The sequence below is a fragment of the Chiroxiphia lanceolata genome, chromosome 10 (assembly GCF_009829145.1).
Source record: "Chiroxiphia lanceolata isolate bChiLan1 chromosome 10, bChiLan1.pri, whole genome shotgun sequence".
Lineage (NCBI taxonomy): Eukaryota > Metazoa > Chordata > Aves > Passeriformes > Pipridae > Chiroxiphia > Chiroxiphia lanceolata.
The window spans coordinates 15,833,126-15,955,002 of NC_045646.1; the positions used below are offsets into that span (position 1 = coordinate 15,833,126).

General features: G+C 36.6%; 1 protein-coding gene across 1 annotated transcript; it reads left to right on the top strand.

The window, feature by feature from the left end:
• The first annotated feature begins 1,895 nt into the window (after positions 1-1,895).
• On the top strand, positions 1,896-121,085 carry DNER (delta/notch like EGF repeat containing). Its single transcript, XM_032697369.1, has 13 exons — positions 1,896-2,171; positions 48,626-48,922; positions 59,558-59,652; positions 62,054-62,220; positions 75,801-75,946; positions 81,881-82,034; positions 85,515-85,628; positions 94,156-94,380; positions 103,973-104,095; positions 107,207-107,320; positions 108,366-108,497; positions 113,718-113,964; positions 119,996-121,085. The coding sequence occupies exons 1-13, from the start codon at positions 1,929-1,931 to the stop codon at positions 120,105-120,107; spliced, it is 2,169 nt and encodes a 722-aa protein (XP_032553260.1). The 5' UTR covers positions 1,896-1,928; the 3' UTR covers positions 120,108-121,085.
• Positions 121,086-121,877: the final 792 nt, after the last annotated feature.

The following is a 121,877-nucleotide window of genomic DNA, read 5'->3' on the forward strand; positions in this document are numbered from 1 at the left end:
CATAATATTTTCTGTTTTAAGGTTAAATATTTCCCTATGAAAATGGCAATTATAATGCAAACATTGCTTACTTATTCTGTAAAATGCTAAGGAAACTGTGATATAGGTACGTACAATCTGACCCAGAGCACTGTGTTATGACCTGTTCTGTTGGCTGTGTTGGTTGACCCAGCTTATTTTTAAAGTTGTTCTTTTCTGCAAACACTCAGAGAATTCATTGTCTGGTCTGGCTGTCAGTCTTGAAACCATCTTTTCCTATACTTACCTAAGATATCTTACTACTAAAAAGCTTCAGCTTCAGGTCAGAATTATCAAAGCCTCTGGGGGTACAAGAACAACTGGAAAGCAGGGTCACTGCATAACCATCTGTTCAGGCCTCCTCTTTGTTATGAAGGTTGCTCAGCTGATCAACACAATCAGCATCAGCCAGAAGAGCTTGAACAGGAAGAAAGATGGGTTGGGTCAGAGAATAGAATGTTTTTTTCAGATTATCTGGTTCTGATGATTTGTTCTGTAAGATGTTTAGAGAACTGGCCAAAGCTTGTTATGAACAACTATCTTTGACACCCTGTGTCTATGGGTGAAGTCTGAGGAGCCGGGAAAGGGACAAACATTGTTATTGAGAAGGAGAACAGAGAGAGTTACAGCCCTGCTGCTTTAACGTCGCAGCAGCCTGGGATATATACAAGTTATTTCAGAGCACTTGAAAGATAACAAGGAGACAAGTAGCAGCCTCTGTGGATTTAGGAAGAACAAATCATGTCAGATGTAAATGGGGTCGGTTCGGAGGCGGTCACTGCAGCGCTCGGGCCGCAGCCGGCGCGGCGGCAGCAGAGGGAGCCGGAGCGGCACCGAACGGGGCTGGGGGGATGGAGGGGCAGCCACAGCTCCCGGGAACGGGGCTGGGGGGGTTGGAGGAGCAGCGGCAGCTGCCGGGAACGGGGCCGGGGGAATGGAGGATGGAGGATGCAGGGACAGAGTATCGTGGCCAGGCTGCTGCAGACCCTGAAGAATATTCAGTTCAATCAGCGTCATCAGTTATTTCTGCTCGTGAGAGCTTCTGGCCCTAGGTGAGGTGTGAAGGTTTACGAAAATTGTAGCCAGCAATCCTCCTGTACCCTGCGATAATGATGACAAATTTACAAATGAATAGAAGCAAATGAAGAGAAGGCTGGAGAATGGGGGGGTATCTTCCTGCTGCCCACTAACTGATTTACGGACCCTGTATCTTAGTTCTAATATGAGTGATTAAAAATGCCCAGAAGACTAGCAAAATATAAATCGATTTTAAAATTTCTCAACTGAGAAACCACACAGCTTCTCTGCAGTATGAGAAATGATAGGATTAATGTTTCCGCTTTTCATCTGCCCCTCCTTTGGTCTCAATAGAACTTTAAAGTAATTCTCAGCGGATTACACTCGTGAAACAGTAAATAAGCAGGAAATGGTGAGTTGTCCTGACGCAGGAGTGTCTTTCCCAGGCTCAGTCTCAGCCAGGGCAGCGCTCGATCCCTCTGGGAGCCTCTGCACCCTCACTCGCACCCGTGACGGGAACGGGCGGTTCATTAACGCGGGCAGCTCATGAGTGCGCTGCTCCCGTTCGAACCCGGCGTGCCGGGGGCGCGGCGCCGGTGCCCGTGCCCATGAGCAGCCGGGGGGCGATGGGTCCGGTGCTCACCCCGGCCCCGTCCCCGCCGGGCCCCGTTGAGGGCGGCCGGCCGAGCGCCCCCTGGCGGCCGCGGGTGGCGCTGCAGGCGGCTCCGCCCCGCCCCGGCCCGGCCCGGCCCCGCCCGCGCGTTTCCCGGGGAACGCGGGCCGGGAGCAGCCGGGCGGCCGCTGCCTCCTGCATCCCTCCTTCCATCCCTCCTTCCTTCCCTCCCGCCGGCGCCCGCAGCGGAGCGGCGCCCGCACCCGCGCGCCCCACCGCCATGCCCCGAGCCGCCCCGCTCGTCCTGCTGCTGCTGCTCACCCTGGCCCAGCGCCGCGCCTGCCTCCCCGCGCCGGCCAGCGCCGCGCCCCCGGGCCGGGACCCCTGCCTGAGCCAGCCCTGCCGCAACAACGGCACCTGCTCGCCGCTGCCGCCGCCGCGCCGCCTACAGCTCATCCTGCCCCAGCCCTCGCCCGGCTACAGCTGCACCTGCCCCCCGGGGGTCACCGGCGACTCCTGCCAGGTAAGGGGCGCGCCCCGGCGCCGCCCACCCGCCGCGCGTCCTTGTGCCCGTCCCTGCCCTTGGGTGTCCCCGCGCTGCGCGGGGACACAGCGAATGTCCCTTCCCGCCTCGCCCCTGCCCCGTCCGCGGGTGGCTCTGCCCGCCCTGCCCCGCTCCGCACCCGCCGTGCCCCTTCCCGTCCGCGTTCGCCGCCCCGCCGGTCCCGGTCCCTGGCGGGCGCTGTCGCGCCCCCCCCGATGCCGCCGCCGGTGCCGTTCCTGGTGGCCCCGGCGCTCCCCGAGTTCCCTGAGGGGCTGCCGGCCCTGCGGGCTGGGAGCCGTGCCGTGGGTTGCGCTCCCGAGCCTGGAGCCGCTCCCCCGGGCATGGCAGGGAGCGGCGGCGTGCGAGGGGCTCGGCCAGGCTAAGAGAGGATGGGGCTGAGCCCAGCCGGTGCCTCCCAGGTTAATGTCAGTACTACAGTCAGTCCTCGCAGTTTATTCAGCACTGACTTACTGTAAGGTGAAAGGGATGGTCCTTGGAAGCGAATGCTGTACTGCATTGAATGCTAATCCTTAAATTGTGTCTCCAGGGGTCATTTTCACAGGCTAGGAATGCTCGCTCCCACGTTTCGGGTGCCTTTTGGATTTATTTTGAATTTTGAGAGGTCGGAATGCTCAGAGTAGGGATAATGGTGTAAAATACACAGAGGCAAAAAGCAGTATCTTTCTAATGCTCTTGGTCATATTGGGATTTAATGTGATAACATAGCTGAATGTAATTATTGTCACGTGAAATTGTGATTTTTTTTTTTTCTCTAGCATTAAAGATGACAATCTTTGTTGTCATGCTCAGAAATTCACAAAAACTTAATCTTCCCTCTCTCCCGATAAGGAAAAGCAGGTGCAGGGACCCAGGTTTGTTTCCTGCATATGTATATGCTGGGTTACTTTCTGTGAGAGCAGCGTACAAAAGCCTGAATGGATTGGCGACCATTGCTTTGTCAGTGCTCTCGCTTGTAAGTGGATCTGACAGAGAAGCAAATGATTTCAAGTAATTTCAGTCTGCTTTTTAGGCTTTATTTTATTGTTCTTGGGTCACGTAGTATCTGAATTATACTGCTGAATAGATGAAAGGGATAATACGTTTACTGAAGACTTAATGTGTAGGTGAGTCTGAAAGTCATTGTAAAGTAGGAGCACAGAGTTCTGTGCTTGCCTTGAAACACCTCAGCTGATTCAATGTAACAATGAAAGTGAAAATATTTACACTAATAAGATTCTGTAAAATCGGAGAGATGAAAGTGGATTAAATAGATTTCTCTTTGGCTAATTTTAGATCTTGTCTTAAGAGTTTACTATGTTTCTATTGCTGCAAAGAGAGAAAGAGAGCGCTGTGTGTTTGCTTCTGCTTGTTGTGAGATCCATGACTGAAAGATTAATGACCCTTTTGAAGACCTAGTAAAATGTAACACTTGTGCCATCACACCTCCTGTGAAGTGTTATGTCTGGGGAACTGAGTTTAATTGTTTTTTCTAATAAAAGAGAGGCAATATGTTCATAGCAGTTATGCTTTTTGTTAACTAATAAGAGGAGTCTTACGGTGTTATACCTTTTGTTTCCTCTTTATAAAATACCAAGTAATGACCCTTGCAAGGAATACCGATAAACAAATGAATACCACTTCAAGCTTTCGAGTCAGCAGCTGAAGTATGGATACCTGGTAGTTATGAAGTTAATATAGTTTTGAAATGTAACTTTAAGTAGGGACCAGGCAGGGTTTTTTAAAGGCATAATATGAACACAATATATATTTTTGAGGTTTTGTTCATTTTGTCAAAATAGGGAATAAATAAATATTATACAAATACTTTATTTCTTGGGTTGCTCTGTCATTCAGATATCTAAGACCTTAACAGATACTTAATGGCTTAAACTCTTACAAAGAAAGGCATAAACAATCATGTTTTCTGATTCAATGACAATAAATAATCATAAGGATTTAAAAGTAACTATAAGGATTTTTTCATGTATTCCTAAGAGTTATGAGAAAACTATTGACTTAATTAGGGGATCACTGGGATATAACTAGACAGAGGTTTTTGTCTTAATACTGAAGTTGTTACTGAATAGTTGGACTTGTAGAGGAGAATGCAAAGAGGGGTGAAAAAAGAACAGAAATTATTATGCTTAAACTCTCAGATAATGGAAAATATGTTTGAGTTTTTGCAATTTGTGATGGAGCTGGATTTATTTGGGAATCCTGCTTCTCTAAAAAGACAAAAATACTTTCATGTTACTTCCTGTATTGAGGGCAAGATTTCAGTAATTCTGTTCAGATGTGTTGAGATGTTAGAATGAAGACAAAATGTTCTGAATGTGCCCATGAGTCAACTGGGCATGGTGAAGCTGATAATGCAGAAGGATTGCTGCGAGACAAACTTGGAGATTGCACATAAATTTTACTCCTGAAGATTCTACCATAACTGGCTTTGATGCATCTCTGTATGCTGGTGCTGGCATGGGAAAAGAATAAAACAGATCACATACGACTGAGATACTTCTAAAAGTCCAGAGCTTTCCTGTCACCAAGTGATGTATTTAACTTAGACAAGCCAAGTCCATGATTTCATCTGAAAACTGCTTTAGTAACTCATTATTTATTTAACAATAGAAATTATAGGTCCTTTTAGTACATCCATGCCATGAATTATGCATGTGTGTATATCTCACATTATTTATGGTTTGAATATACTTTGCTTTGCAAACTTCGGCCGTGTTTTGTTATGGATTTTGGTTTCACATTGGTCTGGTTTACCGCCATTTTTGTTCATGGTTGTGAATTTTTTCCCACTTCCCTTTACCATACTTTCAGTGTCTGTAAAGAAAAAGTAGGATTACTGTGTTGAAGTGTTTTAAACGTTGGTCTGAGCAAAGAAATCACATGTATTCCCAATAAAATTGTACAAAAATTATACTGAATTCAACTGCTTTTCTTCATGAATTTGAAGTTGGCCAATTCTCAGCTTTACACTGAGAGAATTTGATGAAATAAACTGAAATGAACTGAGTAACAGATATTAAAGTTACATTAACTTCATAATCCCTAAATTTTTATCTATATTTTACTTTTAAAAACAATCTTTAACCTTTATTTCTAGTGACTAGTGTAATGACTACTCTGTTATTTCTAATGACATGTATGTAATCCAATAAAACTGTTTTTCTTTATCAGGAAAGTTTTATGTAAAAATTAATCTGTATTTGTGGCTTATGAGATCATTTTAGAGACGTAAGATACAAAGTAACTAATTGGGAAATGAAAAATTTCATGATCGACTTGGTAATTGGCTTAAAATACAGAAACTGAACTCAGCTAATTGCATTGAATTGCATGATGTTTATTTGATCCCATGCTAGTGCTAATTTCATTAAAAGGCTATCACATGAAGAAATATTAAATTATTAATGTATTTTAAAGTACTGTCATAGATGCTTTGTTTTAGTTCCTTTTCTATTTTGGTTTTTTTTCTTTAATTTTAAATTTTGTTCTTCTTACTGTTGGCTGATAATTTCTCCTAATTCTTTTACTTTGCTGCTTTTTAGTATGCTTTCAGTTATTTTGTAGGTACTGTCAGTAGTCAGAACTAGGAAACAAGTAGTGTCCACGCATACTTAACCAGAATTCTGACTTTGCAGCAGTTCTCTTCTCTCCAGTCTGATTAGTGATGACTGGATGTTTCACTTCTGAGCTGGTACCACTGATGCAATAGTGGTTTTGAGTCAGTGTTCAAACAATTCTTTTAGTGGCAAAGAGATCTCTTTGGTTTTGGGGAGAATTTGTTGTGTTGATTCTAATGTCTGTATTTCCACACCTAGAACAAAAAATATTTTTTAGATGTAATTGTGGACAACTTATTTAAAATGGAATTTTAGAAGGGTGTAACCTGAGTTTAAAAAAGTCAGTGAAGGAACTGGTATTACAAAAACCAGACAGTAGGTTGTATATTAAATTTTGTTTTTAGAATTATTTTTATATTTTTAAAATTATTCTTGATTTATCCTCCTGAATTTCTACCTGATTATGTTTTTCTTCATTCTCTCCTTTTTTTTTTTGTACTTTTGAAGGCCAGGTGAATTTATTCTCATGTTTGATTATAGTATTTGAATGTTTATAGACTATACTGTAGTGATTTCAGCTTTTTTGCTCTGTGACCCTTGCTTTTATTTTTTTTATCCTGTGTTGGGTTTGTGTTTCTTTTTCCTTGAATTTATTTCTGTTCTCAGTAGATTTCTGATAATGTGGTCTTTAATGCTGAATGCAGAAATCCAGAGTTAGCAAACAGGTCCATGAAGAAGGATTGTTGTTTCTTGACTCACTGGTCTAATCCTTCAGGGGAAGTGGTACAAATTTCATTGGCCAGGTTATTTCAGGTTGCACTGGACAGTGCTGTGTAAAAGGACATCCTTTAATCTAACTGCTAAATCACCTTCATGTCAGTATCCTGATTAATTCCTCACATGATCCTGTTTTCTATTAAATGCTGACGTTGCTTCTGAATGAATTCTCCTAATGAATTCTCTAGTCTATTTAAAATGCTTTTTTTTTCATTCTGTACTCATTAATGAAGGGTATATACTTAGATTATGTGGCTATTGTGATGCAAGTGTTTTGTGATGCAGCCACTCTTTGCTCTTTCACCTTTAATAACAGCAACATGCACATTTAGCAGATGCCCTGCAGTTTTCTTCTTTAATTTGGATGTAGATGAGCCTCAGTTCTGAGGTACCACGTCATTTCCTGCTGACTAACTCTGCTCACTCGTGCAATGCTTTCACGGTGCAGAATTTAAATATTTGCTCTGATGAATATACTGTGTGTGAGAAGGGGCTGGGGGAGCTCAGTTTGTTTTTCTTGGAGAAGAGGAGGCTAAGGGGGGTCTAAGTGCCACTCTCAGCTACCCCATGGGTGGTCATAGAGAAGATGGAGCAAGACTTTTCTCGGACACACTCAGTGAAAGGATGAGAGGTGACACACATGCTATAGTAGGGGAAGTTCCAGCTAAATCTAAGGAAAAAAATTCCTCACAATTATGGTGGTCAAACACTGAGGTAGACATTTAGAAGAGTTGTAAGACCTCCATCCTTGGAGATTCTTGGTTTGAGTAGCCAAAACTCCTGGTGCCTTGGCCTAGCAATAGCCTTGACCTGAGCAGGGGTTGGACCAGAGGTTATTATTTGGGTACCATGTACACACCAACCCTTTGTATTTTCTTTTCCAATGTCCTGAAATGATCCTGCTAAAATCTGTTCAAAATAGTTATTTTTAAATGCTAGTCAGGTCATTACATAGGGCAAACTATTTGGTCCTGAAGAATTCCATCATATAAATGAAAATGTCAAGTGTTGGTTGTTAATAATTTTTTTGTGATTAAAGGCTGCAAAGAGCTGGATCAGGTGTAAAGTAACTGAATAATAGTGGGAGATATGCTATGCTAAGGTGGTTCAACTTTTCATGTGTCGGATTTTATTGCAGTTTATGTTCTTTGATCTAAGAGAATCCCTTTGCAACAGTATCTGCTTAAAAACCATCATTGTTTTACTTTCCTTTGAAATACCTGACTTGATATTGTAATTCATATATTATGTAGCTCTGGAAATTGTATTTAGTGGAGCAAATTCCCAAAACTCCACACAAGTGGAGTTGTATGACTTGACTCGGTATTACAGGAGGTAGATTTGCTCCCCTTCTTTTGAGGGCTCTCCTAAAATCCTGTACATATTGCCCTTCAGAGAAGGTCTTGTTTTAGATCAATAACTTCAGAAGTGGCATTTGGCAGGATTTTGCATGATCATGGGGTAATGAGTCCAGGAATCTTGAAAGATCATGAGTTAAAATTCCATTTTAAAAGGCAGATATGGGTCTGCTGAAAACAGTGTCCACTTTACCATAAGCACAGGCTGGTGGTTTTTTGGTTTTGGGGTTGTTTTTTTGATGCTCTCATATCTCACTCCGTTCTTGCTAAATATCAAGCCCTTGTGATATTTTGCATCACATTTGTGTTCCAATTAATTTGTTTTCCACACAACATAAATTGTAAGTGCAGTTTTCCAAAAATTTTGTAACAAGGGAAATGCACATCAAGATAAACATTTATCAAGTAATGTTTACTTGATAAGAAAACTACTTAATTTGTTCTATTGGCTGAGTGTAAGCTCTAACAAAGAAGCACTCTGGCATTCAAAAGCTGATTTGAGCGCTGCATATGTAACCTGTTTGAGTTCAGCAGTACATGTCACTGTCCTATATTATTTTTCAAGTTCACCTGAGTTTGTTTTACAGTTATACAAGCTGTAGCAAGTGTAACAATTGTACTGTATTTTTAGTATTATATTCTGCTGTAAACCTGAAAAAATAGTTGTAAATTCTATAGAAGGGTCTGGAAGTGATATATTGTGAGTAGGAATAAGAATATCAGGGTTTGGTGCTTGGAATTCTCACTGTCTTGCTGAGTCACACTGGGCAAAAACTCATCACCTTCTTACTTATGTCTCTTCTCGGTAAATTCAGTTAATCCTGGGTTTTCAAAAGGTTAATTTGTGAATATATATGAAGGCTCTAAGAATGCTGAGTGAGAAGCACTTTATAAGGAAGCATAATATTGAAATACCAGATTCTAAATTACACATCAGTGGCCTATCAGGATATATTTAAATTGTAAAGAAAAAAAGCCTTCTTGTTTAAAAAAAAAAAAAAAATTAACCGTTTGGGCTATTTCTGTCTCTGGCAAATATTCAGGCTAGCAGTTTACAGATTAATTTAGTTTCATAATGTTCTTTCTCACTGGAAGCAGGGCAATAGATCAATGATCAGTATTTCAAAGACTTCTGTAGCAAAGGTGTTTGTGAACAAGGTGCTCTTGAATGAGGTAAGAAGAGGATTCAATTTGACTGTGAAAGTAGGATTGTTATACTGAGATAAGGTCACTGAATGTTAATGATTTTGAGAACTTTGCTGTACCTCATGTATTAGTTACAACAGCAACTGTATTGCCAGCCTGAGAAGACTTTTGGGTAGCTGTAGGAACAATAGATGCAAAAAAAAGTAACAAGATATGATTCCTTTTCTTTACAACAAACTTCTTCTTCAGTCTGGGTTGCCCTTATCTGGTCCTTTGTACCGGATCTAATAAAGCTGAAGCTTGTTGTTGACAAATGTGCAAGAGAAGGAATAGCTTCAGTCAACCATGCATATTCTAAATAAACTCTGATTCTCTGGAAGACCCATATGTTTTAGTGGGGGTATGTGGTATACTCCTCACTGAGCCTGAGTGCTCAACATGCAATTTTAAGATGTGCAGATAATGTCATGAGAGAACAGAAACTGTTGTAGAAGGCTGTTCCCTTCAATGAATGAATACTTGGTCCCCTGAAGTTAAGTTCAGGTAACTTTAGTTCCAAGATAGAGAGGACAGAAATTGATATCACCCAGAGAAAGATTAGCAGATTAGTAGATATGAGAAGATTTGAATAACCTGGGGTGGACTACTTTTTCACTTTAATACAGAGACAAACAAGAAGAGTCTGAAGGTAATCTTGTGACAAAGACAGTGCTTTAAAAAATAAATATGAGTGAGACAGTTAAATTCTGTTGGGCATCGGCTGTTAATTAAATAATGTGGCTAAGGAAAATATATAAACAATTTTTTTGTAATTTTTTCAAACTCAGTAAGTTGATGTGATCTCCTTTTGAGGTATTTGTTAGCTGTGTTTGTCAATAAGAATAGACACTATCACCATGAACTACATGACAACTCTTATGTTTCTTATTCAGCCCTAAAGATTTGTGCTTTAAATTTGCAAATCTCTAAAAATTAATACAAATTTTATTTGTATATTTGTTTTAAAGGTTTATCAGATGTATGGTTTCCTCTGCTGAAGAAACAGGCAAATTGTTAAATACCTTTTATCAAAATCAAACTAATGAATGAATCTCTGTAATGGCAAGCCAAACCAAATTTCTTAGGTTTCATACACACCTAGCAGTCTATTAATAACTTGTGATTGACTATATACTTGTATTTCTGTTGTCATCCAATATGCAGGCAAATTCAGCAGTTTTCAGGCAAACTGAACATATAACAGAAGGAAGAAGGCTATGGAAAAGTTTAATAATTTATGAGCTAAATGCCTTTTGTGTTGAGATTCCTAATTCTGCTGTCTGCTGGCAAGAGGGTTGTTTTCTGGCATTTATTGTCACTACGTAACACCAAGGTTGTGTTCTTGTGTGTAGGGATCTGAGAAACTTTCACATTTGAGAATGTCTTTGAATTTCAGTGAGTTGGGTTACACGAGGTTTACTGACACAGGGAAGGGCTGTGAGATCAGCTACTTGATTAATTCTTTTTAAGGCTCCAGTGTCCTGTGTGCTGATGGCATATGTGACAACCGAAAAAAACGGTGCTGAGTCCCCTGGGAAATTAACATGTTTAATTGAAGGAAGGACAGGTTGACTTAATTTACATAACTGTAATAGACTCTAATGTTAAAATTTGTCTGACTATTTCCTCTTAAAAGTAGTGGAAAGGTACTGGGTGGATGTTTTAGAAGTTCTTGATGATCTTTCTGAGGGTGTGTGGGGACCTGGTTTGTACAGAGCATGCTAAAATGTGGAGCATCTTTGGAAGGCTGCTTATGACTCCACTGTGATACCTCTTAAAGGTGAAGTAAACTCATAGTTATTTCTTTGTCTATAAAAATAATAAATATAAATTTGGAACTAGTTATTTCAGTAATTTGAGCTTTGGTTTCTTGAAATGTAGCCAAGAAAATCTCTAAGGTGAAAGAATGGAGGAGCAAAGTCAGCTGTGCCACTTGCTTCCAAAACACCCTTCTCCCCAATTAAACAGCTTCCCCTGCAACATCCAGTTTTAACTCTTTCTGCAGGTGAGTGGGAAAGGAAGGATTAATAGTTACAGTAATTCTGACTTTTCACAAAGGCCTGCTTAAGAACAGCATGGTAGATTTATCAGTTACAGATTTGCCCTCTGATTATCAAGTCCTGCTAGCAGTAACAAACCAGGGTATTGGCCCCAAACTTCTCTGCATTTGATTTAGGAACATGCAGGATTTTCTGTTAATGTAACATATTAGTGAGTGATAGAACCATATTTTATGTTTATATGAGACAATCAGTTGAGGGGTACTCTGGAAGGACAGCTGTGTAAGCAAACCTTATCCAGTGACACACAGCAAACACAAGGGTAGTGTCTTCGTTGCTTTCTGCATGATGTATATGCTTTTCACTTTGTAATCAGTACTGCAGCATCTTCCAGCTTGGGATTTCTAGTTCTGAGGACATTTTTCTTTCCCGAAATATGCTTGCATCCAGGTTTATTCTGTATTTTCAGGTTTTTTTAAGCTCCTTGCCCACGATGTGAAAGTATACCCCACTTGGAGGTGGGGCCTTTGCTGCAAGCAGCTGTTGAGCTCTGAGAGCTGCTGCCTGGTAGAAGCTCTTCCAAACTTCTTGACAGTAAGAAGGTTGGTTCTGAGCTGAGAGGTCTCGAAAGTTTTGAGTTACCCTGGTGTTCTTACAGCTTTGAAATTCTCTTCTCTGACTTTGAGTGGGACTGCAGCTCAGGGCTTCAAGGTGCAGCGTTCCGTGATCTTGGGGCAGAGCACTAGTGCTGCTGTAGGGAGAGAGCGCTTCCATCAGAAACACACCTGTGATTTGGCCTCCTCTCATCAGAGGTGCCAGTACAAAACTCATTTTAGTCAATGAACTGTCATTTTCTGATAACTCCTGTGTTCAATCGGAGGATTCTACCAGTTGTGGTCTCTAGTGGGAAAAGTTCCTGAGTGTTTAACAATGTATTGATTTAGATGTGAACTTTGCCATTATCTAATCTAATTTTGGAGATAAAACTTTTTGAGTATCAATTGTTGATCTGCATGGTTTATTTTTCTGTCTTTTTAGAATACCACAGGTGAGATTCTCTGTTTTTCAAGGGAATTGTAAATGTCTTTGGTTGATTGCTGATCAGGTTAAGCTGATGAAACTTGTATCCCTCATTTCAGAAGAATTTGCTTTCATTCTAAAGGCAATCATGTCAAACCCAGAGGAAACCAAAGCTAATGTAGGAATGAGCAGAAACTAATTTGGTTGCAGTGACTGAATTGTGGAATGAGTAGAATAAGTCATTTATAGTCCCTTAAACCTCGTGAAGTAAGTGGGATGAAGACGAATATGGAATATCACGTTGTGTTTGCACTTCTTTACTTAAGACATGAAATAAAAGCAGCATCAGGAAAAAAAGGATGGAAGTTAAACTTTAGGGATTGAATGTTAAGTTTGTATAACAGATAAGCTGAAATATTTGCTGTAGATATTCGTAATAGAATGAGGAAATCAGTGTATTCTGGTTTAATCACAGAGCACTTGTGTCTGTGCTGTGGAATTTTATAGTTATAGAAGCTTTCATTTAATGTACAAAATATGCTCTGAACAAGGGAAATGTGCACTGCTGTGTTTGCTGGTTTGGGAAGGAAGAACTGGACTGGAGTCCTGCTCTGACATCCACATCTCCAGCACTGCTGTTCCTGAACCACAAAGCTGCCCTTGCCTTTGACCTTCACAGTGTTTGGAATGACTTTGAGGATATGAGCTAGATTAGTAACTACATACATCAAACGACCATTAGAAGGGAATCTATTTGAAATAATTTCTATGTATATTTTCCTGGTTTTCCTCTACCTTTATCAGAATAACATCTGTTCGATTCCCAGCTCGTTTGATGCTTAGGCATCTGTTCAATGCCTAAGATTTTTTTGCAGTGTAGTTGCAGGAATGTAATTTCTGTAGCTTCTGTTGTTGTCTTTTAACTCTGAGTCACATACATAAAGTTAGCTTTCCAAAACAGTTTTTATATTCTTCTTAGACAAAGAGGATTTAGATGCTGAAAACGTCTGATAGCTTCTTTTCTTGCTTGACTTGCATTTCAATGGCATTGTGGGTTTTTCATTTCAGTACTGACAGTTCTTTGGGTACAAGTGAAAGGAGAGTTGGTTTGAATTTTCTCTGTCTCAGCTAGGTGAATTCACATCATATATCTCAGAGTTTGACTGTTGGCCTTTTCTTCAGCACCTGCCTGTATTTCAGGTCTGAATAAATGCATTAATGATGCTCCATAGTGTTACAGGTGTCTTTAGCCCTCCCACAGGTATGAAAGGATTATGAATTTCTCTCGTCCTATTATATATATATACCCTATTATATGTTATATACCATTGTTCGTGTGGGTAACAGCAACCCAAATTATATTTAGTCAGCTGTATGGATTTCTGAATTTTGCTTCATCTTAGAACAGTATTGCTCTATAATACAGGAGCAGACATGGTTAGACATCTGGCATAGGATTTCACCAGAATAGAAATAATAAGTGGTAATTTTTGGCATCAAGGTATGAATCGGAATGTACAAGAAGCAGATAATTAGGGAAAAATTAGTAATTTTCATTGCTGATGGTTTTTCAAATATAATAATGATATTTATACTCCTTTTCTTTTTTTTCCTGTTGCAAATCTGATTTGCATTTCCATAGTGAGTGCTAAGGAACTAACTAGAGTGATTAAGTTAGTTTTCATTTACTCCTATTAGACAAATTATGGACTTATCATAAGTAAAATATTATTACTCGGCATTAGTAACCTCAGCAGTGACTTAACAGAAATATTTTCTAAATTTTCAGTTCTGAAGAATTTACTAAGGCCTGCAAAACACTTGACAAATTTAGATTTCCCTGCTTTTGACCAACTTCTTAATCCAGTCTTTTACTTATTACTTTTACTTATTACTGTTAAGTAATATTGTTATTTCAGAACGGTATTTAGGTCTTTAATTTTTTAGATCTTATTTGCTCTTTGGCCAATAACTAACGTGGAGGTCACATACCTTTTTGGTGAGGTCATATTGCAGAGTCATCTACATCAGCTTGACAGTGTGAGTGGATTGCATCTCTTCTTATTCCAGATCAAATGAGAGGATTCTTCTAGAAAAGATGTTTCTCTAAAATTCCTTTCTGTGAGATATGTTGGGAGTCAGTCTTTATAATTCTTCACTGCCCATAATTTTTGGGTTTATTGATCAGATTGAGTTTCTGAGGGACTAAGTCCTTCAATGAGTTTTTCTAGTTGTAATTACAGTTTGGTAATTGTTCTACTGTTTCTGTTTTATTCTGGAAAGGTATTTCTAGAGTAAGTAGATGGCTCCTACCAAGGTAGCTGAGAGTTGGGGTTGTACTTGAAAATCCTATGAAGCACAGAGGCATCACTGTGAAAAAATTTGTTTTCAATATTTTACTGTAAAAGTAAAAATGCTTTGTGGAAAATCAGATGACAAAAGAACTCTGACTAGTGTTGCAATTCATCTTATTGCTCTATTTCAATTAAATAACAACTTTCTTATTCTTCTATACTTGTGATAACTCAGTGCATCTTGATAGTGTAAGTAAAATCTGAGATTCCATTTTTGTATGGTTTTTGGAATAGATTTGGAACAATCTATTGTTGAAGCTGTGTGACAATAACTTCTTCCTTGCAACATTTAAAATAATTATCTAAAATCATGCATATGAGCTCAAGAGTTGTACTAGGCTCCCATCATTAATATATATATGTAAATGCACCATAAAGGGTGTGCCATGTGTGGTTTAGTTTTTTCAAGTGGATAGTAGTGCTACAATAAGCTACAATAAGCTTCTTGACAGTCTTCAAGAAGCTCATTTCTCCATGTACACTGAAATGTCTTGATTTGAGCAGTGCAGCTCAGAGGCCTTGCTCTGAAACCTTGAGTCATTTGCTGTGCTGTGTAGATATGGTAAGCACAGTTTGTCCCAGCTGCCCTTGGGCTTATATCTTTATTTATTTATTTATCTGTTTATCTATTTATTTATTTATTTAACGCTTTCACTGTGTGTTGCTATAGGGTGAGTTCTGTGTTGGATTCTGTGTGAAGATAAAAGGTTTGATATGACTCGAGATGAACGAAGGAAGAAAGAAATAAGAATCTGTTTTGCAGACACATTTAAATTCCTCATTAAAGACTGTTTCCGTTGCATTCAGCTGATTGTGGATTGGATCAATAGACTGCAATAGTGATCAATATCTGCAAGACCACATTATTGGTCTGTTCATATGAAATAATTCAGGCTACAAATAATTAATAGACACTGTTTGTTCTTCCTTGTCTCCTGCCTGATCTGTTAACATTCTTTTTTTGATCTAAAAGTTTGGAAACTTGGTATTGCAAGACTTGGCTTATAATCTACCCCTAGAAATTTCCTCAAATTTTTCTTCAACATCAAAAGTTTCTTTATCTCTCTAATGTTGGAAAAAGATATGTTCACACTTCATTTGGAACTCTCTTGATCTTATGAGAAAAATATAGACCCTCAGATAACAAAATGGACTCATACTTTTGATTTCAAATCCAACAATATGATTACCTTTTAGAACTCATAGAGGTGTTCTTCAGAGCTGATAGATAATGCAGGTTTTTACCTGTTGATACTAGTTCACTTTCATTATAGTCCATATCAGATTTATTCTAGAAGTTTTTTAGTAAATTGTCCAGGAATCTTGTGAACTTTGGTCCTACATTTAGTTGTACCAAGGTGTCAGTTTGGTCCTCCTTTTATTTTTACTTTTTCCACTTTACTACGTCACAGGGTATTATTCTAGTGAATTGTTTATTTAGTTTGCCTTAATTTCTGTGGAATGGTTCTATGTCCCTGGAAGTGTACCTTTGTGTGGACTATAACCTTCTGGAATGCTCAGTAGCAGTTAAAAATTTTCTTATTGTAATGAAGCATTTTCCCTCTATAGTCACAAGAACACCAAATGCGCATTCTATTTTTTACTTTATTGCAGGTTTTTATTTGTACACCTGTGGCAATACAAAGGTCTGCTTCCTTCTACTAATCTCCTCCTTTCCTTGTTCATGTTTTTGGGAAGTTTGTACAGAAGGGCTGCAACTGGGGTGGGACATCTTTGGACAAAATCTTTCTTCTGCTAGTAGTCCCTTTCCATTAGCTATTATCGGGCAATAGTATACTCCACATGGAAAAAAGCTCCAGAGTACTGAGGAGGATCACGTGGAGTCACCTACATTTGCCTGCATAGAGCTGAGCTTTATTTAGAATGGTTAATGCTGATCAGGAGCTAACAAAGCTCCTGACTCCCTGCCAGCTCCATGCACAATTACCCCGTCCCTGGAGTGTGGTGCTGAGGCACTGCAGCTGACGAGTAATGCAGCATCATGCCAGAATTAACCCTGCTGAGCCAGCTCCAATGTTTTCCCCATCTGTAGTCTGCTTATTTTCCACCCTGAAAAATCTGCTAACAACTGAAAGCTGAATGTAGTCATCAAATCATCCACATGAAATTCCTCTTAATTTATATGAATATGAGCCAGTTCTAATTTTGTGTCTTAGGAGATTTCACAGAATGCTCTTTACTAATTACAGTAACCTCCAGATGCAGAAATCTTTTTCTGCTCATTGTTCCCTGGCTGCCAGGTCAGCTGCTATAAAGTGTGATGCACATCCAGCTTTCTCCCAGCTGATGCCTACGAATTGCAAGTCAATATCTGAATGTCAGGAAATCACCTTTTCTGGACCTGGTTGAAGTCACGAAATTTTTCCTTTACAAATACTTTATGTATAAATAATTATTTATTTACAAATAATTTTGGAAGTAAAAATTAATATTTATGTCCATTTCTTCTTGCCACTCTGGCTCCCATGCCATCATTGACTTCTGTGACTTGGTCTGCTGCAGAATCTCCTTACAGGTCACGTGTGCATCATCTGAAAGAAGTCAGGCTTGGTGCAGGAAGCTCCAGCAGCTTCATGGTTGGTAGATCAGACACACAGTGCCTCTGGAAAAGGTAGATCTTGTTCAAATCTCCATTCCTCCACAGTTTAACTTATGGCAGGTGTCTGGATTGTTGAAGTGTCTTAGAAAAGGGAATTTTGGATGAGCCTTGAAAGATACTGTATAGGTTCACAAAGTTTATCTCAGCATTTGTTTATTAATTAACAGATGAGAAATGCCTCATAAGTTTTAAACAAAATATGCAAAATTTAGGAACCAAAATATGTGTATGTAAGATGTAACTATTTTGACAAAGAAATTTGTATAGGTATAATAGGTTGGCCTTGGTAACAAAAGGTTTTGGGTTTGATGTAACAGCTTTAGTAATTAAAATCTATTCTAATAGTTATCAGCCACTGAGTGTAATCTCTTCTTTACGAAAGCATATAAAAAATAGAAGTTAAAAATACAATTCAGCACATTTTAAAAACCATCGTTTCCTAATTGTAAAAGTTTTGCAATTGGTGTGTTTTGGTGTGTTCTGGTGTGTTTTTATTTATATACCAGTCACTGTCAGATCTTTCAACAAGATCTCCTACTTCCCATTCTGTGTCAGTTCAGTCCTTTGACCAGCTGGCTGGACCAGTAAAATGTCCATTAATATCAGTTTTTAGGCGGGTGCCCTGATAGACTTTTAGGTGTTTATCTAGCAAAAATACCCTGGCATTTCATTAAGTGTCTATGAGATTGTGCTGAACTATGTCCTAATTCAAAGTCTTTGTCTCCTTAGAATTAACATTAAAAAATCGTGTTTCATTCTGAATATGGGCAACTGATTATTTACAAGTACTTGTTTATATGGCTTATAAAATTTAAATTATTTTTTTATATTCTATACAATGTATAGAATAAAATTGTTGTTGCATTACAGTGAAAAGCACTGAATGATAAGCTTTGTTCAGTTTATCTTGAACCATAATTCATCTCTGATTGTTAGGAATTCGGAATCATCTTATTCCTGTAAAAAGTATATTACTTTATCCATGTTCCTATTTTGCACCTATATGTAATTATGAAAGTAAAAGTATTTTTTTGTTGTGGGACATAGATGCATACGATGACAAAAAGTGACAAAACCAATTTGATTTCTCCAAGGAAATGCTTCTGCACTGGACACATAAATAATGGACACTGTATATTTCTTGTCTTATGCTAATTTTCTTTGGGGAAGTTATTGATGCTGTCTTAACTGAATGGTTGAATGCTTAGTTGATTTTTTTTTTTTTTTTTAAAGAATGAAATAAACTTTCTCAGTTGTAATCCATCATTTGGAAGAATTGCTTATAAATGCTCTGGTTATAGAGCCATCCATAAAGTAACTGTTCTTGCAGTCTTAAAATATGCTCGAAAACCCATGAGTTTCATATTGATAGTGCAACAGCATAAAAGTGATACCTTGTTTGTATATTAAACCCTAGGATCATGGACACCTTGTATGTGCTTTGTTTTCTTCAGAAGACAAATGAAATGATTTCAAACTGCATGAGTCCAGCTGAGAGTCAGTGCTTTATTTCAGTAGATTTTCTTGGATTCTAAAACAGTGGAAACTAATCAGCACCTCTGGGTCTTAATTGTTCGAAGCATTCGTGCATTAACCAGTGCACACACAAAGCAATTAACTCACACTATCAGTGTGAAGTCTGTTTGTACAGTTTTGTTGTAAAATCTGGAGAAGAACTTAAAGTAGCAAAACCTAATCATAGAGAACATATAATAGGAAGACATAATAACGTGGAACAATTCTATAGGAAGAGCTACTCCCAAAAGGCACACAGACCTTCTGGTATGGGCTGAGATAATTTCTGAACAGTAATATTGAATGGCTCCCACTGTTTCCTGTAGACTCACCTTTATTCAAGATTCAACCAGGCTGTGGTCCTTGGAGTTCCAGGGTAAGGCAGGAGCACCAGTCCTACCTCAGGTCTGTGAGCAGCGGGCCCTCAGTTGATTCAACAGCACAGTAATTTCCCTGGCTGAAGAGGATGGGGGCTGAGAGTGCTGCCAGTTCCATGTCCATGGTGGGTGCCCGTCCTGCTCCTGCTGCCCGTCCTGCTCCTGCTGCCCGTCCTGCTCCTGCTGCCCGTCCTGCTCCTGCTGTCCTTCATCCCAGGAAGTGCTGCTCGTTGCTTAGCGACTGTGGGTGATGTCCTCTGACCTTGGCCTGCTGCTGCTGCACAGCCACTGTCCCGGGGGAGCCGGGCAATCAGCGCGGATAAAAATACCTCACTGGTTGTCAGAATTCCGTGATTAGCGAAAGGTTTCAGTCTAGGAAGTATTTTCATCTGTGGCACGAATTCTCGTCTCGTTGCAATGCCATCTGCATCCTTTCTTTCCAATCTTCTGAAATATCCTCGCCACGTTTCTTGTATTTTACATCTGTTTGAGACGTGCAAAATTAGCGAAGCAAATTTATTACCACCTCTTATGTGAAAATAAAATGGAAAAATTTTTGTCAAATTGGGAAATATGGAGTTAGACCTGGAGGTTTTCTAACTTGCCTGTGAGTAGGAGGAAAAAAGTGTTTTTACAAAGTCTCTTTAATTGTAAAAATTGTAACAATAGGTCCTTTTGATATTGCTGCATGGAGGGAAAGAAGAAGATATTTCCTTCCTCTTACAAATGGGTGAATGATTGAGATTTCAAATGTTTAATCATTTAATCTCGAATCTGCTGATTTCAACAACAAATTGAAGTTTTGGCATATGCTTGACTGTGAGCAGAGATAGTTTATTTCAACCTTCCATTCACCTGATGATCTCTTGCACTAAAGAAAGGAAGGGGGAATGAAAAAGGAAAGAGAGGGAGGTTCACTTGTGTGAAGGGCTTGCTTTGCTTACTGTGGTATTACTGCAGTGTGTGGTAGCACTCAAGTTAGATGAGGAAGAAATGTTAGTTTAAGAATTTATATTGGCAGCTAAAACTCAACTAATCGATTCATTTCTGCAACAGTAACTTGCACGTGTCTCTGCATCTGTGTTCAAAATGGGTAAAAGCTGTTTATGACTTTATATTCAGATTTACCTTTATGAAATGAAGTACCCACTTTCTGTCAGGTTATGTGTCCAGCCTCCTTGTCACGTTATCTCAATTCTGTGCCGCCACGAAGGGTGAGGTATTTTGCTGAATTGCACAATTTTAGGTAATAGTGGTAGCTTCTGTTGAAAATCATCAACCATGCCAGATTATAATGCCAATTATCAGGAAAACAACTTTTCTGACTTGCACTTCTTTCATGAACGTGTAGTCTTGTCCAGATGCAGGGATGTCAGTGAACTAGTTCTTTGATGTAATAAACCAATCACGTGCTTCCTAGACACTTCTAAAAATATGAAATCTTTTAAAGTTTTATGACAGTTTTAAGTAAAAACTTTTTGCTTGAAAGCTGCAGTGCCTAATGGCTTCTGTGCCTGAAGTTGTGTAGAGTTTTGTGTGGTAAAAAAAAATAAATGAAATTGGCAGCAGCATGTGCCACATTTTTATTCCATTGCAATATGGAATTTCTATTGCATTTCACATGGCACAGGTTTATATATAAGAATTAAATCTAAAGGGTTTACATCTATTGGAAATAGGATTATGTTAAAAACAGCAAACAGGATTTCTTTTTTCCTGAATTACAGAAAAGCCAATTTTCTGATTTTGAAACCTAGTCTTAAGGGTTTTCTAGTTCTGAAATGTGTTCTTTTACCTTCATGTCTCTTTTCTCTAGTGCCAGTGTGGTGGTACAGTAGTGTCACTTCTGGTATTTTATACTTTGAATGATTTTTGAGATTTTGTTTCTTCTATATCTAAGATGGTGTTCAGTGGTAATTCCTCATTAGTCTCAGTTTATTTCTGGATTTGCTTATCCACCTTAATAGTACTTCTAAATCTTGCACCATGTTATATAGAAAATAAAAAATATTAAGAAACATTCCTTGCTTAATATTATAGTAATGATGATACTTCTAATAATTCCAGAAGTGTATTATTTTACTCATCTCTTTCTACCCTCAAAAATAGACTCTCTTCCTTGTAAAAGATGCCTCAATGTTATTGAGGTAGCAAAATTTGCATTTTTTTCGGTTTTGTTTTGCAGTTCTGGATGGCTATCACTGCCTTGATTGCTTCAGGCTTTTAGAAATAATGTGTTGTTCTTTCATTTCTCCCTTTGTTTTCTACTTTTTAATAGATAGGCACAGGATTAAATTTTAATGTTCTTTAATAGACATGTTTGACATGCCTCGAAGTTAATGAGGTAGTAACAAATGCTTTTAATAACTTTTTAGCAAGGTATTTACATGGGGGTTTAGATCTTGCAAGTTACATTAGGCCTGAATTTAATATCATATTTTTAATTAAAAATGGAAGTTTAAGGAAGGTATGTTTGGAAGCTAGGGAACATTTTCTGCTGTGGTGTTTTGTTTTGGTTTCATTAAAAAGTAATGGTCCTGCACATAAGATTCAATAGATAATGAATTTTCAACTACGGGTTGTAATTTGAATAGAAATGGAGAATCCAGCATTATGGAGAAATTGAATCCAAATGTATCAAAGTCAGGACTAGCCTGTATTTGGTTCAGTAAAATTAAGTTACCCTTAATTATTTTGTAGTTAAAGGAAAGAAAAAGACCCACAACGAAACAAAAGAAACCTCCCTATTTTTTCTTACCATTCTACTTGAGAACTTACATTGAAAACAAACTTTAGTCTGACCAAAAACTGCCTTTTAGATGATTTTTGTTTCTTACCTAATATTTTAGTACCAGTGAGCATTGTTTTGCACTGAAATCTGGATAATTTTCATGGCATACTTTTTTTTCTTACTCTTAAGGAAACAATGAACGTTTACTTTGCATAAAGCAGCAGCAACTGAATAGATAAAATTGTATGCTGTAGAGAAAAGATAAAATTGTATGCTGTAGAGAAAAGAGAAATAATTTTATTATCAGGATGCAAACAAGAAAGATTAGATTAACTTTTTGTTTCTTGATTTTACCATCATCTTATTGATGACACGAGTTTACATTGATGGGAGAATTCAAATTTAGGTCTATTGGAGAATTCATAAGAAGAAATGGATAACAACTTTTATCATTTTTTTTAAGAAATCTTTAGTGTTGGTTTTTTTTTTATTTCTAGGAGAAACTGATGGGATGCTAATTTTAATAAAGGATTAAAAAAGGCTACCTTCTAACTTCCTTTGTTTACTGGATGATCTGGGCTTGACAGAAGGTAAAAACAAGTACATAGAAAGATATTTCTCAAAGGGTTTTGTTGTGTAAGCCACACTCTTCCAACAAGAAACTAACCCTACTTTCACCCAGTAGTTCCACAACTGCTAAAACAACTTTTAAAGTCAAACAGTTATGTTATTGTCCTTTATTGTAACCTTTTTTTGGGTTGAACGTTATATAGTGTCCTGGTCCCAACTCAAACAAGTGTCACTGAAAAGACTCATTTGGTTTAATGGATAAAGCTTGTAAAACAGCAAACAACTTATAAATAATGTAATAATATTGGGCTGGTGAAAATTTAATTTAGAAAATTAGTCTAATCAGCATTGCAGTGCCCAACAATGTGGAATGTTTGAATAGGAGTCCAACATAGTATTGGTATTACAGAAAGTAAGATGGGACAGGACTGAAGAAATTGCCCGAAACTGTTTACTAGAAAAATCTTCAGAAGAAATTGTTTTTGAAAATCTTGCAATGGGCTGTCATAACCAATTAATTTTTTATTCTTTTAGAAGGTGTATGCACATTTTAATTTTTTTGGAATTGAATAAAGTAGTATCTTGTCACATACCTTATTTTCTGAAAAACTAAGTTCTACCACAGGGGAGAAGTTAATGAGAAGTTTCTGAAGCTGGTAAGATCATGACCAGAGGCTGTTAAATGGAGTGTTGTCTTGTTCTTGCTCATGGAGCAAGCAGATTCTATTAGGAAAAGTGTCTCTTCAGTTACCTCTTCTATCAGACTATCAGGATTTGATTTCTCCTACATGTGTGGGATCATATATCTGGATCAATTAACTGAATGTTCTAATAGTGGAAAAAACCAAACCATATTCACCACCCTTGCCTCATGTTGGCTGGAGTTTTGGTAGTTACCTCATATTAGTTAAATAGTAGTAAAAGGAGGGATTATTTTGGGAACTTTCAGCTCTCAAAAAGGGGAAATATATGTTTTTATATGTAAGAACTTAATGTGATAGCAAAAGTTTTGGATTTCTATTCCCCAACATGCTTTAATATTCATCTCTATCTCTGTCTCCTTTATTCAGCTGGCTGTTCATTCTGGATATCCACTTAAGAGTTAAACAATGATAAATGACAACAGATATAATTTAATTAGGTAAACTATTGGCTTTAAACTGCTTGGTTTCTTCTACATTTCATGTAGGCTGCAGAAATATTTAGTTAAAAAAGTAGGCTTTGTTTTTATTTTTCCTCCTAGAGCCACTGACTTTTTCCCCCCTGTAGATTTTTTTGTGGCTTACCTGAGGTAATTCTTGAGACACTTAAGCTCCAAATATAGAATGGCCACAACAGAATTCCAAATGAAGGGATTGAGTGCGTTCCTACATGTTTTATTTAACAGCTTCTCAATTTAGGGTCACATGTTTTGAGTTCCAGCTGGTTAAATTTTTAGCAGTCTTTAAGGATGTAATGTAACATACAAAGCTCTTGGATTTAGGCTTTCTTATATGGTAGATATTCCCAGGTATGAGAGCTGAAAAGCAAAATGTAATTTTTCCTGAGCTACTTTCAGATAGAAGTTCTGGGTTATAAAACTATTTCTCTTGGATGTAGACTCCCTTGCAGATAACAATAATCGGTGAGGTAGATCCTTCTTGGGTCAGAGAATTTTAGGCAGAGAGTGTAAATTACACTCCACAGCTCTTATGCTCGTGGTGAGAGCTACTCACGTTGATTTAGCTTGTGAAGGGTTGGAGTTTGCATAGCCTGTCAAATTTGGGTCATTTAAGCTGACTGCAATAACCTTCCCAGGTTATAAGATTCTGACCTTGCAGCCTTGGTATCAACCAAGACCATCATTTTCTAGTCACTGTGCTTATACAAGTCCCTATATGTTTTTGTAGCATCTAGACAATAAGCCATAAATGAGGATCCTGCTGTACCTGCTTAGACACGGAAGGAAAGGATGATTCCTGTGTGAAAGAGCTTCCAGTTGGACACAAAAGAAAATGGATGGTGTGACATGGAGACCTAGCAGTGTTTACTCCATGGTTGGTTTATTGTGACAGCGCAGAAAAAAGTAGTGTTAGAAGCTTGGTTAATATGACATGAACAAGAAATATTTGTGGCTGTCTTTGGAAATTAATGGGAAAGCTACCTGTCTCCAGTTTAATAATCCTCTTGCCCTATCTACCCTCTCCATGTCTGCCTGCAGCAATAAAAGCACAGGATTTTGAAGCAAGAGTTCTTTTTAGTAGGATTATATGAAATTCTCATAAAATGAGAATGGCACAACTTTACAGACACAATTTAAGTTGAAATAACTATTTGAAAACCTATTATAGGAGAGTCCTTTCACAAAGAATGTATTAGTTTAACAAAACCTATTTCAGTTAACCTGGTATGACTTCAGTAACCAGATTCCATGGTCATTGCAGGCATTCTGCTAACCCTGTCTCAGTGGTTCATGGTTGCTGTCTAACTTTTATAACTTTTCTGGTTATAAAAGATTTTTTGTAAATGTAGTTTTTGGCATTATTGTCCATATTTTGACTAACATGTGCTTTGCAAAATACAGAGCAATGTAGCTGTCCCATTGTAAATGGGCATCCACCATTGTTTCCTTCAGTATCCTCAGATGAAACCTCACAAAAGTATGTGATGAAAAGCTTTAGTAAAAATACATGTTTTATTTGCAAATACCCATACCTTTTTTCCTCTACTTTTACAAAACATAAAGGTGTGACTGCTTTGGTGAATTAAGGCAATTCAGAGATATCTAAAGTCGTATGTGACATAAAATAACTAAATTACACAGCCTTGAAATATGACAAGGCAGACTTCTTTCTACTTCAATAAAGTAAATTTAAAAAAACCCCAAACCAGAATACAATAATTTTAGTCTCATTTGAGAGGTTGTGTTATTAACTTAGTAATCTCAATATTTTACTGAGAAGTTTAGTAAACAGACTGAACTTTTAAATGGTACTGAAAATAAGCTGCTTGCTAAAAAGGGTGATGAGTTTGTGAGACTATTTTATATTGTACAATTTTTTGAGTGCTTTTGTCTCATCTTTCTTACTCATCCCCATTATCAGATCAGGAGAGCATCTTTGTTTTGGCCACTGTTCCTGAGCTAATGTAGGTGTTTTTGGGAAGTGCAGCACTACTCTCCCAGTGTGAAACATGCTTTTGCTGCTTTGGAGAGAAGACAGAGTTCAATCAAGATTGCTAATGATTTTTGTTGCGTTACTGGATGAAAGTGCGGTGAAACAAGGGACGTCCAGAATGTGCCATGAACGCAAGGAAATGGGAGAAAAAAGTAAAATATTAAAATTTCTGACATAAGATAGAGAAAACAAAACCTTTATTCAAATCCAAATACAACTAGAGGAATATGACTCCTAGAGTAGCAATCAATCTGCATACTGTCAGGGAGGTGGGGAAATAATGCATAGCTGGTAGTAATGAACTGAGCTTACAACATCTGTCTTCTTACATCCATTTCCCGCTGTCAGCCAAAATATGAGGAGCCCTAAAAGAACTAATTCACAGCCACTCTTTTTAATGTTGAGCTGTAGTGTTTTCTGCTTTTCACATGGGACCTAATGAACTGCAGCATGCAGATTGCAGTGCTGCTCATTAAATTTTAGGAATGTTCATTTCTTATAAATATACATATTTATAATAAGTAGTTCCTGTTTATAATGTGAGACAGTGCCATGCTCAATATAATATTATAAGGCAACGTGGAAATGAGCAGTTCATAACCTGAAAATGCAAAAACATATTTGAGTGTCTTCTAAGGATGCTACAGCCTTGTTAGTAAAAGTAGACAGGAATGTATTTGTTTGAAATCAGTGGAATTGGAGCACATACCAAAAAGGTATGCACATTTTTAATTTAAAAAAAATTAAGGTGATGCTGCATGTTCCAGTCCTGCATGTTGCAGTCCTGATAAAGTTCTTTCTGCATTACACTTAAGTATTACCCTTTTATGTCTGCAGATGTATTTGGAGGCATTGGCATATAAATGTACTGGTAAGCATCTTTCTTTCAGAAGGGATGTGTTTCTGAGAATTACATATGCACGTGCAGGAGGGGTACAACTGTAACTACATTTGTTTATAAAGTATATGTATTATGTTCTATAATTAGTTTTATAAATGTATGGATGCACTTGTTTGAAGGAACCAGGAAAGACTTTTTTCCCATGTGTTTTTTATTTATTTCTTTTTAAACACTTACTGTTATGAAGGGTGCTTTGTGATTGCAACAGAAGTAAGGAACAAACAGGTTGCTGGATCAAGTTAATGAGTTAGCCAAGATTAATTGCTACAATCTAAGATGCTGACAAAGTGGATTTTAGAAGGGTTTAAAAAATATTTATGGTAATTACAAATTTCAGTGTGAGATGCAGAAACACCACCGTGTTGTTTAAGCCTCCTTTTCTTACTCAGGAACTTCAGAGTTGTTGTAGTCTACATTTTTCAGAGGTTTCATACTTCTAGAAACATTATTAGGGAAAAGTCACTTCTTGGTCACAGAGAGTAAAAATGACATTGATTTATATAAATGAAAATTTTGAAAGGTCATGTTCCTGGACCAGTGTTTTATACCTGTCAGTAACAAGAAGTAGCTCTATCTAGAACAATTTGTCTATGATAATTTTTATTTTTTTTTATAAAAATAACTATAGAAGATGTTATGAAACCATTACTTCCACTTGACACATGCAATTTAAACTGAATTATGTTTTTTTTAAGCCCATCTATCAAACAGAACAGCTTTTAAGTGAAAAAATATAAAATAAAGCTGATAAAGATAATCTATTTTGATATCTTTTTTGAGGCCCAAAAGCTTGCTTTTCAATGTTTTATGACAGCACACATGTAGATGACATTTGTATTACATGGTATAAGGCTATGAAACAAAATACATGTCGTGCCTGTTTTGGCTGAAATTTGATGTTTTTAGGTTGTTTCTGTCAGTACTGTTTTGTTCTGAAACAGTGAACATGTGAAAATATCCTTCAAGTAATTTTTTTTTCTTTTAACCCCAGTTATGACCCTTAAGCATAGATTATGGACAGGGCTAAGAGTTCTACGTTCAATGTTAGATAACAAAAATTCTACTATTTTTCTTTACTTGCTGATAAACCTGAGTGTTTTTACATGGATGAGCTTTGTGATGGCTTCTGAATGGAAATGCATGTAACTGAAAATTTTATTGTCAGGTGCAGAAACAAGAAGGCTCATGTTTATAGACACTTGAAATATTGGAGGTAATCTAAGAAATTTTGACAAATTCTTTACTGCTGTCAAAGCCCTGGAAGCCCATTAGAATGCCCAATACTGGGAGTTCATAAAATTTGTAACTGCAAAAGTCAATTCTAAGAGATAGTGAACAAACCTCTTAAAGCTAAAACAAAAAAAATAATTGAAATAAGAACAGGAACACAAGTATTGATCCTTTTCTCTTTAACTCAGGTAAGCTTAGTTTGGAGAGGTTTCATTAAAAGTTCCTAAGTTTCCTTCACTGAATTACACATGGAGGAAAGTCATCTTTGGGGTGGCCTGTGATAGAACTCCTCATGTTAAAGTTCTGTCATGATGGAGATAAAATGTAGGCAGCAAGACCCGGTGACTGTGGCATCAGAAACACTTGAAGGTCAACATGTTTGATGCATCGAAGAAAGTGGTTGCACAGTGCAGGTCTCAAGGGTACTCCAGATTTCAAGAGAATGAGGGAGGATGACTGAACTAGTCTTCCTACTTTGCCTTCAGTTTATAAGATGAGGGTAATGCTCACAGTAATTTTATGTGCTCTCAGACTGAATTTATTCTGTGTTGTGCTTTGCTTGTTCTGCTGATCAGTGCTGGCCCACTAGAATATAACATCTTCTCAGAGGATATGTGATGTGGGAATATAAGAGAATCCATTAGCTATTTTTGGATGATATCTGTATATGCCCTTTCTAGAGTTCTAGGAATTCTATGGATTTTCCATGACTAGACTTACTCATTAATTTTTATGTGGTGTATAAAGTATCCCCTCATGTACTCACAAACAGCGTCAACAGAAGTTACTTTTTTTTGTTTCCTCCTTTGTAACGACATGAAATCTATGAGGAATGGTGCTCCTGAATGACTGCCTGGACTTTAGGTGATTTTTCCACATTTGTATGGGCAGAAAGAGGTTAGGGGGATAAAAGTATCAAGCTGAGATTTTTTTTTTCCCCCTAAATCCTCCTTATTTTTATATAATAGAACTTCACATTTTTACCAACCCCTGCTTTCAAAGCCCTGGTGAGGGCAGCCCATTTTTGTCTTATTTCAAAGGAACACCTTCCTGCTTGACTTAAAATGTACAGTCTCTTGCTACAGCTGTGGCTTCAGTTCATCAATTACAGCCAGTTCTGGGTGCTGCAGAATCCTGATAATGAGACTTTGTCGTTTTATATAGGTCACCACAAGGACCCAAGAAGAGAAATCAGATAAGAGGAACCAATTGGAAAGAAAATGTGAAAATTTAGTAACCATATCTTTTAACAGGGAGCTAATTGGGTAAAACTTTTAATCCAGAGGTTTGATTAGCAAAACCTCCATTATCATTTAAGCCATTATACTTTATGACCTTTCATTTCTGGGTGGAAGACATTTTGTGAGCTTCAAAGACTCAAGCACTTTAAAATGCAGAAGTTCACTGTGCATCCCAGGTTTTTTCACAGAATCCAGATAAAACAAATGTTAGTGAATATTTAACATTTTTGCAGGGGTAATCACTATGCAGAAGACCGTCTCTCCCTCATTTTAAGCATCTTCTTGTTGACTTAGAGATGTAGAGTTTAACAGCCAAGGATATCCTGCAGTGTGTGAAAAATCTCTGTAGAACCAAGGGTGGATTAGTATCATTAATTTGTAGAGTTTTCTTTGATCTTTGAGAAATTCCAAAATTATGATCCACTTAACAGAGGCTCCAAATAAAATTCAGCAGATCATGAGTAAAATAAGTATTGATGGTAGCACTAAAAGGCCAAGTCAGGCTTGGATTAAACTATGATTTAACATTAGATGAATACAAAAAGAGATTTTGAACATAGTCCAGAAACTTAGTCTGATGCAATTATAACTAGTTGATATACCAACAATGAGGGGAATTCTGATAAGTGTGTACTTATGTTAATAAAACTCACAATTAAATGTTTGTCTTCATTCACTGACAACAAACCCATCTGAAAAATGTACCAGATTTCAACAAAGGAAACAGTGGGAATGTGTGATGATGAATATCAAGTTTGGGATGTAAATATTGGATGCACAGGCCCACTAGCAAGTCTTTGCTTTGCTTTGCTTTGTTTATACCTGCAATTTAAGAATGTGTGGTAACCTCCAAAGCTATGTATGACTTCTGGCTTACCCTTCTCAAAAAGTTAATGTATCTTCACAGCAAGTAGAACAAAATTTAAATTTACTTCTGTTTATAAAGTAGTAAATATAAAAAAAAAATCTATAATTTTCTGTGTCTTGAAAGATACAGGGTCTCTGAGTAAAAAAAAAGTGGATTTGAAAGTATTTTAAACTGGAATACTTTTTGGGAACAGATAGACAAAAAAACCCCACCAAAACAAAATATTTTTTTGCTTTATACCTAAAGTTCTCTTAACCAGCGTGGAATTTGCTACTGTTCCATCTTATCTCTAAGAAGTATTTAGAAAATTTAGGCTGCATTTTCTTTAAAAGAAAATGATAAATATAAGCCTTGCATTTCAAGGAGCAAACTAAAATTGTGCCTAAATGTTGCAATATACAGGCAAAATCTGTCAACATGTAATAGTGAAGTTATAGCAAGTGCATAGGAAAGTACCCAAAGACATACTGTAAGAATTTAGCTTTGAGTGATAGAGGAGGAGTAAAGTGGGGAGCTTTTGGCTAAAATAGGCCCAAAGTTGTGGGCTGCAGTGGAATTGGGTTGAAGTGAACATTTTTGAACTCAAGAATGATTTACAGAAGCCTTTGCTTGAGAGAGGCACGTTCCCTAATTACCAAGACACATATTAATATATTCTGTTGATATCAGAGGACTGTGAAAGGAGTAAATTCCTATTTAGTTAAACAAGCTCTGCAGTGAGATTTGATGTTCTCCCATTTGATCAGGGTGGGACGGGAGGGTGGATGCAACAAGGTTAGAAAGGGAGCAATGAGTGGAGCTGATGCAGTAAAAGGCCAAGTGTAAGACAGAAACATCTCATCCTGAAGATAAGTCTCAACCACTCTTGCCCCTGGACTAGCAGAGAGACCATATCTGACATTTGTGTGATTCACCACTTCTTTCCCCCCCCTTTCTTACATAAAGATAAAACCACATTTCTAACACAGTTAAGCAGATTTCCACTGTAAGTCCACAGGAGCCTTTATAGGATGGACCGACACTAAATCACAGAAATGTGGCCCATTTCTAATAATTGCAGACTGAGGAGATCTTTTCTGAATGCCATGTATATAAAGAGGAGTTTATTATTTTCTGTTTATAAAAGTAGAGAGGCTGTTGCACTAGGATCTTAAACAGGCAATTTTTCTGTAATTTAATTGCCTTCTTTCCCTACACACCTCCCCCCAGCTGTCCACCTTGTTGTCTACTGTGTGATTATTTTGGAAATTATCAGAATGTTGGTTCTATCAGAATGGAGACTATAAAATACATTGCTAAAAGAAATAAAAAAAAACAGGAAAATTTCTGGTGCATTTTTGAAAGTGTTTACAATTTTTAAGTCAGTACTAAACATTGAACAAAATGATCTATGGAACATTTTACTTGGTAGAAAGTTCAATCATTTTGGTTCTAACTAGACTGTTCATATATTTAGCATTTATACAAATAATTTATATTTTAACTGTTTCTCTTTCAAATTTTGCTTTTCCTCTCAAATGTTTTTTTAAAACAACCTGAATTGTTCTCCTTCAGTTTATTTACTCCCAGCCCTTCCATCCCTAATGCAATTTCAGTATACCCATGCACACTGGCTGGTGCTTGGCTTTTGGCCTGGGGTTAAATATTGATTGTAAGAAAAATTAAGGATGATGTTCTGTTTGGTTCAGTTTTTCACTGCAGAAGTCGGAGAATCTGCAGTATTAAGTAGTGTGCAAACTGATACATTTTAAATGTCTCTGATTCTGTGATTTACCAAGTGACTTCTTCATCTCAATTTTGGGAGCCTGTTCCTGTAGTTAAAGAATGTGAGATGTATTTACTAGGGTTTCTTTCCCCAGCCTCAGGGCTGTTTGCATTGTTAGGTCGTTTCTGTCCTGCCAGCTGCTGTGGGGTGGAACTTGTCATATTGTGACAAATTATGGAGGAAAGGCTTGATGCTCAATCAAGAGAATTTCTGTCATCCAGTTATGTGTGTGCTTGTATGTTAACAAATGTGAGTGTCATGCATTCCTTCAGTTGCAGGGTGCCAATATTTCTTAAAGGGCAAACTCTGCCACCGTCACATCATTAAGCACCTTACCACTTGTTTGTCAATTAATAGCTTATTCTGTCTCAGGGCTTGATTTTTTTTTTTTATGGTTTTTAACTAACACCTTTAGCTCAATTTTCCTTCACTATAAAAATATTTGATAGTAGTTACATGGGGTTTTGTAAACAAAACTGATACATTTTGCTAGGTGAGTTTGATATAGTTGGAAAATTCAGACAAGCTAATAGTTGTATCTAATAGAACTATTCAAAGGATAAATTGTATAGTTTGTGGGGTGTAATCATATGTAATATGGAGTAATATGCATTTTTTGGCAAGAGCTCTTTATGAGAAATAAAAATTACAAGAAGAAAAGGTTGAAGTATTCTTTGGGGTTTAGAAGATTAGTGTTAAAAATGTTCAGTGTGCTGGATTTGCTGATCTGAGATAGTAAATCTTGTCCATAGGAAGACTGATGAGGATACAGAATGTGTCTACTGGGATGGAGATAAAAAGATAAATTTATTTTTTGAAATAATTCTATTATAAGCAGAGCAGATAAATAGGTGAAACACATGTGGTAGCTTTTATTAAAAAAAAAAAGAGAGAGAGAAAAAGAATGAATCCAACCCCAGTATAATTGTGCTTTGTTTTGCAAGATCATTGCAGTTTGAAATCTAATAAGGATTGATGAGGAAGAGCCATAGTAAATCAGCAGGCATAAGTTTCTTTAAATAAAAGAACAAGCACAGTTGCAGTAGGGTATATCCTAAATTGTGAATGTAAGTCTAATTTCAGCACTCTAGAGGGCATTTTTAGTTCCAAGCTCATTGTAGTGTGGGACAAGAAAATACAACTAGTTACCAGCATATGGAAAGTTATTCTAAAGGAAACAGAGTAATTATTGTAGGCATTTTAGCAGATGGTTTGTCATCTAAAAACAGCATTGCTTTGCTTTGCTTTTATTTTTTTGTCTTTGCAATCAAAGTGTGGGCAGAAGGAATGTACCCTAAAGAAATTTAGGATGGGAGAGTGCCATGCTTCAATCTGCTTGTAATACCAGCCTTCCAGTTTCCAAACATTTACCTGGCAGATCTCTCTATGTGTTTGTGGTGGAAAATGGCTGTGTTTTTCATGTGCTAGATACCACAGCAAGGGGTTGCAGGCATTTCTTGCTGTCATTCTACTGCCTTATGAGGGAGGAGGTTTCAGCTGATACAGCCAATTTTTTTTAGTTGCATTTCAGACATAAATAACATTGACTGTGTTCCACATAAGACTAAAATCACAATGCAGGGAAGTCATAATTCAGGCAGTCAGGAGTTTGTTCCTCTTCTTTTTATCAAGATTCAAATCCTGTTTGAGGTCATAAATTAAAATGAAATTGCTCATTATTTTGTTCTTACTTGACATTTTTGTGTGCAAGAAATTATTCCTGAATGTCTTCATCAAATATGCAGTCTGTTCAAATAATGGATAATAGAAAAGTAACAGAAGGGTGACAAATCAAATTGGAAATACATTGGCAAAGCAATGTGATAAATTTTGTTCATGAGCCACCTGCTTTTATCTTACCTTTCAGTCTCTCACTGTTTCCAAATTCAGTACTAATCTACAAGACCTTCTCTGGCTTGCAGGCTTCTCTTTTCCCTCTGAATCTGTTGAGGGTCAGTGTGACTGCCAGGGCTGGACTGGCATTTAACCGGAATGTACAGTCACTAAATTCCAGAAAAGCTTTTGTGGGCAATAGTTCATTCCTGGTAAGCTGTTTTTTGAACTTAAAATAAATATAAGTGAAGCCACTGGAGAAGGGACAACTTTGGGTATAATTAAGTTTATAATTTGTTTATATTTTGTGTATACCTGTGTTTTAAATACATTTTTTTTCTGGCTAATTATTTGTGCAGATGTTGACACTGTGATTGAAACAGTCCATTTTACTGCATGTGTTGTGTTAAGCTTTCTGATGGTCTGTCCTTTTGTTTCACTTGATATGGCAGAAGCAGACAGTGAAACAATTTATTCAGCAATGAGCAAAATAAGCAAAATTTATCTGATTATCTGATTTGAAGGGAATTTAATGTTTCACTTACTCCTTTTTACTGTTGCTGTCACAGGAAATCAGTGATTTGGCAGAGGGAGACCATAAGAATAAAGTAACTTTTTATGTGCTGTGTGTCTCCATCCTTAGGCTTTAAATGTAATTTCAGTACTATTTCACAAATGGAGACTTATTTCTTTCAGAGACTAAGACCATGAAGATTTAGTGTATATCTGGTTGTCTTTTGAGACCATAAAAGGTATTTTACTTCTGTCTCCTTTTTTCTTTTTCCTTTTCTTTTTCATTTAAATGTGGATTTGGTCCTGGAAATAGAGGAGGTATTGACAGAGGTGCATGTGATGAACGATTATCAAAAATTGACTGGAGTTTGCCTGAATTGAATGCAGGAATGTTAGGATAATGACTTGTTTACTGCCAAGAGATATTGATCCTTCCAGACAAGCTTGTAATTAAGCAGCAGATCATTTGAGCAGGGAGGGAAAATTTTATGGATTCAGTAAACTAGCAAAGCAGATTCTGAGGTTGTAAAGGAGAGATATTTTTTTTTTTCCAGTGGTTTTTGGAGAGGAGACTGGATGTTCCAAGCCTAAAGCTTTTGGGCTGATTTGTAACCTGAGTATCCTAATGTAGCCTGCACAACGGAAAAGGGATTTTATTTGCATGTTGTTGGTTTTCCACCAACTGCATTTCTTTTCCTTCGTTTTCCCCAAGTAAAGTAGGAGTATGTATGAAATCTCAGGGCCTGAGCTTTAACTGGCTTTGTTGTGAGGTGAACAATGAGCTAAAGAAGTGCACAATGAAATCACCATTGTAGATACGTCTCAGAATATTCTGACCTGGAAGGTACCCACTATGAAAGAGTTTCTCCCAAAACATGTGTGTGGATATTTGGATTGTGGTGTCCTCCAGATAGGAAATTAAAGAGATGTTGGAGGTGCCTGTGAATGTGTGCTTAAGGATTTGAACCCAGAGAGACAGAGTAAAACTAGACACAGGAAATCAAATGCTACAGAAACCCAGGCTTTGTTAGGAAGTTCAGCATGTTTGTGAATATCCATCACAACTTCACAGAAGGTATCAGAGTTGTTAACAGATTAATTCCTAATACCTATCAGGCAGGGTAACAGTATTTTCTAGGATATTTACTGATTCTCTAATTCTGAATCCTATTTTGAATTTGCAGCTGATACTTCTTGCTCAAGGATGCAAATACACATAAATGTCCGTTGCTCATTGGAGGCTCAGTTCCAAGTTATGTTTGATCATCAACTTGATAAAAAAAGAGATAAAAATAGGAGGATGTAAAAATCTGCAATCTTGAAAAGTATAATTGGAGCAGATTTCCCATGATGTTACTCCAATTACATTATATTTTAGCATTTACAGAGAACTTACAGAAAATTTGATCAAGAAGCAGTAGTGGTATGATGGAGAATTTAACCAGAAAGTTTCTTGGAAGCTGAGCAACAGCCTGATTTTTACAGAACAGGAGAGAGAACAGTGACTATATCATTATCAGATTGTTTCTGCTACAAAATGTAGGTCTGAGTAGTTTTAAATACTCTTTCTACTGTGTGCCCTGCAATAGATGGATTTTTGTATTCCTCCTACATATTTACCTGGTAAGTAAAAGTAATAATGGGAATTTTATATGATAATGTGCACAAATAACATTTTTGACTTTAACACTTTGGAATTTTAACTATATTTTTCCTCTGTCTCTTTAGATTATCATTTCAGAAAGTAGTGCATTAGCATTCTAAGTATTTAGCAGCTGAATGCTTCAAGAATGCATCTGTAGGGGAGGTTAAAGATACAGTGCCAGGCCTAGTGAGTATAGCTGACTTATTTTTTACTTTTTTGCATATTCTTGTGTAAAATACTTATGTTCTGACCTTACAATACAAATCTGTTTTTGGGGGGCTAAAAACTGTAACACTAGCCATATCTCTTCCTCTATTTCATCTGTAACCCAATGTGTTGTTGCTATTGAGAAAAGAATCCTGAACTCATGATGCAACATCTGGAAATATTAGAAAATCAGACTGATTCTGTGACTAGAGGTTTTGATTAATTAGTACTTCTTTCTCTTGTACTTTCAAAATATGTTTGTCTGTCCTGGTCAACTTCTCTTAGCTTCTTTTGTTCTTGCTCTAGACTCTCTCTGCCAGTATTTATTTCCTAACCTTCCAGAGTTGTCCCCCTTCTACATTAAATGAGAAATTACTTGGAAAAAAAAAATTATTGAGATGTAAAAACCCCACCCATATTTCCCAGAAAATTTTTTAATTGAGTCTTTAATTAAAAAATGATTTCCATAATGCAAAAAGCAAGTAAATTAATGGGAAGAGGTTTACCAGGATTAATAGCTAATCACATCATGGGTTTCCAGTTTTTTTGACTTTCAGTGGAATCTTGAAGGAACCTTCTGACTCTGTAAGGTCTCCTGCGTATAAAGAAGCAAACCAGAAGCAAGACAAATGAAGAGAAAAAGCTTTTCTTGACTTTTCGTCTTGCTCTCCATATTTTTTTTATCCTCTTAATGACTTAATTAAAAAAGTTTTAGAACCAACAGTGAGAGAGCAAAGACTAATGACAAAATTTATACTGCTATGAGGTTATGCTGTGTTTTACCATTTTGCAAATACAGCACTAAGAATCTACTCTTTGCACTTTCTGTACTCAGAGAGAATGGCAGTTGTGTAGTGTCTCACAATATCATGTAGCCTGATGGAATAAGATATGTAGGACAGGGCACTGCAGGGATTTAATGAGCCATTGTTTTGTCCATCACCAGAAGCTTCCTGCAAGGCATCTCCAGAGCAGTGCTTTAAAATTGTCACATTTTTCCCCATATTTTTCTTATCTTTTTAAAAAAGTTCATTTTAGTATAAACGTATTTGTTGAAGGTCAAGGGCAAAATGTTGATGCAAGATGTGTATGTGTGATTTTCAACATAAGAAAATTGACATTTGTCAGAAGTTGCCGTCTCATCCCGTGATGTAAATATGTGAATGTACAAATTGGATTTTGTGTCGAGTTGGATGGGCCCCCAGCGATATCTTATTATGCAAAATGTACTGTACTGTTCTGCTATTTGTAGACTTTGTGTTTGGCTGCCTCTTCAAATGTTTCCTAAACCACCATCTTTCAGTACAATTACAATAGGAGAAGTAGCATTTTTAATATTGTGACTAACACTATATCAGAGCAAAGCCTTATGAATGTCAGTGTACAAGTGCCTCACTAATGCATGTGATGTGGAGGCAACGTGCTGGGTGATGACCCCAGAAATAACCTAGAATTCTTTTATAGTAGCAGGAAATACTCCCTTGAATTCTTGTATCTGTTTCAAAAGGAGATAAGTGCTTTGGCTCCTGAAAGCATGATAATCTGGAGGAAAATAATATTAATAAACACTTTTCCTTACCCCTGGAGTGCTCTCAGACACTCTGGTGTGTCTTGCCATCCATTATATCAAAAATTGATATAGGAGAGTACCTTTCAAAAGCCCCAATGTTTGCCACCAAAAATGAATCTTTTGTTATAAGAATTAATGGAAACTTGCAAAAAAAGTAACAAGAAACTATTAACAATGCAAGCATGCCTGTAGGACTCTGACTGATGAAAGGCAGCAGGAGTGATCTGCAGGAAACAGAATTCTGCTGCTCTTGCCTTTGTATTTCATACAAAGTTTCCCAGCATGATTGTGATCAGATCTGGAAATCCTTGCCCTCCTGATTCCTGTGGGTAATGACCTTTGTGTATTGTACTTGTGTGCAGGGCAGTGGTGACATACAGACCTTGGAGGGTCTGTGTCTAAACCAGTGAAGACAATCAATTTGAATTGAGAGAGTGTCACGTGTCATATAGGTAGGAAATGACATACAGTGGCAAAACAAATGAGAATCATTGTGAAAGTTGGGTTTAATATTTTGATTACTATGATGAAAAGACAAGAGAAAAAAGCAGGTAATATCAGTATATATATATATCAGTATCTATCTATCTATCTATCTATATCAGTATATAAATCCAAGGTAAACCCACATCTCTGGTACTCTCTTTCCACATCAAAAAGGTACAGTGAATGGTAACAAGGTGTATGAAACAGCTTCTGAATATCTAGGACTTTTTGTTGTTCACCTCTTTTTCAAACACACTTTGGATAAAAGTCTCTAAAATCATGAGTGATATGAAGAAGAGAGTAACACATTTGCTAAATATCACAGGATAAGGAGTAGGGACATATAATAAAATTACCAAATTTAAATCAGACAGATTATCTATGCTTTTGTTATTACCATGAAGGTTTTTTTAAATGCAATGAAGCATTGCTGGGTTCAGAAAATTATAGATTTCATTCACAGCATTAAGCTATTAAGGCACTGGACCAACAGACACAAATTAGTATTGGTATTATTAGCTAAAACAGCAGATTTGAAGTCATTCAAAGATAGTAACAGTGGATTTGGAGAAGTAAATAATATGGGAAATGATGTAAGTTTCCACCTGTCTGCATACAGACTAATTCATGAGGGTGAATCATCAAAAGAGAAATTTGTAGAAGTGAGAGAAATTGTAGAATGGTATTGTTTAAACAAGAGTTGTTTCTAGAGTTTACCGTGTACAGCAAATTGACAGTGTGCACACAATGTAGTTTGATGACAGATACAAGGTCTATATTTTTTTATATATTATCTCAGAAATTTGTAGGAGAGCTTATTTAGGTCACACCCCTGCTTTCTACAGTGCTGGAGAAATGGGCTATATAGTATTGTCTGATTTTGTAGATTCCAGTGTTTAGACCAACTGAAAGAGAGACTTAAGCAAAAGAAATTTATTCCCTGAAGGGACAGGGTCCTTTCATTTGTGCCCTTTCATCTAAAGGGGACACAAATCCTGTAATTTCTTTTAGAAACTGTTCATTAATATTGTAATGCATTTGGTAACAACTAGGGTCTTTAGGGCAGTTTTAAAATGATAGATGATGAGTTCATTGCTGGGCTAAAACTTCACTCATTTTATAATTTCTAAACGTATCTTTCATGCATGACATCCTGGAGACACCAGAAAGAAGATTTTACAACAAACAAGTTTGTGCTTGCTATCTGTGGTGTGACAGGAAAAAAAAAATAAACACACTGCTAGGTGATTCCCCTATTTGTAATGACAAGCTCCCTGCAACTCACTTCAAGAGGCCTGAGACTGCCTATAGCTGTCCCAGAGAGGTTGACTGTACTCCAGATTTTTATTTCCCTAGACCTAGAGATTTCAGGGCTAGTTTCCTTTTTGAATTGTCCTGGCAGCAAGCACAGTCCTCTGTATTAAGGAAATTAAAAGTCTGTGTATATAATTAGAAGCTGTGAGAGTGATCGAGTAGCTGAAATTAAATGGAAATAAGCAAAACCTGACATGAGAAAAATTGTCTTGCCATAAGCTAGTAAGATAAAACCCTGAGCAATTGTTACTGGATGGCATGGGAAAAATGATAATCCAGTCCATTTTAGTACCAATTTTAGAAGGTCTTTTGGACCACAAGATCAATATGGTTTTAAAAAAATGACCCCAAAAAGGTTTTTTCACTGACTGGGCAAAACTGCTATTTCAGATGAGGCTAAAAGAAGCACTACCTCTCACCACTGAATATAATGACCTATTTTATGCATCTGAAGGTTGGCTTATTCTCAAGGTTCAGGCATATGCTGCTGTTTTCATACCTTAACAAGTTACTGTGTGTGAGCTGCTGTGAAGTAGCTGAATTCACTCCTCCTGTCATAAAACGTGAGATACAACATTGTAGTTTAAACTGCTTTCACAGGGATGGAGAGTGTGACAATGGGATGAGTGCCAATGTGAATGCCAACGTGTTTAAGCAAGGAGGAGCAGAGAAATTTTGGGCTTTTATCTCTCTCCTAACATTGTTCAAATATTTAATCCAATTACTTTTTGCAGTAAAATGATAAGTTCTTCAGGGATTAGTAAGTGGATGTTCACTTGAAACTCTTTGGATATTCCTTTTTATGTGCAGACAGTGCTTTGTTATGAGATAAAGATGCCTCCAACCCTGTCTTAAAGTTAAAAATCACCTGTGACCAGAAAATTGTTAGGTTCCTAATCCAATAAGGAAGGCTGTGAGTCCTTGTCTGCTGTAATGAGAGAGCTGGAGGCAGATACTTCACACTGGCAACCCTTTTCATTGATTCACTTTAGGTGTCAGTTCTGCACAGTGTGTTTAAGTGTATTAATTAATTAAGTGTATTTAGTTCTTGATGTAACCCCCATAACCATATAAAAATGTAGCTGGATTTTGGAATTCTAATCCTGAGCTCAAACAATTAAAATCAAGGCTATATTAATATACAGAGGAAAGAGGTTTTAAAATAGCAATCCTGGGGAGTAACATTGTCCAACACAGCAAACCAGACTGTGTGTACTGGGAGACTGCATTCATGGGGGTCACCATTATTTTCATCTTTCTTTTGGTATTTCTCCAAGTAGAAAATATTTTAACTTTGGATCTGGAGGAATGTGTAACTATGAAAAGTAAGCAAAAAATGAGCAGACCACATAGCTGTGATCTGCTGTGTTGTCAGTAGTAGTGGATGGAGTTCAGGAATGTTGGTGGTTTGAAAGCACTAGAAGACCCATCCAATGCTCATCTGTTTGACCCAGTGCATAAGCTTTTGTTGTTTTATTGATTGTCAAATGCCTCGAATGGCAAAATGTCTCCTTTCTGATGCATTGTGGCTTGAAATTACAACTGCTTCTTTTCAAACTCTCCAAATTTTAACTGGTTTTTTTCCCTATTAGATTTGGAAATGTGACATCAGTGAACTGCTGGTTATATCACATCTCCTGGATAACTTATGGATGTGTTTATTATCTTTGCCTGTTTTCACAGCCTCTTGTGGGCAAAAGGCTGTGAGAGTAGCCAGTTGTCACATGTCTGGAGTTTTTCAGGATTTAATGCAGTGTTGATGGTTCAACTGCATAGTTTTATGCACAACTCACTGTATTATTCAGTCCTCCTCTTGTTCTTACAAGAACTGTGTGTCAGTTTTGCTGTATCTCATCTAGAAAATGTCTGAAGCCTCAGACTTATAAACCAAGAAATACCATTAGTACTTGAACTAACGAAGTCTTGTTTTAGGTGAATTTGTGTCTTGAGGTTGATTGATGTTGATGCTAAAGAAAATGAAAATGCTGTTGCTGTTCCCGCTGCTGAACTTTGTAGGGGTGCTCTGTCTTGTGTGTAATCCAGTGGGAGCTTATGCTGTGCACTTTTTATTAGTCAGAACAATTATATAGGCTTGATCCTCTCTCTGGTTGCTTGTTCATGCAACAAAAGTAAAAAATTTAGTTATTTTTGAGATGTCTAGCAAACTGTTGAATCTGGTTTGTTCAGTAAGGTCAATATTTGTAAGAGTGGACAAGACACATAGATTGTGTAAAACTTGGCATTACTGTGGAGGCTATAGCACACTACTGTTTTTAAAACAGCTAAAAATTTAGGAGTTCAAAAACATCTTAGTTTCAATAGGTTGACTAATTTCTTTAATCAGTTTTGAAAATTCCAGTAGCAGATTGTTTGGGATTATTTTTTTTCATGATGATATTTGAACTGTATTCCTCCCTGGTCTAGTCCTGGTCCCACCATAACTTAGAGTATTCATGGTGGAACTTTAAGATTTTGATATATTATTGTTAGCTTTGGATTAGACTGTGACCCATATACTCAACTTCAAACTTCAATTTATGTGAATTTAAATTCATTAAATTCAAATTAATAAATCTTTTGCTTAAAAAAGAAATTAAATCTTTTGCATGTAAGTTGGAACACTTGTTTGTGTGTTTTTTTATGGAATTCTACTTGACATTTTTTAAGTCGATGACTTCTAGAGTAATTTAAGGGAGCATATTTACTTAATTTCAGCTTTTCAGTAGTTCATTCAAGAAAGAAAAAATGTTACTAACTCTCATATTGTTACATATCTTAATGTCCTCTCAAAAGTATTTTGTACACCCTACTGTTGCTCAAGAAAAATTACTTCTAAAAAGGGAAAACAGTATTAAGAATAAAACCACTATTGATAGTTCTTTCACTGTGTGATGTTTTAATAATGAAATAATAGCATAAGATCTAAATGAACAAATGTATTGTGCCACTGTAACAGATGTAATGCTTTGCCTTCAGAATTACCCCCTAGTTTTGCCACCAGTAATAAGGGTGCCACTGGGTTTCCATCCAACAATTGTGCTGTAGGATGCCAACCCTTACTGAGAGTAAAATGAGATGATGCTGCAATAAAAAAATCTCAGTGCTAATCTTCACATATCTATTGGTAATTGTCTTAAGTAGTTGACCTATCTTCAGGATGGATATTCTGGCTTCATTTTGCTTTTTAGAAAGTGTCTTTGCTAAGTATGGGTGTTGCTGAAAATCAAAGCAAGTTGGCTTAGTTTGTCTGCTCGGAGTGTAATTATAAATCCGCTATATTTAGACAAATATGAAAAAATTGGATGTCCTCTCACAACAGGAAAAAAGCAAATATATATTAAAAAGAACGGATCAAAAATCATCTGATGAGAAAAGCTGAGGAAAAATGTGAGGTGCTTGTCAATAACTGTTTATGTACGTGCTGACATCTGACAGTTCTGCGTGATTAGAGTGAAGCAGATATTTTCCTTTTGTTGAGGGAGAGGGAAAGTGATCTCAATTTACTTGGCAGTTATTTCAGTGTGCCTTGAGGTAACTGTGCCTGAGGATAGGTAGAGCAAAGCAGTTGGTGCCTGGTAACTTATTACACAAGGGTAAATTAGCCATTTGCTGGAGCTCTGTTTTTAAAATCTCTCACGCTGTTCAAATTTTGCCTTGTTATGTTTGTTGGTTTTTCAGATAGATTTGGGCAGCCATGCTTCGGTTTGCAATTAAACAGACAATTTCTTTAGGCCTTTTTTTGCTGCTTCACTGAAGTAAAAAAAATGTTTTATATCCCTTTATTACATTCACTGGCAGTTTCATTACTGTGAATATTCAAAACTCATGGAATGAGAATTGCAGCTTGGAAGGAATCCAAAATTCTCACTGTTAATGGTGTTTCAAAGAGTCATTTTCTGAATTATCTGATAAAGGTTGCACTTTATTAGATTTATTGATGGTTTTCTTGATGGGTTGGGGCATTGAGTCAAATTGCTAAATGAAAACAGTAAATGCTTACTTCTAGAAAGAAGTGGCTTACGTTGTATTTTCAGTTTGACACAGTTCTTGGCCTTAGCCTTCTAAATCTTGATTAATTCCAGTCCTATCTTGCAGCTTGTAGTTAGTTCCTATTAACTGAAATGGATATAGCTGCCATATTGATATTTTATGCTTTCTATAAATATTTTGTCCTGCTTACACTGTTTTGAGGGATGCCAAAGACAGCCCCGATTGCTGTGGCTTCCAGGACCTCTGTATAAAGTGATTTCCATGACTTTGTGGCTGCCCATTCTTTCAAGTCCCTGATACCAGGGCTCATATTGGTGTAGTTCATTGCATGTGGGCACCTCCTGGTATAAAATAACACCACGATGGCACTTTTTCCTTCTGGCAAATTGTGATGTTCCAGTTCCTGTATGGACTGGCTTGTGTCTGATCTGTGGTTGCTGCACCCTGTCAGGCAGGGTTTCACTCTGACCTGGTACTACTTCTCCTCATGTGGTAGAAGAATTACTTGTGAAGAGTGTCCTTAAACTCAGACACAAAGCAAATTGCAGCAGGTTTTAAGTAACAAACAGCCATTTAAGGTGGCAATATCTCTGTGCACCATGGTGCTGATACCGGTTGATTTTTACCTCCTCATGTGCCAAAAAGCTCTCATTCATCCTATTCCTGTAATCAGAGTGTATTACACGCTTGTTTTATTTCTGTTATGTTTGGTCACAGTTGGAAAATTAATATTTTCTTCAACCTACTTGTTTTCAAGTAAATCTTGTTTCGAGGAAGAATACAGTGTCTAAAGATGCATTATCAAGATGATTTTTCTGTCATTTATGGGTTAATTAGAAGAGGTGATGTAACTCAGGATTTTTTCTTAACTTTTAAGTTTGCTGGATGTTTTTCTAAATGCATGTTTGTCAGAGCAAGGAAGTGTTTGAAAGAAACCTGAATTTATTTGTATTTCTCTGCTACTTGAGAGTTCCTATCTACATCTGTCTCTGTGCTTCCCATCCTGAAAAAAAATTGCTTTCTAACCAGACAACACAGGCAGTGTGAGAAGGGAAGTGTAATCTCCATTTTACATTTGGGAAAGAGGCAGAGATAGAGTCTGACTGTTCTCAGGTCACACAGGATGTCTCTGGGAGAGCCAGAAATGGAACCCAGATATGTTGCTTGAGTCCTACCGAGTCACAAGACAATCTTTTCTCAAAACAGAAGAAAATGCATTTATTTGATATACTCATCTCAATGATTTTTCTGTGGGTGCTTTTTGGAACTTTTTTTTTTTTTCTATTTCAATTAATCTTTTTTCCTTGCCTTTAATGTTCGAGTTTGCACTAATATTTAATGTGTGATAGAAGGGAATTTACAGCTTCACTGTGTAAAGGATTGAATGAGAATGAATTTAAATAATAGTTTGAACATAATTAAACCATTTTTTCAAAGAGATTGCAGTTCTAGATAATCTTTATTGCCATTGCTGTGTAAAAGATTTAAATCTGTTTCCATCTCTTTTTCATAAATAGATGCATATGCAAAAATAGATGATATTTCAGATGTGCTTGTAAGGGAAAAAAAAAACTTTTTCCCCCCTCCTTACTGTATTAAATGCAGATAATAGCTTAGATTGTAAGTTTTAATTATTTTCTTTTAAAAGTATTCAGAAGTTGGTAATTTTTAATGTACCATGCATATGCTGAGTTGGTGTGTCTGATCCTGGTGATTTGTGGTGGATCTTGTGGGAGTTGTCTGTGTATAGAGGAATTTCTTCAGCAGTGTAGGTGCAAAACGTTTACTGATTTAAATTTCTCTTAAAATCTCTTATTACCAGAACACATGAAGAAACTAGCTGACTAAATCCCAACCAGCTAAAGTCATTTTACATATTTGAGAACCACAACATCCTTTAGCTCGAAAAATGTTCTCTCTTTAGAGTTATCATTCTATTTTTTGAAGCTCTTTGAAGGATCTACCTGGACTGTCTCCAGGTAGAACAAGTAGAACCACTTTGAAGAGATTCTGAATAAGCATCAAATGACAAATTGGTGTCGCCACAAGTAGTACTGGCAGAAAGAACTTACAGATTTATATCCTGTAGTGTTTTATCTTAAACTGAAACCTTAGGAAACAATTGGACTGACTGGCAAATGATCCATGTTTGTGAGTGTGACTCTTAAACAAGCCCAGCGTTTATACCATAATCAGTCTGCCTTTGGAAAATTAACTATGATATGAAGGGCACCTTGGTATTCATCTGTCTTAGGATTCTATTGGAAAGATGCTCCAAAGATTACAACTGTCCAGGCATATGGAATAGTTATTAGTTACTGCATGCAAATACATTTTATGCTTTTTAGCTTGGCTTTGTCAACTGCAGCGGCTGGCTCTGCCTACTCAGTCAACAAACATATTATGGAAACAGAGAGACTAATAAATGGAAAATCTGGGATGAAAACAAGAGACCTAAATACTAAATATACTTTCTTAATCATAATTATTGAAATTTTGCGCCTAAAAACTCCCTGGATTTTTTAAAGTATTGATCATACTGTGTGAGTATTTAATCGTGGGTTATTTGGATAAGTGTTACTTGCTTCTTCTTTTTCTCTGTGCAACAGTCTCTTGAAATACTATGAAGTTTACAAGGAATGGCTAAAAAAGGGCTCTTTAAGTTGTGTGCTTGCAATATGCTTATGTTTAACTCTTACTTATGAGACCAAGGATAGTTATTTCTTTTTTTTTTTTTGTGAGCTTCAACAGTTTGTTGAAGGTTAAGCCTTGAAATTTTGCTGCCTTTTAACACTGTATCAAGCTGTTTCTCAGATCCCTTGGCTAATCATTGCTGCCACCTTGGTGAGGACTAGAGGAACCATTGACACATAACAACCAACACAAATTAATCAATTATATTTGCTTATCTCTTTTTGTCTGCTAATTTAACAGAAGACTTATGCACAAAGGACACCGATTTGTTTGATAGGCTTATTGAAAGAGAATCCAGCTTTAGAATTGCTACCAAGAAAAGAGAATGACAAAATCCTGTGAAGTACTTCATAAAACTAAGTTCTGGGAAAGTCCATGGCTCAAGTTCTACATCTACACACAACTTTTTTTTTTTATTCTTCATCTAAATTTAACACTTTTAGTTATAGTCATTTCCACTCTGTGTGGAATGTTAGGGATGGTTCCTAAGGCACAAGGTGTTTTTCAGTATGTGGCAGGGGCAGCATTAAGCAAGGCTTGTCATCAAGCATGTCTGTTCCCAGTCAAACAAGCTCAAAACTGTTTACAGCAAATAGTATGTGTCACACAGCACTTTGTATTATTTTACTGGTAAAGTGGATGAATGCATTCACTAATGGGAAAAAGTGCCCTTTGTGACTGTTTGAAAATGTTATTTTCTCTTCTTGTTACTAGATTTGCCAGTAATAACCTTAACATTTTAGGTGTGACAAGAACAATTAAATTATTAACAAAAAGTGGGTTAATGTGAATTTGGATTCATTGTGAAAGCGTGAGTAAAGAGCTTATCCAACAATAGAATATCTACATGTCTCTGAAACTCAGATCTAGTTCAAGAAACTAGAATGTGAAAAAACTGTTGCAACGGTTTTTGAACTGGGCTTTGTTCACATGTCAACACTTTTTATCTTCAATACTCTTAAAGGAAAAGGACATTTCTGTGAATATCTCTGGTACTTGGCAGTGGAACAAGCTTAAAATGTAACTGACAGACCATAGAACAGAACCAGTTTTGTTCCTTCCTGGAAATTTTTCTTTTCTGTCACTTAAATATTGTTTTGGGGAGAAAAGATGTAGAAATTCTTCTTGGAGAACTTACATATTCTGTTGATTTGCAGGAGAAAGAGACTTTAAGGACATAAGCCCTTCTGATAATAAAAATCCATACTTCTTTGATACTTGATATATCAACTATATATATAAAATTGCTATATAGTTGAGTTTTAAAGAGAGAGAAGAGTCAAAGCTTAAACCTGATGTCTAATGTATCACCTGATATGTATGAGATGTTGTCATGCAAAGTAAATAACATTCTGAGCTGCAACCAATCCCACCAGATAAATGAGTAGATCACATACGTTGGAGTGTCTTCCATTGCCCCTGACTCTTCTACATCAATCAGTACAAAGTTTGACATTCATCGTTAACTGACCCCAAAATTAACTTTCATCATAATATTTCCTCTGTTTTCTGTCCAAAAATGTTACAGAGTCTGGGGTGTACAAAAATTCCAGCCAAAGAAAGAATTCCAGCTGAGGTCAATAATAGCACTGTTTTATATAAGAAACTGTAATATTAGGATTTGGTGACACAAGACCTTCGGACTGATGAAAAAATAAAATTCCTAGTGCAGACCGACCCAGTACTTGTTTTTATGACATTAATGATATATAAAGTTTATGTAATTCCTGTGGTGATTAAACCAAATGTTTAATAATAAATGAGGGTGGTTCTTTACTGAGAGATGTAACAAGAAGCATTGCTTATTCAGGGAAGGACTGGAATATTGTACAGGGAAGAACTGGGTAACCTTTAGAACTGGAGCTCTTAGGCGAAATTTGCATTTAAAGACTGAGGAAATGTCTGATTCCAGTGATGGAATCCCTTTGGTGTGAAGACAAATCAAGGGAACTGCGTGTCTGTTGTTGTCAAATGACAACACTGAGCCAGCAGAGTAATTTAATTCTCACTAAGGCAGACAATTCTGAACTATTATCAAGGAAGCTGTTTCCAGGACAAGCAAAAGTATTGGTGCATTTCCAAAAGCCAGTGCTAAACTCTGGAGTCCCAGGTGCAAAAATGAGGATGTGTCTGGAGGAAAAGGTTTGTCTTCCCTGAGGAGACTGGGCAAGAAGAGGGAAGACATTTAACCTGAAAGTCAATGATGATGTAAGAAAATGAGTACAAACTAGCTGTAGGTAAATTTAAGCTAGAAATTAAAGCCATGCAATGCTAGGACAGGATATTTCCTGTATCACTCAGCTCAGTCTTTTCCTATGTGACTGCAAGTGCTGTTTTAAGAACAGGCACCTTTTTGCCCCTACTTTCTAATTCCTGAGAGTTTTCAGCACTAAAATGAATTGTATTCTGAAACTGCTGTCCGTAAAATGAGATGTGGGTAAAAGGCCCAGCTGTTTTCCCCTGGAAGCTGTGTCCATGAATAGGATTGTGTGATGTGGTTAACTCTGACCACAAAGAGCTGCTTCGTGACCTGGAGGTCTGTAGGAGTTCTGTGTCCCAGTCCTATTTCCATGACTCCCTTAAGTTTCAAGATGCCTCTTGTTTTCCCTGAATAGGTTACTCTTTTAAGACTGTTTTTGAAAATTCCTGATAATGAACAGTGGCCATGTTCTTTTTTCGTGCTATCTCTTTGCTTGAATGTGGCAACAGTGAATTAGCATAAATGGTTGGAGGAAATTAGTTAATATAGATTAATTTGTATTCTTCTTTAATCCTTTGAATTTACCTCCTTGAAGATACATCAAAGATGAGCTCGGTTCATAAATATGTTTAGAAGATAAATACAGTAGGGCGAAAGAATCCCGTTTTATGGTATTTTTAAAACTCAGAAATAAATCCTTTATAATCAGTAACTGACCTATATGATATGCTTTTTCCAGTTTGTTTCAGATCCTTGTGCCAGCAACCCCTGTCACCATGGTAACTGCAGCACTAGCGGTGATGGCTACCTCTGTCTGTGCAGTGAAGGCTATGAGGGAACAAACTGTGAGCACTCATTTCACAGCCTTCCCGTGTCTGAAAGGACAGAGCCGACGTCCCCACGGCAGAGCAGCCCCACCTCACCCACCCTGGAACCTGACGTTGTTCTGCCTCGCTCGAGAGCGACTGTGGCATTACCTACGTGGCAGCCAAGAGCGGGACAGAAGGTGGTAGAACTGAAGTGGGATGAAACAGAGGTGAGAGTATTCTGTCTAAATGAAAATGCACAGAAAAAAAAACCTTGAAAGTGTTATCGTTTTTGGGTTGTCATTTGTGCATCATTTCGTGGGCGTCTACGTGAGAGGACTGAAGATCTGATCTCTGCCCCGAGGCCAGTAAAATTAAACACAAAAACTCATTTGATACATGTTACAAGTAATGGGCTTAAGCTGGCCAATGTGTTGTATTAGGTGGTTTTTTGAAATGAAATAATATTGTTTCTTGCAGGCATTTGTCTCTCCAAACATCAAATAAATTTAGGCAAAAATAAAGGCTAAAGCAATACCTTTAATATATTTTTTGCTATTTGCAGTTATAATCGTGTGTTGCTTTGAAGAATACAGGTTCCTGCACTGTTAAGAAAACATAGTTATTTAAGGATTAAATTGCTAGTTAGTATATTACACAGTGCACAGTTCTGGAGATGCAGTGACAGTGGTGGAAACTTTTAAATATTTAAACTTTTAAATGTTTGTTGTAACTTTTACAAACAAACACTACCTGGCAAAACTACAACTGGATAGCGCACAACATATGATCCTTTGCTTTCTGCCGTGTTGTACACTGCTTTTTTAGTAATGCATGTCTTGCAAATGTTTAAAAAAAGTATCAAACTTTACCTAGTTACTGTTAAAGTAGTGACCAGCTTAGTACCAAGCACTAGGGGTATTGAAACTTGTCAATGAAGAAATATTTTAATTTCTGTAGGCAAAGAATTGCATCTTTGTGACATTTTTTCTTGCTGAGAAAGGCCTTGTGAAGTCATTTCATTTCAGTTTATTCAGGTAAAATAGGGAAAATGTCCACTATATCTCTTTTTAAAGTGTTTCAATGAGTTTGATTCTCCTGAGGTGTTTTCACACAGTGCATAATGAGGAAGTGAACAGGCATGTGCTTAATCCTGGAAGAAGTGTGTTTTTCATCGTTCTTTGCTAGTCCACAAAAATTTGTAGATGTTTTTACTGGAAAATTCATTTAAAGCAATTTTTCAAAGTAGAATCAACATAAATAAAGTATATGTTTGATGTGTTATGACCCTCAGGTTATATCTGAGGTGGAAGTATTTATAGATCTGTCTCCCATTTCAGTAGGAGTTCTGGTAGGCAGTGTCTGGAGCACAAAGCTTTATGTCTTGGAATTCCATCTCCCCTCTCTGTTATTTTTCAGTAGAACATATATCAGGCACCAAGGATGGAGTTTGGAGAGAGCACTGAAGCAGAACCAAACAATGATCTGCTCTTATTACTTAGTTTAAATGCACTCTCATCTCTGCATGGTCGCTCCATGTGTCCTGATCAATTAAGGGCATGCTCTTCCCTGTACCAGATTTCCCTGGTGTGTCTTCCTCAATCTGTGGTCTGGTATTGTATAAGTAACCTTTTTGCCTAGTTTGCATTTTAGGCAGGTTCACTAAGAATTTCAGTCAAACAGACTGTTTGCAAGCGTGTATTTTAATAGCTCAAGTTCCCCCTTCTGCATGTCTTCTGTATTCTTCCTGGGAAATTATTATTCTTCTGTATTATTCCTGGGAAGTTATCAATTGCAATTGCACTATGAACACTAAAATGGAAATTACTTGTTGCCCTATTAGGAAATTGCTGGTGTTGACATGTTTTTAATGTATTATGATGGGTCTTGTATTTTTCACAAGCTCTTTAGTGTGGCATAATGACCTTTTACCTTGTTCTTTGGAATTTGCAGTGAGAGAGATGATTATCTAAAACAAAGGGATTTCAGTTGCTGATTCAAGACATTGTTTCTGATCTATATTAAACTGAAGAGAGTTGATTTGCCTTGAAGAGAGTTGATTTGGTTTGTGTTCCAAAGCCTCTTTGGTGGAGGCTTCAAAATTAAAAAGTTAAATGTTAATAAGAAAAATACTACCTTTCCTCACAGCTCTAAGAACTTTGCAAAGCTTGATCCTTTCTTGCTCTCTTAAAAGGAAAAAATTAAAGTAGCTGTAGATTTTGTTTTGCAAAAATGTACTGTTTTGATCTTTGTTGATATTCAGAGGACAACAAAGGCTGATACTATTATGTTGTTGGTTGTTCGTTTGCTTTTTTAAATCTTCCAAGACAGTCAGTTTTCCAAATTATTCTATGCTGATACTGCAAGTGAACTACTGTTCTTCAGATTCTTTTGTCTCAGAGTGAAATTTTGCCAGAATCTTTCCAATTGAAAGCTCTCACTTTCTTGCAAGGATGAAGTTTACATGGAAGCTTTTCCAGGAATTTTTGGCAACTCAAAATATGAACACTGGAGAGAAGTAGACTGTCTGTCTAGGAGATGCACGATGTATGCTTATGGCTGGACATGTTTTCTGTATTCCTTGATCCCAGGGATATATTCAGCACTGTTTGCTTGGATGAACCATCTCAGTGTTGTCTGAACAAGTAGACAAATTAAAAATGTCTTTGGGTACAGTTTCATTTCTTAGAGAGGTCTTGATATAGGGAATTAATCTTTTCCTGATATACAGATTAAGGAGTAAAAACACAGATCCTAGACAAGAATATTTTCTCTCAATTGATTTCTTCAGTATAACACGAATTTGTCTTTGTGCTCAGCTGTTGAAAGAGAACTCTTTTTCTTATTTGGGGCAATTACCTTATTCCACTTGCAAGAGAGATCCAACTAACAATCCCCATTTCTCCAGTTCAGTCATCTTTTTGTTACAGTGTAGAAGAGGTATATATTAGCCAATAGTAGAAGAAAAAAAAAACACATCTCATTAATCAGACTTGATTAATGGATTTAATAAAGGTTTCTGTGTACAAAATCAACTGTAAGAATAGTAGTACCATACTCTTATATATGACTTTTCCATAATAGATCTCAAATTCTTTTCAAAGGAAATCAGCAGTATTCTTCACATTTTACAGATGGAGACACTGAAGCTCAGAACAGTAAAGTGATTTGCCAGGTGCACAGCCAGGAATTAGAATGCTGAGCACGTGAGTCCTAGCCTAACCTTCTATTTATACTGCAGTTTTGTGCTCAGATTCAAGGTTTTGGAACTACTGATTAGAGGCTACAATAAACTTCTAATTCCCTTTGCAGTGGGGACAGCATTTGTTTTACGTGTGTCCTTTAGTCAGTAAATTATAAGCCTTTAAAAGCAGTATGGCTGAGTCGAGTGGAAAATCCTGAAAGGGAGTGCTCCTCCTCTGCAACAATGGAATATGCTTAAGGAATAATTCTGCTTGAAACAGGGACCTTAGAATCTTGACTACTTTATGGGTGGTTAAATGTTTGTGCACTTTTGACAAGGTTGGTATGGGGGTAGAAGGAGGAACAGAACGGAATCTGAATGGAATCATGGAAGAGAGATCCATTTGAGATTGCTAAATACAGAATAGAAACTCCATCCTTAGGAATGATATCTTAGGAAAATATTTGTCATGGAAATGGTTGAAGGCAGGAGTATATACGCTTACACTTTTCTTAACCTATTTTCTTGACATTCCCTCTTATGATTGCTGTTAAAGTACTGGAACATGTATAATTCTGGTTTGACTAAGGACAGATCTTCTACCTGTATATAAGATTTGTTTTAGAAATCTCTAATATTTTTCTTTTGTTTTTAGAAGAAGACATCCTACAAACACATAAGGAGACAGAAGGAAACACAGATTTTGCTAGAATAATTTTACCTTTCTTCTAGGAAAAATCTATAACTTCACTCTCTTCTCTACAATATTTGTTTATGGAATTTTCTGTACAAACTCCATTCTGATAGACAATTGGTGCAAGCATCTCTGGATAAGTAATAGTCTTTATTATATTTATTTTCAAAGCAAACCCCTAAATGTCTCTGAAAGCTCAATATGCTAAAAAAAAAACTTATGTGAAGTTCACACAAACCTTAGTTTATTATGTTCCATTGCTAAATGATGTTTAATAGATGGTCATAAATACTAGCTTTCCTAAAATCAAAGTTCTTTAAGGATAAAAATACCCTTATAGAGAATTCTAGTGAGTGCAATTCCATTAAGATACTGAAGGCTGACTCATCTGAAGCTGTATTGGTAGGTGGGCTCAGGACTTTTGGTTATCCAGAGCTGTCTTTAAAAAGTAGTTGGATTCGTAACTCCTCCTTCAGGAATCATCCTGTCTGGAAGTCTTAGAGAGTCTGAGGAGGAAAAAAAAAAGAAAGCCTGATGTGTTTACTGCCTTTCAGTGTTTTGTGTAGAAATATCTCTAGCTGACTTGACAGTCTTTGGTTGAAATGTACATCCCAATTTACTCTCCAGTGACCTGAGCTCATACTCTGCATGTAAAGATCTGACTGTGTGAAATTTTTGCTTGATGAGCTTGTTCATACAGTATTTACCTTCGTTATCTCCTTACACTTTGGAATAATAAATGACTATTAATTGTTCAGGGAAGTAATATTTATTGAATGACTGTGCTGTGATGTCAGCAGAGGATAGGCAGCTAAACCCCACACATCCACTTGCTCACTCCCCCATCCAACGAGAATTGGAAGGGTAAAAGTGTGAGAACTCATGGGGAGATAAAGACAGTTTAATAATTAAAAAAAAAAGGAAGAAAAAGAAAGCAATAAAGAAAAATAAATTTAAAACCTAAACAAAACAAATGATGTGAAAAGCCCCAGTTACTCACCACCAAGTAACCAATGCCCAGCCACTCTCTGAGCAACAGCAGCCCTGGCCAAGTTCCACCTCCCACCCCCAGTTTTGTTACTGAGCATGACCTTGTATGGTGTGGGATGTCCCTTTGGTCAGCTGGGGTCAGCTGTTCCACTGTGGTCCCCCAAACCTGTGCACCCCCAGCCTACTTGCTGGCAAGGCAGTCTAAGAAAGAGAAAAGGCCTTGATGCTGTTATCAACATCCCTGTTATCAACCCTGTGCTCATCACAAATCCAAAACACAGCCCCATGAAAGCTACTGCAAAGAAAATCAAATCCATCCCAGCCAAAACCTGTACAGGATGAACAGCAGATTTTATGAAGTTGACATTGATTTTGGTGGCCAGTTTGAGACCAGAAGGCAGATGGTTAATGTGATAACCCAGGTAATCTATCTGAGAAAGTGTTATTGGGTAAGATAACCTCCTGTGCCTGCTGATGCATCTGCCTCTACTATTGACATTGGTAGTCCGTGACAGAAATACAAAGTTTTAACAGTGTTATCTGGAGGATTATCATGCATCAAAATGCACTGGATCCTCTTGGTGGTGTGATTGCTGATTCTACAAAGGGCCTTTTGCTCAGATGAGCAAAGAAACAAACTGCCAGCAACAGAACTCCCCAGGTGGATGTGCAGCCTTCCTTACCTCCTATTTCAGTGCTACAATAACTGGGAAGCCTTATTTGTTTGGTACTGGTTTTGGATGCAGTCTGTCAGCCTCCCCTTGGTGTTCTTCAGAGAGGCACTACTCTGAACACTTTTACCTTTCTCTCCCACTGGTGAGATGTGTTAGAAATAAACCTCAATTTTCTTTTTATTCTGGTTTTCTTTCAAGCACTGTCCCATATGAAACTCTTGAGGGTAGAAACAAGTACACTTGTGTGGAGGTTAAGCTACGTGACACTAGATTTTTCAAAACCAGTAGTTTTTCATGCTACAGGGAAGGGTACCAGAACTGATTTTTTTCCTCTTTTTTTCTTTTATTATTTTGTTCTGAATTGGATTTCTGTGCCAGAAGTTATCCTGCTTCATTGCTTGGCATCTTGATTACAAGTAGATAGTAATAGATCCCCCTCTTATAGTTCTATTATACTGCCTTTTATTTTCTTACTTTTCTTTTAACTTTTTAATTATTTGCAAACAGCTGTTCAAGGTCTACAGTCAGTATATAACCTGTTTTCTCTCTTTCACACATTATTTTTCCCTTGCATAAGGAAGACCACCAAACGTTATAGTTCTTAAAAAATAAGGGATACTTCTTACCACCCTTAGAGGGTTGGAAGAGAATAAATCCTGCAGGCCCTGTCCTGATAGAAGAGTAGTTATATGTTCAGAAAAGCCAAATTTCATGTTAGAAAACTTGCTTTATTGAATTGAAAATTAGTATGAAATCCCTTGGAAGAAGATTTGAAAGAAGCAGCATTTACAAGACCATTCCTGATAATGCATTTTTCGTGACAGTTTCTGTGCCACTGAAGAACTGAAAGGTTACCATTCCTAATGAAAAAGTAATTCAGTTTTCATGGGACACCACCCCAAGAATATAGCCTTGTTTTTCTCAAAGAGGTCATTTTCCAGCTCTTTGCATTACCATAAGTCTTTTCAAATATGTTTAAAGTTTTAAACATAGGTTTTTTTCTTTGCTGTAAGATGAGTTTGTATCCATCTCTTTTATTTAGTTCAAGAATGATGTGTGCATTCATGTATTCTCTTTAATTCCAGACTAATTTGCCCCACTTTGCTCTGGCTCTAAGACCATGCAGATTTCTTTGTTGCCTCATCAGGAGGTAAAAACAGGAGAACAGCTTTTTGAGTTTGAAAGACAAGAGATAAATCAAAGAGAACATTCTCAGCTAGCACAGGAGGAAGGTTTCAATTAAAAATACACAGGTGTCTGTGTGTGCATGAGTGTGCACACACGTTCACACAGACTTATTTGTGTAAGCTTTGGGGACATCTGAATGAAACAAAACACTCTTCTTGTATGCTGGAGTGGGGTTTTGTGAAAACTATGGTGTCACTGAAGTTACAGTGGCAATTTACAGCAAAGACTTGGTGGGCAATTGGCTCATTGGGTGAATTTTCACTCACAGCATCAATGTGGGTGAGGTTGGAAAGGATCGCTGGACATTGAGCAAACTCCTTGCTCAAAGCAGGGTCAGCTGGAGCAGGTTGCTCAGAATTGTGTTCAGCTGAGTCTTAACTCAAAGGATGAAGAGTGCATAAGATACCTGGGCAGCCTCTTCCAGTATTTGGAGGTATCTGTTAGATTTCAGAAATAATCTTTATTTAATCTTCTTAATAGGGTAGTGAGGAATTTCTAAAGCTCATATAAATTTGGCCATTCCACTTACAGACCACTTTCAAGGTTGAGGAAAGTGTGGCATGTTTTGCAAGAAGTAAAAGCCTTCTGCAGTTTTGTGAACTCAGGGGGTGGAGATACAAAAGAAATGCAAACGTACTGTGGTGGCAGAATTGCTGTATTTTGTGCCGTTCAGGATTAGTCTGCCCACGTTGATAAGTTCTTGCAGACTTACAAATGTCTGCTCAGCTTTTCAAGAAACATACTATGAAATTTCATATGCCTATCTTCAAAGAACTAATTTCAGTACTGAGAGGCTGCATAAATGTAGACAGTGTCTGTATGCTACTCTTCTTAGCCTCATTGAATTAAAGTCTAGTACACTTATCAATGTAATAAAGGCACTCATTCATGTAAAAATATTGCCTTGGGATTTATGTATGTATTTCAGCACTTGTTGCATTGAGTGTATATCTCATTATTCTGATTTGTATAAGGCAGGAGAGTAGCTGTACTGTTCACACAATTTAATTTCTTCAGAAAAGTTATAATATGGAAGAATAGTCTGTTGCTTTCTTTTTAGGTACCACACCTGATTTTCTTTGCAATCTCATCTATACTACTACTATGGCCTGGTAAGGTAATGTAGCCAGGCAGTGATGCCTTGCTAAGGTCCAGGTAGAGATTGTAGGAGTAAGTACTCTTCTCAAGATTTCACTCTTGCTTTCTCAAATAATGCTCTTTTACCTATGTAAAATTTTAAAGTATTCAAAGCATAAATTTAATTTTTATATATTATGTTATCTTCTAAAAACCATAAAATTATTTAGATGCAAAGTCATGGAAGATGTATGTAAAGAGGAATTCTGTGTTTACTATCAACAATTTGATAATAATTTTAAACTCTAAGTAAGGTAGTCAAGAACAGCTCTTGAATGTATTCTCTGTTGACACAGGAGCTTATCTTTGTAATCACTTCCTCAACATTCTTCAGGCTCTGGCAGGTGTGTGAAGATTTTATTTTCTTTGGTGACTATTTTTTAAGTAGCTGCATCATCTGTGTTATAGATATAAGTCTGTTCCCCAAGGAACTTCCTTGCTGTCTTAGAGGTTCTGTACTACTGAATACTTCGGGGGAATTTTAGAAGAGTTTGATGTCATTGTAGGTAGATGTAATTTTTTTTAATTTTTTTTTTTTTTTAGGGGGAATGAAAATTACAGATTGGTTTCATCTTCTGAGTGTCCTTTATTATTGTGATGTATTTGTTGTCTTTGTCCCTATTCTTCAGTTGCTTAGTTTTGCAGAGAGCTCTGTTAAGACATGAAAGAGACATACTTAAGAATCTTTATACATATTTCTCACAGCTGTGCAAAAACTGCAATTTTTTTCTTAATTCAGGTGTCAAAACTGTCATTTTTGTCTCTATAGTATTTTCCTGAAATAGGACACTGCTGGGACCATTTCTTGTTCCTTATGAGAGCTGCTGCTTCTGCCTGTGTTTTTTTGTCTGATCCAAGTATCGGGGTTTTAATATATAAAAGAAATTAGAATCTTTGCTTTGTAAAATTCTGGTTTTAGTGTCCTACTGGTTTATATGATTATTTTATCAGATTCTTAGAGCTTGAAGTCCGGGCCAATTACAAACGGACTTCCTAGATAAAGACATCAAACATTACAAATCTCTTAATAGAAGAGTCAAAATCATTCATTTTGCCTTTCACTCTTCTGATTATCATTGCAATATTTCCTATGTGTGCTTTTCCTGCTGATTAATCCTAAATTCTGATGTGTTTGCAAGTTAAAGTTTTTTGCTCAGTGTTTTTTTTGTTTATTTTTCCGTTTTCTCAAGGTCAAATCTCAACTCTTATTATGCAGCCACTTTGTTCAGCTCTTGCTTCTATATTTTTATGTTTTCTTTTTTTTTAATTTGAGTTTCAAAGAGATCAATACCCTTTACAAACTTCTGGTATTAAACAGTAAGTTAAATGAAATGCATAAATTACAGTTTTCCCACTTGTGTTCCAAGGTAATAGGTGCATGAAATTGTAAAACTATAGAAATACTATAAAAGGAGTGTATTTTTAGATGTAGTATAAGACTGCAGAGAACAGAGATGCTGATTTCTTTTTTCCCTTTATTCTACTAGGAATATAGATTCTCAAAGAAAATGGAAGTTTAAATGGGGACATTTTTCCTGTTGGCACAGGAAGAGTGTTAACCATATTAACTTTGGATGCATCATGCCTTTAATGTTAGCTCCATAATTTTGACTCCTGAGATTTAAAAATTGTAATGGATATATAATTTTTTTTTTAAATTCACTTGAACAAATACAATAAAATTGCATCTCACTTTATTTTCATAAACTACCTGTGTTCATATTATATGTTCCAGGGAATTCAACAATGAATCATGTAATCTAGACATGGGGAAATCATTCACATCGAGAAATGTCAATACTGCGTGTTTGTCTTGCTTGAGTTGAAATAAGCTCTGAGTCTCCTAAAAAATTATTATTTGCATTGTATTCTGGACTTCTGTTGTTCCTGTTTTTACACGTGTTTCATAATCATGTTTAGAATGTGAATTTGAATTTTGTTTAAGGTTATAAATTGGATTCTGGCTTTTTCTTGGATGTAAAATTAGTTCATGGAAGGGTGTCAGGTTGCATTTTTGCCTTTTCAGCAAAGCTGATGTAAAAAGCTTGCACACATGTTCTCCATGACTGAAAATAAAACGTGGCAAACTCTTCCTAGAAATCTGAAGATTAAGCTGGTTTATTGGGTTTCTTTTTACAGTGTGATATTTCATAGCAAGCTGATGAAGATACTTGAAAACTAATCCTTTAAAACTACTGATGGTGTTAATTTAAGTAATAGACTCAATCGTGCCACATAAAATATTACTTATTTGAAATATATTTATCCTTGGAAACATTAATGATTTTCAAAATGTCTTTAGGAAATTACTACTTTTGAAGATCTGAATAATTGAGGAGTCTGTCTGTGATTGCTTTGTGATGTGTGACATCTTTCATGGTGTCTTGATTTAGTTAATGAAGTAACTGATTTTTATGCCTGGTAGGCATCACTAGATTTGGCAAACACATCCTTTCACTCTCAACTGTGATCATCATTTTTTTCCATCTGAAAGCACTGTTTGTCTGAGCAACTTTTACTTGCAAAGAATAGCAATGGGCAAGTGGGAGAGTGTTTTTTAAAGGAAACATGTTTTGAAAAAACATAGTATAATAGAAAGACAATATATTTGCTATTATAAATCCTCCAAGAACACATAAATTACTGATGAAATATTTCTTGGATGTGGAAAATGTTAGAGCTTTATTTATTATTTTAAAAGACCAGAAGCCTATTCATCTTTTTCTAAACATGTTCACTTTTAAAAGAAGATGCCTTTAGAAGTTCACACTTACATGCAGGATTTTTTTGTTAAAATAAAAACCTAAAAGGATGGTTATGTAAATTTTCAGAACGTTTGTTTGGCAGCATAAAGGTTTCGGTGAATGTTTTGGTCCTTCCTGAGGATTTTTAAAAGATGACTGCTGGGCTATTCATGTCATTTGTAAAAAAATTCTTTCATGTTTTCATTGGTCAGATTTTCTCATTTAGTGTTAAATAAAGCTATTTTTATTTTCAGATAACCCCAGATGTGGCTTGTGGAAATGCCAGTTCCAATAGCTCTGCTGGAGGCCGGCTTGTCTCCTTTGAAGTTCCACAGAATACGTCAATAAAGTAAGAATATTCATTCTATGTGACGAAATACAAAAATGCTTTTATTCTCCTTTGACTGGATATTTTAGACAACAGTTTTTCAGGCAGGCAGATCTGTCAGATGGCTAAAGGTCTGTGAGAGAACTGCTGACAGACTTCAGGCATCGAGTGGTGCCATCACAGCGCTTTGCTTGGCATAATTTTCCCCAAGTATTTAATGTTTTAGAAGATGTGAGTGTGTAAGCTGTCTCTGGGCTATCATAATGCAATAGAAATTAGGGCAGACGTGTTGAAGATGTCAGTTTGAAGAAGATATGACATTTCCTTTCTACTTCATGCAGTGAAAACTTTTTTACCCCCTTTAATCTCAAGATGAAGTTGCTGGTAGCAAATGTTATCGTTGACTATATAAATGCATGTATTTTGTGCATTTGTACTTGATTGCTGGGTTATTGCTTTGGGTGTCATCATCAGCTGTGAAATCTTTGTGTATGTCCTACAAACCACGTTTCTCAGAAATTTGAATTTATTCCGTTATTTGCTTTTCAAACTCTTGCTTTTTCCATCACATGCTTACTTTGTTACTTTTAATTAACAGAACCTGACTTCCTAGAAAGATCTGATTCTGTCAGCTGGGATGAGGCATTTTCGTATTGGAAATTTTATTTTAAATAAAAATCTGCCAACGTAGCTCTCTGGCTCACAGCTTTACTGCAATTTTAGACTTAGATTTTCCCAAAATAGCCTCCTTTTCTCATACTGTCATCTTATCTTTCAGGATCCCAGGTTTCTGTTAAAAAAGGCCATGCTCACAGGAAAAAACAAACCGATGCAAGCAGACAAGCTGCAGACAGTTTGGAGCAGTAACTGTTAAACGTGGGGGTGTCCCACCCTTCCCACGGCACTTTGAATTGTGCTCATTCATGAGCCTTAAGCCTAAGCCAGGAAGAGATCTGTGAGTGTGGATGCTCTGGCTGGCTGGAATCTGAAAGCAAACAAGTGGCTTTTCTTGGAATCAGGAAAAAGCTGGCATTTGTGGATTCTAAAGCTCTATTTAAAATGGAGAGACCCCATTTTAAAGGAGACTGCAGAGTACATAGTAATTTTTGATCATTTTTACGCTGTATATATTTAGTTGTGTTTTATATCTGGGTAGATTAGGACAGGTCAGTGAAACTATCTTTATTTCATCTTATTTCCTATGGTAAAGGCCCAAGTAACGTACCTGGTTCGATGGCTACCTATGAAAGGAAAATAATTTGAGTTTAATAAGTTTGTTTTGTTTTGTTTGTCAGGTGTGACCTAAACTGTGAAACTAGTTTCTATCCTGTTCTAAAATGAGATGGTCAGCAATGGACTTTTCTTAAAGAGGACCCAAAAATACTGTAAAAATTTTTCTTATGATGTCTAGTTGCAACATTTTTCAACTTGGGTCATGCATGATTACAAAATTTTGTTGTTTTGAAGTCAAATGAAGAATGACAATTTCCTTGTGTTTTGAGCAGGATTGAAATAATTTTATTACAGAGAATTATGGAACAGAACATCTCTAGGTATTTGGAAGTCTGTTTTCAGCAAGAGAGAGTTATCAGTTTTTAGCAGTTGGATGTAGTTGTGTTTGAATTTTTGAAGGATTGTTTAAACTCCTTTGGGATTCCTTCTGAGGAAATTAATGCCCAAATATTTGAGAACTTGCCAGAAACATGACAGGTTTTTGTTGTTTCTTTGTGGAGGGGAGTAGGAAAAAATATATCCTGAGAGGACAGAAAGAGTGGCATAGAGTACAGCGCTTCCTAATGGAGCCAACAGTGTATATGCACTAGTAAACCCTATATCCAATCTGTCAGTATTCAGGAAGACATCATGGACTCAGTGACCTTGGGAGCATTGCATGACTCATTTGATTTAAAAGAATAAACTGTCCCGAATCTTTGATCCGGTGTGTCAGACAAATGGGGATTTCTACAAGGATCTGTCTCCCTGTATTGAGTGAACATTGAATGTTCTTCAGTAAACAAGAGCCCTGGATGTACTTCAGCTGCAGAAAATGATGGCATTGTAGATGTAGAATGGAAGTACTACTCAAAAAGGCATAAATACAAAGACTGAATAAGGATCCTTAACTATTATGTGATATTTATGTAAAACTCTTCTTGGGCTGTAAGATGGTGACCTTCAAGTATTGGAAATTGGAACTCTGTATGATTTAATCTGCTATTACATATACTATTATGCAAATCTTACAGTTGAAGCATTTTTTAATTTTGTGGACATGCTAAAAATCTTCAGGACCTTTCCTGATTCCATGCTTGCTAAATTTAAGTTTTTCTTCTTTATTGGTAAGCTTTTGTTCTACAGTGATGTATTTCCTAATAACACAAATTTCCCTCAGTGTAAATATTCTCATTATTTCTTTTCTCAGAATAAGGCAAGATGCTACTGCTTCTCTCATTCTGCTATGGAAAGTCACAAGCACTGGTTTTAAACAGTGTTCACTCATTGATGGCAGAAGTGTCACTCTTCTCCAGGCACTGGGTGGACTTGTTCTTTCTGAAGAAATGCTTGCACTGGGAAACAACTACTTTATTGGTGAGTAATATGCTTTCTGTTCATCACCTCTCGGGGACAGCCAATGGTTTACACAGCATTTAGAGGAACAAGAGTAATTCCTTTAATTTAAGTGCTGCTGAAAGATCCGGATGGGATATTGGGACCATGATCTAGACATGGATTCATTCAAACCAGACAAGAGGTACACTGAATTTGTACACAGGTGGCACCATTCAGTTTAAAATGTAGATGGTCATTTTTGCTTGATACCTTTAGATGATGCAAGATATTTTATGTGTTCTATTTTAATAACTGTAAAGCTTTTGGTAAATGCTACAGTATATAACTGTCTGCATGAGGTGTTCCTTTGTCAGGTACTGGGTCATGAGGTACTTTGTGAAGAAGCTTAAGCCTGTACACAGTAAAATTGAAAAAATATAGTAGAAGATCAGATTTCCTATTATATTTTAACAATGTTTAATTGCACTACTTTTTTATTTTCTAGTTTTGTCTCTGTGAATATGAAACCTTAGAAATATACTATTTGTTTCCTTGGGCAATTAAATGTTAAGCATCTTTGTGGAAGGAGTGTAATGAAAATAGGCTGATATGTTATTTTTAAGTGTATGGGAAATAATACTGGTTTAATGCAATATTTATGCATAGATGCAATAGACTTAATTAAATTGAGATTTCTGGGCAGATGTTTTATTATACCAATGACATGAAACCAAAGTCATTGTAATAACAGCATTTATTATTATCTGCTTGAAATGCTGTATATCTTATAATGAACTATAAACTGCCACAATTGCTATTCAATAACTTATCATGCTAATAAATGTAAAATTAAAAACATTCTGCTGCAGAAATATTGGGACAAAATCCAAGTGTGTAGCTAATATAGAAAATTCCAAATGCAGCTATAGTGCCTTGTTCTCTCCTTTTTGAGCTATCACTTAGCAAAGATACCGCTGAAACATTGTTAGTATAATAATTTGATTACTGTCAGCAGCAGTTTCTTTCAGTGTTGTTTATTTTCTTCAAACTATTTTCCAGTTTCGGGGTTTTTCTATTATTCCAAGATGCTTAGTTTTAACCTTTTTGTTTTCCTTTTAATCTAATTTTGCGTTTAATTTGTCAGGGAAAAAGTTATCCTCATGTGTCTTCCTCAGGAATAAATTTTTGCATTTGCCTTATGGTAGCTAATGTATGATAAAAGCATCCTGAAGACAGGATAATTTGTAGCTTTTATACACTCGTGAAAGTGCCCAAAGGCACATCTTGGATTATAAGCTCCCAAACAGAGGGCCTAAGTTGCTCTGTGAAGGTTCCACTTGACTTTATACATAGTACAGCACAGGCTATTAATTCAGTTGACTAAAACGTATGTTCTGTTGTTCTTTCATAGTTTGTCTTGTCCTATTTGTCTCTGTAGCTGCCTTTCTGTCACTGGGATTCTTACTTTAAATTTTTTATTCTGTGTTGGGTAACACGAGGTGAAAAATGTACCTTTTCCTTGATGAATACAAAATGGGGCTTAGTTCATAAAAAATAGATTATTTAATGCAGTGCAAGTTTTCTGATACCTCTTATTTTACTTCCATGTGGCTTTTGAGATTTTCTTTGGTCTTTCTTTTTAATTTTCTGATAGTGAAATTCTTTGTAGAATTTTCCAGTTACTGTAGTGTAATTTGATTTATGTAAAGAACATGAATCATAAATGCATTTGCATGAAGCAGCAGGGAGGCTCCAGTAGTACAGTGAGATGTTCATGAATAGGAGTGTCTGAGTGCTTAGTCAAGATGAGTGAGGTTATAGTGCATTTGAATTTTTATAAATCCTATTTATTTTAGCAAATGGTTGGATTAGCTGTAGTGCTTTTGATAGAAAATGAATATGAAACATTCCTTCTACATATCTTTCAGTCCTGAGGGGTTCCAACTCTGTGCTATCAAATAATCAAGTAATGAGGTAACTCAACTGTTTTCCAGAGTAAATTATTTTATGTGGTCTTAACTTACTTATAGCTTTTCCCAGAATTATTTCTTTTATTAAAACAGCTGAGCAAAGAAAGGGTGAAATATTAAAGCGATAAAGACACTGAAACATGAATTTGTTAGTTTAAGAAAGAAAAAACAAAATAACCTCCGAATTTCCTTCTCAATTATATGGAAATATTCTGCTTACTTTCCATCATCAGTTTTTGTACAATGAAGTGTCTTGAGTGTAAAACTTAAAAGTAACTCAGTTATTTGTTGTGAAAAATGCTGAATGTTGTCTTAACTGAAATCTGCAATTCTGCCAAGGCTTATAGAAAAATAATTTAATCTTTACTTCAGATATGATCCAGATGTATGGAAGTGGTCTGTGAAGTTGACATGACTCACAAGTCTTTAGATTTCAGTCATTTAGTTTTCAATAAGATCACATGAATATATTTTTTCTGATAGACAACTTTTCATATTTTCTTGATATGCATGACAAGCTTATACAAAGGTACAATAAATTAAACTGGGTTATTATATATAAAAAAGCAATAATATTGCATGTGCTTTTATTGATGCTCTTTAAGATAGAACAATAGGAGGCCACAAGATACTGTAGGATGCTGTAAACATAGAGTCACACAGTAAGACTGTGGACCATGACCGTTAATATATTTACGTTTTATATTTTCTCCCTCCTTCCCCCAGTTTTTCTGTTTATTCAAATGAGTTTTTAAAGGTTTCTTGTCTTAATTTGTGAGTTCTGTACAATGGCATTTGTTGTTTTCTTTTAAAAAATTTCTAATGAGAACTGTAAAAGAAAAATGGGGGAGGTCTGAGAGATGTTTTTTCCATTTGATTTTTTTTTTTTTTTTGGTTGTATGTGTCTCTTTGATCTACATCTTGAGTCACTTTTGAGTCACTTCTCACTGTATTGCCTCCAAGGTTTTTTTACTCAGCAAGGTACTTTAATTACCTCTTGCAAATCTTTCTGAATAAGTTATTTACACCAAAGAGAAAACATTTAGGGAAATATTATTTGTTTTGTGTTACCTTGTGATGACACAAGTTTAAAGTTGTTTAGACAAGATTGAAAAGACACAGAAGTCAGCAGTAATGTGCTGATTTGCTGATCATGTGGTTCGGGGAACAGTGTTAGAGGTTGGGAAGAATTCTGTTCTGACATCTAAAAATAGACACCTCCAGCACAGTGCTGCTCCCCCCAGAGACAGGACCTGCACTGTATGAGAATGAAGGGAGAAAGTGGAGCACAACTAAAGGAAAAGAAGCGGCCTGTATTCTGTAATGGGATTTATAAAATGGCTGCTGCATCTGCAAACAGTCTTTTGAAGTGCAAGAAAAGAATTATAGTGCTGTGATTATGCAGCATGATTATGTTGTTAAATTACAGCATTTACCCTGTTCAAATAAGCCCCAGTAGATGGCAAAGAGTACTAACTTGAAGACTGGCTTTTACCTTCTGTAACACATTCTTTCCATGCTTTGCTCAGAGTATTTTTAAAGATTTTTTTGTAAGGTTTGATACTATGTGTCAGTCTTCTAAAAAAAATTAATAACATTTTATTAGGAAGTGTACTTATTAGCCAATGGGAAAAAAAAGACCAATATGGCTCATGGTCTAAGTGAAAACACCCCTGAAAGTATTGACTCACTCAGTAGTTTAGGTGGATTAGGAGCACGATGAAGCACACTCCATAACCCAAGGTGGATTTTAATGCCAGGTTACTGCCAGACAAAGGTAATCACTAGGTGGTTGGTCCATGGTACAAGCCAGGTGAACTATTCATCCCTGCTCATGGTTTGCAACAGAAAAGTTTCATATGATGCCAAGAGAATTTCTAAGTTTTGTGCCCCAAGGCAGGATTTAAAAAAAGAAAAGGAACATTTAACTGAGGGTTTTTTTCTGAATAGGAAATGTTTTTGATATTTATACAGAAAAATATCACTTCTGTGGAGCACTATGGATGAGTATCAAGATTTGCCAAAGAGATAGTTAGAAAGTGAAGCAGGAGGGAATGAATGATATCTTTAAATAAGGGACTGCAATTAAGGGTTCAACATCTAAAACATTAATTTATGGAAGGTTTTTTACATCAGTAGAGCTATAGATTCATACTATTTGTCCCAATGTTCTTTGAAGTTAATGAGTGATTCCCGCATTAACTATTTATCATATTTACAAAACGTCTCACTGGTATTTGTTTTAATTCAGGATCTTCATATATTGATGCTAGCAATAATGGTACTAGAACATTTGAAAATGAGTTAACTGCAAAACTTTACCTTGTTAGAGTCACACACCTATTCTTCATTGCACTATATTTTGAGAAATTGAAATCAGATGAAATACATTTTACGAGTCTGAAAAAATGAGATAAGAGTTCCCCGATGCAGCATCAGTTTGGGCAGAAGTCTTTCAGACTGAAGTTCTCGTGAACACTAACATGTTACAGCACAGGATCTCTGTGGTGAGTTGAAAGTGCTGCTTGTTATATGTTTTGGGGAGAATCTTAATCCATTCAGCACTGTGCACTTCTCGCTTTCAGGGAATAATATACTGGATTTTGGAACATGGATATATTTTTCTACAGAAGCTTGTTGCAAGCACATAAGATTTACTAAGTTGATTAAATATTAACTCTCTTGAAAAAATAGTGCACTAACATTTTTCTTTAAAAAATAAAAAAGGCCTTCCTGAGGGGCTTTGAAGGACATTTTCAGGCTGTATGGCTACTCCCTCATAAATCCTCTATGACTTTTTGCATGCATCTCTTTTATCTGGGCGTCCAATCACATTCTGATTGAAAACTGGAACATTAACTTTGAGAACACAAATACTGAAAAAACCAAAACCAACATAAAAAAAAATATTTTAATGCTTTTATTGTAACACTTGCATTTTAGTTGTTTTGCAGTGATTGTAGACCATCTGTTTCTTTTACGAGTCAGTTATTTTATCCTGGTATTAAATTAATATACCTGTTTACTCAGGCAACAGTTCTGTGCTTCAGGTGTATCTAAAGATACACCTGTGGCTGAGAGACTTCCAGTCAGTCTGTTCTAATTTCACACACTTTCCAGTCTACTTGGAAAACTGGTATAGATACACCTGTGTGGCTGCACAGATAGCAGGTTATATTTAACAGTCCAGTTAACAGCTCATAAACAAAACCACCATAGCTTCTTTTTTCCCCCAGTGAATTTGGAGATTGAGAAATAATTCATAGAACCATAGAATATCCTGAGTTGGAAGGGACCTACCAGGGTCAATGATCAAAGTCCAACTCCTGGCCCTGCACAGGACCAAGAGTCACACCTTGAGCCAGAGAGCATCATCCAAACACTTCTTGAACTCTGTTGGGCTCCGTGCTGTGACCACTTCCCTGGGGAGCCTGTTCCAGCGCCCAACCACCCTCTGCGGGAAGAACCTATTCCTAATTTCCAACCCAAACCTCCCCTGACACAACTTCAAACCATTTTCCTTTTCATACCAGTACAAAATTACATACTATATGATTATTACTTAGTTTTAAGAAGTGTTTATTTGGGGGGTTTGGGCATAGTGTAGAGTGTGAAGCTGGCAGTGCCGACTGTATGCATGCAACCTGTTTCCTTTCTTTCTCCCAACAAGATTAAAAAATGAAATTCTGTTTTCAGGTCTTTATCATGTCTGTTAAAGTATTATTTCTGTTGAATAAAACCTGCTTCTCATCAGCTTTCATGATAAAATGTTGGAAAAATTGCTTTTCTGCCTTGGTCTGCCCACTGCTGAAGCTCTTTCAGAAAAACAGTAAAACAAACAGTTGGGTGTTATAATTTTGCCTTCATTTCCCATAGGTAACATGTTAAAAAGTTTATATATCTATAAATGTAAAAAAATGCTTGTACACAGCTTGAAACTCCTTGCTTTCTGACTTTGTGCTATATTTAGCTCTTCCATGATGCTGCTTAAAAAGTGACTTCCATGAGATATTGCTTCATTAGCTGTTCAGCTTATTGTCTGCTTATAAAATGAGATGAAGACATTTATAAGCAAGATTTCTATTTCTCAGATAAGACCTTGTAGATAATAAGGCAGAAGGTTTAACATTTATATGAAATAATATTTTTATCCAAATAGAAAATAAATCCTCCAGCACAGTCTTTTAATTATAATGGTTATTTTCATCACAGCAAATGAAACATGATGTAGACCAGGTATATAATCTGTTTTTATCCAATATGCCCACCATTTTAGATCAATACAACATAACTAGCTGCTTTAAACTATACTTATCAAGTATTTCAGAAGTATTTCCTTAAATGAAATTGGTAGCTGTACAAATTAATTTAAAAATGGATACTCTAACATCTTTCTGGTGAAATGAATACTGATGCCATTCAAATGCCAGCACCTATAAGGCAGTTTGCTTGAATTCCACAAAACTTTTTAAAGCTTTGCTTAAAAAGGAAAAGTAATGCTTGGCTTCTCAAACACAAGCGATCTGTTGCTTTTTAAGTGTGTGAACAATATGGTTCTATGTCAGAAAGTATAATATTTTCCTGTCCAAAATGCTGTTCTGCCTTTCTAGTGCAATGAAGTATTTTCTTTCCTATCTCTGCCCTGAGAATTTATTTACTTTTTTGATCCTCTTTGGTTATTTAATGAATCTCCTTTAAAGGCCTCATCATGCATTAACAAGTGGTCACCACTAGTATGACTGCAGTGATATTGAATAGACAAAATGAAACAGTGCAAAAATATTACGCAAAAAATAAATAATCTAGAGCTATATTTTGAAACAAGTCAGTCTTTTCTAGCTCTTTTTATCTGGATGTAGAAATTCAGATTAGGAGGCAAGTTGTAAATGGGGCTTTGGGATGTTGTGTTTTGTGTTGTTACCTACCTTTAAAACACACATGCATTTCCATCAAAAGAAAGCAGTTTACTGTGTCTTGAAATTGTTTTCACTTAAACAAAAGATTAAATAGGACAATTTTATTTCATAATAGGAGATGTGTGAACTGAATTCAGTGAGAGCCACGTAATCAAGTTACTCCAGCTTTAACAAGTGGCTCTGTGTCAGCAGAGCATCTGTGTGAGCTCCCAGCCCATGGCATATGTGCAGTCATTTGACTTAACCCTCTTTCACTGTGGACTAAATTAAATCTCACTGCCCTGCACATGCCATGGTTGGAGTGTTCTGGCAGTTCTGCTGCTCTGCCCATGTGCAGGAACGTCCGTGTCCGTGACCCTTTTGTGCAAGTCAGCCTTGGGCCTTTGGTGACAACTCCTCCAGCTTGTGGGGTTCTCATTTTTAAGTGTGTAGTTTACCTGGAATGGCCCTATTGTCTGCAGTATTCAGCACTGTGCTCAGCTGAACATTTCCCTGGGGTTCTGGGCATAAGAACTAACCTTGCAGAAAATGGCCTTTTGGTAAACAATAGCAGCAGCAGCAGAACAGTGAACAGCAAAAAGAGTGCAATGAAGTGTTAATTTCAATGATTTTTTAAAAAAGATGGCCTTATAAAGCAAAAAATGAAGTGTTCAGTTGAAATCCAAACCATTCTGAAGAATGCTGTAGGCCTCTATAAGAAAGGGTATAAAGAAGTGGTGTCTATAAATACGATGAAATAAATACCCTGTCCTTCATGGTCAAGTTGCATGTACCTCATCCCATATATAAGTAGATGTAAACATTAGACTATTTACACTGTATTATCTTTTAAACTAGCATTTAAATAATTTTTACTCTTTAGAGTAATCTTTAATTGGGAAAGTATCAAAATTAATTTTTATTCACTGCTACTTCTAGCAAGTAACAGTGGGAAATTATTTTTCTAGTCTGAAGGTTCATCTGCTCACATTTGTAAAGCTTGGTGAAAGGTATTTGCCTTTTGTTTGTTTATTTAATTTTAAGATTTCTCATTCTTCGAGTATGACTTTTGTGGCCAGTCATGATATTTATGTTCAGTTGATCCCATGGTTGTTTGCACTGTGGGATCTTGGACAGATTGCTTAACCTGACCTGTGAAATAAGGACACCAGTGCACAATTGGTGCATTATGCAGTGTACCAATGTGAGGACAATGAGGGGTGCATTTTAATAATGCTTGTAAAATACTTTGAGATCTTCAGCTAGTAGTGTAACATACTGTAAAGTGTATTTAAAAGTAGGGCGGCCACTCATAAAGCCTCTAAGTTGAGGTCACTGTAGATATATCTAAGTGAAACCTCTAAGTCACTATAGATATACCCCTGCCAACCTTGTCATCCCATCTTCCACAGCTCCCTTTAGTGCAGGCCCAGCTACGTCATTTGTATTCCACCACATTCAACTGCTTTTATGAGGTGTGATATCAGAGATTCTGGTGGTCTACATTTATGCCCAAACTAGTTCACTACCAGCTTGACAACATTGTTGAAATGCTGACAAATAAGCATACAATGGGAAATTGTGATACAGGAAATCTTTTAGAAGACTAGTCTTGTCACCCTTTTTTGGGCTTTCCACCAGCATTTTGGACTGTAAGCAGAGTCCTTGAGGCTGTGGCAGAAAGTCACACTCTAAACTGTCACCTCTCCTTCATAAGCAGTATGAAAGTGGTTTTGTAAATGTAAGTGTGCTCCTGTTAGCTAACTATTTCATAGTTCCGTTGTGGGTTTTGGTCCAGCAAAGCTGTTAAGTTGGGTAATTGTTTAAGTAACAATGAAATTCAGAAATTGCTATTTGTTATAGAGGAAATGTAATGGAACGTGTGCTTGTTGATTTTTCTATACTGAGTGAATTCAATTGGTTTGCTCAGTTCATAAATATATTTAAACTACCAGTCCTGCAAAAATGAGCTCCATCTTGAAAGTCCAACTGTGTGCTGTTTCTTCCCAACATTTTGGTAATAATTTTCTGACACCAAAATTTTGCTTTCTATTACACCAGTGTAACACTATCATTGTCAATCTGCCTCTGGTAGAATTGCAGTAATGTTACTGAGAATGTAACTTCACCAGCAACTTGCTTACCTTCAAGTGATTGTGCCCGAGAAGAAAGTATATGTTTGATTTTAGGAGCCCAGGCTGAGTTTTCAATGTTGATAGCAAAGGAAGAAAGTGTATCTATTTTTAAACTGATTACTGTAACTATGGTATCAATTTGGAGAAGAAAAAAAATGCTATAGAAAGGTTTTCAGTCACTTAACAACAACCGGAAAAAATTCTTTAAATTGCTGTTTCATGTGAACTTTTGAAAAATAAAATAGTTGAAACAGGTCTTGAACTGATTCTCACTAAAATATATATAGACTTTTAGAAGCAGTATCTCCGATAAAACACAGTAAGCATGCTGATCTATGTAGAATTTGGGAGAGTTGTACCACCTATAAATAGTACTATTTGTGGACAAAATAGCAATCTTGTTATTGCAGCTGTATTTTTGTATCCCCAGATGCTGTGTTGCCTAGCAGCATCATTAGAGAATGATCTCAGATGTTCGGTGTGGTGCTGATGGAACTGAAGTACTGCATCAAAAATCGAGAATGGCATTGATTACCTGTTTCTCATTTCTTGTTTTCTGCTTATGTATGATAACCATCCTGAGCAGACAAGGAAGGGATTCCTGACCCGTTTTCCAAATTCTATAGAACAGTATTTGTGTCAGGGCTTTGAGAGTATTGATAAGCCTTAATGACCCTGAGTTTTAAGGTCATGGAAAAGGTGATAACTGTTTGTCCATTTGTAACTCAAAAGCAGGTCTCTACTACTTCAACTTGTAAAGGTAAATTTTCAGAATCAACTGCATTTGAATATATCTCAGTTTCCCATTTTCCAAACAATGACTGTACTGTGCACCTTAGTCTTTGTTTTCCTACCCATTTTGGCTTACCAATGCCCTTGGTGCCAGGGCTGTATCCTGTATAGGGAAGCTGTAGGCACCTGGTGTCTTTGAGAACTTCACTGCTTTGCAAAATGTTGAAGTTGGCTACTGACCCCAAAAGCTTTTGGTGTGGGAAGTTGTTGAGAGAGAAAAAGAGAACAGATGGAAACTGATAGACGTCCCACTGCTGTCTCATTTCCTTAGGAAACCAGGCTAAAAATAAGTTGAAAACTTGAGGACTGATACTTCATTGTGAGTGAGTGCCCAATCCCCTTGGCAGTCATTCTCACTCATCCAAGAAACCTCTAGGTGGACTGAAAGACCTATATTTTTGTGAACTGGAACTTTAATGTAGGGAACTAAAATGATAATCTATTATTTCAGCCGCAGGTGAGTATCTGTTGGAATACATGTTTTCACTGTGTAGAATACAGAGAAATACATTTGAGCCAATAGCAAAAGGCAAGTGTTTGTGTGTGTGACTGTTTGGTACACACCAAGAGTTAGTTAAGCATTTGTAGTGAAGTGTTATGCCTTTCATTACTATTATGTACAATAAGATAATGATCTTAATTGGTGGTCTGCTAGCTTCAGTCTTCCTTAGTTTGGCTGTCCAGTATGGACCAGCTTGCTGACCTCAGTCTGCTGTGCTTAGAAGGAAGACGTTGTTGAGAAATGCGGCTTGTGAAGAAGCAAATCAATTTGTGTAGTTTAGAAAGTGCAAGTAGTGGCAATCTGAACAGTATGATATGACCTTGCTGAAAGCACCTGGACATAATGATGACACCCGTCGTCTTTGGTTTTGACTTTATTCCTTATTTTTCATTCTTAACTTTCTTGATGTGAGTGAAACAGAGCATATGTATTTGGTGCTCCTAGACATAAGTAGGTGAAACTACCAGGGAGGGATGAACTGTAGTGTATTTTACCACACATACTGCCAGTGAAATCGTGCAGGCATTTCTCAGACTATCAAATGTGTGTGCACAAAGCCTGCAAACGCCTCCTCTGCAATCTAAATGACTATTCATGTCACATTATGATTTATTAGACTTTAGAATTGTTTCCCTAACATTACTGTAAATAGCTCAACCCTGAATTCTGCAACTGAAAATGCTTCGATGTCATTATGTTTTAACTGGCTTTGGAAAACCAGCAAGGTTGAACTGAACAAAATTACTTTTTGATATAAACTGCTGTAATGTTTTTCTCCAGACCTTAGATGAAGGTAGCTGTAAATATGCCTCTGAAATTATTCTCCTACCTAGAAGTTAAAAATAGAACTTAAAACTCACTCTAGTTCAGTTGCTGTTATGGGAATTCGGGAAGGAATTAATTGAAGTGCTTTGACCTGAGTTAAGCAGGGAATTATATTTAGGTAGTCAGACAAGCTTCTCTTAGCCTTAAAATCTAGAGATCTCCGAAAGTTGTATGCAACTTCTGTAGAGTGAAAATAAATATCCGTGGTTGTATTTTTCTAGTATTTGGAAATCAGGTGAAATAATTGGAAATTACAGGAAAATATGTGGCGTTCCAGTGAGAATAATGATTTTTTCAGTGACTTGCCGAAGGGCTTTTGATACCAAAATAGTAACAGGATTCAAAGTACAAAGAAGGTTGATTTAAAATTTCTTTAGGGAACTGTCCTGAAGAATATGTAACAATCTGCTTCAGACAAGCAAATGTGAACCCAAAGACATTTCCTAAATACCACATTCTTCCAAGCATTCATGTATAATTGCAGGACTGCCAGTGACAATAGCATTCAGTTGTTAAAGAAAATAATTCTGGCTGCATCTTTGAACAGATGGGTAAAAATAGGGTATGTATTGAGGCCAGAATAAATTGGCTAGCTCTGGAGAGGTCATCAGATTACAATAATCTTCACTAGCAAAAACAGACCATTAGACATTTGGAACCATACCCAAAACATCTTTTTTTTTTTTTTTTTTTTTTTAATCTGATCCCTTAAAATATTTAGCTAACTTGTAAAGGCTACACTCAGGCTGGTGATGTCTATGTTGGACATGAGATTTTCCTCTTTGAAGACAGGGTTTAGGGATAATAGGCAACTAATTGTTGAAAGAAGGCAGCATTTCAAGAAGTGAAATCTAAAAATGAAGGACAAAGAATGGAAGTCTTCCATATGATTTTCTATGGAATTTGTAGAATTAGTCATGCTTGACACTTCCGTATGCAGAATGTAAGTAATGCTTAGCAGCTGTTCTGAAGGAAAATTCACTTGATGTTCTAAGTGTTCCACAAAACTTTTGTTTATTCCTGTTCATAATAAATGTTTTGTTGTACTATTTTTTTTTTTTTTTTGCTTGACTAAATGTTGTGCTATTTCCAGTCTATAATGCAAGAAGCTAGACTGCATCATTGAAGCTCCTTAGAGGTTTAGGCTGTAAGTGGATTTTAGAATCTAAAGTGGAAAATGTTAGAAAAAAAATTCTATGCCATACACTTCTTGCATCTATTTACTGTGATTCTTTTTAAAAATAAGAATATTTAAAAAAAATAAATCAATTTTTTGCTTAAATTCTCTCTGTAATAATTTCTAAAGAAAAGAATAATGCTGCAATGGTTCTGTGTCTGTAAGGTTCCATACTGGTACTACACTCGAATACCCTTTGGAGTCTATCTACACTAAGGATAGTGGAGCCAAATTTGACAATTTATGGAAGGATCTTTGGTGGATTTTTTATGCATGTATTCTGCATACAGTATATACACTGTACCAAACTCACACATTTTATATCAGTGCACATTTATTCTGCCACAAGCTCCCCAAACAAAACAGCCACACATGGAAGGGCTGTAACCCAGGAGTTTAATCCCTCTGCTGAAACAATGCAGTTCGAGCACAAGTAAAGGAGAGGAGCAGAGTCTATATGTTTTGAAAGGAACTCTGACTTAATTGTGTATGTCATGGGCTCTGTATGTGCCATATTTTATTTTTCCTGCCGTCCTTTATTTTATTTTCCAGATATCTCTGTTAGAAATGTGGGTGATAGTGATGTTGTTAAGCTCCAGCGTGTTTTAATAGCTTCCAACCAACAAAGTTTATAATTCCATGCAATTACAGGTGCTAACCAGAGATTTATGAATTTCCCTCTTCCTTGTCAAATGTTCCCATTTTCATGTAGTGTTCATCTCTACCTGCTATATCACCTTATAGAGAAATCAGATCAGACATTCAATAATACTTGCATTCAATAATACACAAAGAAGTGCTGTCAAGTTGTGTATGTATATTTTTGCAAACTTCATAAAAAATAGAGACAAAGGGATTCTGCATCTTTAACCAGTGTAATGAATCTGTGTGCTTTTAGCTCTGAAGTAACTTTTGTGAATTCATTTAAACACATTCCTCCGCAAAATTTGATTTTGATGTTCCTTGTAGTTAGAAAACTTAAAAATATATTTTTTTACATATCAAAAAGATAGCAGGCATAAGCATTTGATTATTTGAGACCTCAAAAATGATTGCAGATCACAGCTCTGGAAGTAGATCTGTTTCACCATCCTGCCTTTCTTTTATTAATCAATATAATGAGCGTTTGTCTCCAAACTGTGTTCTTGTTTGTATTTACACGCATTGAATTCAAATAGGTGTGTATTAAGTGGGAGCAGTGCTGTTCTTGGTTGACAGTTTATTTCAAATCAGTTTTATCTGCTTGTCTAGCTGTAGGGCATTAATATGTACCAGAGTATTTTGTCACATAGTAAGAATATTTTCTTTTTTTTTTTTTTAAAGGATTTTTGAACGATTCAGTTACCAAGTGCATTGTGGCTCTACGCTTGACCGTGGTAGTGAAAGTCAGTACCTGCCTGCCTGTGGGAAGCCATTCAGAGAACTTGCAGTGCTCGGGGAAAGGAAAATGTATCACCAAACCAGATGAGGTAAGGGGAACTTACCGAGACCTTCCTGCAGTGTGGCAACTCCACGATACTATAAACAGTCCTCTGAGTGTGTGCATACCTTGCTGCTGTGTCACAGCCTTCTAAAGCTCACAGGTGTTACTAGATAACCATATATTTATTGCCTATACCTAGAAATGAAGGACTTGAAGTAAGAGAATAACAGATATGAGATGCAAAGTTTCTTACCCTTCCTGGCAGTAAAACCAATTATTCTGATCAGGTATAAGGTAATTTGTACTGCATCCTGCCACTACCTAAGAATGTTTCTTTATGAGAAAAGGCCCAATGTGGTGGACACTTGGGATCTCCAATCTCCAGACCTATGTGTTCCAGTTTAAGTCTTCAACCTTGTTTTGGTCTTAGGTGTGATTTAATTTAGTGCTTATCTCTACACATCTTACTAACTGGTCGCTCAGAATACACTGGTCAGTGCAATGGAATTATCTGAGCATAATTATGAGAAGAAACAGAACTGAATAATTTGGTATTGCTTGGGAGTTTTCCTGTACATCTTTCTCTTTTACATAATACTACATTGAGAGATTACAATGCCAATTCCACTGGCCACTGTGGATTTTCATGTGGTCAAGTAATATGAGAAAATAAGAACCAAATCTGTTAAATTTGCATTCTGTGTTTTGCTTTTACAAAACCAGACTGGCCTTCTGTGACTTAGATCCCGTATACTCTGTTACCTTCTATACGTTATTTTCTTTTTCATGGATTAAAAGTCATTTACAGCACAAATATGCGCAATTAATCTTTGGTTTTATTAATATTCATTTGGGAGATAAAAGCAATAGTAACTGTTGAGTAAATATTAACAGCTGTGAGCCTGCTCTGAGCACAGAAAATTTGGCATATTTAGTGAATTCACTTTTAGTTCATCTGCTGCCATTTTCTGGTTTAAATTCTCAATAAGCATGTTTGATAGAAAAAGGGTGTTTTGAATTGTAACAACAATAATTAAATTGCTACAGTAATCTATATATACAAGGCAGTGCTAACATCTGGAATAATTGTCTGCTTTATTTCTCAAAAATGAATTTTATAAAATGCTGGAGGTAATGTGTGAACATAATTATTGCAAGATGCATTTAGAAATAAGTGCTACTCTGCTATACCAGCTGGCTGGTATCCAAATAAATTATTCATTCAGACACAGGGTTCTGTTTCATAGTCCAGTTTAGTTTTTCTGCTTTACTATATTTATAATTTTTATTTTATAAATTTGGCATCTTGAACTTCACTTATGTAAATAATATGTTCAAATTTACTATGTATAACATCATATCAAAATTTAGTCTTTTTCCATTTTTTTGTCAGAGTTAAAACCTTTACTAAATAGCCTTATTTTGTATATTTTCATGTTGTTTGTCCATTTTTATGACTTATTTTTTTCTCTTGTTGCGTGTCATATGTCACAAAATAAAAATAAATTACTTCCTGTATCTATGCAGAAGAATTAACATTAAGGAAAATGCATATATGGCATTAAGGAAAATGCATATATGGCCTTTAATAATTATCCATGTGTTATAAATATTTAAGACATGGTAAGTAAAGTAAAATTTTCTTTAAAAGGAAAGACAGATTGACTTCACGACGAGAAAGAGAAGCAATTATTTTACTCAAAAAAAGATAAATCAGTGTTTATATGTCCCTACTTGTAATCTTGGCATTGAAAAATTTATGTGTTAAAACTGGAATAGTTAGTGATAAATGAGCCCCGCCTTGTGCACATGTGGTATGTTGTTTTCCCTGGCAAATGAATAGAAAAATTTAGGACTGTTCTTATATTTCCACTTTTCTTTCTCTGAATCTATTAACAGGAAAGTTTATTGAGGCAGTGTTTTGGATGTAACATGCACTAGGCCGTAGTTGACCGATTCTGTCCCTGTGGGACACAGAAACCATGTTGAAGTCCATTTCTGGAGAGGTGTCTATCAATTAATGGCAGTCAGAGATCTGCAATTAGCAGGAATCTCAATATCTCTAAGTACAAAATAATATATAAAAATTAATAAATATATTTGTATGAAGATATCTAAATATCTTTTCAAATAAATTTTTTTCTTTAGAAATGCAATTTCTTCTATTTTCACATGTTCCAAACTGCTCCTGAATTTTCTAGAACTTGAACAAATGAGGAATGTCCCCAGCGATCCTCTTGAGTGCCATGAAACCTGTGCCAGGTAGCCTGCTGGGCTCACTAAAACCTCAGATACAGTGACCAAAATGTGCATAATTTATGTCCAGCCTCCTACTTCAGGGAGAATAAAAATGCTGTGTTGTGTCTTTGTCCATGGCGTTTGTTTAGATCTGTGAGATTTCTTTGCTCCTCAGCCTATTAAGTTGCATAAGAGAATTTATTCTCAGCTGAGAAACTGATTCATGCCCAGCATAAGGTAAAAATAGAAGGTGCGTATTTCATTAAGCAGAATGTTTTTGCCTTTGTTTAACTCAAACTATGTGAGATATACCCTAAAATATCTCCATGATTTCCCTAATGACGGAGCAAACAACTGCCAAAATTACACGCTTGACATGTACAACCATTGTGTTGGTTTCCCAGGACACAGTTCTTTTTGCAGAACTTAAACTTTAATTTTCTTCAAGTTTACAGCAAGTCCTTTGTGATTTGCTGTTTGTTTTTATCTATAATTCATTCTGTTTTGCACAATCTAGTCTTGCAGGATGCAAAGCAACTTCTTAGAAGAGTGGATAAAAGACCTAATACCATGAACAAGCTCAGAGCTCTGCTGGCTGTAGTCATTGCTCCCAGTGCCAAGAAGATTTATGGTTGTCTTTGGAGCTTTATGTACTTCATAGTTTTATTTCAAATCTAGTTTAATGTAGAAGAATGTAGGACCACATCTGCTTAATGGGAAATTTGAATGTAATTAACAAGCTGCAGTGGTATGAGCACAGTGGCAAACTGTTATCTGTGGAGTGCATACAACTGTAAACAAATGAATTCTGGTCCAACCTGGGAGTCTTGGACAGTTTTTACTCATTCCTTACTGGTACATAACTTGGCTTCTACTCAGCTAGATACTTTTTATAGACTGTGGATATGAAAAGCAAAGTTTTAATGCAGAGTTTCTTTTTCAATTACTGTTGCTTTTGAAAGTAACATAAAATCCACCACTTTGAACAAAGTTCTGTGAGGTTTTGCTGAGTCCAAGTGATGCCTTTTCCTTGCTTTGTATGAACTTTGTACCTCTGTCTTCCTGCCATGCTTGCCATTTGTCCACAAGAGGGAAGCAGGAATGTGTCAAAAGTACAACACTAGTCTTGGCATCATCACAATATAAATACAACTTTCAGATTCATATACTCAGCCTTACACCAGAGTAAGTTGTCCTCAAACCAGTTAGGTGTTAATGGAAGAGAAAAATATTTGTATTAACATGAAGAAGAGAGATTTGTCTGGTGTGAATTTCTGACTTCATGTAGGATTTTGAAGTGAACTTTGCCCATCTATTCGTTTTGAATGCCACAACTTTATTTACGTATGGGGATAAAGTTGTTTCTTTCACAGATTGCTCTGTTCCACAACTTCAGCTCTCCCATGTAAAATATGGAAGAGCTGACTGTGTAAAAATGAGATTTTATTGCTAGATTTAGAACCCATGAGATTTACACAAAAATAACTGGCCTTTGCTGGCACAGAGAATTAACATTGAAATGAATAGCAATGGATTCCATCTCTTCTCTGTGGACTAGAAGCTTTGGGGTAGATATATTTAATTATAATTTGTAAAAAGGCAAATTATAAGAAACCCTAATGTATACCTGAAGGCAAGCTGCCCTGCATATGGACTTATTTTCCTAAGTCCAATATATTCCTAACCACAAAGTATGTAATTATCATACAACAATGTTTTGCTCAAATATTATAGCAACTCACTGGGAGTTGTAATAAATACTGAAAGTCTTTCTCAGCAAGAGAAAGCATAGACATAAATTTTATTCTTGTCCTCTTAACAGTTTCTTTACTATAGTAGAAAAAAGTACTTATTACTCTGCTTACTTAAAATAGGGAAAACATTACTATATTCCAACTGTATTTATAATATGATACAGCTTGGATAATATCAGATTATTTAAGAAATTTATTTTATTACCATCCAAAATGATATATTATAGATTTGCACTCGCTTTAATCAAGTAAAATACACAGGTGAACTGTTTATAGACAGTAGATGGTTTAGGAGTTCTTAGATAGTGACATTAATACTGCTGGTGTGGCAATGTGGCGCTGCTTCTTGACTTAGTTTTCCTCAAATATGCTAGTACATGTTAGCTATTCAGGGAAACAGTAATAGTATCAGTTGGGGGAAGTGACAATAACACCTAATCTTCTCTATAGAATAACTTGTCAGCACCTCACAACTGTTATCTGTCATTAGACATTTCAGTTTGAAGTGCTACAATGCTTTTCTTTTGCAGCTTTCAAACCCCATTTTGTTAACTACTCTTTATGGTAAATTGACGCCTGTATGAAACTCTTAGAGTGATATCAATATTATCTGAGCTTTTCTTAACTTCCTATTTAATCAATATTGTTGAAGCAGTGGCTGATTGTTGCACTGTTTAAATCTATTAATATTTATATTGCTATTACAGGATGTTAGTGCAGGCAGAGCCGGGCTGCTTGTGTCTCTGTAGACAGCTCACATGAATTATCTTTAAAGTGAGTTACTGTACTATGGGAGTACAATAATTTTGACTCTGTTTTGCTTGCCTGACTTTCTGTTGAACTGCAGCCTTGTTTGGAAGCCTGTCATTTCTAATATGTGAGATATTCAGAGCTATTTTGTGATGATGCTTGGGTAAATTCCAGAACATTTATGGACTGTACTCTTAGTACACTTAGCAAGGACTTCTTGCACTCCTGATAAATAACATGCCCATCATTTTGAGTTTTAGAGATGTGTCACATTGATCCTTTTATAACTCTACTGGTGAGGTATTTGTAAGGAAGATTGAAATCTGGGATTTACTGAGTAAAGTTTTTTATTTGTGTGAAGATGATTATTTTCTACTTAAGCCACAGATGTTTATTCATATGAAGCAAACACGAGTAAAAAATAGAAGACCCCCCTCTTTTTGTTTCTACTTCCATGCACATTTGCATTACAATGTCTGTGCATGGGACAGCTGCTTTCCAGCCCTAAGATCTGGCTTTGAAACGTGAGAGTGAGTGATGTTGCCATCTAGTGTTTATTGAGCAAATTCAGATAGATATTTAACCTAAATCTATACTACAGATGAGATAACTTACCTTGCTTCCTTTCTTTGAACCTTCCTTGGCAATGTTAGTGATGTAAAGTTTTTTTAAATCTAATTTTAACTATATTATTACTAAAAATGTCATATCATGCCTTCTATAGGTATTTTAAACCTTTAGCAGGGGTAGTGGTCTTGTTTTTTTATTAAGCAGCAGGGTCTGGAAAAAGTAATGAATACATTGGGAAGAAGACATATTTTAACAAAATTGGAGGGGTTGTTACTGCTGAAGCACCACTGAAGTGACCCCCTGGGAGCCAGTCCTGCCCTTCCCTTGAAGGGTGCATGTTTGTAGTAGGATTTTTTTGCAGTAAGTCTGCACATTACTTATCCTGACAGTTATTTCAGCCTATAAATCTAGTTTCTGGAATGGAAGAAAAGATTTATAGTGATTTAGATATTATGGATCTGATCCCAGCCTCCTTGTCTGGATGAAATGACCTGACATCATTAAAAATTTTAGCTGAAGAATTAGTGCAGGGTTAAGTATTTGATGTATCTCTGGCAGCTGTTGTTATTATAAACAGGAAACCCAAACATCTATGTTCAGTAGGGTATTAAATGAAAACATAATCTTTGAAAATATACTGGGCAGTACATATCCTGTTTGTTTTTTAGGCAACATTTTTCTGTGAGTGTGAAGATGCTTATAAGGGTTCCCTGTGTGAAGAATTCGATGCTTGTCAGAGCCAGCCCTGTCAGAACAACGCGACCTGCACCGATGTGGCCCAGAAACACGACAGGAACAATTTCACCTGCAGCTGCCTGCCTGGTAGGTTTTGTGTTACACTTTGAATAATGCATTTCTGCTTGGACATCCAGGGCACATGTTTTGCTGAGCAGTGAACTGTGCAACCTCAGATACCGGGAGAGATGGAAAATACAACAACATTGAGGGCAGTTTTCAAAAGGCTGTGAAAGATTCTTCATCTGAAAAACACCATTGAAAGCACATGTCTAAACCATAACCTAATGACTGAATTGTTCATAACCAATAGAACTTTAACTATTAAGAAAACGTAAGCAAAATTTTGTTTACATCAGCTTTTTCCTAATCAGATTTTTTCCAGTTTTCAGATTTTAAGTATATGTTAAAACTAGCTGTTGAATAAACATGCTTTCATTGCAACTAGTAAACTCTGTCTGTGTGTCGCACCAATCAAATGGGAGAAAATTCTCTCTATGCTATGCAGTTCTTGGACCATTCCTCAGAATTAACTTTGATTTTGAAAGCTTTAAAAAAATTCATAAAATAAACTGAGTAATTCATAGGTTTGCTTAATGAACAAGTGTCTAATTTATCTGAAGTTAAGAGTTTGCTTTAAAAATTGGATCAAATTATTTACATTGTCACTGAAATTAAAATTAAACTAAAAGTGATGGTCATATGCTGGAGGGTAAATTAAAGATACATGTTATTGGAAAAAAACCTTACTAAATGGCTGTTATAGAAAAGTCTTCTATCTGAACTTTGTATTTCAAAGCCATTTGTTTGCCTTTATTGAAATAATTGCCCTGGAAATTGTTTTACATCAAGTACTGTTGGGTTAAATATCTATTTTCAAATTCCCTACCTCAGAAGACATGCAATAGTGATTCTAAAAAAACCTGCCTGAATTCCATGAAGTTGAAATTTTTACTGGAATATAATTTTAATATAAAATATTTTTCAAATACTTCAAGATTATTGGTTGTAGGTGTGTAAGACAAAAAAGTGGAATATTTATGATAATTCTGATGTTTTTGTTCTAAAGCCTAAGGTGTTTCCACTTGGATATCTTCATATTTTCAGGTTGTACAATTAAGTTTTGCAGAGTAACATAAATATACTTCGTGGTGTGGTTCAGTGTGTGTTGTTGAAGGTTGGAATTGATGATCTCAGTGTTCTGTGACCTTCACACATTATGATTATGTTTATATTTTAAGTTTTGTAAAATAAATCTTCCTATTTTTTTAATAGCAAGTGTCTAATGTTATTCAGATGGTTCAATCATTGTTGACTTCAGTGGTTTGTGTTTCTATGCATAATTATTTTTTCCACCGAAATTTGCATCCACACATCAAAAAATAGTCAGGAAAGCTAACTGTTTTCATTTAACTTCGAATTTCTAGAAAAAAAAATTCATTTCATACAGAAAAATATTAAAGAAAATGGTAGATAAGTGTTTAATGATCATAAATGTCTCCATATGCAAGTTTCAGAAGCGTTTGTATGTGACTATGATTGTTTCCCAAATTCTAATGGAAGGAAATGTTATGAAGTTAAATATCAGCAGAAAATGCAGAGGTGTGAGGATTCTTTATGTGTATCTCACCAGAAAACTGCCTTCCCCCCTGGCCCCCCATGGTGATTGCTCAGCACCTCTGCATTTCTAGCCCTTGTGACATATTTGCTATGATATTCCTGAATCATATTGTCTTTCAGATGGACAAAACATGCCCTATAGATAATGATAAGATAGGACATCTTTATTTTTGCAAATCTGTCATAAAATATTATCTCTGATGAGTTTTCCTGACAGCTGTAATGGCAATCAGAGGAAGTCAGGTTCTTATAGCAAGCTTCAGAGCAGCACAGTCTGTGCTGCCTTTCTGTGCCGTGTTCTTTTGGATACCTGTATTCCAGGGTAATTTTTAACCTTCACAAGCTTGGTAACATTCAAAGATGGAAAAAAATTTAAATGAGTTAAGCATATTCAATACTGTGTTATGATTGACAAAAATAATCAGCTGAATGTGAGAACTTGGAAAACTATGAAGCCTACAGATGAAAGAAATCCGTGGATGTAGTCTTCTGTAATACTTCACTGTTGGAGATCAACTGAAATTGCAGAAAATCACTAGTTTTCCAGAGTGAGGCTGGAAAGTGCCCTCCAAATGCCTCAACCTGGTCCAGAGGACCTGCCTTATGAGACCAGAGTTCTGGCTTTCAGCCTCATTATTTTTCTCCAGTTTAGGTGATTTCATAGAATCATATGACAGCATACAATAGAGCTTCTTTCTTCAGGTTTTGCATTGCAGAGAATGGGTTTATAATTCAGCTCTCTATAGCATATAAAACTGGAAGATTTCTGTAGTAGTGCTCTAGCAACTCCAAATATAACTATCTGTTGACAGCTATTTTATGGTGATACCAATAGGTTTGAACAGGTATGGGTATTAACCTGCCCAAAAGACACATAAAGTTAAATTTTGGTTGTATTAAAAATAATTATTTAAAAAAAACCCGATTCCCCCCCCCTTGTTTGGTTTGGTTTCCCTTCTTTTTCCCCCTGCATCAGCAAAATCCTAGTCCAGGCATGTCCTCTTTCTCACCTTGGGGTCTTTTTCTTGTATACCTGTTTCTAGCAGTGTACTAACAGTGTCACCTGGTCATAGCTTACTAGTCTTTAACACCAGATCTTGAGTTAAATGTGCTTGTTATGGAAGATATTTACAATTTTATGTAGGATTCCTTTAAAAAAAATAGTGTTTGTGTGTAGCATTTAGTTTCTTCTTCGGTCATGCATTCAAGAGAGTTTCTTGGAGGTAAATAAAAATTAGAAAAGGGGAATGTGTGGTATTTGTTAAGGATTTAAAGTTTGGAGTGTATAATAATTTAGACTGTATTTTTAAGTTTGTTCATTTTCTGGGGATGTGTTACAGACATCAGACATATGGAACAAAGCAGACTTATGGTCAAATAGTACAGTACACACAATCTGTAGCTTGTGAACTTATAGGAGCTTATTTGGAGGAGTTTGCAACTGTGCTGAGCAATTCTTCACAGCTCCCACTTAAAATAAACACTCTTTTTGAAGCCCAGAAGTAGGAGCAAATGACAGTCATTCAGCATATGCACAAATAATTCATAGTGTCAAGTTCTGTTTGAAGTCTTGATAAAGATTATTGACTTGAGATTCAAGATGCATTTGAAAATCTTTCCAAAATTACTTATTTTTTTGGTTATGTGGGTGCTGATGAGTATTGATCACCTATCTCCATTGTATTAGTGCTGTCAGAATATTGCTCTAATTAAAATACAGTTGATATAACCTCCAGATTTGTGCTGCTTATTTATGCTTCTCCAGTGAAGAATACATTTAAATTAGAAATCTCATTTTTATAAAGAATTAGAAGACTGTCCTGGATTCTATTATTTTGGTTAATTTTATTCAAGAAAAGTATTGTTACTGTTTGGATGACTAGTAATACATTTTGTGGTAAACCCTCACTTTTGCTCTATTTTCTGAATATTGTGTGTGTTTTGTAGGTTACACTGGAGAGCTGTGCCAGTCAGAGATTGATCATTGCATCCAGCAGCCATGCCAAAATGGAGGTACCTGCTCATCCAACATCCATGGATTCACTTGTCAATGCCCAGAAGGTAAACAACAAGCACCTGTTTAGTACCTCATACAAACTGGTGTTTTGTGGTGTGTACTCAGTTATATATATAAATATATATTTATATATGTATATATATATATAAATTTTCAGTTACATTGATACATGTATTAAAATATTTTTAAAATTGTGCCTTAGCCCATAATTGTAAGCAGAAAAAAAATATCCAGATGAGAGATGCTTGTATAGTCAGCAAGAGGATAGGAAGTGTGGCAGGGACTGAGTGTTTCAGTGTATATGTGGTGCAGAAATGTTCTTTCATTCTACAATAGAAATCAGGCTCCAGCACTGTGAGAAAGGTGAATTTGAGGAGACTTAGGATGTGATCTTATTTTTATATTGCCCACTAAATGTGTGAGAAAAAGATGCCTCCCTTGTAGCATTTGCACATTTCTGCGTATGGGCCAGTTGGCTAAAATGTGTGTAAGAGTAATAACTCAAAACTAAAGGAATTATTTCAATCCTCAATATTTTAATTCCTTCTCCTTCCAGTTTGGACATATTCCTTTCATTGAGTGTCACTGGTAAACTCTGTAAATATAACTGTGTGAAACGAGGACACCCCAATGCTGGTGTGTGCTTTTGTAACCTGAGCTGACTGCAATGACAGATGTCTAAACTGCGTATTAAAAAATTATCATGAGTTGAAGCTTTCAATTATGAAGCCTTCTATTAGTTATTTATAATTAAGATTAGAGCTTTGAATTAATTATATTTCTGTCCTTACTTGATCTGTGGATGTTGTTTTTGTTCTGCCAGCACCTTATGCTTGCTCTAGGGGTGCAAGTCTTTGATAACTTCTCCAGTAACATCTGCTTGCTTAATAATGATTATTTGTGATTTCTTTAGACTGATTCCTTGCTTTTCTCAAGTGTCATGCTTTAGCACTTAACAGCTGTGTTGAAACACACTGACATCTTGACAACGGTGCAGATCTTGTATTTGGTAGAATTTCGAAAATTATTTCTGTTATAACTAGTGGCAGAATTCAGCAAGAAAAATATTAGGTGTTAGGCTTGGTGAATAATTTGCTTGCATTTTCCTTAGGAAATCTGTTCAAGAGCCTTTAAGGATGCTGTGCAGGAAGTGATCTTTCCAATGATAAATGTCAGGAAGAAAAGCTATTGGGATTTTTGGTTGCTTTAGATCGACCCTATTTGTTTCTGTGTGTGGCATACTTCAGTTGCTTGCTGCTGCTGAGCTATGAGTGAATGTGCTGACCATGTCTTGACTTCTCTCCTATCTCCATTTGTGATGCTGGCCACGGGTTGGGGTTACTGGGGGGCTGAGATCCCTGGATGGCCGTGTTCCCCATCCTGTGCTGTGGGGCTGTGGCTGGGATGCGCTGCCCTGCTCCCAGTGCCTGCGAAATGGCATTTGTGCCTCAGTCACTGTGGGGGGCTGTGGCTGCTCTCCGGCTCGGGGAGCTCGTGCCAGGGGCAATTAGTGTGTCAGGGGAGTGGGGAGGCTGCCAGCTCTGCTTGGCCCGCGGTCCTGGCACTGCTGGCAGCACTGCTGCTCCTGTAAATGCACCTGCTGGCTGTGCCAAGGGCCCCGTGCTGGGCCTCTGTGCTGTGGGGGAGACCTGGAGCACAGGGGAGGAAAACCTCCCGCCCCCAGGACACTGATGGAGAGATTACTTGATGTGCCAGTGCTTGATGTGCAGCATTCCCACTGGTAGCAGCTTTTTTGCTGCAGAAGAACCAAGTCACTTGCGTTCCTTTTCTCTGCTTGCTCGTGTTTGGCTCTCTCTGTGTTAAGCTATTTGATTCCTCAACCTTGTCACCTGCTTTGCTCCTTGAATATTTATCTTCTGCTCCTTTCTTTTCCACTGATCCATATTTGTGATTGATGAGTTTCCAATTGTTTCTCTTGAGTGCTCTGCTTTAAGCAGGCTTATTTTGGCAGTTATTGTACTGTCTTAATGTTCAGGCTGCATGCTTTGCTCTTTTTCTTTCGGGGCACAGTGGTATCATTTTTTCAGTAGTCTGGTCTTTTTGTTTCTTGGTACTTCTGTTCTTATTATGTGTTACAAGCTTGTGCCCCTTTTCTGCCAGGAACCTTGAGGTTTTCAATGGTTTCTGGACTTTCCTTAAAGACACAGTGTGATTTTTGACCCTTCCAGAGGAAAGAAAGAGCTGAAACAATTCCTTAACATCTTCAAGAAGTACCTCTCTGCTCCTAGGCTTTGTTGATAGGCAAATGTTTTTTCAGCCATCTTCCTGAAACTTCCTGTGTAGAGTTACCAGTTCTAGTCTCCCAGTATAATTTCCAAAAGTTTTACTGAAATACACTTATAACTCCTGTTGAAATCAGGTTTTGTGCATTGATGTGCATTATTTACCAATGTAGAGAAAGCCTTTGGAGGGGATAGAGTGTTTCAGGAATCACTTTCTGGACTCTCCAGGATTATTTCCCTTAGGAAGAATAGTTTTATGTGCTCAGTGTCTGATTCTTAGTTCCTTGGACAGGAGAAAGTCATTCTTAGGTTTGTGGGAACAAATGAGATCTTGTTTGCGTGGTGCTCTTCTTGTGTCAGCCTGCGATAACTCAACAGCATTCCCAAAGATTCTCCCTAATAATTGCAGTTGGTTCCAAGAGTGAATGCTTCCCATGAAGTCACACAGCTGTGCTTCCTACTCATGTCGCCACCACGAAGAGGGAAGTGTTGGTGCAGACACAGCCTGTCTGCAGGGCCTGGGCTATTGCTCTGGAGTGGCCTACTGGGCATATTAAGTAAAAAGCTGTTGCTTTTCCATTTTGTTCTGGGAGGTCTACCAATGCCAATGAGCCCAAGAATTCAGATATTTTGTGCAAGGACAGAGTTGATGTAGCAAAATGTATTACCTACATTTACTACTGACTGTCCCTTGATCCTTCTTACTTCTTTTCGGGTGTTATCCTCTCACAGAGGCATATTTTGAGAGCTTTTGTTTGGGTTTTGAAGAAAATGGTAGTTTTTGTAAACACAACAAAGGATAGTTAATTGAAAATTGCAGAAGCAGTAACTTGTACATTTGCTATTTTTAGCATGTCTTCAAATTTTCCATTAAAACCCCCTACCAACGTCCTACTTTTCTAATTGAAGGTCTCTTGCCCCGCTGCTATTCTCCTGCTGTGCTTAATAGTAATTGCTTGTTGAGAAAAGGCTTTTCTTTATGTAGTGCTAATTCAGCACTCTGCAGAAAGGTGGCCAAGGAGCTTATGTATGTGTAAGAACTACAGACTGGAGATATAATGTGGTTAGGCAGAAAAGGATAAGAAAATATGGAAAGTATCACAAAGGGAAGAGAAGAAGATGACAGATAAAGGAATGAGATGGAAACAATGAGGAATGATCTCGAGACTGAGCATTTCTTTTACAAATGAGATCTCTAGTTCATGAAAGAAGGATGTGATAACTGACAGAAGGTGAGATCTGAGGCACTGAAAAAGCAGCTTATCTCAGATGTGAACAATTCATGATTATTCTTTAGAAAATTTTGCTGCCTTAAGAGTCCTTTAGTAAAGAAAATCTCATTATGCTTGCAGATTTCATTTTCTGTGGGATGCATTGTAGGTTTTATGTTCAAAATATGCCAGAAAATAAACTGTTACCTTAAGTTGTTGAGTCACCTGTACTAAAGAGCTAATTGGATTTTACACTCAAATTTATAGAGAAGTAGCTTAAATAATACTAAGGACCAAAGAATTTGTTTAAAATTTTGACACTATTAATTTGAAAAGGATATTTGGGATCTCGTGCTTACAATGGGGTGGGGATCTTTGATTGTCTTCTCAAAAGTTTCATGTTAATAAACATGAAATATTTAGCAAATATTACATTCAAATGATCATGCAAAGGAATTTCTAGACATTCTAAAAACCTACACATAGTAAACATGTCAACCTGAATATGAATATTTGAAATTTGTGTTCAAAATGATTCCATAAATCCCCTGATTTTCTTCCCCTTCTTGTAATATATAACATACTACTGTATTGACAGTAACATTAATAAATTTTATTTGAGTTGATTGGTGTACTGATTATCAATTTATAAGTTTGGTTGCTCTATTTTCTTTATGTCACTGAGAAGTTATGTGTGTTTCCAAAGTACTCTGAAGTGGAATTAAATATATAAAAAAAATATTTGAAAGGTAAAAAAACCCCTGCTTGGAGTGAGCAAATGTCATTACATTGAATGAATAGCCAAATGTTATTAAATTGATAAACATGTTTCAACAATGTAGAAACTAGTTATCCTTGCTTATGTAGTTACCAAATTCATGGAAATCTTTGTTAAAAATGAAAAAAAACCTATATGGAAATTGCCTCATTTTGTGTGGGGGAAACGTGTTACTTCCACATACAAATTTTGTAAAATTAGACAGAATAAAAGACTTGGTACTTGTGTATATATTTGTTTAATGTTTCTTAAACATTTGGAGAGCTTCTGTCAATTTCACTGATAAGATAATATTAAAATAAATTGGTAGTGGACTATGGCGTTGAACAAAACCAGAGAATGATGAGCAAAGTGCAGATCAGTTATATTAAAAAAATAAACCTTTGTTTCTGTTCTGTGCAAGTTTAATGTCCTGATAATGAGTAAAGATGAACTGCATCCAGTGTTATAGGAAGACATTAATCTTTGTTTAAAAAGGCATGAATTCAGCTGGCCAGCCACAGAAAATGAGCTTGGCTTCTTAAGCTGTTGTTACTTGCTGTATGTGGAGGTCACCTGCTCTGACAGAAGGGGCAGAAATATTTTCATTCAAGGTAATATAATTTTGAAAAATGATCCCCAGCAATAATTGATTTCAGAGACATACTCTAGAAGAAGACAGAGAGAAAACAATGCTTGAGATTAAGAGTTTAACATACAGATCACTTGAAATTCACATTTCAGGATTGATTTTATTTTACTGTTGACAGTTTGATTTGACTAGCTGCAGGTAACTACTGCTGGCAACACACTGAGCAAAAGTGTCCTGAAATATCTGCAGCTATTTCTGAAGATACTGGAAAGCAACAAATTTATGAATGCTCTTATTACAGATTCTGTGGTTTAAAAAAAAGTGTTTGACAGTGATAGAAGATGCTAAGTTGTGATTCATACGTGTTGATTTGCAATAGCATCTAGAAAATGCACATTGTCACCATGAATTGTAACTGACTGAGAGAACAGAAGTTATTTGCCTAGGTTTAGAATAGTTTTAAGTTGCAAGGTCTTCACTTTTTTCCTGTCCTTCATCGTTCATGTAAAAGCCTTTTCCTCTAGTACATCTTGCAGATGTGATTTCAACTTCTTTAGGTTTACATAGAATAAACCTATTTACTATCTGGATTCTGGGAAAGTGGGTCACACAGCTGATGCATATGGAAGATTTCCCAAGGTTATTGGTGATTAGAATGCCGAATTCTTCATATTACCACAAGAGAGTTTAATTTACCTGAAGAACATTTTGTTGTTAATTAAAATTTTTTATGGCTGTTTAGTTTCTGGTACTCTCTGCTAATCTAATGTTTTTACCTGGCACCTTCCCAAATTGCTCTTATTCTAAATAGACTTCTAGTTAATGCTTGAATGGATTTAGCCTCTATTCATCTTCATCCATAAAGACTTAGCAAGGGTGATTCTCAGTCAAAATCTTACAGCTACATTATAATGACTTTGCGATCCATCTGATCAGTATCTTTTTTGTCTTTACAGAATTCTGGTGAAATATCATCAATTTCTATTTCCTCACAAGACAGATTTCTATAGGGAAAATAAGTTACCTGTATTTCTTTTACTCCTTATTCCTGTACTTCACAGTTAAAGGCTTTGTAATCCCAAGTGCTGGCAATTCATAGACTTAATATTTCACGTTTTTCTAACGCTTGGAATTGGGTGTAACACAACATTCATACAACTTAGTTTTTCTGCAATCTGTATAAAAGACAGGTCTACAGTGTCTTCAGAAAATGCTTAACTTCCTTGACTTGCACATGGCTCTTTTGCTTTCAATAGCGAAGTAATTAAAATCCCACCATGATGAGAAATCTGGCTTTTATGGGGAGCTTTTCTGTCTCTGAAAACATTTTCTGATCTGCTTTCAATCACTGCCCTGGAGGTCTGTTGCAATTTATAAAGCATATCACCTGACTCAATACTGTTATTCTTCTTGACAATGACCCATGTAAGCACCAACATTGTATTCTGGATTTTAGAATTATAAATATTTTCCAGTATTGCCTTTCCGCTTTACCTTCTGCATTATTCCTTTTATATTTTGTATTCAGATCTCTCAAATTACCAGTAGTGATTGCATTTCAGTCATGTCTCTGTTATACCAACAATGACCTAGGTGCAGAGTTGGGTTGAAGAGCAGTTCAGGGGATAATTATCTGCAGGTAAACAATACCGATTTTTTTTCCTCCAGTATTTGATTCTGTTTTTAATCAATACACCTCTGAATTTGATTTTTAAAGATTATTCCTTGCATTATTTATTTTCAACAGTTGTACTGGTATGGATTTAAATGTACATTCGGAAATGCCAAAATAATAGATTTCCAGATTTGCTGCTTTGAGCATTTTCAGATATTTAACTCATACTAAAGATTTAAATCAGCTAAACACATTTCACAGTGCAGTCAAAGATAGCACAAGGGCAACATGTTTTGGTGTATTTTAAACCTGCATATGTTCTTGAAGTGCTTTGTCACTTGAAACATTAGCCATCTGCCAGTAAGCTCCTCTTTGTGGGGAAGATTACTGCAAAGGTTGTAGTGAAGCAGCATTAATGTCTTTGGGTGACCTCAGATCTCCTTGATCCTTTTCAATCTGGTTTCAGAGTTAATATAGAGATTTCACTGGACTCATTGGCTGACCTCCTCTTGGTAATACTTAAAAGCTCTTGCAGGTTCTTTTAAATCTGACCAAGATTTTATGATAACAGGCTTTTTTTAAAATTTGTCAGTGAAACAAATTAGATCCTGGAATTAGATCCTTGATCTCAGGGTTTCTGTTCTTTGCAGTTTCTGATGCTTAGTTATTATTGACAGGAGGGACCTCTGATACAGGATTCCAGTATCTGGGGTTTTTATCCCAGTGTCTGTTTTTAAGCTCTGTCTGTTCAACACTGGTGAGCAGGTGGTCCTCACAAAGCCCATGAAGCGATTAGAGCCATGGGATAGCAAAATCCTGCCTGGAGAGGGCAGGAGGGTCTTGCCTTGCCTATTCTTCGCCTGTACCTTGCCAGACCTGCTTTTCTTTCCTGATCTGTTGCTGAGTTATGTATGACTAAACTGTTAAATTTCAATCTGTAGGTTGTTTCTTTTCTTTCTTTCTTTCTTTTTTCTTTTAAATTCCCTGGATTTTGTTGTTGTTGTTGTTTTGTTTTGTTTGTTTTTGTTAATTAGATTACTTTTTCCATGTTTTTCATTTCATAGCTCTGATCTGAGACTTATGGACATATGAGGGAAACATGACCTTTTAAGTCACTTGTCCAGGAGCTAATATTTTGAAGATGCCCCTAAAATCCTGCTGCCAACAGTGGCAAAGAACATCCTAGTTTTGTCCGGAACTCACACAGGAGTTGTGGCCTTCCCATATTTTCTTAGTTACAATACTCTAAGTCTCATTAATTGTGTGAGTAGATCCCTGTAGTACGCTCTGTGTGGGTTACTCCCCTTTGTTTAATATTCCATTCTAAGGTTAGTAGCTGTTCTACAGTGCAAGATAATCCAGGGAACTGTAAGCCTGAAAAATGACGGGTCTGTACAAATGGACCAACTACTCAGCAAAAAAAAATTAGAACTGAATGGAAAGGACAGTTTGATCTTTTATTTGGAAAGGTACTATTCTGACTGGCTTTTGGGTGCAATAACCATGCATTGTGTTACTACATATATGATGTGTGTGTATGTATAGAGACAAACTGTAGTTAATGTACTGCAATTTGTTCTTCCCTACATCTGATTTTAAAAAACCTCCCGTGCAAGAATATCCTTTTCCTTATGTCTATTTTTTGTCTGGTGTTGCTTTAATAAATCATTGTCTCTCATGCTAATGACAAGATTGTTCTTATAAAAGACATTTAAATTATTGATGCTTAAGTAAACCCACGTTCTGTTTAAGAGGTTGCTATAATTAATGTATATGTTAAGAGATATGAAAAAAAGGTCACTTTTGGCTTTTCTTTCTTCTCCAGACTAGTCAGCTCCTGATCCTTAGAAAATCTCTTTTGCTTTTCCAGTCAGGTCCACTCAGAAGGCAGATAAGCACTATCAGTTTCAGTGCATATTTTTGCAATTCATTGCCTTAATCATATCATAGTATGATTTTACCTGAAGCATCTTTAGTGGACAAAATTAGAGTTTATTATCCAGGAAGTCTGTGTTTTCTTAATTTTCATAATTTTCACAGAATTTAAAAAAAGGAATATAGATATATCATTGGCTTACTTTTAACAAGCTTTAGTCATTAAAATTGTATGCATACCAAAATGCTTGCTCATCAAAACCATTTATCTCTTTTAGGGTATTTAGGAACCTCTTGTGAAGACAAAATAGACCCTTGTGCATCATCTCCCTGCCAGAACAATGGGACCTGTTATGCAGACAGACTTGCCTTCTCCTGCAGTTGTAGTCCTGGATTTACAGGACCTACATGTGCTCAGCTAATTGACTTCTGTGCCCTGAATCCATGTGCACATGGCATTTGTCGCAGCGTTGGAACCAGCTACAGATGCCTCTGTAACCCTGGTTTGTACAAGCAGTTTGTAAATCTTCCACTATTTTTATATGTAGCTTCCATATATAGTTTTAAATTATTTACTTTTTTTCTTTTTCAGTCTATAAAACACATTGAACAGATGTTTTATCTGTTTAGAGTAATGATAGGAATCTACACATTACACATTCCATTTGGAAAATCAAAAATTGCAGAGTGAGCACTGACAATACCCACTGAGATCCATATGGCTTGGTTAATCACTACAGCTGTATTACAAAACCACAGTCTGCAGGATAAGTCTTTTTAAGGTGAGGTATCTGTGCCACTGGAATTACAAAATCTGGTGCAGAGAATGGAAAATATGACACTGATCATCGGGGAAGGAGTAGAAACAAACAAGGTGGCTGAACAAAGGTAGAGAAGGAAAAAAATTGCTTACTCCAAAGGGTTTAGTCTCACCATCCATGTTTCCATAAATTGTCTCTCTTCAGAAGTTCCAGTGGTGCTGCTGAGGTGGGTGCAGCAAGGTGGCTCAGCTGGGAATTGTTTGACAACTCAGCTTGGCAGTGAATGGTGTCTGGGGAGCATTTTGCACAGCTCTAGAGTTTTTTTAATTCACTGTACCAATGTAACAGAGTATTAGGGTTCCCATAGCTCCTTTATACATTTTAGAAATGATATTTAATAGCTGAAGTAGCAGTTAGAAATAATGATATCCTGTGCTACACGTCCACCTCCGCTTAAGGACTTGCAGAGTGAAACCCAATAATCTTTGTTATAATTTGAATAATTTTGGCATTTTTTTTTAAGGCTGTTCCTGTAAAGCTATACACTTGAAAACTGAAGAAATTAAGGGGAAAACAAATTTTCAGTGTACAAATGATTAACAAAGGAGTGATACTGGATAGTTAGTAGGTCTATATATACATAACACTGTGACACACACGTTGTTCTGCAAAGTTCCTTTCAGAGAAATACATTCTCTCTGCTTCTCTTCCATGTCATGTGGGAAACCAGTCACAATTCTCCATCTCTGCCTTCTCAGTTACAGGATGTGCAGGTATCCTGCCAATCTCATATTTGTGTATATTTGTGAATATGGGGATTTTATAATGAAATCTACTAATGCAACATTTTTAGAAGGTGTCAGAATTTAACCTCTGTTAAGAGCCATTCAAGGAGCCATCAAAAGTTTTTTTGGAGGTACTCACAACTGAGAGGAAGCTAGTGGAAATTTGTAGTTGGATTTGACAGATTTACAGTGAAATTACATACTTCTTTAAAAAGGAGAAAAATATGAAATTGAAATGCAGACCAAATCACAGTAGTGTTATCTTATAATTAATTTGTTGACAGCACTTGTGAATTTATTCATACAAGATTATAGGAATCTCATGTAAAAGCTTTAATCATTGAAACATAATAATGTGTTTAACCATGACATCAACAAGAAAAAAGGCAGTCTCTATTTTATGGACAGCATTTATTTTCAGGAAGCATCCTCAATTCTTCTACTTGCATGCTTGCAACTTTTCAGAAACCAGAGGGTAGGTAGATTTTTATGGCAAGATAGGTCCAGATGTTTAAGTGACCTCAAATGTTTTCAGCTCAAATATTTCTGTGAATGGTGTGGGCAGTTTCCATCTCAAAAGAAGTATGGCATTATGTAGTGCATAAGTGTATTTCCTAACACGTGGTTTGTTTTATGTATTTTGCAAAGTGAAGATGATAAATCTTTCATTACAAATATTCAGTCTTCCTTTTTTAAATGTTTAATTCCTTTGCTGTTTGTTTGCATAATACAGGAATCCTTAGAGAAAAGGACAAGGTATTGAGATGAAGGGCAATAGACCTTATTGTATTTAAATAGAACCAGCATATCCTGTCTTACTGAAAGTATAAACTGGAATTCATACCATATAACTGGTTCCATGTCTGACAAAGTATCATTTTGATTGAAGGTATTTGAAATTGCCAAGTGCTCCTTTCCTACATTCCTTTTTAGGAATTAGTATTTAACAGTTTAATATTTACTCCTTCATTTTGGATATTCTTCTCCTCAATCAGCCCCCCTGAAGGACTAAACAGCATAGGGAATGAATAGGGAAAAAAACTTGAAGTTAGGAAAAAAAAAATCCAGAAATACAGGAAAAAAGTGCTCAGTGGGTAGGACTGTGAGAGTTATTTGGTAGCATCAGTCTATTCCTTGTTTGGCTGGTGAGTATTTTGTTAACTTGTTTGGATTCATAACAGAAAACTACTGTTTTCTAGCTATGGAATGTTACAAGCCATTGGGGTGTGGCCAAGAAACATCCCAACAGATGGTGGAAAAACAAACGAGTTGAGAAGCTGCCTAATGTTGGACAGCAAGGAAAGTGATCAAAATGTATCAATATATCTTGATCTTTAAACAGTTGTTAATATATGGCTGAAACCACAGATGACTGTAAAAACCAGACTGATGATGAGCATTTCTAAGATTCCTGGTTCTGTGTATGGTCTGGGAAGTTCTGAGAAGAATTGTCAGGATTCAAATGCTTTAAATTGTAAAAATCAAAACACAGGCAGAGATACTCTACCTGTATAAGTGATGGGAAGATGAGTCAACAGAAACCTGAATTTCTGAAATAGTGTAAAAAAAAATTTTTCTTTAAAATGTCTGTTCTCAAAAGGGAACCAATTTCTGTAGCACTGGGAGCTGTCCAGCACAGGTGCCCCTTCCCCAGTCATCCATGGTAGGAAAAACTAGACATTTCTCTTTCTAAGTAAACCAGGGAAGTTTTAATGTTCTTTAGCACATTCTTTGCTTGTGGTTCAAACAACGAAAAGCTAATTAAATATTCTTGGACAAATAAAACCTTTTTTTCTTAACTTTTTCACCTAAACCTGATTAGAAGTTGATGGTTAAGTTTGTTCAAATTAATTCTGTGTGTCTCAGGACTTAGAAATAGTCCTAGACCTCCTATGTTATGGGAACTTATTTAAATAATATTTGTGCATTTAAAAGTTAGCCAGATGAGAAGCCATAGAGGTTGCATTCAGCTCTTATTTAGTTGAACTCTTTTGTGCTGCTCCATGTTTGAAGTTCAAAAAAAGATTTCTTTTTTTCCAAACATTTTATAGGCTGCTGTAAATTTCACTTTTAAAACTAGCATTACTTGCTTCATGTAGAGGTGAACCTAAAGACCAAATTATGTGAGCTTGTCATTAATCTATCAGTTTAAAAACCTGGGTAGCTTATTTCAGAAGATCATTGAAAAACTGCACGTAAGTGGTAGCAAGATAGAAATGGACAGGATCATTTGTTTCCTTCTTTTATGCCTTTTCATTGTTATGAACATACTGCTACGGACTTTTTTTAAGTCATAGCAGTAGAATTTGAACCAATTATCTTCAGAGATTTTCCCCATGAGTTAAAGGGATAGTAGATAATTGGGAGTCTATTCTGTGTAGATCATCATTTAGGAGACACACTTTCCTGGTAGTTTGCATAATTATTGTGTGTAAGGCAGATAAGAGCAATTAAATTTGAGGATTCCTAGGTTGCAATTACTAAAAAAAAAACCCTTAAAGTAATGACTACAGATCATGGCCTACCACATTTTTAGTATCTCTATTGCAAAACAGTTCACTAGAGTGGATGAGGTAAGTCTCTGCTATATTAAGAAGCTGGATTCTATCTACAATTTTGCCTGAAGAGACTTTGACAGTCTCTGTCATTTTACTTGTAAAGCAGATGAATGAAATTTGTGTGCAGTTTAGTAGCATTATCAAGGGTTAATAATAAAGATATTGCCACACATCAGCAGGAAAGAAATGGTCTCTGCCTCCTGACCACGAGGCAGAGCCAGAAAGGCTTGCAGGCTCTCAGCATTGGTGTGCCAGCTCCTAGACCACTGGCTTCTTTGAACAGGAGTGTTTCAGACATGTCCCTTAATTCCTATACATTATTTTTTTTAATATATATATATATATATATATATGTAAAAGTTTATTAACTGACATTTTTAGAACTCTCTTCTGTGTTGGTTATCTGGTACATCTGAAACCTATGGCTCTAAAAACTTTAGAACCTGCCACATATTTTTGTGTTCAGCTCTAGGGTGTCGTGTTCTTTTTCTTTCTTTTTCCCTTAGTTCTTTTTTTTTTTTTTAAGTATTTTACAGAGGATATAATTTCCTGTTAGAGAAGAAAAGTGCTGCAGAGTTTTGCTTATGTGTGTGACCTGAATGCAATCCTTCCTTTATGCACTGTTTCTACTAGCAGGCACAGTGTCAGTTGGATTTTCATCTGTGTTACTTCTGCCTCAAAAATTAAACAAGAGAGGACTTTTAAACAGTTCCGATTATCCCAAGGTCTTTGCAAGTCTCCTTGCTTGGTAGGCAGTTTGGTTTCCATGTTTTTTGGGCCAGGGTACAGATCTGAAGAATGATAAATGATAGTAGTTATATTTGCATAGTTGCACAATTTGCAGAACATTCACAATCAGGAATTTACTACTGATTGTTTTTTGTGTGTTGGCTTTCATTGAGGGTGTCATTAAAAATAATCTCCATCATCTACTAGCTTGTACAGGAAAGTTAATTTGTGTAACTTAACTTGGAGAGCAATCTAGTACTTTTTAATGTCCCTGTTTACTGAATGGGAGAAAAGAAGTGTAAGTTATTTCAAAGTTGAATATACTATTTTTTCAAATGTCTGCTGAGGGGCTCTGTGGAATTCCCAAGCCTATTCAACTATATCTACTTTGTGTTGTGTGTATGATTTTTCAATTGCACATGAAACTTTACCTTTAAATCTTTAATTATATGCTTCCATGCCCCAGTTATAAATATTCATCATCTGACCCTTTACAGGTGACAAAGAAATACTCAGTGCTTGAACATTAGATTCGTAGTTTGTATCATGTGTTTTCATGCTTACCTCATGTTAAAGAACTAATTCAGATGAAAATTCTTGTCCTCATTAGTTGGATTTCTCATCTAGTACCAGTTTTGTGAGACCAGTGAGACCCCATTGTATCTGTTCGTAGAACATTTAGTCCCTGGATCTCAAAGGAGTTTCCTCCCCTCTTAAACCTTTTATCTTAAACCTTTTTATTCTTTATACTCAATTAATTTAATACAGCTGCTGTTATAAATTTAAAATGCAAATATTTAATATAGTATTTTTAACTTTGACTTGTCCAAGTGGAGAAATCTATCTAGAAGTTGCATAACTTAATATTGGAGCAAAGTTTTGCATTTGGGTTTCTTAAAGATATAGGGGTATAGATTTTAATACTGCAAAGCACATGTACAGACATTAACACCTGCCCTCTACTTTATATATATATATGTACATATATACTGGCATATATAGAACATTTGAAAAAAGAAAAGAGGAGTTTCAGAAAAAATTCTACAAGGTGTGAAGAATGGTGGCAACTTCAGAAGTGGTACCATGAAGTATGTTTCCCTGGATTTTCTGCTCATGCAACTTGATAGGTGGTTCTGGGAACACTGGTTTGTCTTAGTGCCTTTGCAGAGGCCAGTGCAACATTTGTCTGTAGCAGTAGCAATTTTTTTTTCTCTCTCTTTTCCCTTCCTACATTTTGGAACTGGGGCAGGGTATGCAAGCTCCAGCAGAAGTGACTTTAGGTTAATTCCAGTTCCTGACTGTCTTCCCTTTATTGCTTCTGTTTCCTCATCTTTTTTCCACTTCTACATTAAGACAACCTTCCATGCAATCTGGCCATGGCTGGTGAGCATGCCTTCCTACCTTCCTGCCATCTGGAGCAGTCTTCTGTCTTTCTCTTATTTAATTGTTACATAAACTCAAACTTACACTGAACACATTTGTTTCTTGACTATATAGCATGCTCCTTGACTATATAACTCTGTTAGTGAACAGCCATATATGTGGACTGATGCTGTTCCCTACAAATTAGAGCTCTCTCACATTGTACTCCATTAGGCCTTCCCAAAAAGATGGAATTTTATGTTCTGCTTCCTTGATTTGGTGAAGTGTTAGGTGTGGGAATCACAGTTGAGGAGCTAGTGTCTAAAAAGGCTCAAATGCTTTCAGCTTTGTTCTTTGTTGATTTATAAAAGCAGAGTAAGCCTCTCTTTTTTTAACCTGGAAGTGCAGATATTCTCAAGAGGTTCCTATGCTGTATCTTTTGCTGTCAACTGCTCTCAAAGCTTTTGACAAAGCCCATGGCTTCTCCTCATCATCCTGCATGACACAGATTGCATGCTTCCTTTCCCATTTTCTCCTGCAGTTTTTAACAACCATATGCAAAGACAGTGCAGTTCAGCATGTAGGGCTCTGAAGGCCATGTCAGACAGCATCAGAAAAATAACCCAGCCTCTTCAAGGCAGCCTCCCTGTTGCTTAAGAAAGAGGAAGAAGAACTTGGGAATCGAGAAGAGGATGGCAACAGATCCGTTTCTGCCTTTGTAAAGACCAGTAGCAGAGGAACTGTCACATAGAGGGAAAAGAGGTAACGTAGGGACATCTTTATTTTAGGTTTTTTCCTAGGTTCCCTGTCCATTCCCGAGCCTCTGAAGAGAGCAAATCAGAGTGGGACCTTCATTGTTGAGTTCTGATTGAGTTCATGAAGAGGGTGTTATTGAAGGCTTTTCCAATTTCAAGTGACCTGGAAAAAAGAAGTTGCCCTTTTTGAAGCTGCATTGCCTAATGTATTTTTTTTCCCAGTTCAGGACACAGTAGCAGGAGAAGTGTTGTTAATGTACAAATTGTTTCTTTCTTTCTGAATATGTCCACAGAAATGTTACACACCACAGAAAAGCTGTGTTTGGCATTGGCTGTGAATTTAAAAGCAACAGAATTGTAACGTTTTTAGAAAGAGAGGAAGCAACTCCACTAGAATTCTTTATTCTGAAGTTATTTAAGAAAAATTCCCCTGTTTCAATCTAAATTCTTTGAAGAAAAGAAATTTTTTATGTAGTCTTTTTGAAGATATATATCTGAATTCAGTATACTACATGATTTATATATCAGTATAATTTAAAAGCAGTAATGCAACGAGAAATGCTCATTAAGAGTTATACGGTGCCTCTTAGCTCCACGAGGAGAAGCAAGCCTCTCCCTCTGGTGCCAGGTCCCACAGCAGAACTTTCTCCATCACAGCAGTTCCAGCAGAAGGAAGCTGCTGGCACCGGGGTGAGGACGATGAGGGTGAAATGGTGTGTGGGCGAGACCTGCCCTCTCGTGGAGAGAGAAAACATCTTTGCCTCGCTGTGTGCAGTGTCTGGCAGTGTGGGCTGCCTGCAGCCTGAGGAGGTGATACCATAATTCATATTGATTTTGGAAACCAGGCAAGTATTCAGTCACAAATTCCCTTCGTTCCCTTTGAAAGGTGAGAAGTGGAAAACGTTTTTTCTGAAAATGTCGAATGTTGAACACTGGGAATTCCCATCTGTTTTTCTTTTAAGTTTGCTGATTTTGGCGGTTTATATGTTGACTACAGATCTTATCACATAAGGATATTTCATAGAACCATGAGCTAGATAAACTTCATCATAGGCTAGTAAGAAACCCCATAATGTTTAGAATAATTAATTCTGTATTGCCTGGCTATGGCTTTGGCAAAAGTGGTTCTGAAATGTTTCTTAATAAGCTACTGGTCCAATAAACTATTTCATATGAAAGAACAATTTGCAGAATGAAATGGATGATACTGTATATAAAATCTTGAGTAGTACTAAGGTATCTTCCTAAAATTTTGTTTTGAATTATCCATAATAGGGATGGAGAGAGGGAATGCAAGTACTGCCTGGAGGTGGCATTTGTCCTATTTTGTATGATTCTCTGAGAATTCTGGGGAAAATGTAGACCAGGAGAGCAAATACAGATTGTCACTTACTAAAATGAGAATTTGCCCCTCTCCTTGGTTCTTCATGAGTTTTGCTACTAACTAGAGATTATCTGAAGAACTAAAATCACACTGCAGAATCTTACACTCACTTTATATTTTAGGCCTTTTCCCTGGCATCTTTATTCATGCCCTCTGTATGAACACTGTTCCAGTGCAGAGTATTGTATCATAGACTATAAGTACATATTCTTGGTATTATGATGTGATCATTAAGGTTGAGGGGAATATCAGCTCTGATGAGTTAAGAAGGTTAGATATTTAACTGATTTAAACCAAATTAATCCGTGGCAGGGGTGGGAAGAGTGTTCTTATGCACTGTTAACCTACCATGACATATCTTCTCTGTATGACTGTTCTTCGTGAAACGGCTTTTAATATGAAGGCATATTTGAAACTACCTTTTGAAATGTGTAAAACAGACCTTTATTAGAATGAAATTTCTAGAACATTGAGAAAAGCTCACAGATAGAGGCCAGCCATCATTTAAAACAAATAAAATCCCAGTCTATATTGTTTTCAGTATCAGGCAAATATTATAAAATAATAGGCCGAGAGGAAAAAGGGTGTGCAGTAACCACCACATACAAAGTGTCTGACATTACTCTGTGGACAACAGTATTGGCTACAATTTCAGTCCTCACCTTTTCAATGGATGGTTTTTGTTAATGTATTAAATGCCTATAAATTTAGACATTATTTCCGCTATTGGAAAGTCCCTTACCTTAAGAAAAAAAAAAAAATTAAAAAAAAAAGAAGGAAAAAAGAAAGAAAGAAAAGTAATAAGAAATAAGAGAGGAAACTTTTCCTTACAAAAATAAAACCTGGATCTATGGAAGAAGAATTAAAAAAGCTTCTTGGTATCAAAAATAGTAGTTTTCAAAATGACCTTCAAAATGACAAAAATGATTCTTCATATTTAATACCAAGAAACAAATAGTATCAGGCAAACATATTTTAGCATTACAGCTTGTTTATTTACTCTGTTACACTGCACTAATTAATGCTGTTACTTAATATGAGTAGGTACTACTTTGACCTGATGCACTATGTCTAGAAAGTAATTTCAACTTCTGTTGAAACTAATGATTGTATGGCACACTAAGTAATGAAAAAAATCCTGTTTCAAGTGGATTAACTCCTTTTTCTTACCTCATGATACAAATGACTCAGTAGCTGTTAACAGGTGTCTTTTCTCTGCCTCTGCTTTCTGTGTCTGCCTAATCAGGCTGTAATACCTGCCTATGGCTTGGGAACTCTGTAAAAATGGAAATACCTTAATGCTTCTACAGTGTTTTGACATTGTACAGCTTTGAAGTTAAAACATATTATCATTCTAACAACTGTTATACTATTATATCACCTCTTTGATGAAAAGTGGCTGTGATGCAAGGATCCAAGGGAGCTGGGTGATACATCAGTATTCCTGTATTCCTTTTTACGATCAGAGTGCAGATATTCATGTTGCTGCTAGTGGCTTCTGCCACCAGCCTCCATCCTTGCAGCCTCGCTGTGGTTTGTCACAGGGGCTGGGGTTTCTCTCAGAACATTGTGCTTCCAATGTTTTTTTGGTAATTTTCACCCGGGGAGCAGATTCCTTTAAAATCAGCATCTTAACATATATCTGTCTGTGCAGTATATTTAAATTAGCAAGCATCTGCCCGGAGTCTGTAGTCGCCTAATTGTAAATTTTTACTGGGAAGTGTTTCATGGCTTGTTTTATTTCCTCTTCATGGGATTTAGGTTACCATGGCCTTTACTGTGAAGAGGAATATAATGAATGCCTTTCTGCACCTTGCCAGAACGGAGCCACCTGCAGAGACCTCGCCAACCACTACGAGTGCGTGTGCCTTGCTGAGTATGAAGGTAGGATGGGTTTGTCTCTTACCTTTTCAACTGTTCTCTGTATTTTTTTTTATGATAAGTTCTGTTACAAACAGGCATATACGACATCCTTCACTGAGCAGAAATAAATCCTTCATGTAAAATTAATGGAAAGAAATGACAGGATAGATCCTGATCCCATAGTCTTTATTCAAATGAATAGTTTAGATTTATCTCGTCTGTGAGAATGCATGTCCTTGTCTGGGACAAATGGCTTCTCTCTTTTTAAGATATGTTAGAAAGTGATGAATTTTTAAAACAAAACATAACTGTCAAATAGACTTTTTCATCAGTTATTTTTAGGGGCTTTCACGTGGAGAGCTTTCCAAATTATTTTTTAATTAATTTTCTCCAGTTAACTGAGCTAAAAACAAAATAATAATAAAAGATTAGTATTTAAAATAGATTAGCACAAAGAAGTAGAAATGAAAGTTTTGTCTTGATTGTTCATTTAAAAGACTGTAAAGCCCAGAGAGAGAAGTAGGTCTGTGATTGGTTTCCCATGTTAACTGCAGCTACTTTTAGATATGTTCAAATGGAATTGGTCTTTGGCATTTCCTAAGTAATTTCTAAAATAGATGAGAAGAGTATATGTTTGGCTCTACAAAATCTTTCATCTCGCAGTATATTTCAGCTGTAAACAGATTAACACGTATCAATGGTCTGTGACATCCCTCTGTGGAGGGCTGAAATGATACTTTTTTGGTGTATTCTGTTTTGAATCATGCTGTGAGAATATTTTTAATGTAATTTTATATGATATTAGTATTTAAAAAATACATATATTTTACACAGAATGACTATAAGGAACATTGCTCTAGCATTTTCTCATTAAGCGTATCAATCCTTAGCTGTGCGGATAAGTAATGCTCACTTAACAGCTGCTTGAGGCTAAATATGTATTTCATGCTGGTGATTGCACTGCTCTTTGACAATAGATGCAGAATTCATCATTTTAGAGACTTAGTGAGGAAATGACCATCAGCTTTTCATGACAGTTTAAACAGCATTTAACCACAATGTTATGACTTCATCTTCTGTTCTCATCCAACCTGTCCATGCAGCTGAAATCAGTGTGCACAGCACATTATACTTTAAGTGAGAGCAGGGAGCCTGCTCCTGTGAGCACTTTTTGCTGATTGCTGAGCTTTCATCATTCCAGTGCTTCAGGTGTTCAGTGACACTGATGAACAGAGCTGAGGTCCCCAGCTCAGGATACTCTGTGGGTCATCAGAGGCCTCCATTTTAGCACCACCAACCCAGACATCCCCACCTGCAGTGCCCCCTTCTGCCTCCATCCCCCCTGGCTGGCAGATAGACAAGAGCTGCCATGCAGGACTGAAGTTTGTGCCAGCAGGTATCTGGGAGCTGCTGGCTCTGCTGGCTCCTTCCTGCAGCTGCAGGATGCTCAACTAGAGTTGCTCTGCCTTTTTGCTACTAACACTGCAAATGTTAACAAAATTATTTCGACAGGTCTGTAGTGAGTAAGTATGTGCGTGTGTGTATATATATATATATTTAAAATAAGTTGCTTTTATGTATGTTTTTCGTTTTCACGATTAACTTGAGGTGATTGGTTTCATGGTTTTATTTGTTTTATGTAACTCACATAAGCTCGCATTGCTGTACATAATTGCAGTCTTGAATACTAGAGAACTAATTTAATTCCTTTCAGTCATTCACTCAGGCTCTCCAAATTCAAAGTCGCAAACTTCTTGTGCAACACTTTTGGTATTCGTGAAAGAGATTGGGAAGGAGTAAGACAGGATCAGCTGCACATCCACTTTACATATGTATCTGTTTAACCCCTTCTAGCCCTCCATCACTGTAGGTTCTGTAATCTCCACAAGCAACATAATCATTCACTATCTCATTATTAGAAACATTCCCCTGATGCCAAAGCAGTTTTTATGCAAAATAAACAATATGAGTTTATGCTTCTATTGACCATCATAGAATCACAGAATCACGGAAGGTTTTGGGTTGTGCATCTTTACAGTTTGCAGGACACTAAGGATTTAGAAACATGACTCACTTTATAAAGTTAAAAATGTGTGTGTAATTTTTAAGCATTATCACACAGAAGCATTCAGAACCCAGTCCTGCTCTCCGGTTTGTTGAAATTCTTTTAAGAATTATAGGAATGGGAAAACTTGGGGATAACTTAGGATTTTAGCTAAGTATTCACTTTGTGGTCACTTTGGATTCATTCCCAAGCAAAGAATGGCAATAGGAGTTATATTTAGACTTAAAACCTGAATTAATGGATAAATTTAAGCAGATACTTTAAGTAAAAGTTAATTTCACGGTAGTAGATACATTATAAATGAAGTCTCAGTAATCATTCATTTTTCACATGGATATGTTTCAGTGCCATCTATGCACAGATTAAATCATTCATGTGTTGATTTTTCTAGTTTTATCTGAACAGTAGATCCCAAGAAATTGATGCATGTAGCAGTGGCACTAGAGTCCCTCTGCCTATCCCCAGGTGGGAATCTGCTGAGTTTTATGTTCTGTATGCCAGATGCAGCTTACAGTGTCTTCTGCAAGGCAAAGCTGCTGAATTCACATAGCCTACACTGAGCATGAAAGAATGAAGAAAGTGGCATGAAGTAGAGCCACCCAATTATGCACTTTTAACTATCCATTTGAATAAATTAATTTCTTTTTATTACCTTAGTTATATTCCTCATTTTCCTGCAAAAGGTAATGAGGCATCAGAATGGTGGTATGTTTTATTACGTAAGTTATTACATAAAATTCTTGCTTACTGAAGACAATTATTGTTTACATTTTATTGAAGAATATTAGGTAATTAGGTGATCAGATTATGCTTTATTATATCATTGTTTTTCATAGGGTAGTTCTCAGCAGAAATTGTTCTACCTCTCTTACCCCAAAGCCTCTGTGCGGGAAGAGCAAAGAAGAGGCATGTGTGTAAAAAGTTTAGCCAGCATAAAATACATAACTTTAGTCCTATGACATAGGACAGGTTTGGAGACTGCACATTCATCCAGGTGAAATCAAGTTATTGCATGTACTGATTTCATGCTGTCATGGTAATGGCAATTACTGATTTGTCCTTTTCAGGAAGGCACTGTGAATTATACAAAGACCCTTGTGTTAACATCAACTGTCAGAACGGTGGCACTTGTGACAGCGAAGGTCTAAATGCTACCTGTGTTTGTGCACCTGGATATGCAGGCAAGTGATTTGTATGTTACACAGAACATCAGCCTGTCAGTGTTCACCATGTCCAAAAGAAGACAAATACCAAGTCAGACTGGGTCTCTTCAAGAAGCACATTAATTTGGACTTTGCTGAATTGTAGTCAGTCTAATGAGAATGGAAAATTCTTGGTATTACTTGCAGCTGCTTTGAACTTTGTAGCAAATAAAGCCTATTACTAAAGAGACTTTACTAAGCTATTTAATGTGCCTTATGACCTTACTACTTGACACTAGATTGCATTTTAAAAATATCATTTTGAAGACTTCCAGGTAAGCCAGTATACTAATTGGACACTGTTGAAACTGAAAAATGTTTTAAAATTGACCTTAGTTACTTTGTGCTCAAGAAACAACTTATTCCATTACCTTAATATGCAATTGCTAAAAGCCCTAAAGTGCTTTTTATGAATCAATTTACACTTTCAGAGTCCTGGTAAGAAGCCCTTTTAATCCTTTGGCCTTGTATTTAGACTGACATGACTGGTGTAATCCAAATATCTGTTGCTAAGATAATTTACAATCTGATGCTCTGTCAGTCATGTAAGGTAATATCTAATGTGATAGTAATAGATAAAATCATCCATAACTCTTTTATTGATCAAATTGTGCTTTTTGATCTGTACTAATTAAAGGGCATTCTTTGGAAAAGAATTAGCTTCCTATTGTACAATGTCTGTTTCTCAGAGGCACTGATTATCTATATTATTGTGTAGCATGTCAGAATATACGTGTTCAACTGTTATATTACATTTTCTTGGGATGGCACATATATTTAGAGAAATGAGATACAGAGTCTGTGTGAGGTTAGTCAAATGCCTTAGTCCTCAGACTTTGTTTTCACCTGACAGAATGAAGATACTTCTTTCTTGGAACACTTTTGATGTTCTGAGAATAAGGATGCTACTGCACTATGAGGTGTTTTGCAGCAAGAGAGAAATTACACTGCTGACAATGTACTTGCTGTGTCAGGTACCAGCCATATAGAACTGTGGCTTTTGTTGGTTTTTTCTCCTCTAAAGGTGAAGAATGTGAGATCGATGTAAACGACTGTGACAGCAGCCCCTGTCACCACGGGGGAACGTGCATGGATCAGCCTGGTGGCTACACCTGCCATTGTCCTCATGGATGGGTCGGTGCAAACTGTGAAATACGTAAGTTTTGTAGTTCTCTGAAAATGTCTAAAAATGATATATTACGTTAAAGAAATGTATACTTGTCTCTTTCTATCCGCACAAATACTCTGAATCATGTGCAAATTATCAAAATCATGTTAAATTCATTTTGTTTTAGGCCATAACATTTCAGAAGGGGCTATGAAAGTTAAAAAGTTCCGTTTCTGGGCATCCTATTTTGAGATGTGCTGGACCAGATTGTCAGAGATGCTGGCTCACAGCTGGGCACTAAGCAGTTTGTCTTTTAGTTGTGCTTGTGCTTCAGAGCTTACTTTCATACTTTGGGTAAAATGTACTTCCATAGCCCTATAAGCATGGCCCTAACATATTTGTTTTGACTTCTGAGCACCTGTAGTTTTAGCGGTGTTTCAGCAAAACAACTTTGAACTTGCTTACCTAAGGAAACTAGTTCTGTGTAATTGTGCTGTGACTTGTCTGTGCATGCACTTACCAATTCTTTAAGGAATAACTCTTCCATCCATAGGCCAATTTCCAGCAAATTTGTTAGAAAGAAGCATTTAGTAAGCCTTAGAGAGGTTCCACTGGTGGGCCTAGAGAAGGAACAGCTTCAGTGTGATCTTGCTTCTTAGTTTAGAGAGAAGCTTCACTGTAAGTGCACCATTATGGAGCAGTGGAGAGTCCATGAGAGGCAGAAAGAATGAAGCCCAACTGTGGAAGAGTTAAAATGGAAATTCGGCTTCATTAGCTGTGCTGCTCACAGAGCTGCTTCGTATTTCCCTGATGTCTTGTTCCTGGGATAGAGATGTTGTCTTTACTAGGGAATTCAGCTGTGTATTTAACTGCTTGAATGCTTCAGGCACTGTGGTCATAGATCCCTTTGAGTCATTATACAGATATACAAGTTTGTTAGCACAGTTAATGGTGCAGGAATAGGTGATAGATTAATAAAATAAACACAAAGGCCGGAATAAAAAATGTTTTCTATATCTCATTTACGTGAGAAGCATATGAAGCTTTTATTTTTTACTTTCTTTTACTTAAACATATCGACTGCTTTTAAAAATTGATTCAGTTCTTGATGTTAGTCCTTACTTCAAACCTGTAAATTCAGTTCCAGTGCTTTCTGTTGCAAACAAAGACTTCAGAAGACCATTCCTAGCTAGCCCAGAGGTGGTGACAGCACTGACTTTTTGTTGTCTCTGTGAATGGCACCCACACTTCCCTGTGTGCCATGGGGTATGGGGAGCACAGTGCTGTGTGCTACCTGTGTGCCATGTTACTGAGGCTAAAAGGTGCTCAGATGAGCTTTTACTCACAAGGCTGTTGTTAGTGACACCTGAAATGTTCATGTCCAAGCTGATCAGCAAGGCCATATAATTCTGCCAGCCTTAGCTAATAAGTAGTGGACTGACAGACAGTTGAGTTTTTCATGGAGAAAGCAATAATCATCCTGGAAACACACTTCTTGGGGTACCTTCATATACTACCAATTACACTTCTGTTATGTTATGGAATGCCAAAGGGATATACAAAGGCTCACCTGCTCTCTGAGCCCTGCAGACGTGCTCTCCAAATTCAGTGGTGCATGTCCTGGAGTCCTCTGGCTGTCATGCTCTGATCATGAAGAGTGTGTTTGCACCACAGAGACATAGTGATGTGCATATAAACACACAGGAAAATGAGAGAAGCAAAATAGAGGGTGGAAGGAGCCTTTTCTACTGTCCAGCTACTCAAATAATTCTGCTTCCCCCTCTTAAGGATGCACGTTCTTTTATTTTGTGACTATGACAGGAAGCAGGGAATATCTGAGTGTTAACTGGCATTAATAACACTGCAAGGCTGATTCTCAACGAGAAATGTTAGAACTTTTTTTTCCCACCTCAATGTGGAGAGAATAAATCATATGGTATTGTTCATGGCAATTGTACCCAGTTGAAGAAGTTGAACTGTGTTTTTATCCAACAAATGATGATAGTTAATAGAGTGCATGTATATAATAATAATAGAGGAGGTATAAAAATGCAGTGTGAAAAGTTCTGGTTTGGATTGATCTTAAAAGAATGAAAACAGGAAAAAAAAATCTTTTTATAGCCACAAAAAGATACATTTTGAAGAACAACTAAGTTTAAAATTTGGGGGTTACCAATGTTTTTTTCAATAAGCCTCACATCAGCAAGTTTCCGGTATTCCCCTATAAAGTTACTTTGCCTTAGCATCAAAGTAAAATGCTGTGTTGTTATGGGATACCATGTTGCCTCACAAGAGGCAGGTGTAAATATGGACACACAGCCTCTCTAACCAATGCAGTGGCTTACACGCAAAGCTGTGGAAGCTTTCCTAAAGAACTTGGATTTTAACAGATATATAAAGGATTATGCAAACAGAGAGGGATTGAGTTTTGAAGAAATCACTTTGCAGAAAGAATTTAAAAGAATCTTGAACTGCAGATTTTTTTCCTACAGATCTATGTAGCCATGGGAAGATCTTTGTACTCACTGTCCTTCCCTGAGCTATGAATTGATGGGAACCCAATTGTAATCATATATAGAAAGGCTATATTCAGCTCTTTTATGAACAGGTGCAGCACTTCTGATCTCACTGGGGGAGACAATGGGGCAGTGCATTTCTCTGAGCTCTAAAGTTTGAATTTATTAGTAAATCTGCTTCTGTTCATCTTTCTAGTTCTTCTTGTCATATTTATTATATTGTGGTGGAAATTAAATTTAAACACTGTGTACTGACTTCCTCTGTATTGAACCATCCCTCTGATACCTAGAAAAAGACCTGAAGCCAAGCTTCAGGCTTCTCAAGAGGAGAAAAAACTGGTGTTTGGGAGTTGTTTACCTAAATAGATCCCATTTTATCTTTTGTGATTCTCTATTACTAGCCATGAAGGAGGCTGTTGGTACTTAGTCATTTTTTGTAGAACCACCCTATTTACTATTATTAATAGTTCCAAATTTTTTCACCAGCTGGTTTAGCTGCCTGAAGTGACTATCCTAACAGGATTTCAGGGTTATCTTCTTGTCAAACTGCTCTCCTGAATTTTCAAGTGTTGTATATACAACAAACTAGACATGTTTGCCTGAATGAACTGTGATATCTATGATATCATCTTATGGTCCTTTCCAATGTTAGCAGTTCCAATTAAATAGAATTAATTTAGTCTTCATTATAAAGAGGATATTCTTCCGTTCACAACAAAATGCATTTGCCTAAAAAGTTAATGAAGCATTCGGTATAAAAATGCTTACAAATGTCTCATATGAATTCTCTAATTCCTGCTGGTTATTCATTTATATCATTACCTTTGCCACTTTTGTAATTATTAATGTAATTGCTGAGGTATGCCAAACCATGTGGTTACTTGAAAACTAACATTATGAAGAATTTCTAGTGCAGACCGTGTGGTGTGCACTGAAATCTAATTCTTAATTTTATGAACATTAATATAACAACTGAAAATACTGTGATTTTGAGCTATCATATTTTCTTTCTAATATTTTCTAATATACTTTTAATCTTTGTATTTTGATCTGGTGAGGAAAAAAGGAAGAAATTTCTCTCATCTTTGTCATCCAGAGATGGAAGACATGGAATCTAAATCAAAACTGTCTTGCCATATATCTGCACACATTAGATCTGAATTTGGCCTAGTCTGACAACCTGACAGAAGCCACTGGGTGTGAGAAATGTGCTGCAGAACAGAAATAGAAACCCTTCCCAAACAGCACAGAGCACAGCTGTATTCTCTCCCTCATATCCTGACTGGGCAAACTGCAGCAACAGCATTTTAGAAGCATTTAATCACTGAATGATTCAGGCTGATCAAAACTTTACTGATCTCTGAAGAAGATAACACAAACAAGCAGCCAGTCCTGTAAGCTCAGCTCACATTTGTGGACAAAAAGTCTAAGCAACCCAAGCTGAGAGGTGCTCTGGGGTAACCTTTATTACTGTGACAAAGAGCAACCATTTCTCCACACTCTGCCCAAGTGAATACCACTTGGGTATGTTACAGCTTCAGACTTTCTCACCACCTTCCTCTAAAATGGATTTATTTTTCTGTCTGTATACATTCCCCTGTATTTCCAGCATAGATGGAGATTTTATCCATGCATACCACTAAACTGGTGATTTCAGCTCAGGTGCTTGAATCAATTATCTGCCATCATCAACATCCTTGAGAGGTGACTTCTGAGAATATCTTAAGTGTCCCAAAGCATATGCTTGGTAGCCCTGTTCCCAGAGTGTTTGTGATTAAGTATAGGGAGTTTCTAAACCAGAGCAAAGCAGAAGTACATTTGAAAAAGGAACAGTCACCTCCTAGAAATAACTTTTGCAGAGTGTCAGATTTCTGTAGTCAGTATGATTCAATTCTGTTCCTGGTTTGAAATAATTCATGAGTCCATAGGCTTAAAAGACTGCCAAAACCAAACCCTAGAGGGAAGTACAGGTTAATTAGAAATACATTGATCCATGCTAGAGAAAAACAGATCTAAGGACATAAGCAATTGATAGAAAATCTGTTTGGCATTGATAGGCAATAGTTTGAGGGTCAAGAATATTTATAAAAATCTGGAATACACAAATACAAGAAGCCTCTTCCACGGCAGCTTTACTTTAAGGTCTGCTTTGAGACTCTCAGGAAAATTATGCTCGAGAAAAGACTCTAGTGGGCTCACTACTGTGGGACCTTATGAGATGCCCTTTTTGTCCTTGAAGTGCTGGTTTTGAAGTCTCTGAACTCTGATGGAGAAAGGCATAACGAAAGCCTGCATTTCGAATTAGAAACAAAGCATGTTTAATACAGGTTAAATAAAAGATTTTAGTGGAAGTCTTCACTATTAGAACAAACTGCACAGAGCATTGGTGAGTTACTAGAAGCTTTTGCATAAAACCAGCCTGCCTTTAGAGAGCCTACAGTATAAAATAACATAATGCAAGCATAACTTGACGACTTTCTTTGACTTGGATTATATAGGAGATGGAACTAGGCTGGTGTTCCCATATGACCTTAAAATCTGCAAAAAAAGATGAGTGAAGGTTCAAGATAGCCCTGTTCAAATTTGTGGCATATTAGGCATGGTGATGTATCAGTAACAGAGCCTGAGAAATCACATATCCCCCTACCTTCAAAAGTCAGCAATATTGAAAATGAATACCATAAAATAGTTCTATTCAGCGGGACGGATATAAACTACTAATTAACAATAAACTTTTATTTCTTATTGGCAGATCTGCAGTGGAAATCTGGGCATATGGCAGAGAGTCTAACAAATATGCCTCGTCATTCCCTCTACATCATCATCGGGGCCCTGTGTGTAGCCTTTGTCCTGATGCTGATCATCCTGATTGTGGGAATATGTCGCATCAGCCGCATCGAATACCAGGGCTCTTCCAGACCAGCCTATGAAGAATTTTACAACTGTAGGAGTATTGACAGTGAATTCAGTAGTGCAATTGCTTCTATCCGACATGCCAGGTTTGTTCTGGGGGTGGTAATTTAGCAGAAATCTGTTGCAATACGTAATTTCAGTTCATGCTCAGTGCATCTGACTGCTGTTGGCAGAGAATGAATGGGCGGCTTCACTGGGCAAAGACAGGATCACTGGCATTGCTTTTAGTTCTTTTTTGATCCCTATTCTGTTCTCATCTGAAGTGTGATAATGCAGCAGAACTCCTTGAAAAAAGAGGGAGTTATTCTGGGTTTATTTGGTGTAACTGATGAAGTGCAAGGTTCTTAGCCTGTCAGATTCTTTAACTGACACACACAAGCAATATGATGAGACAGCAAAGGCATATTGAATTTTGTGACTAATTTACCAGATTATTTAGTGAGACTCTCTTCACCTCACTGATTTTTGTGCTCCTGTTTGCCTTTCTTACTTCCTTTCCTAGAGACAGTAATTTTTTAACTTTTAATTTTAACGGAGCACTTGCAAGACAGGGCATTGGGTGTCAGAATTATACAGAAGTAGAACTGGAAGGGATTTGAGAGCTGAAGTGTAAGCCATTGCACTGATATAGCATTAAATATGCATTAAATAGCTCCATGCCAATAATCGTGTTTTAAAATCTCCAAAGGAGTTGAATAGAGTTAAAAAAAGCTTTCTTAAAATCCAACCTGGATTTTCTTTGCTATGAAATACACTGCTTCTTTCTTACTGCTCTTCAGGCTGCCATGAAGAAGAATTTATCACTGTTTGTATCATTTGTACATCAGGTGATGAGCTCCCCCCTCCCCACTTTTTTTAATAATAAAAAGCAAAACAATTTTTTTCTTCCTTGGACTTAACTAACCCATTTTTCCAGTATCTCCTCCTGGTTCATGCCAGCTTCTTTATTGTCTTCCTGGGACACACTCCAGATTGTCTTTCTCGTTTTTATTTTGACGGGGGGTCCCTAACGCTGGAAGTTGTTCTCTGTCTGAAGATTTACATGTACCAAATAAACTGAATAATCACCTCCTGCATCTTATTTGTGGCATTCCTCTTCATACATCTGAAAAAGAAACTTTCTTCTTTGTTTGTTTTATTGTTTTTTAACTTGCATTACACTAGTGACAGATTTTTCCTTGCCCCGAGATCCTCTGTGTCATTTTGCTTCCCAGTTAGTGTTGTTTTGTCTGTGTTTGACATCTCTCTCAATAGGGTAGAACTTCCATTTTTGCAGTTTCTTTTTCCCATTTCTTCGATTTGTCAAGATCACTTCAAATTCCAACGTAGTGTTTGTGTGTTACCATTAAAATGCTCTTAAAAAAATGAAGGGAGACACATTCCTGTGCACTGATGTGGAGGAATGTGTGCATATTGGTTTGTGACTGCTGGTAATTCATTTTCTGAATGCTCCAGTGCTGTTTCAGTGAAAGTTAAATAGGTTAAATTGTACCACCACTGAAGTTGTCAGGTACCTGGAATGGATGAGGTATTCCCACGGACTCAGTTAATCACAGCACAGCTTTGGGCAGTAGCTCTTTAAAGTGTTCCAACTAGGCTTACAATAAAACATTTGTTCATTGTCAAAATACATTAGTCGGTAAATATTTTAAAAAGAAAGATGTGTATAGTTGTTTTAACACAGCCATAAAATCAGTGTTCTTTTAAGTTGAAATCTCCTTTACCACTTAGTCTTATGTCTTTCCCAGTAGAATCTCAGCATCTCCACACTGTACTCACCCTGAGAAACCCTTTTTCCTTTAGTACTGTATTGGGAGAGGACAGAGTTTATGACCCATAAAAAGCTTTAGAGTTTTTTTATTATTTGGCCTTCTGAATGTCTACATTTATGTACTACACATCTCCAAGGGTGGAGAGCAAGGTGCAAAATGATACTGTTCATCTTTCAAATTAAACACCTCCCTCTGCTCCTGCAGCAGGGATGTTGTACTTTGCACTTTCCCAAGGACTGGAATTCATCTTCTGAGAAAGTGTCAAACACTTGAGTTTTCTTAACTTATTTCTTAAAGCAAAATTGTCAGCTTTCTATCTAAGGGTACCAAGGAAAAGTGTACCAGCAAGGCAGGCTCTTTTCAGTCAGAATTTGTCTTGCCTTTTACGTTTCACTGGCAGATAATGAAAATGATAAAAGATTTCCTGTAGGAAACCTTTCTAATCTTGGAAGCTGGATTAGTTCAGGTCTTTATCACTACTGTCTAGATTACTGTGAATGAAACTCTGCTTATTACTGAAGGCAAAAGTTTAAAAAAAACCAAGTTATCATCACGGTAAAATAAACTTTGAAGAAGTTCTTGGACTGGGATAGATTCATGATGATTTTTTTTATTATGCAGTTAGAAATTACATTATTGTCAATAAATGGTTTCCCTATCTTGGAAAAGGTGTTTCTACTTAATGCAAATGAAAATAAATGTTTTCATTCCAAATAATTCTCTGTGTCTCTCAGAGAATGGATGTCTTATAAAAATCCAAGATAGAGCTGCCAAGTCAGATAATTCACAGAGGTTTAGTGTGAAGATTGTTGTGTTTATTTTGGTTTCAGAAAGATATAAACCACTGCTTTGGTAAATTCAATCCAGGAAAAGGAGCACAACTTTTATAGTTATTTTTGCATAAACTCTTAAATCTACATATATAAATACCAAGATATGAATTTTCAGAATTGCTGTATGTAAAAGATCTACTTTCAAATAATAGAAAATTCAGCATTTTCTGGAAATAATTCCCTTTCACAGTTAGATACCCAAACATATTAGTAATTTTGGAAAATGGAGGCCTAAGGAAAAGTGAATAGATTACTTTTTCTTTAAATGTGAAGTTTCTGTTAAAGTCAGTAGGTGTCCAGGCAGTGTGGATGCCTGTTGCATATTAAATAAATTGTTTTAAAATTATTTCTTCATGTTTTTCAGCATTGTTTTCTTAATATTTTTTTTTATATTTTTGTATTTACTAATCCAGTACTGGCTCTAAGAAAAAAACAATGTGCTCAAGGCTCATTACTAATAAATGTCTACTTCTAATGAATGTTCCTAGAATTAGCAGATCAGAACTAGATAGTTTTCTAACCTGGTGAAGCACAGGTGTCTTTCACATTCGTTATTTGGGCAGTAAAGAAATATTGCTTTTATGTTAAAGTTTATACATTTTAAAGCAAGAAAGTGTAATGAAATAGTTGATCACTGGCTTCAGTACCCATAAGACTTCATTGAATTGGAACCAAGATCTGTTATTGAAACTGAATCATGAATTTAGAAAACATTAACACTGAGTTCACAAATTATCTGGTTACAGACTGTACTACAGTACATTTTGTGTGTGCCCAGATGCCATTTCCAGTAGCCTTCACACACTGCTTACAGAGTAGTTTCTTAAATTTTTACTTTCCCATCCTGTCCTGTTCCGTCCATGTGTGGGTTGAAGAGTCTGGTTTGTCAGACTCTGATTAGGTTGTCCTGTCACAGCAGGGCTGGCTCCTCTCCACTGCACATTCCACACTCTCCCTGTTCCTGTATTAAACTGCAGTGTCCAAAGCTTTCTGAATCTGATGAACGTCAGCACGGGCTCATTTCCCACCATTTCCTGACAGGTTTCAGTCAGCTACCTGTTTGTGAAAGTATTATCACATGCACAAGTTCTCTGGTCTCCACATCACCTGCCAATTGCTTATATACATCCTCAACCACAATTAATTTTGTTATAGGGTTATAGCTCAGTTGTTCTAAGCAAGACACAGTACCAGTTACACACCTGACCTTTTCTCTGAAAAATGCAGAGGAGATAAATCTTCTCATTCTCTTCCTGAGGAGGCACACAGTTGTTCTTCAGGCAGAGTATGGCACTAAAGCTAATGTCAAAATGATTGTCCATCTTGTTCTTCCAGTCTTTTTCCAGACTCAGTGCTTACCACGATTGAGATTTCCCCACACAGTGTTATACCCTTTGTTAGATGTATAATCTTATGTTTGATTGCCCTGGAAGAAATCTTTATTCACTTGTTTGTATGTGCATTCATTGTAAGCAGGTGATTGATTGATCCAGCACACTTTGTAGCAGGGACCTGCACCTTCTCACTTTTTATTACCCCTTAAATCATTGCCTCTAGCAGATTGTGCCAGTAATTGTTTTATGTGTTCTTTTATGCCATCAATTAAATGATAGCAAAGCATTGTTGTGCAGTCCTACCAGACACACACCCACTGAATGAAGATTTCCCATTTAACAATTCTGTCTTTAACATAAACCTCTGAGTTTGTGTTAACTCTGTTTACTGTTGTGAGGAGGAACTGACTTCTGAACCACCTGATCAAGGCAATGTGGTCCACCAGCTCGATGGCTCAACCAGGCCACAAACTACTTGCACATGTGCTGTGGTCTTTTCTCAGCCTTTTCTAATTAGGTTCACATGTCAACCCTGACCTGCATAAGAGAATAAATTTTGTACTACTTCACTGTGTGCAATGAGCCATGTGTTCTCTACCTGTCAAAATTTGACTTACATCTCTGGAGAATGTTCATCATCATTTGTATCTCTGCAAAGATCTATTTGTTTTAAATCCTTGAAAATGATGGTGAAAACGGGTGATTCAGAATTCAGTGCTGCCTCTGATTTAGTAAGATGCCATTAACTTGATTCCTTCATTCAATTCTTGAAATTTTATCTCATTTGCCAAGAATCAGGTTTATCCACCATGATGCTGATGAGAAAATGTGCTCTGTGTGTATTTATTACAACAAATTATAGAAGAAGGCAGACATTCATGCATGGGAATGTATCTAGTGTGGCCTTATTGACAGCTGAAGTACCTTGAAAAATGAAATGTTCACCATATATATCATAATGCTTTCAGCCATTTCAGTTTTGTCAGCAATTCTAGATCACTGAAAACACTCAAGAATGAAATTGGAAGTCAGGAAGTTGCGTAAAAGTCTTGGAAGAAAATCAAGTTAATTTTGGTTTGGGCTAAATATTATCCTAAAAATCTGAATTTTTCTGAGTCTCACCTCCCAGTGCACACAACTTAAATTAATACAGGCTTAAAATAGTATATAAATGGATAAAAATCCTTGGTGTGGATGGCTGCATAAATAAGTCTTTCTCTTTCTGTGTTATTAAATATTTGACCATTTTTTGCCTCATCTTCCTGTGAATTTTTTTTGTTTGTTTTGTTTTGTTATTTAAAATTCCTGTAATTGTAACCAGAACACTTTAGTACTTTTTCCTCTTTGGAGTTGCATTTTTAGCACTGCTTTTATATCTTAATAAATGATCAGAGGGGTGAAAGACTCTCCATGCAGTGCAAAGTCTTCTAAAAGGGTCCTGGACATGCCAGCACTGGGTCCACAATGACAGAGCCTGAGAGTTCTCAGCACAGGCAGATACAGCTGGTTCTTAGCAGGAATGGCTGCCCAGGATGCTGCTCATGTGATTCTGTTGCTTGTGAACCTTTGCTAGATCAGTATGTTTATGTGGTATTGTAATACCCTAACTGCCATTAATATGGCCAGTGTTGCAAACAGCGTGCAGCACGTTGATAATTTGAGTGTCCTTCTCAAGTGGATGTCAGATGAGCAAAGACTTAAAATTAATTTTTCAAATGCCCTTGCTTAAAGCTTTATAATTCAATTCAGTACACAGCTACTGCCTTTCCAAATGCAAGTTACATAGCTGCCTATTATTTACCTCTTGTAAATATTTATGATCTGACCTCAATATTGGTTGTCAGAGCAGGCTCGAAAATAAAATTCTGCCCTCTCATCTTCTACAGTCTTCCCATATTCTGATACTGCAGAATTCCACAGCAGAGTTCCTGTAGCCTTTGATATGGAATCTGTCTCTTGATTGCAAGAAGATTTTTAATTTTTTTTTTATTTCATACATATATTTCAAGAGTCACAGTTCAGATATTTAAACTTCTGTACTTCTAACATGTTGCAACACAATTTAGAGTTTATCTCAGCTCTCTGACTTTGTTTCTGATCACATTCCATAACTCAGTCTGATGTTGCCATGAACTCTAATACTTCTGTTTGTCACAAGAAGTTTTCTTTTGTTTCTAGGTTTGGCAAGAAATCCCGACCTGCAATGTATGATGCAACCCCCATTGCTTATGAAGATTACAGCCCAGATGACAAACCTTTGGTTACACTGATTAAGACAAAAGATTTGTAATCTAGTGTATCTTTTTTGGATTATTTTTCAAAAGGATGGGCTACTAACCTAATTTAAATATTTTTAAGAAGAAAGCATAAGTAATTTAAACCATTAGATGCTTCAGAATTTTCTGTAGAATATTTAAGAACCAATTTTCTGCAGCTTTTAGTTTGGAAAAATATTTTAAAACAGAATTTGTGAACTTCATGATTTACATTTTAATGTACCTTGAGCTCTATAAACTATAAGCTTATGATAGTGTGTGCTTTTTTCTTGGTAGACACTATTACTAAACCCAGATGAGTTTCTTGTGGTTGTTACGGAACAGAAAACAATAATTAACAAGGAGTTCTTTATGACATGTCAGTGGCAGCTTTCTCAGTAGAGGTAGGAAAAATGTGAAGCATAATATGATATATAATATATCCATTAATTAAAAAAGTCTAAAATGTTTGTGTTGTGAAAAAGAAACTAGTAAAAATTATTATTCCTAATCTGAATGAATTAGCTTTTGCCTTATTCCATGCATGGATAGATAACCTATTTCTCCATTATTTCCTGAAAGTTGCTAAAACATACTCTTGAGTTGATGTTTGACATTTTTGTAATAGTTATTCAGGCTAGGCCTTGTATAATAATTAAAGTGCCTCTTGAGGCAAAGTAAGGACATGATCCTTTAAACATTGAAATCAGTGAGAGAACTTCCATTGACTTCAGTGGGCATGGGATTGGATCCTACAATTGGACTGAATCTATATTTTTCTTTAAAGGTTAAAGTTTTTTATATTGTGAGTAAACTAAGCATACGGTTTAAGTTGTTTGTTTCCTAAAGGTTGTTGATGTACAGTATTGTTTCATGAAATATTGTGTATTTCTCATAGTGCTTCTTATTTAGGATCAGTATGGGGTTTTTGTGGCTGTATTTGATTGCTTATGGGCGTCTTAAATTCTTGCTCATTTCAGAAAATACCGAATAAACGTTAATCAGTGAAGATTGCAGCTGTTTCTTTGTTTTTCTTCATTTCAAAGTGAAGTGTTGTCTATAAATTTGAAAGGACATGTGCTATAAATAATACCAAAATAAGATATTCCAGCTGTTAATTTGAAAAGGGAAATATGGGTTTTATTATCAATGTAATCTCAAAATGTTATCATGTTATCAATGTTATCTCAAAAGTGAGACAAATAGAGCTCAGGAGTAGAGATGCAATCCTTGATGGTGAATATCCAGGTTAGTAACACCATGTTGTGTTACTAACCATGTTTGAATTAAGGAACGGCCAAATGCTTCTCAGAAATCCAGAATACCTTTTCTGACACCCTGTATCTGCTGCCATGGGCTTTTAACAATGTTGGTCCAAGATAATTGCTACAAAGAGACCTAAGTCTAAACTAATTTGTTTTTCAGGCACAGTTTCCATGACAGAGGTTGTACATTTGCACCTGGTGGCTGCCAGATGAGCTTTTCTCGTTGGTACAGGTTTTTCCTGCTGTTTTATTCTGCATATTGAAACTTTTCTTTACTGAAACTTTTAGGAATGTTTTGAGAACCCTTTACAGAGAAGGGTCAAAAACAAGCTATACCCTGTACCAATTTTTTTAACTTGAGTGGAAAAGGGGCAAATACACTGATGTTGTAATTGATTTGTTAATCAGAGGAATAGGAAATACTCATTCTTCTGAGTTTTTGGCCTTTGCAGTCATAAAGTATTGGCTCGCAAATCTATACAAAGTAGGGAAATGAGCAACTCTGTTATTCTAGGGAACATACATATTCATGGTCCATAT

Bases quoted from the DNA above. Each gene is read 5' to 3' on its own strand.
- DNER (XM_032697369.1), top strand. From the start codon at position 1,929: ATGCCCCGAGCCGCCCCGCTCGTCCTGCTGCTGCTGCTCACCCTGGCC. The intron at 48,923-59,557 runs GTGAGAGTATTC...TTTTATTTTCAG, and splicing joins TGAAGTGGGATGAAACAGAG to ATAACCCCAGATGTGGCTTG. The intron at 94,381-103,972 runs GTTTGTACAAGC...CATGGGATTTAG, and splicing joins CAGATGCCTCTGTAACCCTG to GTTACCATGGCCTTTACTGT.